Source organism: Mesocricetus auratus, unplaced genomic scaffold, assembly GCF_017639785.1.
Source record: "Mesocricetus auratus isolate SY011 unplaced genomic scaffold, BCM_Maur_2.0 Super-Scaffold_100029, whole genome shotgun sequence".
Lineage (NCBI taxonomy): Eukaryota > Metazoa > Chordata > Mammalia > Rodentia > Cricetidae > Mesocricetus > Mesocricetus auratus.
In genome coordinates this window covers 14,433,111-14,568,281 of record NW_024429210.1, presented here as the reverse complement: position 1 = coordinate 14,568,281, position 135,171 = coordinate 14,433,111, and the positions used below count along the sequence as shown (strand labels likewise).

Here is a 135,171-nt window from a genome sequence, read left to right as displayed (position 1 = left end):
TGAGCAGCCTAAGCAAGCTCTAGAGGACTTTATTCTCCATAGTTTTCACTCTAAAGTATGGGCTGTAAACAAATGCGCATGGTTCTAAAATATCCGAGGACCTATTAATAAACTGGAGGATTCTTTCTTTATCTAACAGTCTTTTTCTGATTGTAACTAACCACATGGGCACCATGGTGGCTGCCCAGTCATGAGTTGTGTTAAAAGGAAGCAAAATGTCTCTTTGCAGAAGTGTCCTTTGCAGTTTTTATTGACTTTGGAATGACCCACTTATAACCCACAACCACCTTGAGCTGCCTTCACCTTGGGCAAGCAGAGTAACCACTTTGAAATCACAGTCCTTGATGTGAGACACGGCCCCAGTATTCCAAGCTATATAACTTGGGACAAAGTCCATGAGATCTCTTAAGTCACCGTACCAGTGACTTCTTAAGGAGGTTCTAACGTCATCCTTTATACAGCTGGCACACATAAAATGTGAAAACTGCTTTCTCTGATATTTGTGTAAAACAGGTGTGCCATGGAGTCAGAGCCTAGAACTAAGACTTGCCCATGTGAATGTCCCTTTAGTATACAGAGAGTGAGTGAGCTAGAAAAAGTACTTTTGGACAGGGTATCACTCTGTAGCTCATGTTGGCATACTACTGACTACATGGCCCAGGCTAGATTCAAATTTGTTCAGTCCTCCATCCTCCAAGTTCAGGGATGTTACCATATGCCCACTCATTGAAGTCAAACACCATCACATCCAAAAAGAGCTTCATCTGCTTCTTCCCATGCCCCAACAACAAAATCCATAAGAATTCCACACTTTTATGCCCCAGGCTTAATTAGGCTATACCAAAAGATTTCTATCAGCTTCTCTGAGAGGCAAAACATCATTTGTGATGTGCTAAAGCAGGTGTTCTTGCACAGTTCCTCTTCACACAACCTTCGTCCTGTGTTCAGTAGGAACGCAGTCCTCAATCTGCTGGAAGTTACAGCATCACTCCCGCTGAGAGCTGACCTATGGCTACCAGCACGCATGGAACTAGGCTTTTTATGTCCATAAGTTGTTCCAAGTTTAAGTGAGAAAATAAAACAGTAAATCATATTAATGCCTGTGGCAGGCATGTTTCGTTTCCTGGATTAGCAGTCCTGGATAGTCCAAGAAAGAACACAGGAGAGACAGCCTTAAGTTGTGCTTAGCTTCTGGCTCTACTTCTTTTGTTCAGATGCAGGGACAGGATGTGAAACAATTTATTGTCTTGTAGATGGTAATTTTTTTTCTTCTTTGCCCATATTATCTCCAAGTCCTTAGACCCATTAGCCTAATTAATATTAAGAACATATGCATATGCAAACAAGACACTCTACACCATATATTTCACTTTATAAGACAGGTTGAAGGGTAGTTGGCTGAGTCAATCAAATGTCATAAATTGGCTATGCATAAGACCTCATTAATATTAATTAGGGTGTGGGCATTGTGCAGTAGTCCATGCTGCCATTAGAGGTGGGCCCCTGGCTTTAACTGTCCCTGAGATTAGGAAAACCAAAGCCTCTGACCTGATTTAAATATGGTATCCACCCCCTCCAGGTACTGAGCAGAATCAGAAAGGTATTTAAAAAAAATAGAGAGCAGACCTTTTCTAAGACAGATGGCACACAATGAGGTTAGAAAAAGTATCTTGAGATCCAACCTGCAAGAACAAAAAAAAATTGCTTGCATTGTTGTTTTCATTATCTTGCTTCTGTCATTTCATGAGCTTTGTATCTTGCAAGGAAAGAAAGAAGGGAGAAAAACTGTGAAATTAATCTTTTGTGCATGGCCTGATAAAGAAGAGACATGCTCAGACAAAAGATAGACTGAGAGAAGGTACCGTGATTGATGACTAAAGTAAAGGTGTCAGAAGAGTATTATGTAAATTACTGGAGGCACACACCATTTCAGAAAGAATGAGAGGGAGCTGAAGGGGGAGCGAGGGAGAGGGAGAAGGCGAGAGAGGAGTGAGGCACCGAGAGTGAAAAAAGGAGAGCAGAGCCATGTCACCAAAGAACTGGTCCCCAAACACCCATTTCTTGCCATCTTTCATCTCCTCCGACAAGCTCACCTCGCATTCTCCCTGGGCTGCACACGGTAACAAAGGGGATGGGGGCGGGGAGAGCTGTCAACATTAGCATGATTCCAGCCACGGAAAGGTTTAGGGAAAGCGCCTGTGAAGTGAGAGGCGAGGAGGGAAGTTTCTGTTCAAGGGGAAAAGCTGGCTGGCAACTGCGAGGATCTCTCTGTGGAGTGTGTCACGAGACAAGCATCGGCTGTTCTCATTCTTCACGGTACAAATTGGCTCCAAAAATCCTGTGCCCTTCCCTGCATCTCTGGGTGTATCTGAGCATTGCACTGGGCACATAGAGGGGCTACTAAACAAAGGTGGGGGGAAAGTAATGCAAAAAGGCGGAATCAGGCTCCTCACTAGAAAAATCTCTTCATTTTCCCCCCTTTGGCTGCATTTCTTTCTAAGTAATGAAATGAAGCAAGTGTTGAAAATTGCCTCCATTTCCCTGACTGGAAGAGACGCAAAGTAACAGTAGGCTTAGATTCAATTATGGGAATGGGTTGTGCTGTGCTGACCCTGAGGCAGGCTGTGCTGCCTTCTGGCTGGGTGGACATACGAATACCTCTTGCATACAAGTGCAGAGATTTCTGCAGATTCTGAAAGAAAAGAACCCCTTCCAAAGCCACAGAAGCCCGACTTGGAGACGGTCAGGTTCCGAGTCAGAAAACTCTCCAGGAGGCTTCTTTACAGGTAGAGCGCTCTGTCAGCAGCAAGCCTGTCCATCTCTCAGGGACCATGAAGCACTAGAACCTAAAGGATTTAAATACTGACTAGCCCAGAGAGATGGAGGCAATGTGCAGTTAGAGATTTTCACCATGTTTGTCTTAGCTCTTCGGTCTAATGGGAATGGAAAGAAAATACAGGGAATTTTCACCAGATTACAAAGTTTGAAGGCCTCCCACCCACTATAAAGATTGCCGGCAAACCCTGAGCAATCGTGAAATTAAAAATGCAATGAATTAATTAATTTTAAATTAATAGAAAATAAAATCTATAATAAATCTACATAAGTACAAGTCTTGAGTGTCCTATGTCCTCTATTTTAGAAAATTTTAAATTAAATAATTAGAAGTGAAGAAGGTCTATGACTGTAGATAAAAAGGGACACATTTATAGCTGAAAAGGTGTCCCACAAGACACTTCCACCGAGGACACCAAAGACTGAAAATGTCATCCTTTCCCTAAGGGCTCATTCCTTCTCTCTCACTTTATAAACTCTCCCTGCCTGGCCATTTAACCCACCGCACACTGTCTCATTTAGGTGTTCCATGATCAAAAGTAATTGTGCTTCTCTGTGTGCCATGAACTCTGGTAGGTGACTGAGGTAGAGGATAGAATGGAACAGGCTGTGCATGGTAGGGACATCACTGCTTTGAAGGTGAGTCCAGTGGTTACACCTTATTCTCACAGAGTTCACCTCTAGGATCAGGGTAATGATTGCTCTGAGATCAACCCTTGCTAAGGGAGATCATACTGGCCAAAGCCAGGCATGGCCAGGGTTCCACAAAAGGCCACTAAATCCTTTAAGAAGTCAACACAAGTGAAACACATTTCCACCCAGTAAGGTTGAGCCTCTTAAAGTTTCCATGATCTCTCTACAGCAGCAAAATGATAACATGTAGGTTCATATCTTTGAATACTTGGTCCCCCGTTGGTGGAACTTCTAGGGAAGAATAGGGGGTGTGAACTTGTTGGAAGAGGTGCGGTCACTGAGTGCAAACTTTGAGATGTTAAAGCCCTCCCTGCATTACCAGAGCCCCCTCTGCCTCCTGCCTGAGGTTTGAGATCTAAGTTCTCAGCAGTTAGTGCAGTCATGCCTTGTCATTTGAAGCTTGCACTTCAGGAAAGCAAACAAGAGTAAAAGCAGGAGTGAGCGGAGCAAAGAATAAGAGACCAAGAGGTCATGAAGGTTCCTGAACCAAGCCTACATTTGCAGTTTAGGTTGTGGTCAGGTACCTTAGTAGCAGCGTTGTCAGGAAGGAGTCCCTGACTTCAGACCCAGAGCTGGCCTTGCTACCTCTTCCCAAGACGGGCCACTCCAGTTTACACATCTGTGAGGGCCCCAAGTCTTCTCAAGAAAGCTTTTCCTTTTCATATGTCTGACCTTGTGATCCATCTGGCACCTGTTTTAAAATCAATTATTACATATTGTCTTTTGAATTTCACCCTTGACACCACTCTGCCCTGACTTAAATCTAAGACTGGCTTTTATTCAAAACTTTCATTTTAGAACAAGGCATATGCATCGCAAACGACCTCCTTCTAGAAGTCTTAGGCTCCAGTGATCAAGACCAGAGAATGGGCACTTGATGGATGCTGTTAAACAAAATGTCTTCCTGCTTCATGTGCTGAAGATCAAAAGAAAACCAGGGACAAAGGCCTAAGCATGGAGAGGAGCAGCTCCCAGGTCATGCCTTCTGCAACCCCACGGACTCTTGCCCTTGAGTTTCTTAGTGTTTCCAGCTCACCTTCCCTCCTTTGGGGCCTATTCTCCATCTTGGATCCCTCTGAGTGTTCATTGCCTGAAGCCTGGTCTTCGTCCTCACTCTGTAATTAGTCATCAAATCAGTTCAAGGCTCTTTCACAACGGTCTCCCTGCCCCAAACCCCAGTCCCATGCCCCTAGGTCTCAGACTTGCAGCCCCTAAGTCATGACTTCCACACTATTTTACTTCCTGCCATGTACCATGAACCCCACTCATTTTTACAGCACCCCCTCCCGTGTTTTCCTAAGACATAGAGATGAGTGTGTCACTTTCAGCTCCCAAACTCCAGCAGCTCCCATAGAAGATGCAGGAGGGATGGGGGTGCTCTGAGAGTATGCACCAGTCACCCTGCAAGCTGACTCAGCTGTTTTAGCCTTTTCTTCTTCCCTGCCGCTCCTTGTCACAGTAGACTGTAGTGCTAACCTAGGCTTGACTACTTCAGAACATACTGTGCCCTGTCTGCTTTTGCCTTTGCCCATGTTATTCCAGCCACTAAGACTGCCATGTTTTCCACCTCAACTACCAGCAAACCTAGCATGTAGGATGCCCACCTTTCAGGCTCAGACACTACCAGCTGTAAAACACAGCTTAGCTTCCCACATCGGGTGCAGCTCGTATTTTCCCCCACTGAGCTCCCCTGGTACAGCATTTCTTCCAGGGAGGCTTTTTAGATGTTTGTTCTGAGACAGGGTCGCATGTACCCAGTCTGACCTTGCTGTAAAGTCAAGGATTATTTTGAACTCTTCCTTGTCTCTACTTCCAAGAGCTGGGACCACAGGTATGAGCCATCTCTTCAGTGTATGTGGTGCTGGGAACCACAGTGTATGCAAGCTCAGGCCTGCATTCTAGGCAAGCACTCTATCAACTAAGTTGCATTCTCAGCCTAAGATGGAAAGCTTTGTAAAACAATGATTTCTGTTCTAATTGCACCCTGATCCCTGGGGATGAAGACCTGGGAAGTCAGCTCTCCTTCAGAGGTCCCAGGTTATTTTCACTTGGCCCAAGTTTGAGAAGCTCTGTTCAAGAACTGGTTTGCATTCTTACTACTTGCCCCATTTAATTAACGTGTATTTATTGAACAAATAATCTGTAAAATAAATGTGCTGTATGTGCGCATATTATGGTGAATCAGGCCCACTATAAAAAGTAACAGCACCATAGAATATGTTGTATTTTATCATGTTTTATACTAGATTATAAACTTGTATTATAATAAAATATGTCTTATGAATCTAACCATTTGTGTCCATCTTTCTACTGCTATTTCTTGAGAATAACTCTCATTTATCTCAGTATCTCTTGAGCACCTAACACGATGACTTGTATTCAATAAACAGATGGTAACTCATTAATTAATATACTTATTAATTTCTTAATTGTGGATTAATGTGAAGGAGTGACAGTTTAGCTTTAAATTCATCCAGCTGAGAGAAAGAGAAAGCTGTCCTTACATTACTCACTCTGAAATATCACTTCACGCCAGGGCCGATGCTAAAGGCTGTAATCCCAGTTATGTGGGAAACTGAGGCAGGAGGGGCAAGCTCAAGGGCAGCAGGCCAATTTAGGGAGACACTATCTCAAAATGTTAAGAATTTTCTTGAAATTCTATGTGTATGAGTGTTTTCCTGCCCACATGTATGTTACCGTATACATGCCTGGTGCCCACTGAGAATAGGAGAGGTGTCCTGTGTGGAACTGGAGTTAAAGACACTTGTGAGCTGCCGTATGGGTGCTAGGAATTGAATCTGGGTCTTCTGAAAGAGCAACAAATGCTGTGTTCAGTCCTCAACGCTACCAGGAAGAGGAAGAGGAGATAGAGAGAGAGTGGAAAGAAAGACAGAGAGAGACAGAGAGAGAGGAAGAAAGGAAGGAAAGAAGGAAGGAAGGAAGGAAGGAAGAGAGAAAGAAAGAAAGAAAGAAAGAAAGAAAGAAAGAAAGAAAGAAAGAAAGAAAGAAAGAAAGAACAAGCTAGTCTCATGCTTTTATGATAGGCTAGGAAGAGCTGTGTCCACAGACACCCCCTGTGAGGACATAAGAGAACTTGCTGGCTTCTGACCACACACACAGTGAGACTCTGAAGCAGTTACTGACTTTTGCACAGGTGAACATAAGTGCCAATCTCATGACTTTTTATGGAAATGCAAACTGTTCACTAAAGTCAATGGTTCCTACCTCTTAAACACTGTTCAGGACCTAGCTCCAATCAGCAGTAAGGCCAGGGTAGTGTTTCTTTTTCTGAAGCCTTGAGAAGGGACCCGTGGAAGGTCAGGGTCTCTCCAGGCTGTTTCCTTGACTGTGTGTTCTTGAAAGAGTACATAACAGACACATGGAGCTCTGGGATCGCAATGGATGCAGAGTGCTTTACTCTCTGCAGAAAATGTCAGTTTCTACTTTCAGAGAAAATCTGCAGTCATTGTGGAAAAATATTGCTAATATTAACGACACCTGATTAAGAGCAATTCCTCCCAAGACATTTTCCAAATAGTAAGTCACATGTAACATCATGATTGTCTCATTTCTGATAAAGCAAATATTTGTAATGGACTCCCAGGTCCCATCAAGCAGAGCAATTAGTCCAAATCACTGTTGTGAAGAATCTACTTCTTACGCCATTTGTCGTTCCTTCCCCTTTGTTGTTAATAAACCTTTGGAAGGGAAACATTATTTTCATTTTGTTATACACATACGCTCCTTTTCCTTTCCCAGCAGTGAAATGTTGGCCGAAAGATGAAATGAAGAAAATCAACCTTCCAGCTGAACCTATTGATTCCACCTGCCTTTCAATTTTCCCCTTAAAATGTTTCAGATGAATAATGTTTCCCTTCTCAGAAAAGAGGATATTGACATCCCATACAAGCCATAATGCAAATGAACATTACAAGTATCAGAGAATCTGCCCTTCTTAATGATTAGCTTTTATTGGGGAGGGCTCTGCACTCAGTTCAGTCTTGATACAGCTAAAGTAAGCTTTGTGATTTTTGACCATTTTCTCTTATGGTACCATCTGAAATATTCTCAGCCACACCCTTAGGAACCAATATACCCCATGCTGCCTGTTTAAGACTTACATGAGACAGCCATCTCTCTCCTCTTCACTACCAACATGTTTTATCCCCCTCCCCTAGCCCTGGTGAAGAGAAACATAGCTCACACTCTTGAGGCACATGCCAATCCCATACAGTAATTGTGTGCATCACTTTTCTCGTGACTGTGATAAAGCAGCTGACAGAGCAGACTTTGGAGAAGCAAGACGTGCTGATTCTGTCGAGGTGGAGAAGACTTGCTGGAGCAGTACAGATCACACCACAGTAGTTTGGGGTGTGACTGGTTCATATCTTGCTGACTCGGGAAATAGAAAGTTTAGTGTGGAGACAGGACCACACTAACATTCTCAGGATGAATGTTCTGGAGCTAAGCTCCATCCCAACAGTTCCACAACGTCTCAAAACGATGCCAATATCTGGGGCCTAGATGCCCAAAGCTGTGAGCCAGTGGGGAACAATTCCGATCCAAACTATGAGAGGCCCACATGGATCTGAGATTTATCTCGAGTTACTGACATTTTTATTTTCCTTTACTACATTTTTGAGACAGAGTCTCACCAAGCAGTCCTGGCTGGCTGACCTAGAACTCACTGTCAACCAGACTGGGCTAAGACTCACAGAAACCCACCTACCTCTGTCTCCCAAGAGCTGGGACTAAAGACCTGCAACCTTACACCTGGCAAGAATGACATTTTCACAGGTGTCTCCCAGAACTGCCTTTAGCCCCAAAAGAAAGATAGTAGTGACATGATGCCAAGCAATTGAAGAAGCTGTCAGAAGACTTGATGTCCTCCAGGTCACATCAGAAAGCCAGCTGCCTCCACCCTTCCCTACAGTGCAGGCCGTTTGAAAGAGCCCAAGTCTCTTTGCATTTGCTATCTCAAAGGAAGTTGTCATTTTCAGCTGCACAAACCAAAACTTCCAAAATCAGGTGCTTGGGGGGAAAATTGGAAGTACTTTTAATAATTTAAATGGCTCTTCTCTGCACATGCCCAGAACCCAAATCCCTTTTCTAACTGAAGTGCTTATATAAAAATTTGACAGCTCTTATAATTTTAAATTGCTCTACACTGAGTATGCCTAGAACCTTGATCACTTCCAAATTCAAGGGCTTATAAAAATTTGAAGCACTCCAATAATTTTAAATTGCAATGCACAGTGTAGAGTGATTTAAAATTATTGGACTGCTTCAATTTTTTTTAAAAGGTCTTCAATTTGGAAGTGAGTCAAGCAGCATTCTAATACAGTAGTTTAAGACATAGTATGCTAATCAAAAACTTAACACCTAAAAATAATGAAAATTAAACCACATGCAATTTTATTCTTCTTTCTTTTTCTCTTTCCTTCCCTCCCTCACCCCCTTTTACTTTCATTCTTCCTTTCTTTGTAGAAAAGGGAAACTCAGAATGCACCAACAATTTTTATATAAAAGCCTAAGCCATGGGAGAGGAAAAGTAGAACAGGAACCCAGCAGGGTAAAGCTGACCAGAAATGGCTGCCTCATCTCATGGTCTCCCCTGGTGCTGGGGCCTCAGCTGGAGAGCCAGGCAAGCAGCCAGAAGGGCTAGAGCCTCTCAGAACCTCTTGCCAGTGAGCTGCAGCACTGGATCCTGCAAAGTTTTCAGTACTTGGGGTGCAACATAGACCCAACTTTTTCTAAAAACACAAACTCTTGGTTTGTCATAGATTGTGTTTATTTGGTGGAACATTCAAATAAAATTCCTCCCTCTGCTGCTTTGGGGTTTCTGTGATTAGCCAGCCTTTCAGAGGGCTGCCCCATGATCCCAGCAGCCCAGTCATAAGCACCTACCAACAAGGCACACAAGTAAATGTGCCATGTGAGTGTCTGGTGTGTGTGCATGTGTGTGCATGCATGTGTGTGTGTGTGTGTGCATGCATGTGTGTGTGTGTGTGTGTGTATGTGTGTGTAGTATCTGTGAGTGCCTCTTGTAGAGTCTTCCTTCTGTCTTCCCTTCCCCTCTATACTACCTTTCTTCACTACTGAAGTTGACCAGGTTTAAAGATGAGAGGGACTCTTGCTGTCTTTTCTACAGAGCACACAGGGAACCTCTTACAAGGCAGATAGACCCTGAAGAGTCCCCTTAGCCCCCTAGCACAAAGCAAACTTGTACTTCTTAGTAGCACTAAATGTGCCCTACTGCATTTGTCTGTTCTGAGCTGTTTTCATGACCAGATAGAAAATACATACCTTACATTATTGTGCAAATACAAATTTAAATAATAACATTTAATGTTTCCCAGGGTCCTATGCCAATCAGCTCCCAAAGTGAGAAGTTTACAAAAGCTGAATTTTCGTACCTTTATCACTCTGAGGGCCCAAGTGTGTTTTCCTGTTAGTTGAAAAGAAGGGAGAGAGAGCACACCTTCAAGCAAAGCAAGAAGGTGCCTTAAACAAAATGTGGCTCAGCCCAGAGCAAGCGTTCCCAGGAAAAGGGCAAATGGGAGCCCAGACCCGGTAGGAAACATGTGAATGAACTCTATTGAAGTTAGTAAAGGGGACTAGGGACACAGAGCATGGCAGGTGACATAGCTCTTATTTCCCCAAATATAAACTAGAACCTACCTGAGGTCAAAGGATTTCTTATAATTTCCAACCACACCCCATAATCTTTACCCTTATTTCTGATAATAGCAATGAACAAGTTAATGAAAACCCATTGGTAGCAGCATTCAATTAAAAAAATTCAAGAGCCTAGATTAAAAGTACTCATGAAACACAGATAATTGGGAGCCTTTAAAATAGGCTGGAGAGCTCCACCAGGCTAGAGGGAAGAAACAAATACAGCAAGGATACTGCAGATCATAGCTTTCTTTATTCTGTGTGAATATTATAAACAGTTTTGTCTATAACATAGACCTTGACCATAGTACTCCAGCTAGGTCTTGGTTGTTCAACAAACATAGATCCTGAGTTCTTAACCACAGGACTTCCAGTGCAGCCTGTGGGAATGCATATAGCTGTCCTGTTGTAAAGTACTAGAGAGATGATTAAGAATACTTTGCAAAGGAGCAAACAGATTTTTAGGTCACGTGTGTGGAGATGTCACCATTTAATAACATGACAAAATCTATCTATCACGTAGGCATGAACACAGAACAATATAAAGAGGTTAACAGAAATTGATGACATCCCAGGTTTAATTTTACACTGGATCGGAGTCTTTGGTGATTGAAATAGACAAAGATTTATAGGGTTATCTTGTTGAAGAGGCTGCGCTAATTACTGGCACTTGTCATTTCTCCACAGCTTTATCTAAGTCAAGAAGGCTAACTAGCTCCTTCCCCCAGTGTGCATTGTTTGTTCAGGAGCTTTCGCTGAGGAAGCCTTTATTCAGAACTGCACCTCATTATTAACAGGTTCATAAATAAATGAGTCCTAATATTTTTCTCCGTTAGCATTTATGATAGGGACATTTGGTCTACAAAAGATTACACTTGTCTTTAATAAAAATAGGCAGTTGTACATGAAGCCTATTAGGCCCTTGTTACTCTGGAGGAGGCAGAAAGGGGAGGAACCGGAGTTTAAATATAAAGCAATAATAATAACCTGATGTGCTGCCTCACTGTGAAGACAGAACACTAGATGAGCTTCATGACTCTGCCCAGCCACCAGCTCTGCAGCCTCCTCTGCTGCCCTTCAGCTCTCTGTGACGGAAGTAAAAGCTAGTCAACTGGCAAGCGTTCAGCTAGAACTTTTCTTATCACTGTATGACTAGCTAAGTATTACAGAAGATACCTATTGCATGTTGTATACATGTTTATATGTATAAGTAATAATTAGGCATAATATGCATATACGTATTTTTATTTCATTTCCAGCGCTGTATGGCACTGCTGGTGAGATCCTCCTGAAGCTTCAGGAGTGAGTCAGCAATACTGGGTTGGACTGAGAAAGACTTAGCTTCTTTGAAGCAGTGGACTGTGGGTTTAGAGAAATATGAGGAGGGGGGTGGTGCAATACTGTATGCACAAGAATGCACAGGAAAGAGGTACACATAGAATAAAGTCCATGAGAAATGAGAAACACGTCAGAAGCCCCCCTTTCTTACTGTGTGAAGAGTGGGGACACGAGCTCAGAGTCGGGTGAGTGCAGTGGGAAGAGAGAGCAGTGAATGCAAAAACTGTGGAGCACAAAGGGTTCCCAGTTAGTCAGAGGGAGAGGCCATGCTGGCTGAAGTGAAAAGTGAGGTTAGGATCCTGAGGCCTCACAAGCCATGCTTGCTAACCCTTGGGATAAGAATGGCAAGAGAGGAGGCGAGGAGGCTGAACCAGCAAGTCAGAGACAAGGAGGTAGGAAATGAAAAGAGCACGAGCCTGAAAAGGGTAGAGATGGGCTGTATGTTACGTCAGAGATGGTGACTGCACAGAGATACCACACAGATTAGCTGATTCACAGATCAGTGCACAGCCAGCACCCAGTATCCCAAGAGAGCTCAGGCTGAGGATACTCATGATGAATGAGCCTTGGGAACACCCAAACTAAGTTAGAGGCAGACCCTTCTAGGAGCAAGTCCTTGGAGTGTCACTGTCTGAACAAAGGAAGAAAGAAAAGCCAAGGCAGAACAGGACATTCATAATCTGAAGGAGCAGAGAAGAGTGAGACAGCCAGGCAAATATCATGACCAGCCCCTATAACTCAGTCCCTGCCCCTTGAAACTAAACAAGACAGTTTCTGGGAAGATATGAACAAAGGGCAACCAATCTCAAAGCCCCTGACAGTGAGGAAATGGAGAACTGCAGTACTGAAGAGCCCAGGCCCTCACCCAGCCCCTTGCTTTGGCAGCCATGACAGGCTGCAGAAAAGACCCAACAAGATCTATGCCCCTAACTCAGCAGCCTGTGCTGAACCCTGGACCTTGCCCTCATCACTAGGAAGCAACGGCCAGATGCCCTCCACATGGCAAGGAACAAGTCAGAAGTCAGCTGGCGGGCTTTGGATGTGCTTTCTTGATAATAATGGAATGCAGCTGACCAACCAACTCAGGGCGGGTTCCCCATCCCGGAGGTACACCAATCCTGAGATTGTTGCTATGTAACTAGTGGACCCACAGACACTCCCCTTGTTCTATCCCAATATATGCCCTTCCCCAATGCTGCTTGCAGTCCCTCCTACTCTGCTTGCTGTGTCAGATGGACGGAGGACCCAAGTTAACTTCAGTTAACTCATAAATTAAAACGACTCTTTGCTTTTGCATCAGATTTGGTCTCTTGGTGATTTCAGGGGTTCAGAGTATGGGCACAACACTACTAAGCCTGGGCCAAAACTCCCATTACCTTAAGGCAATAGCCAAATAAGAACAAACGTGGGACTTGTCTAGACTTGCCCAAGAATGTAAAAGCTATAGCCTTAGCCAACCCCTGTTAGCCCTAATCAGTTAGAAAAGTACTAGTATGATTGCCACTTGTGTAAGCCAATCCTAGATATAAGTACCACACTGCTTTTAGAATTCCTTTAGTTGTATAAAAGATCCTGCAAGCTTTTTTGGGGGGTCACCATTTGGCATTTGTCTTTATGTTGGACACACAACCCCAGCATGCTGGTATCTGTTCTCGAGATAATAAATGCTCTTGCTGACTGTGTATGTGGATGTTGGTTGTTTGAGGGACTTCTCCAGGACCCTAACAAGGAGGTCTTGGGAACTTCCAGGAGCGAAAAGGAGGAGAGGACCACAGGGATTCTAATGCAGGGAACCAAGGCCTCGTTTAGGACAGATGGGAGTGTAGAGTTGACAAAGGAGCCATTGGCTATGCATACCTAGGACATATTTAGTGATCCTGACTTTCTTTCCTGGGCCCCTGAGGACACAATGAGGTTTGAATGAGCAGTACTGAGGTTTAAAGCACCAAAGATCAACAGAAGAGACAAACAAACCAGAGAATGAGCTAGAACATAGGAAGTACCTCAAACCTGCACCCATGCCTTGTCCAAGTCCATTGTTATTTTTCTGCCTCATTTTAGCTAGTTTCAAAAGATCTATGCTTCCAAAAGTTTCAGTGTATATGTGTGTTCATGATTTTGCTTTACACCTACACAGAATGACACATCTCAAAACCATTGTAGCTAAACTGTACTGCACTGTGTAGCATCATATGGCCATCATCAGAAAATGTCAAACATTGTAGGAATGCAAGAAACCCTTACATTCACCACAGTCATAGTGTTAATATTTGTTAGCTGTTTTGTGATACTTTCCCCAAGTCCTTTGTTATGGTAAAAGAAAAAAAATAAACTATGGGTGTCCCTCTGATTTTTTTTTCTGGGTGGGGGGGGAAGGGTGTTCTATGAATGAACTGTGTTCCTTGTGACTGTACCTGAAAAGGCCAGGAGATGATACATCCACTCCGTGCCGATTTTCCTGGCACTCCTCTCATTTTCAGCGGGGCTCTGAAAAGAAATGCGTGTTTTTAAAGGCACCCTTCTTACTTGAGGACATCCATTTTGCACTTGTGTCCCTCTCATTTGCACATGAAAAAATCCATCACTGTGTATACAAATGCCAAATTGCAATGCAAATAGGCATTTGTGTGCCCAATTACCCATTTTGTGTGTTTGCAAAACGGATGTGCCGGCAAATTCTGCAGGTGTGAGTTGGTAGACTGCTGGAAATTTGGCTCCCACTGAGTCAGCACCAAATAAGGTGTTGTGTCCTGACAGTGTCTGGAAGGAGAAAGCCCATCTAACGGACAACCCTTGAATATGGTAACAGGTGTGGACAGCAGTCAGGCGAATCCACACAGGATGGTTAGAACAACTGAAATCTTTACAACAAAGAATTGAGGTTCAATAATTGATGAGAAGCACTGAAGGTCTCCCATGCATCACCCCAAATTCTTGTGTGCCAAGCCTTTTAATCCAGAAATACATTTATTCAGATGTTTTATCGTTGTAAAAAAACATAAAAAGAGATCCTGCCTTCTGAACAAATTGTTAAGGGTGAGACACTAAGTTGGACAACAGGCACAGTGCTGTCCACAGGTATCTGAGACATGTTCCTTCGGATGACCTGAAACTTAAACATCCCGGCTAGTGATTTCCAGTTTAATCTCTCCTTCAGCTCTGCAAACCACCACCCCATTCTTTCATTCTGTAAGTTTCATTATTTTAGACTTCTTGGGTAAGACTTATCCTTTAGTGACTGACTTCTTAGTTTATGCCCTCAAGGTTCATCCGTGTTGGTGCACATGGCAATGAATTTGTTAACAATGAAGAACTTTCCATTATGTGTGCGATATAATTTGATCAATTCATCTGTCTGCGGTCATTTTGGGTGTTTTCACATCTTTGTAGTAGTGGGAAGTGTTGTGATGAACACGAGCATGCTAATACCCTTCCAGATCCAGACTTTCTCTGTTTTTGGATAAGTACCTAGAAGTGGGATTTCCTGATCATATGGAGGTTCTAGTTTTAATTTTCTGAAAAGCTGCCATTATTTTCCATTGTGGCTGCACTGTTTCTCACACTCACCAACAGTGTAACAGGGAACACCACTCTTCAAAGCAATATGGTTGGTCTTTGATGCCTGGCTGGAAGAATGAAGCAGTCACCCCACCAGACTTGGAATCCCCTGCTGTGCCCCCAGACTTCCCTCCTGGACCTACAAGCCTGTTGCCATGTTGTGCTACGGCTCTGCACCAGACCTTTTGGTGTAAAAATTCCAATGCAACCAAGGATCGACAGAATCCATGTCCTGCTCTGGAATGCACCCGCAATGAGCCTGCTGCTTCCATTGCCTGCCAAAACCCATGATAATCTCAACAAAAATTCTGCCCAAGGTAGCATCGGGAGAGGCATAGACAGGCAACATGACTGGCCCTATGCTATTTTTGTGGAGGTTTATTTGCTTTTGTTTCTCAGATGAATCTAGACCCGAAAGGGTGCATCCAGGAATTAAATGTTTTCTGGGCAAATGTGTAACCCACAAATTCTTCACTTCATTTGCATTTTTAAAAAAGAAAAGAGTGATATTGTGTCACAAACCAAAAATTGGCAAGTTTTTTTTGGGGGGAGGCGGGTTGTTTTGCTTTTTGTGCCTGACTGTGTAAAGCCATTTAAATATCACTGTGGTCATCACATAAATTTCATCCTAGTGCTCTTTTTATTTGTATCAAATATACCTTAGCTTTTTAAAAATCAGCAAAATATGGGCTTGATCATAAAAGTACTGCTTTCCTTGGGATGTCAGTAATTCTCAAAATTGCCTTAGATATTTGCTAGATATCAGAAATGGGTAATGTAGTATTTTAAGTGGCAGAAATGCATTAGTATTATGTAAGTACATGGTCCTTAATGTACTAATCTCAGCAATATGTGTAATGAAGACTTTCAGTAACACTTATTTTAAGTGTCCTCTGAGAAATGCTAATTTACAATGAAACACCTATGGAAGTACATGTGACATCTACATGAATACCAAATGAATTCATTTTGATCAATGCTATTACAATGAATATAAAATGAATTCACAAAGATGGTACTTTAAAGGACTACCAAATTTTCTTTTAATATTACCTGTTATATGGAGATTAGCATTTGTAAAGAATCAAGGTGAAAGTATACGTACATGTATACAAACAAGATGTACATATTTACACACATATGCATCTACCAAAAGTCTATGTCCACAGTAATTACTTTGTTAGGAAGGAACCCTCTGAAACATTCTATTCATACCCAGAGAAAATGTGTGCACAAAATACTTACATTTGCATTTATAAAATTGCATATTAGATATTAACAAACACAAAATTTGCATAATGAGAGCAAGTAAACAGATTTTTGTGGGGTTTAGATTTAACAAAAGATGGTTCCACACTAGCATCCTAAATTTCCCCAGCTATTTCCAGAATCCAGTAGTTTGTGAATTGATTCATATTACCTGCTAAAGCTCAGTAGTGGCTTTTGTGGTTCTCTAAAGGTGATCATGGACAGGTTGCCAGATGGATGACAGATAAATGAGTAGGTAGACAGTTTTGAGAGCTGAGGCTTACATATGATATCTAAGTGCTCACTGTTTTTATTTATGTGCACTGGTGTTTACCATGGGTGTCAGGTCACCTGAAACTGGAGGTACAGATAGTTGTGAGCTGCCATGGTGGGTGCTGGGAATTGAACCTATGTCCTCTGGAAGAGGCTCTTAACCCCTGACCACCTCTTCAGCCCCACAGTTTTTATTTAAAGTGTTCAAGAAGCCAGAAATTTTAGGAAATGTGTAGTATTTTTTTTTATTTTTGCAAATCCTTTCAACAACAAACTAAAGTTCACAGACAGTGGGTATTCCTTAACCTTTTAGGCTAAGCCATGCCATCAATTTCCAGGGTTGGAGCACCATAACTATAGTCTGTTTATAATTCCAAGTAGCTCATCAGAGCTAGCAAGGAAAAGCTCCCACATAAGTCCAGCCAGAGTTTATGTTCAGTCTGTATGCTTCTACAGATCTCCTGCATCGTATTTCCTATGGTTGTATGAGTGATCTGCACTCCACTAATCACTCATGGGTCTTCATCTTCCTGATAAATGAGGTTGAAACTGAATAGTGGTGTAGTGTGCAGACTTGAGCAGCCTGTACAGCTGCATTCCCTCTATTACCTCTACCATGTGCTCTGTGTTCCATTGCAACTAAGTCACTATGTTCTTCCATGGTTTCTCTTTCTGCATGACTCCCATTGCCTGGCAGGTCCTCCCTTTGCCTGTCTGCTTGCAAAACCCTGCTAGCTCCTGGAATTTCAGCTAACTGCTCTTTCTTCCATGTATCCTTCCTTGTCCCCTTGTTGCCATCTGAATCCCCTGGTCACCATTATGGCACTTTTCACACATACTCATAATCTTCTGCTAGCGTGTCCATAGAGTAACTAGACTATAAAATCTTGAGCCAAGAACAATATTTTATTTATCTTTGTCTCCCAAGCCATTGCCCAGTGTCTGGCACATAACGCTTAGTCAATGGGTGTTCAGTAAATAGACTTGTCTCCTGGAGATTCTATTGTCCTTTCTGTTGCCCATGCTTCACACAGACATTTAGAAATCTGTGTTCACAAATTACTCTATAAGCACCATTCTGTTTTTAATCGATTTGAGAGCGCATTTTGAATATATGTGGGCAAATGTACGGGTCTAAGTCCTAATCATTCTCTAATGTCACCCAAACCTCCTGGAAATCAAATTCCTGTAAGAGTTATCTGGAAAAAAATAATAAAAACCAAAATGTATCAATTTCCTCTTACGTGTCAGGCATGGCACTACTGGATTTACCCTTGCTACTTCATGAAAATCTCAGAGTTGAATCTTACAGAGGAGGAGAAAGCATAATGGAGAGTTAGGTGACTCTATAGAGGCTACAGAAATAAAGAATGGGAGCTCATGTATAAACCTGGCTGGCTCAAATCTCAGGTGTACACCTCAACACCATCACCTTCCCTAAAGCTTCTACAGCTCTCATATTAGAGAACCCAATAACCACATTCAGGGTTCACTGTGTATGGCTGAGAGTTGAAATCTGCCACACATGCCACCATCTCTTACTTCCCACTCAATAAAGGCAGGTTTTCTCTGCTTCAGAAACATTCAGTGAACATCCTCCCAGGAATTAACAATTGGGCAATTAACAATTCTAAAGGCTTTGCCTATTTCTTTGGTGAATTTAGCCTTTTGGGGTAAAGGCTTGCTGCCCCGATTTAAAAAAAACTTATTTCAAAAGACTTCCAGTATTTTTCTACTGCTCCTTTTTGTAGAGCGCAAACTGGATTCAGTCTCATTTTCAGCAGTGATGACCAGTTTGCAAATTGGACACAGTTGGCTTCTGGTCTTCACTTGATTTTCATAATTAGGCTTTCGGGTTTTGTGTGTGTGTGTGTGTGTGTGTGTGTGTGTGTGTGTGTGTGTGTGTGTGTGTGTGTGTGTGTCCACTGCCTGGAAAGCATCTGAAGTGGACAGAAACAATGTTCTTGAAATGAACTGGCCACTTGGAGTTTGTGCAGCTCTTTAGAGGAGAAAGTGAAGAGGCAGAATGGTTTGTAGCTTCTGGGATAAGCTGTCTCCAAAGAAGCTTAAACAGGGGTAGTGAAGAATGGCCTGACACCCAAACTGTGGGGACACTCTCTGAGATCAGCACTGCTTGACACCATAAGGCTACTGCTGCACTTGGCCCCATGTGGGTGGCCTCCTTAAACTGACTCTTATTTTCCATCATCAGAGCAAAGGTCTTTAAGACAAAAGCTGTATCTTGCTTGGGTCCATGCCTGTGAAGGTCTGAAAGAGTCTGACAGATCACAGTTCCTGCAGCTCTGTACCATGAGATGAGTCATCTTTAACAAGGGAGAGAGAGAGAGAGAGAGAGAGAGAGAGAGAGAGAGAGAGAGAGAGAGAGAGAGAGAGAACTGAGATTTCACAAAGCTACTCACCTTTAGAGCCATTTACGGATTAGTGGTAAATTTGACGCTAGGTAGAAACAAAGAATGGTAACAAGCCAGTACCCTTTGCAGAAGGAATTACAAAATCTTTGATTGGATGACTGGATATTTTTTAGCTGCCTAAATAAGACATTTGCTGAAGAACCCAAGTCCTCCCTTTACTTTCATGCTACCAGGAAACTCTCAAACTATTACCACCACCAGTATGTTGCCTTGTTAACCCTGTTGTCACTTTGTTCCCTCAGCATGTCATTCAGAAACCCCTCATCCCATCATTCCACCTTCCAAAACATTGTGCCATTAAATACTCAGGTAATTATGAAGCCAACAGGGAAATGAACCACCCAGATAAAGCAAGCCAGGAAACAGTATTGTTCAATGGTCTCTGTAGTTTCTGCTCCAAGTTCCTGCCTCATGTGCCTCCCCTGACTTCCCTAATTGATAGATTGTTATCAGGACTATGCAATGAAAAACTTGTGAGAAAAAGAGTAAGAAGGAGAAGGAGGGAGAGACAGAGAGAGAGAGAGAGAGAGAGAGAGAGACAGAGACAGAGACAGAGAGAGAGACAGAGAGACAGAGAGAGAGAAAGAGAAACAAGACAAAATCTGATGTATTTCCCAGATGGTCAGGAGCTATTCCTAGTGAGTTTCTCTTCAGCAAAGCATTCAGTCAGTGAGAAACAAATTCTAATTAGAACCTCCTATTATATTTCACATTGTATTTGCTGCATGTAAATCTTCCAAACAGTTTCTCTTTTGGCAAATCATTATTTCACATATACTAAGACAAGGTGCTGGTGAATGGCTCTGATGCTGGCTGGTGACTCCCGTCCGTCTACAGGTGTCATATTTTATGCACTATGAGAGGGTATTGTTCTGTCACTCTCTATGCAGGAACTACGAATGCCTGGAAACAAATGACTTTTGACTGCTGATCAGAACCTCACTTTAATCAGTTACTGGTCTATGATCAATAATTAATCATGCTATTCTGTCTAGGTAATAAATAATGGGGAAAATAGCAATGAATATATAGTTGGTCAGATTCTCCCTGGGGCAAAAAAGAAAGGCCCAACATGAAAGGCTGTCTTGATAGTCCTGTAGAGTGTCAATGAATAGCTTTAGTGGAAATTCCTGTATGGTTAGGGCTCTTAGGAAAGAAAGAATTGCCATCAGCAGTTGCTCCGAGGCCCCTAGATCTAACTATTCCTACCTGGAACAAGTAAGCCTGTGAAGACAAGTGAAGAATGGGCTGTGAGTGCAATGGAGCATGCTAAATGGTTCCGGGTCACCAGACAGTTGTACCTCTACCGTAGGACCTCCTCCCTTGGATCTGGAAGCACCTGGGTGGTGACAGGAGCACAGTATAAATGTAAAGCAAGGTATTTCATACAGCAATGTGCATAGGTGGAAAAGTGTAGACAAATTATAACCTTACGCAGTAGAACCTGCAAGAGTATACAGACCTGACCATTTAGAAGTGTGATTATGGAATACTTTATGGAAAGGAAAATTATATTAGCTTTCTACTGCTGGGTAGCAAATGATGACAAATGTAGTAACCTAAAGCTGCATACAATAATTATCTCATAGTTTCTGCAGGCCAGAGGTCTGGAAATACTTTCTGGAGGTCCTGCTATACAGGGATTCATGGGTCTGTAGTCACAATGTCAGGGAGAGGGTCTATTTTGTTGTTGTTATTGTTTACTTATATTTTATTTAAGTTAGAAACCATCTTATTTTATATATCAATCCCAGTTCCCACTCCCTGCCATCCTCTCATGCCCCCCACCAACACTCATCCCATCTCTCTTCTGCTCCATAGAAAGGGTGAGGCCTGCCGGGGGGATCATCAAACTCTATCACAACCTTTGGTAACAGGACCTAAGCCCTCCCCCATGTGTTCAGGCTGAAAGAGTATCCCTTTATGGGGAATGGGCTCCCAATGTCCATTCTTACACTAGGGATAAATACTGTCCCACTACCAGAGGCCCCATACATTGTCCAAGTCTCCTAATTGACACCCACATTCAGGGGTCTGGTTCTATCATGGTTTCCCCCTTGTTCAGGTCAGCTATTTTTATGGGTTTCCCCAACCTGGTCTTGACCCCTTTGCTCATTACTCCTCCCTCTCTACAACTGGATTCCAGGAATTCGGCTCAGTGCTTAGCTGTGGGTCTCTACTTCTACTTCCATCAGCTACTGGATGAAGGCTCTAAGATGGCATATAAGGTAGTCATCAATCTCATTATAGGTGAATGGCATTTAGGATAGCCTCTTCATTACTGCTTAGAATCTCAGTTGGGGTCATCCTTGTATATCTCTGGATATTTCCCTATTGCCAGATTTCTCTTTAAATCTATAATAGCTCCCTGTATTAAGGTAGTTCTTTTCTAACTCTCCTCTATTCTTCCCCCAACTCAATCTTCCTGGTTTCTCGTGTCTTCCTCCTCCCTTCTCTTCTCCCCTTCTCTTTCTCCTAACTCTCTCTCCCCTGCCCCCATGCTCCCAATTTGCTCAGAAGGTCTTGTCCCTTTCCTGCTAATGTAGATGACAATGTCCTTCCTTTAGTCTATATTAATAGTTTTAATACAAACATTAGGTTATTTAAAAAAATAAGATCATCTCCATTGTCTTTTATTCTATCTGGGTTAGCATTAAAAAGATCATTTGTAGTACAACGTTAGCAAATTCATAATCAGTTTATATAATCTGTTTTGAATCAGGTGTTACATTTTTATTAACTGTTTCCTATTTAAGACTTCAGCCCTCCTATATTCTAAGAAAGTACAGCCAAACTCATAAGAAGTCCCCTTAAGGAAGCATGATATTTTCCAGTGTCTGGCTCTGCCTCTGTTGGCCTAAGAGGCCAAACCTTACCAAGGTGACTCACACTGTCCCCAAAAATGCAGCTGGTCCCCAAATCACTGGTAACCAGGCCATTCCAGAGGATAGAAAGTCCCTCCAAACTCTCTTAAGACCATCTAGCCATGCTTGGAGCATAAGCACAAGGAAAACAAATCCTTATATATCCAATAATCGTCTACTCATCTATCCATCCATCCATCTGCTCTCCCCTCTTCTCTCTACCAATGTGTTTCTCAAAGACTTGGTCTCTGGCTTTGTGAACAGCCAAGCTATATTCAAAACTGTAGTATTGGGACAATTTGCCTTTGAACTGTCTCCTTCATAGTCATGGCCTTTCTCACTACTCTCCTTTAAATGTCATCTTTGAATTATGGCAAGTTGTCTCAGAATAGATTCCCTTTGAGCCTGTGAAGAGTGACTCATGGTGGCCCTGCCATTCTGCCCCACTAGACACAGGCACATATTCTGAACAACATTAGTGACATTAAAGCAACCAAGAGAACCTAGGCACTAAGATGTTCAGCACCCAAAATATGCTATGGTGAAGAAGTTTTAGAACCTTTAAGAAACTGAGGCAACATCTGCCTCATGTAGGCTTTAGATAGGGAAGTGTCAGGCCAATTATATCTCCTAAGAAAAGCAGAATCTCTGTCACCCAAAAGCCCACATGACTAAAACACTCCCAGGCCCCTGAGCAGATAAACTAGACAGAAGAAAGCCTGTCTATATGTGCAGATGCTCACACTACACACAAGCACCAACACAGGAGAACCCTGCTTGGCTTGCAGGCCACCCTGACTGGCTGCCTTCGCTGAATTGGAGAGGACTCGTAGCCTCTTCAGAGAAGGATACACAGCCAATGCAAACCAAACACAATCTGCTTCTTTGTGAATTGCAAGCAATTCCCAACTGCCTGAGCTAATGGTACAGAGCAGTAGAGCAGATAACCCAATACGGTGGATAATCTCAAAATCATTTTCCATTTGGCTTGTGGAATGAATTAAATGATTTGTTTCGGCTTCAGCAGATTTACCTTCCTAATTATGTTTTTTGTTAGGCTAGAAACATTCAACATTGTAGGATGCTGCCAGGGACTTATAAAGGGCAACAGATGATGGCTATGAGAGAGATTCCCACAGAGGTCAAAGATCATCAGCGTCCAGAGTGGCAGCTATGTGCAAGTTGTTAATGGAACATCAAATGGTGAAAGACATCTCCTACTCAAAAGGTTTTAATGTGATATCTTAGAAATATTTCTGCTGTTATTACAGAATAGTACAAGCTGGGCTGTTGATAAACAATAGGAGCATGTTTGGAGTATAATAGGAGTTAAATTTTGGCTTAATATACAATAGGACTATTTTTGGCGGGAAGTCTAAGATTGAGGGGCCACATAATAGGGTGGACAGTACTAGATAGCAGAAGAGTCTGTGGACAGAAAATACAAGAGAGAAAGATGGGGAGCTCATGCTTTCATCAGCAACCCACTCATGTGATCACTAACTTACCTCCATGAGGGTGACATTAACACATTCCTGAGGATATAGCCCCCATAACCATGACTGAGTAACCTCTAAGAGCCTCTGCCTCCCAAAACTGTTGTATTAGGGATTAAGTTTCAGACACAGAAACCACACAATGTAGGTAAATACAAGCAGCTCTAGAGATGCAAGAAGACACCTAAGAGGTGTGTGGTTACAGAATTGATATGCAAAGTATGAAAAGGACCTCCCTGGATGTTCTGTAAATGTTTGTTGACTAAATGAACGGATAGATGAATGAGGTGTACTTGGAAGGAAGTCAAATAAATATTTTTGACAGTAATTATACATGAGCTGCCAAGAAGAGGCAACTGACTGTTCACTATGGGGTTAGAAAATGTGTTCTGAAATCAGTTGCTCCTGGGTGACAGGCTGAGCATCACTGGGCTTCACACAGGTGGAGAACATGAGAGATTCTCTTTTCACCTTACCTGGTAGTCTTTTTCCTCTTCATTTTCTAGATGTCAACCCAGTTACTCCTCCTTGAGAAAATCTTTTAAACCCAGACTGTGCCAGTGCCCAGGGCCATGCCCTCTTGTTAATCTGATCCTCTCCTTCTAAGCATTTCACATGCTGCAAGTCAATAGCCATCTTTGTAATATTAACAGAGGCTCATTTGCTCCATAGGAATGGAAGCTGTATGATAACAAGAACCATGCCTCCCCTATGTTGATCACTGTTTTCTAGCCCTCAGCACATTGGTTAGCAATATACAGTGAGAATGGATAAATATTTATGGTGAGTGACTGTATTGAATTAAAGTGCTGAACTCAAGAGAGACTCCTAACGGAGCTCTAAGAAATGATTGGCAAATACTCAAATGGAGAAGGTGACAGAGGACTCCCAGGAAAGGGATCCTGTTTTTTTAGTCCTGCAGAGATTTTTAAAAAAGCAAGAGCACTTAGTGGGATCATTGGTGGACTCCTTGATAAAGTTATAATGAGATCTAGAAATTATTAAGACATAATAGCACTGTTTGTTGAGTGTTTTCTATAAGCTATGTTAACGGAGTATCTAATCTACTCAACAAAAACCTGAAAAATGACTGATTCTAATTTTCTGGGATGGTATCAAAACTTCTAGACTTTAATGTCGCAGGACTATTCATCCACACGATTCAGAAGCACATGGTTTTAGCCACTAAGCAACAAAGTTCTGTATCTAATAACTTCATGAGGAGTAACACACAGTAGCTGCAGTGTATGGGTACCAGCAACCATAGCCAATCACGCAAAGCAATAAACACTGACATGACTAGCTGACTAGCTAACTAACTCTGGACTAGGAATTTTCTCAATAACTAAGCACACTTCCATTTTATTTTTTACTTGATGAAGTAAACATTTCATTGAGCAAAGTGGAAACAAACACAAAATATTCTGTTATCTGAAAACTGATAGTTACTGTTGTTTTTGATGCTGGCATTTGAACTCAGGACCTTGAGCAGGAGAATCACAAAATATCACTTAGCCACACCCAGCCAAAAACATCCACCCTCTGTTTCCATTCTTTTTCCTTTTCTGCTAAGAATTAAAACTACAGAAAAATATTTAGGCCAGTATGCTTTTTCTCAATAAATCTGAGTCTGAATGACCCAATTAAAAGGACTTTTGAAATAGCTTTTATGTGAACATTTAAGCCCTGGTGTGGCCAGAATTGCTACGTCATTTTGGTGCAGTGAAGTCTGAAGCTCTTAGCTGTGAGGGGAGAATCCAGGCTGATTTTGTTCCTTTTCCATAGCTACCAGAATGCAAAGCATAGAGCAGTCTCACAGTTAGGGGATATATGGATGGATGGATGGATGCTTCTCATACAGTTTATTAGGAATATTAAAGGAGGTTGAGTGAAGGGATGTACCCTATACTCAGAAGGCTGACACACGAAGATCAGGATTTCAAGCCCCGCCTGGGCTACAAAATCCTGAAGTAGATTATTTAATTAATGAGTATATTTGTGGTCAGTGCTCTAGAACTAAAAGTATAAAATGCTTCAGCAGGCAAATAAGTTTGGATTATTGAAAAATGTTAGCGGGCCTATGGGATGGCTCATTGTTTAGGAAGAGCATCAGATGCTTTTCCAGAGACGTGGGTTTTGATCCCCAGAACTCACATGACAGCTCCCAGACAGCTGTAACTCTACTTCCAGGTGATAAGAAGCCCTTCTCTAAACTCTGTGGTCAATGCACACACACGGTGTGCAGACATACGTGCATGCAAACACAGATCACCATAAAATTAAAATGAATAAATCTTTAAAAATTAGTCTCTGAAAAAAGTACTATACAACAGAATCACAGAAGTAGATAGACAGACAGACAGATGAACTGAACAAAATTTCCTTTTCTCCTGTTGCAAGCAACACTACCTCCCATTGGCACACCGTACGTGGCAGCTCTGACTGCCACTGCCTCTTGGTTAGCATTTCCTGGTGTTCTCACTAATAACAACCAGAATACTTAAGTTTCCTTTCTGGGGCTTTAGTAGACCTTGATTTTACAATAATCAGGAATTGAAAACTGGTTTACTTTAACACATAAATATACTGTTTAAAACAATAACTTTAAGAAAATGTTATATGTACTCTGATGGCCACCATGACCTCTCAGACGGCGCTAGGGAGAGCATGTGGTGTCTATGTGACTGAGAGTCATTGTCAGCTCAGGAAGCATTCTGCAGATACTCTGTTTCTTGAGACAAGTGGAATTGTTCCCCGCTAATTCATACGCCAGTGAAACTGGCCGGTTGGCAAATCCACAATTAATGTGAATGCCAAGTGGGACGGCAGCTTTGTCTCATCTCAGAGAGCACTTCCCAAGCAGCAGCCTCCCCAGCTGAAAATGCATGCAATGCCTCTCTGTCTTTAAACTTGGAGCAGACACTGGCATTTCTTCATCTCTATTCACTCTATCATTATGATGCATTATACAATGTAATGATGTAATACACCGGAAAGCTGAAATGTGCGCGCCTTGCCAAAAATAATAATAAGAAAAGTATACAATTATTTTATGCTATGAAAGCCACTATCACTATCATTCCATCCTTCCCCAGCCAAAATGAAAGCTTCCCTAATGGCTCAGAGCCTCTTTATGTTTGTGAATTGAACACGAATGTGAAAAGCAGGGTGTCACCTCGTCTGTAGTGCGTTAGAACTTTTAAGGGATGTAAACAAATTTGTCACTTGAGCAGGGCAGGCTGACTCTAGAATCTGCTCCAGCCACGTTCCCGATGGTGTGACTCCTGGTGTGATTCTAAATGTTACCAACCTTTACTTGTTAATAACAAATTTTCCTAAAATAGGCCCGCCTTTTCATGTTTCATTACTGTTAACCTACAATCACAAGGCAGCGTTCTGGGCAGGAAGCGTGTCTCAGGGAAAAGTCACCGTCTGCTGGCAACTGTGTTCCTGGCTGATTAAATCAAAAGGAATCAGAGTAATAGGACCTCAGAAATAAAGCCGACTAGTTAGGTGCTCCTTCTCTCCCCTTACCAAACGCTATTTTGAGTTACAGGAACAGAACGTTGTTTTGAGATGCAGATATTTTTATTAATACATCACAATAAAATATTCCCTAAAGGTTTCAATGTTGTACAGGCTGTTCCATCAATTCCACCCGGTTTTGCCTCTCCCTTTTCTCTCTGCTATCTTCCCTCCATGCTCTTCAAGAATTTCCTGGGTAGATTTCTACAGCATAGCTGATGTGTTTCTTCATTATTACCTAGAAGCAGCCTCTTATAAACAGGATCGAACTAAAGGACAAGAGCAGCATCCTTGACCATCCCGCTTACTGGCAGGAGCTCTGTCGATTTGGAATACAGCATCATTTCAAAATGATATTTTCAGCAGTGTTATTATAATTGAAATCGGGAAGTGGTTGATTAGGCGGAGGCCAAAGACAAATTTTAAGGGAACACAGGGACCAGAGAAGTGGCAGATTGCCGTCCACTGCATTGTCTCAGCTCTGAGAAACAGCTCCCTCACAGACTCAGCCACAGATCATAAAGCCCCTAAGTAGGCTGGCCACTGGCTTTATGCACAAAATTTGTGGAATGGCATTTTTTTTGCCTGGCAAAATTAGTAGCAATGCTTAACATAATTAATTTTTATACTAAACACGTGTTGTTATTTTTTTTTAATGTACAATTAGCAAACCATCGAAACCACACTGGAGCACAATCAGATGTGCCTGACAACACATAATTGACATAAAGGACGTGCAGGAAAATAACGTGAAAACATCAAATAAATGGTTATTGCTCTTTAGAATCTGCATTTAAAGAGTGGAATTAATCATAATTATGCATTATTAGCTAATAATTGGGTGGAAGCATACAGGGCATATCTTGTTTATTGTTGCTGTTTCTGCTATTGTTACTATTATTATTATTTTGGGTGAAAAATTTACCAACCTGAGGTTGTTTTGAAGAATCCCTCATGATTGCTCAGTGTGTAGAGTCTGTAGACTGTTCTGAACACTCCTTCATTTCTGAAACATAACCACCTCTGTACAAACCATGCAAAAATCCTAAACACCCTCCCAGAGCCTACCAGCAAATATAAGGCATGCTTCCATCTCTCTCCCTGCAGAAGAAACCTCATGCAAAGATCAGAACTGTGCTCATGCTCGTGTCCAGCAGGTTACTTCACTATCCAGCCTTCTTCATGGTTAGAAAAGCAGATAGATAGGTGATAACTTCTAAAGATGTGTGTGTGTGTGTGTGTGTGTGTAATATCCTCAAAAATGAAAGATAGGACATACAAAGTATGTAAGTTTAAGATTTCAGTTTAAAGACAATAGTATAGATTAGATAACTGTGTTTCAATCAACAAATGACATCTTCGGTATGAAAGCTTGTGTAGGTACACAAGTTCTTTTAGTTTAGGTCATAGGTCAAGTATCCTATGATCAAATTCCCATACCAAGAAACTACAGAGACTGCAACACAGTACCAGGGGTAGAAGCAAATGTCCTCAAGGTATCAAAACTACAGTCAGAAAATGAAACCTTTGCTGACATAGCCAGTTTTCCTGACCTATCTATGGAAGGTAAAATAACATAAATGATTTTTTTCCTTTGCCCACATTTTGATGTCACACAATTATCAAAGAAACAACAAGTAGAAAAGAAAATAATCGAACAGGCAAAGTCAGGAAGAGACAGAGAACAAATGAGGAAATTAAACTTGATGAATTATTAAATTTGTTACATTTTTTAAATGGTAACATTTTAAAATTGGTAAGTTGAATCTATTTATTCCACTTACATTTCTCAATTGCCTATATGTATCAGATGCAAGTCTGGGGCCTGGGGATTTGGTGAGTAAATGAACAAATAGTATTTCCTCTGTAGGGTTTTCATGAAGTGTGAGGGAGGGGGGGTCAGACTGATGGTAGTGTGTACCTTAGAGACAAATTTACAGAAAAGAAGACAGAAAGAAAATTAAGAGAAAGATTTTATGAAATTCAAAATGTGATAGTCAGTAAAGATCTCCCCAAAGGGATACTATTAGAATAAAGACCCTCAACCTATTAAGATTAAAACTTAGCCATCACTTGAATATGCTGTCTGTTCCTTATCTGGGCAGAAATTATTAAACTGATCTAGCACCCTCTTGAAAGTGGAGCTGGGGCCCATCATCAGAGGAAAGATGACACGGTGTAGAGCCCTGTAGAACTGTGTTCATGTTGATGAGATCCCTCTATGCAAAGAAGAAATAAACGTGTTTCTCAGACTAAGGAGACTGCTGTTCCTCCCTCTGTTTGTCTTGATTCATCAGAAGCAACACAAAACAAAATAAGAAGGAAGGAACGGTGCTGAACTAGGCTCCATCTGGGTGAGTACCAGGAAAGCTAGGTCTGGCTTTTAAAGCAAACATCATTTCAACATGGCTAGATTTCCCCTTTTTTATTCCCCCCCATGTATGTTCATAGTTTTATATGTTTGTTGGTGTACTATGTGGTTTTGTGTACAGCATTGTGGTTCTAAATGCACAAGTGCACAAGAGTCACGAGGAGGCTTGGTTGGTGATGAGAATTGTCCACATCCATCCTAGTCACTGTAGGAGGATCTGTCAGTCAAATCCAGAGCAGCTCTATATTAACTAGACTTGCTAGCCAGACCACTCTAGGGAATCTCCATTTTTCAGTCCTCTGAGACTGGAATTACAGGCTGGCAACCACACCCGCCCAGAAGATTTGAACTCCTATCCTCACACCTACCTTCAAGCAGGTCCTTCAGCAATTTAGCCATCTCCCTAGCCCAAATTTGTCTTTTTTGTTGTTATCGTTGTTTTGTTTTGTTTTCTCGAGGCAGGGTTTCTCTGTGTATCTTTGTAGACCAAGCTGACCTAGAACTCACAGAGATCTGCCTGCCTCTGCCTCCCAAGTGCTAGGATTAAAGGCTGGTGCCACCATTGCCTGGCTAGATTTGTCTTTTTAACCCATTCCTTTTCTGAGCACTCTAGCCCAAGAAAGAGAATCAGTAGGCATTAAGATTCATTTCTTAAGCCTTAATTTGGAATTCACAGCCTAATAAAGACTTGGGATTTTTCTGATTTATAAATTCATATAAATAACTTTCAAATGTATAAAATAGCACTCTTCATTGTTGTATTTAAATTTAGTTCCTTTAAAGAGAATAGTAATATAAGTAAAAATGTACATTTTACTGCACACACATCCATACTTGCATATCCATATCAGCAAACGTGTTTGAACCTTAAAATTGAAACCTATTGCAGAAACCTACAACCTACAGATCCTCTGTTCTGTGCACCAAGGTATACAATGGTGAAAATGAATGCAATTTATATGATCCTAGTATAAAATATAGTTCTTTTCCAAGATATATGTGTATGTGTGTGTGATTGGACTCTTGCTTATTCTGTTTATTTACATAAATGGTCTTAGTATAACCTAGTCCCTACGTTCCCAATACCCCTCTCCAGGCATACAACCAACTGACAGAGAGTAAGATCGCCTCCTCTGAGAGACTTATCTCAACTCAAGGCAGAGGCCGCAAAGCAACACTGGGTCTTGGGGTTGTAGAAATAAATTCATACACTGTGTTTCAGAAGGAGCCAGAAGAGTTGTAGGAGGAGCCTTGGGCTAATCCCAGATACATTACTCCAACACCGGATGTCACCTGGGAACATTGCTCCCTTGTACACAGAAGAGGAACTAAGAACAAATTATGTCCCCTCTGTTTCATTGGATAAGAGTGGAAGAGGTGGGTTCTGTCCTTAAATCTGCTTTGGTTGCCGACGATGCTTCTCGACGCTGAGCCGTCAGCCCCAGAGCACACTAGAATTCCAGTGTGAGTACAAATCAACTGCTAACTTCGAAAGACATCTGTCACTGAAGTTTTGGGGAGGTGGCTTCTGCTTCCTCCTCCTCCACTCCCACCCGTGCCCCTCTTCCCTTTCTCCCCCATCCTCTTTTTCTGTCCTTGAAAGAAAGTACAGCATTGTTTCCTATACAGGCTCCAGGGGCTGTCTCTGGACGGTGTCCTTGGGGGACTAAATGCCTTTGAAATATCTTTCAACTATTCCACTTGGGCACTCACCTGCATACCAGCTTCATTTCTAATTAGCCTTTGGCAATTTGATGAATATTTTTTCAACATACATTTTTTTAAAAACATGAAGATGGGAATAGTTTATGCCAAGCCACCTGTCTTTTAACCAGGAACACTGTTCTCCCTAAATGGTTTGTGTATGACAAGTGGAACTAATTTGACCATGCCCAGAAAAGATATGCTTTTTTGAATAGAAAGTGCAAAGTTTCTTCTTCGACCTGGGGTGGCTGTCCCCTCTCTGTGTCTCACCTCACACCCTTTGTTTCCAAGAGCTTTGGTCCAGAAACCCAGAGTGGGACTGCTGAGACTTTTATCCCAAAGCTCTCCTCACCTGGTGCAGGTGTCCACAAAGTAAATGGGGGGCTGGAGAGGCATACAGAGATGCCCTAAGTATTGTCATTTCCTGGAGAATCAATTCATGGTTGACTAGAAAATGTGGCTTTACTCATTCAAGCACCTATTAGCTTTGAAGCTTGATTTGATCAAAAATGTTAATTATGCTTCTCTTTAACATGATTTACAGGACATTAGTGACAGCAGGGGAGTGTTTACTCCTCACAAGTAAGATACCACCACAGTCTGAGGGCTGTTTCTGATTTCCATTTAATTAGGAAAATTTGGCCCACCCAGGAGCCTAATAAGATCACCATCAGCTTTCCCGCCTAAAAATGCAGGACAAGCCACTAGCTGCCATGATGCCTCCTCCAGTTTGCACTAACTTTTTATGCCGTGAAATTAAAGACAACCAAAGAAAAATCTGCATCCGCATTGCTGTGTCATCTAGGAATGACTGTGCACATGGTTAGTTGCTAGCGACAGTAGGTGTCATCTGAATGAAAATCAGTCAGTATGTTCTTCCTGTGACCAGACACGTAGTAGAAACTCACCCACAAGCATAGAGCTCTGTTTTGTGTATTAGTATGATTGTGTATATGTGAGGACACCCTTGAAGAGGACCTATGCTCTATGAAAGCCACCAAGCCAGGCCGTGAAGACCCCCTTGCTCACTGCAGAAATGATGGAACACTTGGATGGAAACAAGACTAGAGCCTAAAATGAACCATGATCCCAGAGACAGCATGGCTTAGCCTCTCTTTGTGCTCCACTGTGGCAATCCCAGGCATGTCTGTGAAATGGTTACACAATTCTTATCTCTTGTCTCAGAGCCTGCAGGTCACCACATTGAGACACATTCATTCTTCCATCTCTGCAGACCTCTTCCGGGAACACGGCCCCTTCAGCTAAGGGCTTTGGCTAGCCTGTGCTTGTCTCCGTGGTTTGATGTAGAGACCTAGAAGCTGCTTACTTTTCTATGACATCAAGCGTCTGCACCCCAGAAGCAGGTGTGGAACAAGACGTGGGAGATGGACCTTCCACAGAAGAATTCCTAGCCCATTCTAAGGACACACAGAAAAGGGCCCACAGACGAACTGCAGAGAACAGGCAGGAGGCAGGAAGCACACATAAGGCTTTTGCCCCTGTCCTTAACCAGAGTGGCTTTGTGTGAGGATTCTGAGTGTTGATATGAGCAATGTTTAGATTTGCATTGCCAGGAAAAAAAATCAGTTTGTGCCATAATATGTGTGTGTGTGGAGAAATATTTTTAAAAATACAATAAAACGTTATCTCTGATTAGAAAGATGGATTCTCCTGCTAACGCAGGTAACCCTAAAAGCATGTTAACATGAAATACTAAATAAAATGCTACTCATCTATAATAAATCTTATTACACATTTTGGCAATTTTACTGCTAACATACTGAAGGTTTCAAGCAATGTTTGAAAATAGAAATCTTAAATTGAATCATTGTTGCATGAATATATGCAAAATATTCATTTCTAGCACTGTGAGGGTTGAGTGCTTTTAAATTGGAGAAATCACTCATGACTTCACCTTTTCATGCAAGATAAAGTTGTATGTGGTAACATCATTACAATGTCATGAGAGGAGTGGAAATCATACAACAGTTCTGCCTAAAGCTAATATACGAAAAAGGGCTTCAATATTTTTCAATATTGTTCAATATTTAAAGGTGCAGTGCAAGGCTTTAAATATATTTTAAAAAATCATTAGGCTCTCGATGTCAGTGAGGACTTTACTGAGCTCAGAGACTAATAAAATCATTGATGAGTTCTCTTTAATATTTAACAGAATCCGTGTCTTAGGTGGTTGCCTATTTTCCACTCCTGTCTCTAAAGATGGGGCTAAATACAGATTTTCAACCCCAAAAAATGTATATGGAGGTGATTATAGATTTTCTTAACTATAGGACTAAAATAAAACTATTTACTTAATGATATAGTCATCACAAGAGAAGCATTGTGACATTTAAATAGGACTTTCTATCACTTCTTCAACAGAAGATAGCTTCAATAGCAGCTAATATACCCATACACACTAAAACGGGGGAATTCAGTCAGTGAAAACAAATAGGCAGGTTTTTAAATGGCTTGCTGAGCAGTGAGTCATCAGTAGAGGGTTAGGAGCTCTGTGGGAAACTGAATTTAAGTACTGAGAACAACAGTGTTGCGCAAAGATTTCTTTGCTTTTGAAAAATTACAATCAATGTTAAAAACACTAGACTTCAGAGTTCAGACCCAAAAATCTCATTGTGTGTGTGTGTGTGTGTGTTCTCACAGTGCTGTAAGAATAGCTGTCATTTCACTATACTATTTTTGCGTGCTTAGTCTGTGGGAAAGCATAACTCACAGTCAGGTAAAGTAAGGCATTTGGGCTCTCAACTTCAAGCCCCACTTATGTGTGAAACTGACGGCTCCATTTCTGTTCTCCAGTCACCAGTCCTGCACTTTAAAGTCATGGTCTGCACAATAAAATTGGCTCCCGTGTGAATGTCAACCCCTAAAACCAAATATTCCCATTTATTAAAATAAAAATGTAAATTTATAAATTATCATCCTATTTTTATGTAAAAGCATTCTGGAAAGTACCACATACCATTGTCACATGGCAAACAGCCCTCCCCATCATTGGCTGTTGCTAGGCTACCAGGAAATGGAATGGACCATTGCCAATGATGAATTAACTGATGAGCCAGGATGACAGTAATCTTTGTCACTGGATGCAGTAGCTGTCTGAGCCCTGTCATTTTCTGCATTTCATGTTAAACAGATATACCTAGATTGTAAAACAATACAAAGAAGAATCTGGAAAGAAAGAAGCAAACTTTGACAATCAGAGGGTGGTAGCTTTTTATAAAACATATGAGGCTTATTACCTTCTCTGAAGAAGGCAATCCAGCATCCATTAGCTTTTCTTTCTCAAATTAAAATCGGTGAGCAAATGAAACTTTGTTCTACATCAATAAAGCAGATTCAAAAGGACACATACTGGCAAGCGTGCTGCAATCTGTCTGCACAAAGCCGAAGCATCCAGCTGAAATGCAAAAAGAAAAAAATCACGAAATAATCAGGATGTTTGGTTCATGATGTTAACCACAAGGATCTGTACATATGTAAGAGCATCCTTATATGGTGAGTTGTGTGGACAAAAGGACCAGCTAAATCTGGATGCTTGAGTACTGTAGATGACATAAATAGCTAAGGATAGGACTACTCAGTGAGTAATACCATGTCGTCACAGGATACAAGATTTTTTTTCCTTGTGGAACAAAACGACTAATATAATTAAATTTACTTTTCCATGAATTGTATGTGAAAATATTGAAGAGACTGGTAGTTTTTTTTCTTTCTACTTATAGATTCAACTTTAGACCAATTTTGAACTGTTTTAAGGCAAAGGACAAGGACTCAAGTTCTGAGCATTCGTCTTTAAGGAAAGATGATAGTAAAGCCAATGCGTGTTCACAGGTGTGAGCATGCCAAAATCAAGTGGTAAGATATAAAATAAAATGGCCTAATGTGGGAAATACAGAGGAGTCTAGGAAGTAGGTATAGTGACATCTACCAGTCGAGAAAATGTACAATACTAAACACGACTGGTCTTTGAAGTAGGAGACAACACATAGAAAACCCTATGAGGAAGGCAAACGAACCAGCTGAGACCTAGACACCTAGACCTGGAGCTTTCAACCCAGGGGTTCCTGAGGGAAAGCAATGTGTGGGAAGTTGTTGGGTGGTGTCAATTAGAAGCTTAAAATGATGCCAATCCGTCCCAACCATTCTATTCTGCATGTAGCATTGCTTTTCCAAAAATAAATGTGAAGATGAGATTCAACAAGTTAGATAGACACGTATGCTAGTATCTTATCACCCGTAAAAAAAAAAAGCCCAGGAATGTCACATTAGGTAACCCTCCTTTGCCTACTTGACTATAACTCTCTCTGATTCATCCTCATAAACAAACATGAAATCAGTGTAAGCAGGCCAGTGTAGTGTGCACGCGCGAGCATGTGTGCATTCCTATGTAGTTTCAGAGTTTTAGCACAAAGGATCTGCCAACGGGACAGCAACTCCAGGGTCTTGTTGGGCCCTGCATTAGCAGAAGATGAATGGCAGGAGGTTCTTTGGACCCAATACTTCACTGCACTCGGCCCTGTTGTGTTCTTTGTTGCCATGTGGATTTTCGAAATGATAGATCATAACTACAGGCCCAATGTGTGTGGATGTGATTGTATGTACTTAATATTTCAGGAGAAGTATATGCGACCTAATCCAATCACTCTGAAAAATGGAAATGCATGAAGAAAGCTGCTGGCATAAAAAAGAATAAAGAAGAAATATTGATGACGCTCTCTATGGATTAGGCAAAATATATTCATGTAGCATTTGAATATATATATGTATAAGCACACACATTCTGATATGTATGTTTATATATGTAAAATATTATTTATGTACATACGCATACTAGCTGATCAATGCATTAAGACAAACCGGATAGGGAACTCTTATTTCTTGGAAGTGAAAACTATCGTTTATCTCCCACTGTAGGATTTTGTCACCATTGCAAGGATATAGAGAATTCGTGGAAGATTCTTAATGAGACCTCAACCAATACCCACCAACATATCCTCAGATTCAGACGTGGTGTGCTGGCCGATAGCTGGGAGCCACAGCTGTGTTTTGGGGGAGGGGTGCAGACCTGCCAGCCTGGGCACTAGCTGCAGCTTTCTGTGGTGACAGCTTTGTTGCGCGGTGGCAAGTTACCTGGTGCCCTCTTCCCCTGCCTCTCTATTTGTGAAGGGGAGGAATATTATTTGCTTTAGAACTAGTTACAACAGTCCCTGGTGTACAATGAGCACTATAGAAATGTTTGTTAGATAAGCAAGGAAAAAATCATCGCAAACAGGAAATGTCATCAAAGGAGCCAGGTTTGAAGTTTTTCTTCCCTCGATAAAGCCCATGGCTTCTGAAAGTTTTTTATGGCAGCAAACAATTAACCTGAAGCCACAGGTGGACTTTGTTCTGTATCTGGGAAACTCTGCTCTCTAGATCCAGAACAAGAGGGTTGCAACCTCTGAGGTCTGTCTGCTTCCTTCACTGTAAGAGTTTCCTTGTCCCCTGGTCGTTTCTAGCCATCTCACCCACCCTAAACTCTTACCTCAGGGGTAGGGGTGAAAGTAGGGGAGATGGAGAGAGAAGTTCAGGGGTAGGGGTGGAGATAGGGGAGATGGAGAGAGACGTTCAGGGGTAGGGATGGAGATAGGGGAGATGGAGAGAGAAGTTCAGGGGTAGGGGTGGAGATAGGGGATATGGAGAGAGAAGTTCAGGGGTAGGGGTGGAGATAGGGGAGATGGAGAGAGACGTTCAGGGGTAGGGTTGAAGGTAGGGGAGATGGAGAGAGAAGTTCAGGGGTAGGGTTGAAGGTAGGGGATATGGAGAGAGAAGTTCAGGGGTAGGGGTGGAGATAGGGGAGATGGAGAGAGAAGTTCAGGGGTAGGGGTGGAGATAGGGGAGATGGAGAGAGAAGTTCAGGGGTAGGGTTGAAGGTAGGGGAGATGGAGAGAGAAGTTCAGGGGTAGGGTTGAAGGTAGGGGAGATGGAGAGAGAAGTGTGGGGTGAAGATGGAGAAATGAAGACAGAAATGTGGAGTGAGGGTGGGGGAGGTAGAGAAGTGTGAGAGTAGGGGTGAGGGTGGGAGGAAGGAAGAGAGGAAAGCAAAGAAGAGTAGAGGAGAGGACAAGAGTGCATACCCAGTCAGCACCTACCCCTAAACAGCTGAAATGCAGACAGTAAAGAACAAGGCTCAGCAGGGGACACTGATAACCCCCAAACTTCTGTCCTGCTGGACTCCCAATAACACATTCATTCACTCGCCACTATTTATAATGCATGAAATAAGCCTTTTAAACTGTGATCAAAATATTAACAAAATAACACTAATCACGCAGGGCATGCACTCCCAAGAAGAAGGCGCAAACAACTACGTAAGCAACATGGTGGTGTCTGAAGTCATAAGAAGGGATTAGATGAGGGGTAGTCCAGAGGTCTGGGATATATGGGGGCAGCAGGACGAGGAGAGAGGAGTCTGCTCTACTGAGCACTCACCCACCACTACTGTAGTCTGGAAGCTCATGCTATGTCCATGAAGGGCTTGACCCTTATCTCATTGCCATCCCATGGCTTTCTAATTGCCCTACTAGATTTTGCCCAAATATGAAGCCCTCCCCATGGCAGTTCTATCCTGATTTTCCCCTACTGTGGGTGAACCCAGCCTCTGTTTCTCACACTCTCCAGCAGGGACAGCTCATTGAGCATAGATGCATTGTGGGAAATTCTAGCCTTACATTAATGCCTCTCCATATCCAGAACATCTCTCTTTGCCATTGAGAATCTTCCCTCTGGAGAAGTGTTTATCATCAAGCACCAGGCCCCTTGAGTGCAGAGAGAAGCTGCTGAAAAGGGGAGACAGAATTCTTCTCTCCTCTACATTCCTCCCAGGAATTTCCTGGTCCCTCTGCCACTTCTGCTCCCAGAGTTCTTCTCCCAAGCTTATCCTCTTCTTTTTGCTGGTTGCCTTCAACTCTCTACTGTGATAGGTGAGCACACCATCAGTCTTGAGAGGGTTTGAGGGAGAGCTCCTACATAACTAAGTTCAGCCTCTTTCAGCATACACATTAAAGTGGATTGGTTTGAGTCTCATCCAGAAGGCAATATAATATAATGGTCATGCATGCAATGGCTCTGACTCACACTAGGTTCTGGTTCTAAGCAATTTCTTGTATGTTCTGAGACTCTTGGTTAGTTACTTAACCTCTCTAGACCTCAACTTCTTTATCTAAGTTGACACCTCAAAAAATAGAGTTAGAATTAAGTGAGTTGATCTGTATGAGTCATGTTGAACATTAGGTCTAATAAATGCTCTCTAGATCCTGTTGTTTCTGTTGTTACATGGTCCTGAAAGACTCTACCTGTTCCCATTTGCCCATGTGAAACAATTCTTTAAACAAAAGAACCAGTAGCTCTTTCAAAAGCAAGTGTCTCTTCACATTGCTGTATAACTACAGTCAGGCTGGGGTTCACAACGTTTTTGTAGTTTACCCAGGGAGCAGTTAGAAATGTATAATGACCATCTCTGAGCATCTTCAGCCCAAGGTTTAGCCCCTCAGAAAGACAAAAGACTAATGCAGTCTTCAGAACATGGGGAAATTGCAATGGTGCTCTATGTTAGTGCACTTCTGTCAGTAGGGTTAAAACACAGGCTTCAAGCACCTCTGAGGCAGTCTGTCTCTAGCTGAGGGGTAAAGCAATTTAGAAGAGAAAACAGCCACAAAATTAGGGCCAAGCCTTCTAAGAAAAGTCTGCAAATAAAGTATTAGAAGTCACATCATATTTATTACTCAGTGGGCCACATTGGTCATCATGTGACCTGCATAATACTTTCACTTGGGATTAAGAAATGAAAGGAAGGAACCTGACATCTCAGCCTGCTAGAATACAGATAATCTTAGCCCATGGGGCCGAGTCATTGCTCTTACTCGCAACCTAGTGAACTGAGAGAAGTCATTGGGTAAGAAAATATCATGACCCAGGGAACTTGACCTTCAGTGGAATTTTTCCCAATATTAGATCTAATCTAATCTTTCATAGTAAATCACAAAAATCTACCCAAGATTTCTGGAAAGCTGTCTGAGAGAAACAGAAGAGAGAACTGAGCTTGCTTGTGCCCAGGAAGACAATTGGAGCCATTCCCACAAACCTGGCAGTGGTTGGTGATGACTGAATAGACCTCTGAACAACACAGAGGTCAGGGTAGACAAGATGGCCTTCCATGTGTTCCCTGGTGGGCAGTGTATAAGAAGAGCCAGCTGAAGTCAGCTTCTATCCACCAATCCCAGGAGGTCAGTTTGTGTATAGAAACAGAAATTTAAGCAAATTTAAGCTTCTGTTCACTGTTTTGTGACTTCAGTAAGAGAAGAATGGAGAATTCACACCAAATCTCCAATAGGCATTTCTTTGCCCTGGTGCTCTCTGGCTGTAGCTGTACCTGAAACATGCCATTTATGGCTTCTACATTAGACTTGTGGGGTTTTTGTTGTTGTTGCTGTTTTTGTTTTTCATTGTTTTGGTTTTTCATTCTTACATGATATAAAAATTCACAGCCTACTTTCTACATACAATCCTTAAGAAACTTCATTGTAAAGATGCAAACCTCTCTATCAATCATTGCTTCATTTCTTAGGAGGCCTGTGTAGCACATAAAACCGACATGCGTGTCCTTCAATCTCTACCCACCCTCCATGGTCATCACTGTGGAAAGGGAAAAGGACTGGACCAGTGAGGACTCTTACCCTCAGGGATCTGAAACAGCAAACTAGAAATGGTATTACTTTGTGGGGAATAGGAACTGAAAAAGTATATAGATTCGTAGGCTCAGGTCACCATTTGAGAAGGCAGCCATGATGGGTAATGTATAAGCCAAGAATTTTGTCTTTAAAAAATTAAAATAAAGACAAAAATAAACATAAAAGAGGTGAAGGAATGGGGAAGAGGGCCTAAGAGTTATTCATTTCCACACCCCTGTCAATACAAGTGAGTTGCATGGAATGGCCATGAAGACTTTAATGACATTTTCTTTGAAGCTGACTGAAGCAGCTTCTCTAGTTTGTACCAAGTAATTCCTGTCAGAGTAGTTAATAAACAAATACACAAAAGCTCTGGCTTTGCAGTGAATCTTGCAATTCAAAGAGTTACTTGCTACCACATACAAATTTGCTCACTGTGATGTTGTGCAAGGGTAGACAGTGGAGGAGTTCAGTGAATGACATATCTGAGATGCTGACAAGGTTCCACTGTTTTCTGTGAGCTAAGTAGGCATTGAAAAATTCAGAGGAAGGGGCTTCCATCTCCCCATGTTATTTCATGAGAAGTTGGCAAGCATGGCAGTGCATTTAGGTATCACAGTGATAAGCACTATGTAAACCCAGAGAGGGAGAGAAAAATCACCCAGGATGATGAATGCTAATTGCTATCTTCATTGCAGCACAATTGGCTGTAGAGAACAAAGTTAAGCATCTCTTAATCCCTGGAGACAGGCCTCTGGATTGGGCTGTAAAGAGCATGGCATAGGCCTTTCAATAGAAGGGAGATGGGGAAGCAGTGCCCTGTGCTTTAATCATGAAGGATCCACGATTTTCAAGTCAGTCCATCAAAAAGCAGATGGGACTTCTGACACACGTGGCTATAATTAATGGATTACCATGTATGAATATCCATAACTGAATATAGTATGGATTTAATTGTCAAGAATCATTGAACAAACATTTAGGATGCAAGAGATTTGATTCTGAGCTCTGCCACCACAGTCACGCAATTTGTATTTCACAGTGTCAAACAAAGACAATAATACCAAATCCATTGAGTCACTGTGTCCTTAAGAGACATAATTTTATAAAGCATAGCATATAGTAGATATGTCTTGTGAAATCTCAATGTATTCCATACACCCTTAAAGATTAACCATTAACAAAGTTCTAAATATAATTAGTATAGTAATCAAATGTAGCCAATTTTTAAAAATTCTTACCTACGCTACCAAAACTTTCCCTCTGATATATTTACTGATGACTACATTCCAGTATGTGTAATAAACCTAGACCAGTCTAACCAAGCACTGGAAAGTGAGGGGTGAAGCCTAGTGAATGGCTTGCGCTCTTGTTACTGTGTGATAAGGTGGAAACAATGACTCCGACTGTTATAAGTCCATGTGATCTTGACTGAAGGCTAATCAAATTAACTTCCCTGGGATGACAAGTGGTGACAAATTGGCACTCAGGATCCTCTTCTACCACAAAACGTGTTCTGCTCTAAACATCTTGTCTGCCCATTGTACCAGACCAGACCATCACTACACTTCTCTAGGTACATTTTCCCACACTCAATGCCTAGCTTCTTATTTTTCTCTCACAAACACTGGAGCTGGACCTGGATAATATGATTGACCCTTCTAAAAACTCTAGGAAGCGCTTTTCCTCCCGTTGGTACCTTGGTACTGCAGAGCACAGTTCCAAAGCCGCATTTCCCTAGCTCCCCTTCTCTACTCAGAAGGGAGGAGCCCTCCTGGCATCAGCCAGCCTCCCACCCCAGTCCCTCCAAAGGCTGAGCACCAGAGAGATCATTCCCCAAGGATCTTCCTTCATTAAAAAGGCAACATGGTGTTTCCAGGAAGGAGCTTCTGGCTGCCAGCAGCGCAGAGTGTTATCCGGACAACCCGACAAGATGTACATGCGCATCTAGCAGCTCTTGAAGGGTAACAGGTTTCCGCTGGGCACAGGTCAGGGGAACTTTAGTATGGAGAACAGGTGGGCTACCTGACAACCAGCAGGCAGCCTTGCTTTCCACTCCCGCCATTTTAAATCAGAATGTTTGGCAAATCATTAGTGTCTGCTAGTTATTAAACAGAGGAGAGTTCAAAAGCCCACGCATGTTTTCCTCCCAGCTCCCCAGGTGGTAGCTGTCTGAAGCAGCAACCTTTTCACTTTCTGCAGCAAGGCTTGCAAACTTCTCATGGCTAAACTGTTTTCTAACTGGTCCAGGCAACTGAGCCTCAGCCCTGAGGATGGCCAAACCCATTGGTGAATTTCTGCCTGAGGACTACCATTCCCTCTCCTTGCACATTTATTGTGGAAATTACTGAAATGTACACAAATGACTGCATTGGAAGGTGAAATTTGGTGGAAAAATAAAGATATAATAGGATTCTTTCTTAAATAATTTCCTGGTGCGATGTCTGTCTGCAAAAATGAAGTGAAATTATATGATGTCAAAAAATCATGTTTCAAAATGATTGACAACATGTGAATGTTTTGCATTGTGAAATGAGGTGGAAAATTTTAATTGCGTGATGGGAGGACATAATATTTATTAGAACCTAGTAACTACAGAGGATTGCAATAAAGAGGACACAGTTTTAAATTTGGCATTAATATGTCAAGTCTAAATCTTAAATGAACATGCAGGAGTAAAATCTTTATAAAAGCCCCCTCTTAGAGCATATGATTAAGTTTTCAGATGCTAATAGCTAAGCAGGATGGTCGAGGCGTGGGACATGCCCATACTCTGACAAAGAAACTCATCAGCTTGCATCTCTACTGAGGTTTGAACAGTGTTACCACATAGCACATGCCTCCTCAGAGACAGGGAAGGTTGATGTGTGCAGAGCTCACATAAAGTGGTTTAGCTGGAGGCCTAAGGCAAAGAAAGGCGACAGGCCTAGGAACGAAGTGGTGATGTTACAGAAGAAACTTGGTAAGAAATCAGCAAAGCAAAGACCTAGATCCTAACCTGAAACATAACAGCTGAGGGAGGTAAACAGCATCCAGAGTCTCAGGTCTACTCGTCCCTTTCCAGTAGCAGATCAGCCAGTGCTTGGGGAGAGAGAGAGAGCTCCTTCAACAATGACTCCCTAGTCCTGAGCCCTTGGTAAAACAAAGCAAGAGAGTTCTGCCTCCCAAAGCAGAAAGACCTATTGAGACCAAAGCCGGAAGAAGCAGACATCCCCTAAGCTTTTCCACCCAACCCTCAAACAACTCAATAGCTTTATTGATCAGGTTAGGAACCAATGGAGCCTGGCTCCTTCATCCTGCCGCAAGCTCAGAAAAATTGTCCCACTCAGTCTCCACAGCTTACAGATATAAAGAAATGCCAAGCTTGAGAACAGAAAGCCTGTTCTCTCTACAGAAATGATACTAGGGATGTCAGGAAGATGGCAACAATATGAATCATTGAGTTGAAAATCCGCAGGTCTTGTAGAGCAGAGATCAGAAATAAAAGCACCTAGCCACCAGCAGTAAGAGATCTGAGATGAGTGAAAAGAGGTTCATGAAGTAGAGACTTTACAGCCTTGTTCTTGCAGAATTGAAGGGATGTGCTGGGAGAGTCAGCATCTGGTCACCCCCTGTTCTGTCACAGCTGTGTGGGTTATATCTTCTTAACCTAAGAAACAAGTGGCCAGAAGCAAACACCCAGGCCAGAAAGATGGCTCAGCAAGTAAAAGCACTCTCTACTAAGCCTGGCTACCTGAGCTCAAACCGCAGGAACCTGAGGAGTTAAAGAGCAAACCCACTCCTCCTGCTTTCCTCTGACTGCCACATGCACACCATGTGCCCCTCGAGCACATAAATAAACATAATAAAGCATGTTAAAGCCAAGCATCTAATAATATGCTGCGTAAGTGATCCCTCTTACAAAGTATCTTCGTTTTCCTGGATATGATTAGTGAAGTTAGAAAAAGTCTCCATTATAAGCACAATAACGGTTTTTCATATAGTTCCTCCATGCATCTGCCAGCCCAAATAATGTTCCTTTCTTATAGGAAGAATAACATGTTCGGAAGATTAATGCTTCATCATATGTACATAATGCAATGCCCACAATTTGAAAGGTGTCATTCTACCCAAGATAATATGGTTTAACAGTATGGATGCAAAACTTCACAAGTTTCTAAATTGCAAAAAAACAAACATCCACATCAGAGAGGGAATTTGTGTCTCTGTACCAAGTGATGTAAAGTGCTTCAGAACATCACTAAGTAATTACAAGTTTATGGCATTATCTTAATATTACAAGAGAGAAGAATGAGAGACCCAAGAGAAATGTGCCATTTCCCTTTTGGGAAGACATTAATGGATGCTTGCACTATGTTTTCTTTTGTTTGGATGCTACAACCAATAATCTACTTTATGTCTATAAATAAAGACTAAAGTTGAATAAATCCAATGAACCCGGAGCCTGCAGCCTACACTCTTGACTCACATTTAAGGCCAACACTTATGAATCAGATGTAAAGAATAAGTTGAAGCTGCAATATTTGGGGGGAATTATCCCACGTGGTGATTATTGGAGGATGATTATGAATGCACAACTGACCAAGGTTTCATATGCTCAAGCTCATCCAACATGATAAAATGTGGCAATTTTCTCTATTTTCCTTTGCTTGCACAACAGAAATGGATGTGCACACCCTCACACCATTCATTTCTAGGCGGGCTTTCCTGTCAAAAACACCCAGCCTTCTCACTCTAGCTCTGACTTCTGGGGTGCTGGGTGGTGATTTATGTAAATGTCTCGAGGGCTAGAAAAGGAAAGGAGGGACACCAACACTAATGACCAACAGCAAAAAAAGAACAGCTTCCTGGAAAGACATTTCCCATATAAATATGATGGCAGCTACATGTCTGCCTGCACCTTACGCATGCTCATTTTAATATCTTAGGTCCAGTGGCAGACATGAGCAAAGATCTCCTGGCTTGGCTGCCCTGCCCAGGGCAGACCCCTGGATGCTCCAGTTACCTCTTCTTATACACTGGCTACACTTGCAGTCCCCTCCCCCGACACACACAGACACACACATCAGCAGCTCAGTTCACTTCAATGCCTAATTGCCCTTACTGAGAAGAAATTTTTCCTAATGTCCGCTAACCAACATCTTCCCCTTTCCTCAGCTTCAAGCTGTTACTTCTTATTAGGCCCATTCTCAAGCACTCCTGTCCTTCCTTAAAATTATTATTGCTCAAATATTTGTAGACGGTCAGCCTAGCCTTCCGTCCCTTCAGCTTCTTTTCCTGGAAGCTTTAAATGTTATGTTCCTTTAACCTTTCTTTATAGGTCATCTCTTCTAATTCTTTCATCTTTTTCATCACCCTTTTTTGAGTTCTTGCTAATTTACAGTATTGATGTTCTCTTTATAATGAGGTGCCCCAAACAGTGTGCTGGGCTCCAGACGTGGCTGCCAGGAGAAGCATGAACAGGAATCTTCATTTTCCTATAAGTACCTGCCCCTGTATATGCTGTTTGCCCAGAAGACATTTGTCTTTTCACAGCTGCACTATATTATCTAAATACACTATCAGACCCAATTCCTGCTCCTATTTGTCTTTTGATGATACACATGCAGGATACAGCTTTCCTTCTCTCTCTGTCCCCTCCTTGGCCCCCAACCCCAAGCCACAACTTGAATCCAAGACTCCATAGTCAATTAAAAGTACGCTGTTGGTGCTTTAGTTCACAAGGCTCTCATCTATAATAAACTAGACGCAGGTACTCGTTAGCTGTGACCCTTTTGTTTACAGTGTCGTCAGCTTGAGTTTCTTTTTTACAGCACTGTAGGAGATTAAGCACAGAGCTTCTGTCTTCATCACGTTGCCTTTACTGTGGGTTAGGACCTATGGTGCCTCCCTTCATTTCCTGAGACCCAAGCAATGAGCACAGAATCATTTCTAGTAAGTTCTGACTCTGATTAAAAAACAATCTTTATGAAATAGAAGCTAATAAAATTGCTTTCCTAATTACCCCGAGCTAGTTCATTTCCCAGCAAATATAATAAAATAGACTTACTTGGCTCTGATTCACAAAATCTGAACCCAAGCTCATTATGAAGGCATTTAGCAGGGGAGAGAAAGCATGTGTGCATAAGATGCTGTCCCATCAAGCAGAATGCAAGAAACCTTTTGAAGTTCAGACCTTTGAAGTCTGAAGTTATTGGTAGTTTTTTAATGCAGGTATTTGTGCTACAAAAATATTTATATTAGTGAATCTGAGTGCCTGTCCTAATATAATCTTTGGAAGAAGCTTTGGTTGAGAATATCAAATCTTTATTTAAGGAAATCTTTAGATCCATTTGTATTGCGTTAGTCTGTAGGCTGTTACACAGGGCAGCCAGACTTTATGTAACAGAATAGAGTAACATGTCCCAGGGCTATTTCTGCCATGACTTGGGCCTTTCCAACTCTCTTTCATCTACTTAAAGTGTGAGATTCTGGTGACTATAAGTAGATGAGACTCTTTAGGGTGCTTCATTTGCCTAAAAATGTCCTATCATTCATTAACATGGACATGATTTGCAAGTATTTCTGATACACACAGGAGTACTCTGCTAGCAAAGGTTCCAAATGCTGTTTCCCAGGGGAGAAAAACACAATTGCCAAAATTCGGGGGCATCTTAAGGCAAGCACATCAATTAACTAATGGGGTGGTAGTGATGTGGTGGAATCATGTATGAATCTTTCCTCCCGTTTGATGAGATGAGACACTGATTTGGTGCAGTGCCACTGAGGGTGACCCTAACACTATTGCAATACAGCCTGGAGTGACACCAAGTAAGAGCCAAGCCCCTGCAGCCGGTAATGGGGATATTAGTCTTTCTTTCTCTTTTCAGGATTTGCCTGAATCTCTTAGTATCCATACTGAAAGCCCCCAATAGGAAAGGAAATTGCCTCTGCCTTCTACCAGGGAGCACAGCTCTTCTTGGGAAAATTTGTGAAATTCCACCCCCTGGGCAAAAACCATGGCTTTTTGTCAATATGCCCCGGGTAGAAATCTGACATTTCCATAATGATATGACAGATTTCCATCTGGGAAAACTGCCTTCTGTTTTCACAATGAATTTGAAGCAAGAATGAAAAATCTTTCACTTTGTCTATAAAACTATTTTAAAGAAAAAAAGTCTGCGTTTTTCCTACCTTGAAATAATGGTGTGGGTAATAAACGAGGAAAATCTGCAACTATTTTGGATTCAATCAAATCATCAGCAATGCTTAAGAAGAAAGAGTAGAACGGACGTGTGCTCAGAATAAATCCTTCCGGACAAATGTGTTACTAGTTTTTGATAGTTACTGGCAGATGAAAGGAGTGATGTCTGTCTAGCAATCAGGGAACTGGGATGGACGGCGCAGCTGGAAAGTAGGGGGAGCATCCGAGCTCCGGTAAACCTATCTGGTGAAACTGACTCTAATTGATTTGTATGACAGTATTGTCATCTGGACTGAAAATTGAAAGATGATAAACAAAGAATAGCAATAAATGAGAGGCAAAGGGGATGCCACCGGGGTTAATATGAGTTTTGATCTCATTTCTCATCTTTTTTTGAAATACTACAAGAGAAGAATAACCTGAACAAAAATCGAACATGCAAATGAACCAAATAAAGGGTGCAGCCATTGCCAATGAGAACTGAGGATTAGAAATTTCTTAGTGAGGTGGGAGCAGGAAGTCTGAGGAGAGGGAACACATATAAACATTCAGCGGGCTTGGAAAGGCTGGAGCCAGAATGGGGGGGAGGAGGTACCACAGACACACAAAAAAATCCAAGCGCGGTGCAGTTCCTCGGCTTTTGAAGACGCATTCAGCCTGAGTGGTCGGAGTAGCTGGTTTTCTTGTTTTGTCTGCCAGGGTTGGAGTAGGTTGCATTTCTACTGGCATTCTTCCTGAAGTTAGAGGGTCCCTGGGTGAAAACCAGAGATCTAGGGTGGGCTGGGTTTTCTTTTTGTTTGTGCAAAGATAATTATCAGACTTTGAGAAGAGTATAGGCAATGTTTAGTCACAGGGAAGTAAGCGTTGTGCTCTCTTCTGGCCCACCTGAGCAGGCCATGAGCTGCTGGGGTCACCGTTTGTGGTTTGAAGACATTTCTTGGGATCTGCTGGTGAAGATCCAACCTGGGAGATTGAAGTCAATGGGCAACTGAAAGTGAGTACGAGAGAGGAGAGCATTTCTGAGAAATGGAAGGTGAGAGAATGGAGGGAATGACTTGCTCTGAAAGGCAAGTGCCCTGATGATTAGCGCCAGGCCGGCATGCTGAGGGAGAATGACACAGGCACAGGGAGTGTGAGGCACCCAGTTTGTCTGCTCGTCCTAATGAGCACGATGGTCAAATGCCCTGGGTTTGCCATATGCTGTGGCCATATGCATATCTGGTGAACCAGATGCCCTGCTTTCCAGTCCCCATACTGCGCCATTTTTCTCACAGCATAAAGACATGGCTTAAGTGAGAAACAGGAGGGGGAAGGGGGGAGGCAATGATAGCTTGTTATTCCAAAAGGTTGTGGGACAGAAAGCATCAGTTAATCCATCCATATGCCCATTTGTGGCTCAAATATTTAATGAGCACCTACTAGGTACAAGAAGAGTTTATGCAAATAAGAGGTGATGCATCCTCTCGTTTTTTTTTTGTTTGTTTGTTTGTTTTTTCAAGACAGGCCACAGACACTCCACACAGCTGTCAGAATGTCCTCAGTGATCACTGATGAGGATGCGGTACAGTGTGTCACTCCCTATACAAGCCATCTGAGGGTTGATGTGAGCCATTTGCTTCTAGCAACGATTCAGTCCCTTCCCATCTAGAAGACCTTCTATCCTCTCAGCCCCCTATTCTTCTATAACTTATCTATGTCCATCCAGTCGTTAAATATTTTAATACCTTCTAAACTGTATTCAAGATTTCAAGATACTATGAATGAGAAGGGATTGTTTCTACCTTGAAGGAGTTTGCAGTCCAGTGACAGGGGTGTTAATCAAATAACAGATACTGTGTAAGCCCCAGGAGAAGGAATTCGAAAAGCATGAGCTACAAAAAACTAGGCCTAGAAGAACCAGAATGTGACACTCAGTGGTACCTCCTGTTAAGACACCTTTCTCATTATGTAGGCTAGGGATGCATTTATACTCTCTCTCTCTCTCTCTCTCTCTCTCTCTCTCTCTCTCTCTCTCTCTCTCTCTTTCTCTCTCTTCCTCCCTTCTTCCCTCCCTCCCTCATTTGGACTCCTATAGTACAGGGCAAGTCTCATAACAAAGTCCATTCATGTCAGTTATGAATTTGTCAGGCTTGCCTATTTCCTGACAGCACCTATTACACATTCCTGCCTCCACAATGTTTCTGCCACTCATTGTACGTCAGCTAAAATACATTGTCTCAATTAGTCACTAACAAAGAACAGGGACAGGAATAAGATAAAACACTAGAGGATCCAGAAGTTCTTATGATCAAAATTTGTCATTTCTCCAATGTGACAAAGATACCACCATGGTAGAGTACCCACCTTGCTCCCAAGCACATGCAAGCTCCTAATGAGGGGACTGAGTCTTCGTATAGAATTCAGGCTTTAGTTTGATCTAAAAGAAAAAAGTGTGTGTGTGTGTGTGTGTGTGTGTGTGTGTGTGTGTGTATGTGTGCGCGCATGTGCACGCCTTTCACAGTTTTCCGGCATTTAGTACATTTTTAATACGTGTAATTCATCAACAGATGAATGAACTAATCTTCATCTCCAATTAGCTGCACCCCATCTCCAATTTTGCACTAGGCCCTTTGTCTACTATATGCTTTATAACTGCTTGGCATGCAAGGCCATCAACAGGCAGTATTAGGTTAGAAGCCAAACTTACTGTCACTGATAAACTGTTCCTATCATGTTTGGTGGGAATGGAGCCACCCTGAAACCCCACAGCATGAACATTCGTGTAATGCAGAAATACTAAGCCCAAACTCCTCATACCCATGAAGATGGCAGAATGCAGAGGAGTGAAGGGAACCATCCCAGTCTGTACGAAAAACCTTATGGATAGCTGAGTTGTAAGATGGAAATAAAATTAAATTAAAAATACCATATATAGAATGTCTTCCAGTGTTCCTGGAATGGAGTCAAACTGCCTGGATACCAACACAGCCAGGTTTGGAATTATTATTTAAGTGAATTTCTATTGTGAATCAATCAGCATCCTTATAAACTAGCCCTATAAGTAGTCCTTTTTATATGGCACATACTCTAAGAGCAGTGGTAAAATCCCAGCTTTCCCTCAGCTAAACATGTTCTGGAAAGCAGGGACGTATGGCTCAGTAAGATGTCCAGGGGGGGTGTTTCAGGGGCAGCCCAGATATTTTTATATTTACCTTCCCTCATCTCCACTACAGACTCAGGAGTGACAGGAAAGGGCACACAGGTGGTACATCAGGCAGCCACTTCAGCTGTCCTTGGAAGCCTCAGGATTATGGAATGTGATCTCTAGAAATACAGAAAAACCACAGCAAAGCCATCAACCAACCAGAGTCTATTTCCAGAACAGTGCAAGTTGTGTAATATGGCACTGATCTTTAAAATGATCCCAGAGAAACCCACATCAAAATAAGTACAATCAGGTTTGCATTCCAGATTAAATCTCCAACATATTTCCCTTTCTCCAGTTTACCAAGTACTGGGTGACTTCTTAGCCCAGGTCTCCCATCATTCCACACCTGAGGTGGGGGTAGGGGTTCCTCAGGGAGAAGGACCCTGTGGATCAAAGCATTGGAATATTCCTTGGTGGATTCTAAAATGATACCATTGCATAGTGTCTTCAGATACTTGGAAGGTGAGAGATAGAACTTCGATTTGCTCTAAATGGTCATTCTTCAATTCCTAACTTAGAAAATTCAATCTCAGTATTTTCCTACTCTTGAGTATTTGGTTAGGGAGCTAAGAATATCAGGAGAAATAGTGTTTTATAAGTTTAAAAAACATATATTGTCTTCTATCTTTTGAGTGCCTGCACACTGAGTTGTTTCCTGAATATCTTCATAATTGGACATTTTATAGATCTGGGGGCACATGTTCAATATGCCTAGGGAGAAAAACGTAACTAGCCAATAACATTAAAATAGGACCTGGACCAGGAAAGAAGCTGTCTCACTGGCAAGCCTTCTCTTTCACACTTTGTGGTCCTTTTTGGAGGTGATGGGTCAGGGAAATTGCAGCACCAGCCTTGAAACTGGCAGGATAAGGAACTGAAAAACACACTGACCTGAGTTTCTGCTGTCTGTGAGTCTAACAAGTCCCTACCAGCAGGCAAGTCTATTCTCCATGTCCTGTCTGAAGTTTTCCCACTCAGATTGCTTGAGTCAAGGATTTTTAGATTTGATGGTATGTTGTTAGTGATGCGGTCATTGCATGAACAGAAGACATGGAAAGTGACTGCCTAGGAGTTAACAGATCCTTCCTAATGATGTCTCAAACATGAAACCAGAAGACTTACGAATGGAGAATAACCAAAGTAGTAGTGTTCTTTAGGTCCCAATATTGAATGGTGGCCGCTGCTTTAACCCACATGAGGTCCAGTGCCGTGGTCACCATCGTTTCTGTATATATTTTCACATAACTCTTAGCCAACAAGGCCCTTCACACTGCGTCTCACTCTCTAGCTCTCCTTGAGCCCCCTTCCACCCCATTCCTCTTCCTCAAAGGCTGCTGTTTGTCAAGGGTCTCCTGTCCATGTCGATCTAAGCTTCAATTCCACATCTTCCCACAGCCTTAACAGAGGGTAACATATGCTATTAGCAGCTGCAAAATAATCATCGTTTGTACTTCTTTCATTCAGCAAATTAGTAGTTAAGGACTCTTATCAGGTATGCATGCCAGACCCATACATACTTCATGCTGAGAACACAATACTCTGAAGAAGGACAGAGTTCCTGATCCTCTGTCCAGCAGGATAGAGGTGAGTGAAATAGTTATAAAAATGCATGTGTCTTTGTAAACTTTTTTTCATGCCATGAAGAACGATTGAAAGTGCCTGTGACCGTATGGTCTGTAAGGGGTGGTGGAGACCCCTGAAGACATCTAGACTGAGACTGAAATGGCTGCTTGGTGACTTGGACATAACTAGACAAAGGACAGGGGAAGAGACCGAGAGTGGGGCTTCTGATAGAGGTGGTTACACAGAAAGACCCTGAGCCAGGTGAAGCTGTACTGTTCTCCGATGAACCTACACAAGTTCCACCGTAAAGCTGGCAGGACGGACCCGTGAGATGCGGGCTTCCTCAGAGAAAAACCACAATCGCAAAGTTCTGCTTAGAATAAACACAAGCAGCAATGTTTTGAAATGCATGTTTCACCAAAGCTCAGGCTGAATTAGCCTCCCTAAATCTTTTCCAACAGTCATTGATTTGCTGAATTCTGCTAACTAGCCCATTTCCTGAGGCAGATGACATATTCCTGCGAGCTCCTCGTGCTACCTAACAATTCAAAGAAGAGAGGACTATTGATGTTTCAAAGAACGGTCAGCAACTGGACAATTTGTCTCTCTCCCTTGTCTGGTTCTTGCATGTTTGTTCGTAGTCTCTTTGGGACAGCCTGCTTTGAGGCTTGTTTCTTCATAACCATGGAACACATTTTGTGAGTGAAGCAGGGAACAGAACATGGCTGACTGTGCAAAGACAGCAGGCAAAGTCCGAGTTCCCACAATGGCAGGTGACAGCCACCCCCTTGCTCTGATTCCTGAGAGTCCACAGAGCACTCAGGTTATCAAACACTCTATTACCTTGTGCGCCCCCTGCTGGCCCTCGGCCTGCAGGACTGAGGTGTGCCTGAAGGTGAGTCTACCCACGTCTCTGCAGCTGCCAGCATGCTTCTCCCCGACTTCATCACCACATCGGCAAACTACAGCTCTCCTCCCCAAGCCCACAAAGCCTGGTGCTTACTGAAAAGCCCCTAACTTTATGCTCTGTGTCTCTCACCACTGTCTGCTATGTGGCCAGTCCCTAAGTTTCTCCAAGCCAGTAGCCAAGACTTGGACATTTTCCACACCCCAGGGCATCTCCAAAGTGGCCAGTTTCGGCGGGGAAACCATCAGAAAGTGTACTCTGATGAGTCTGGAAACAATTAGCAGTGGAGACTAACAAATAGAGGCATACCCAACCTCATTGGAAAGAGGAGATCACAGATAACGTTGTGAAATGGTCTGTGACTCCAGGTGTGCAATTAATACCTATTGCCAAGAATTTTTTCAACCTAGAAAAGATATTCCATCCTTTCCTTTCCACTACTTTCTTCCCAGTATTGACATTCAGTCCTAAAACATTTATACCAAATTTATAAGGCAGCACACAGTCCTATATATGTGTGTGCACAGGCACCCACATTCACACACACTTCTCTTTAAACTGTTTTCCTTGCTAAAACTCAATAATTCTCTTAAGCCTGACAACTATTCACTGTTAAAGAAATGGCCATAGCAGCAATCCAGGACACTCAGGTCCCTGGCATCCCACGTCTCCAGGACTGAGACCATTCGGGCTTTCAGCCCTAACCTCAACACCTCAGGTTATAGTTTCTTTGTTGCTGATACGAGCTCTGAGACTGTCCCCATGGAGACATAAAAAGGCTTCTGGTTTCTACTTAATAAGGAAACCTGAAAATATACAAGACCCTAAATGCATGGCCTTAGAGAGAATTTTCCCATGGGCCACATCCAGGTGTAAGAAATAATTAGGATGGGCACAGCCACACTTGTATTAAATCCATGTTACATCTACATGCCTGCAAAACAGGAGTGCCCACTCTCCACATTGTTTCTTATGTTGTAACTTTGCTTTGTTTCTTCTCTTGTCTTACATGACAATGCGAATGTTTTCTGCTCTGTTCTTTCCAGTGTTTGTCCACTTTCTTGGTAACATGACATCCTTGGATAGTAGACAATGGACAGAAGACAAGAAACTGCCCAGGATAGGATAGCTGATGGGTAGCCCCTGCTCACCCAGCTGACTACCCTAATGCCACTCATCTTAAAGAAGAAATATGAGTTACAAAGAACGGAGAGGCTGAGTCAAGGAGAGAATATATCCAAGCAGATTAAGGGCCACCAAGATCTATTGTGAGTCCACAGATCACCACTAAGCCCCCTGATTGAAACTGTATTTTCAGCTAGAATATACCCATCCCTTGGGCTTAGGTAATGACATTTTCTATTTCTCTGATTTTCCACAAGACCTGTTAAAGCAGGGGATCCTCATAAGAACATAAGAACATGGAGATCCCCATGTCCTAAGTGCCCCTCTGATGACGTCACTATCCACTGCAAGACAGACTGTTTTAGATCAGGCAATTGTAAATACTGGTGGCATCTGCAATGTCTAACCATGGTAACTTAGGGGTTCTGCTGCTAACTTTGATTTTAACTTGTTTCTGGGCCAGTAACTTAGATCCCTACCCTTACCTTAATGCACTTTTTATAGTTTAATTTCCTTTTTGCGGTGCTTTTTGGAGCTGGAACTTTTTTTTTAAGCAATATGAGTCAATTGAAATCAGATTTCCCCTAAAGAAATAGCACAGATCACAGAGTGGCTTAACCTGAAAGTGGTGATACCATGGAGAATCATATTCCTCTTGGCTACCCCTCTGTGTCTAGCTTAATGATCTGTTCACCCCGGGCCGCATAGAGGTAAAGTGTCAGGACTCATGAACAAAGTCTCCTAAAAGTACATACAAGTTATTTCTTTTATCCACAAACGCATTGTGGTTGGAATTCACTTTTCAATCCCTATTCAGCACTTCCTGATAAGATTAACATTACTTCCTGCCATGATTAGGGTTGCCAAGACATGAATAGAGAGAGAAGCATTTTTAAGGAAAGCAGGTCATTGCAGACAAGACCAGCCAGAAAAACCTATGAAGTGAGCGTAGCACTTCCTTGCCAATGATTTTCTCTCATGTGAACGGAAGATGTAAAACTCTGTGGAGAAGCGTCATCATTTCAGGCCACGAGACCTGGGAGGCAAGAACCCAGACACAGCTGGTTCAGAAGAGAAGGATGGAGAACAAAGGGGTCATAGGAACTTCCCCCTCTCCTACACAACTAACCTTTAAGAATGACTTGGACTCTATGGGTTGTATTTTTTGCTTTAGCCTACAAAGTTGGACATATATCAAGAAACCTCCGCCTGCCCCCATAGCAAGTTTGTGTCGAATGAATATGTATGAGAAGTACTTCACAGAGATCTTGGTGTCTGGTTCTCATAGTAGGGTGCCCACACCACTTTTGATTCCAGAACTGCTTTTGCAGGAACTACACAATCATCTTTGCAAAGCAATTGAGACACTCAGAGCACAGGCAAGAGCAAGTCAGGGACGATGGTTGCTTCCATGACATTGCCCAGGGTGGGCTCTGGGGATCCTCAGAGCTCAGTGATGAATGAATGAGTTAATGAGATCAGACATGCTGTACACACACTGCCTCCATGTTTCTTTAAAGTTTGCATAAACGGGCCATGGCTGGTAGAAGAAAGTTTTGTGACATAGCTGGCACGGTCACCTCTGAACTACCCAGCTGCTTTGAGAAGAAAGAATGAACTGAAAGACAACAGGTGAGTCAAGCATTAACGAGAGAAAAATTTGCATTCTTTTGCCTGCAGTTGTTCAACCTTTTGAAGACCAGGATTAAAATGCACCAACTTTAGACATGGAAAAGAGGGCAGCAGATAGGGGTGAGATTTCCCTTGAATTAGCTTTATTTAAGGGACGAAGTCTTGTTTTCGTTTTGTTTGTTGGCAGTTGTTTTTTATTTTATTTTGTACGTTTGGGTGTTTTGCCCACCTGTCTGTGCATCATGTGCGCTCCTGGCACTCATGGAGGCCAGAAGGGACATCAGATCCCCTGGAACTGGAGTCATAGCCAGTTGTGAGCACCCATGGTCCTGGGACCAGTAGCCAGTGCTCTAATACCGAGGCATCCATGCTCAAATTGCTTTGCTTCTTGGGTGGCGATCACCAGACATCCTTCAGTATCTGAGTAAATGCAGGCATTGCTAAGAAGTTTGTCCAGAAATCAAGATCAGAAAATGAAAAAGAAAACACAGAAACAGCAAAAAAAACCAATACTGTTTGTCCTTCCCTCCATCTTCTTCCTAAGAGTCGTCCAGACCAAAAACAGTCAATGCTATCTGTTCTCCAGAAATAGATTCTTCTATTTAACTCATTTTTTCTTCCATAGAGTCAAATCTCACTGCTGCACTTCCAACTGCGGCAACAGGTTTCTAATGCTCAACCGGACTACGTCAGCATATTAATTAGTCTCCAAGACCCCAAGCAATAAAAATTTCATAGTTCAAAGTCACAGTTTGACTTACTTACAATTTACAAATAACTTGGCAAACTCTGTGCCAGGCCACTCCATCTGATAGAAAATATACTGCCATTGGAGTTAACAAAAGCATCTTTCTGTGCTACCTCACTACAGTGGTCCTGCAAGTGAACATCGCCTGGATAAAACCCTAGCCACATTTTCACTCTCATTAACCACAGTAGGGTACCACACAGTTTGCCTGGCTCCTGCGTAGACCACTGTGCACCATTTTAGTAGCAGCAGTTTGATGGGTTTTATGGCAGGTGATATATGGAGTGGGAGTTTCGGGAGTCGTAAACAGAAGGCACTGTGTATCACAATGTGGTTTAGGGATATAATGACTGTGTTGTAAAGCAAGGCATGACAATACTGCACTGGGCTTGGGGTACTGAACCAATAGACCAAACAGTTCGAAATAATTCAAGGAAGAAGGAAAATCCCCTAGAAGGTGGGTGCACGTGCACACATATGCACACAGAACTTCAGCTCTCATTCATTAATTACTTCTAATGAATTTGAATATGAGCTACTAAAACTGAAACAAAGTCATGTCTCCCTGGAAAAAGTGGAGTGTTTCTCCCTCCTTCTAGGGCACTGCTTTTCCTGCTGCTTCTGTTTCATTCTTACCCATGTGCCCAGTAATTGGGTGGAATTAGTCCTGGTATAAGGAAAAGAGCAACAGAAATTTAGTGAGCTACATACAGAGGTGAAAAATTACACCAAAGTAAACTTCCTTCGCTCTCCAGGGAAAGCAGTCACCTGTGGTAGGCGGTGAAGTCTGTCTGACGTGGGGAGTTCCTCTCCCTCCAGCAGCATGCAGACTATTGAGCTTGGCCACTCTCAGCATCTATGAACACATCCGGTGTGCGTGACCCCGTCATTTCTAGTCACTTTCCTGGAAAGTCACATAACGGGAAATTGGATGTGACTTTCTTCAAGGAAAAAGACATTGGACCAACAAAAGAGACCTTGTGGTTTCTAGAACAACTCAGGAAATTTCCCTGTCTCCATTACTTACAGCACACTGTTCTGACCTGCTGTGAAGATCACACTAGGTAGTATTTGAAACTAGGAAGCCATTCTGATCAGCAGCAGCAGCAGCATCACTGCCATAGAGGCTTGATAATCTGGGATGCAATGTGGTCTTTGTTCTTGCTGTTTTCTCCTCCGTGGTTTCTACAGAAAAGTAAGAACCATATTTCAATGGGTGATTATAAATGCAGAAAGTAGGATTTCCTTGACACACAGACAAAGAAGCATGTGCATCTGTTGAGGGAACCCTCAAGACTGCAAAATCTTGGGGATCCATAGATATATAAATTTGGGATTTTATGGCAATGTCATGGAGAGGTGACTTCTGGCTGAGTGGACATAAAGAACCTATCTGAGTCTGGACAGAGAAGGCTCCCTACATTAAAAAGAACATAGTTCCATGCAAGCCCTGAACTCAACAAGCAACAAGGAACCTCTTTATGTTCAGTATCCAGCGCTGCCTAACTCCAAACAGGCTTCATAAAACATCCCTACTCCTTACCCTCAACTCAAACTAGTAAGATTGCATTTCACAGTAAGCTGAGTTAAATCAGACTGAATTTGTTTAAATAAAGCATACTTGCATGTGTGGCCTAAAGGTCAGACTTATAGTCACATCACCTTAGATTAATAGGATCAGGACAAGCATATAGTTCAACTATTATTTAAATTACTTAGTACAACACTGCCAGGAGAGTCTCATTGTTACTTAGTTCCCATTTGGCCACTACTCTTTCAAATCTGTGTGTAAAATCTGAGAAGACTCAAAGGACTATTACACACACACACACACACACACACACACACACACAGAGAGAGAGAGAGAGAGAGAGAGAGAGAGAGAGAGAGAGAGAGAGAGAGAGAGAGAGAGAGAGAGTCTGTATGTGTGTATATGTGCACACTGTGTGTATGCTCGGAACATATTATGTGCTCATTCACATGCACAGATGAAATCCCCCATGTGTGCATGTGCACATGTGGAGACAGAGGCCATCACCAACACATTCTTCTTCACTCTCCACCTTAGTTCTTTAAACTAGGTCTCTTGGTGAACCTGGAATTCACCAACTGTGTAGATTGGCTGGCCATTGAGCCCATGTGATCTACTTTTCTCTGCCCCGCCCACCAGCACCAGGGTTCCAAACCCACACCACCAAGCTCAGCTTTCCTGAGCACTTAACTCAATGCTCTGTCTCCCTACAAACTTATTCTAAATCTCCCTGTCACTGCCTCATTAGCATCCATCTTTGTATTTGCAGGACCAGAAGAGACACAGACTCCACTCATCTATGTTCATCCCAGCCCTCATGCTTAGATGCCAAATCTGAGCCAGGCATTCCGCCATGGTCCATGTGGAGCTGCCAAGGCTGTCACTTCATTTCCTTCTCCTTTCTTAACAAGGAAATGACTGACCCACGTGTAGTACGTATCTATTTATCAACAGATCATAAGCCCAGTCTTCTGAGATCTTGTGACAGGTCCCATTAGCTGTGAGCTACCCGATAATGTGTATAATCAGTTGTTAATGGCAATATGCTATTCCACGATAACTGGGCCATTAGTGCTGCCTCTACGTAGGCAATATTCCACCTGACTGTACCTACTCTGGGAAGCTGTGCACCTCAATTCTAATGGTTTCCCTAGGAGACAGAGTGCTTCCCTAAATTACTCATGCTGAACATCTTGTGTCTCTTTACAGTTTGTCTAGAACATCTTATAACACTGAGTTGTCAGTCAAAATAACATGCCATTTGAACAAAGGAACATATGCAATAACCCCTAACCTTCAAGATGCCTTGCGTCACAGAGAGATGATTGACACTTGGGGAGCACCCTAAATTCCAAGTGCCTCTAGAAACAGATCTTCTTATTGCCATACTACATATGAATCCTTTCAAAGGTTCTAGCCGCTGTTCTGTGCTTACTTCTATCTGAAGAAACTTCAACAAGAAGTCACACATCGCTCTCTTTCTCCTTCTCTGTCTCTCTCACACACTGTCTTTCTTAAATATACATGTCCCCACAGCAAAGCTTAGGTTAACATCAGCCAAAGTTTCCTTTATATGTATTTCCATCCCAATGCATTGAAAGAATCAGAACATAAAGTTGCAAAAGTTTCAAAGAAAAACAGTAGAAGCAAAACTCTATGTAGTAACTAAAAGTCTGTGTCCATCACCCAACCAGAACAAGTTCCAACCTCTGCCCAAGTTCCAACACTTGGGAAATGCCCTAGCCTAGACCTTCATTGACCAGACTTCAATTTATTTGAAAATTCAAAGTCTCACTGAACCTAGATATCTGTCAACTGTATCCAGTCCACACTCAGGTGATGTACATCCAGGCTTCATCCCAGCACGTCCTATCAAAGGCCCTTGAGTTTTACTACCATCTCCATAAAAAGGAAATTTAGCACTAAGGACTTGCCAAAGAGTCATCCCTTGTTTTTGAAGAAAAATAAAGAATGAGATGTTTGCAAAGTCCAGTGAGGAAGGGCAAGTCTTTGACTTTCATTCTCACTCATGTCCTTGGCAGCCCACACTCTGTGGTCTTGGTCTGCTGTTTCCTCAGAGTCACCAGGAAAGCAAAGTCTCCCTCAGACCTTGGAGGCTAGGGTTCTTAACCAAGATTAGCACCCTAGGTGACTGATGACAGCCCAGGTTCATGTTCACCCCAGCATTAAAGTGGAGATCGCTGTTTCACAAAGTGACAGCAGCAGGATGGAGAGGCTAAGTCTCCAAGTGTGCAGAGCTCAAAACATCAACTCCTAGCATTTTGAATTCTCTCTGAAGGGAGGTAGATGTAAGATACACTCAAAATCATCAACCTAGACTAGTTCAGTAAGATCAGACATGCTCACCCACGTGCCCCATGACAACCTGGAGAAAAAGATGAGACTAGGAAGAATTCCTCCTCCCTAGGTGGTATCTCAATGCTTTCTTAAGCATGGAGGACAATTCCTTGAGCAACCATTCCATGCCATACACTGCACAGATGATACAAGGATGAACCAATTAGAACATAACTCTATACCTCACTTTCTAAAATGATGTTTCCTTCTTGGCTCAAAAAAAAAACATGCTTTTTGTTGTTTGTTTGCTTGAGATAGCATTTCTTTTGTAGCTTTGGCTATCCTATAACTAACTGTGTAGACCAGGATGTCCTAGAACTCACAGAGATCTACCTGCCTTTGCCTCCCAAGTGCTGGGATTAAAGGCACAAAAGACCACCCAGCTTGGAAACCCATCTTAAGATGTGGATCTCTTTAGGGAATCTGAGCCTTTCGATATAAGGAGAAACAGCTACACATATTTCCTGAAGAATTTGGTGCCAGGACTCTATCACACAGTTCAACTCTCCAGTTCTGTATGAATTTTTGCATCTTTTCATTCATGCATCATCCACTGCACATATTCAGCCAATAAATATTCACTAAATGCAGGGTATGTATGCTATAAGGAGCTGCTAAGATACAATGCTCAGTAAACATAATCTCCAACTTACGGAGGTTAAGAACCAATTAATTGAAAGCAAATGAAAAATTTCAAATGTAAGGGAAAGTATCACCCCCGCTTATCCAAACCCTTTCCAGGCTGTCCCAGTTTATCTGCTCACCTTCAGGCTCAACACTAATAATTCTCCTTTGTGAGTCCCTTAGTGAGTCTTCTACCTTGGTGTTCTGGACTGTGTGCACACCTCTGGAACACGTCCTATGAGCACTTGTTATCTCACTGTCTTTACCTTGAATTGAGCCAATCAGCTGTACCTCCACCCTCGCGGGCTATCATAGGGAGATAAGGGCTGCCTTCCTGACTACTTAGAGAGCCTCGTCACCCATGATCTTATGATACTCTCATAGTATGCACAGAAAGAATCATATCTGTTACATAGCAGAGGAGAAGCCAGTGATGGTGCACTTCAGTGAGCTATTCATTAAACATAACATTATATCCTAAAGCTTAAATGTTTAAACTCAACAAAAATGCAATAAGGAAACTATTACCTGTTTTTATCAATGAGGAAACTGAGGCACAGGATGATGATTTGCCCAAGGTGCATGTGACCTGTAGTGGTTACAGTGAGATTCATCCTAGATGGCCTGACTCTGGAGCTAGATGCCAAATTGTTTGATTTGAAATCTTGTGCTGCAGTCAGATGTCCACACATTCATAGTACTGACTACACATCAGAACTCCTCTTGGTCCAGTCATATTATCATCCTTACCAAGTAGAGATCATCAAGTAACAGCAAGAAATACAGATGTCCCTGTGCAGAATCAAAAGTCAACAGGCAATTGTTTCTAGTAAATTTTGATGGCCCTCTTGTATTACTAGCTTTTATTATGGTTCTCTCCTCTCTCTCTCTCTCTCTCTCTCTCTCTCTCTCTCTCTCTCTGTGTGTGTGTGTGTGTGTGTGTGTGTGTGTGTGTGTCTTTGGAAAAATAGATCACAGGCAGTGTCTGGGAGTGATACACTTTTCCCACTGGTTGTCTATTTATTGGTACCCCTGGTTCTTGCATGTGACTTCTCACATCTCAAAGTGACTACTTATTCTACATCTTTCTTTCTCCCCAAAGCATTCAGGATTTTTTGTCTGTTGTTTTTTCCTGGAAAACATGGAGGTTTCCTCTAGGAAGAAATACAACCCTTTGAATAGAAGATAAGTGCTCCTGTATCTCTTGCGTTATGTGTATTGAACAACAAATCATGTTGAACTGAAGAAGGAACTTCACTATAGTAAAATGTGTGAGGTTGGGTGCAACTAGTTGCTTTGCATATTAAAGTATTGCTAATAGTAATAAAAACATCAAATACTTATTGCACTCTCTACATCGTTGGCATTATAATGCACACATTTAGATGATGACTAGTAATCCTGGCATCAACCCTATTTGCTAGATATAATTAATATTACTTTACAAAAGTGAAATGTAGAGCTTAGAAGTATCATGTCATTTTCCCAAAGGCATACAGATTAAAAAATTGCAAAGGCTTGAATCTGGGTGTCTTTGACCCTTTACTCTTCACTGATTCACTATGTAAGCTAAGCAGAGAACCAGCAGAGATATCAACCCCAACAGAAACATTCTAGCTATCAGAACGTCAGGCGCCCATCCAGCCCTACTGCCTTTCATTTCCAGGGCTGAGTTACAGCAACATTGAACTTAAGGACACGCATCTCTTAAGACCATGCTCATATATCACCTTGACCTTGTAGTTACATCTGAAGAGACATCTTCTCCACTGGCACATTTCTCCAAACTCCTAGGTATCAGCTTGTCCTCAGGTTGCCTCACCAAATCTATGCAGTGTTTCTTAAGCATTTGGTACCTTTCTCTCTCCTTCTTTTCTCCAACACTCCACCCCCATTACACCCCAGCTTGAGCTCTCAAAGACTAGACTTGCCAGATAAAATGATAAGATACAAGATGCCCAGTTCCATTTGAATTTCATAAAAACAACAAAAAATTCAGCATGCATATGCCCTGTGTAATATTTGGGACATGCTTATACAAAAAATATTCGTTGTTTATCTGAAATTCCGATTTAACTTGGCATTTTGTATTTTTATTGGCTATATCTGGCAACCTTACCAAAAATCCTCTTTATAAACGTCTTTGTCCATTGGAACAAAAAACCCTGAAATGACAATATATGAATTTGTTGACTCTTTCAAATGAATCTTAAATTGAAAAGCCATCTCTAAACCCAAGGATCTTGTTAAAATACTGACATTCAGACTGCATATCACGCCAGCAGAGTTTGAATTCCCAGAAGTGGCAATCCGGAAAGAGGTCTTATTTTATAGCTGCTAATATGAGGCTAGTTGTGAGTAAAAAGTCACAGAAGAGGCCGCACCAGACGAACAGAAAGTCCTCTTAGTATATGGTCATAGGACACCAGAATGGAAGGCTTTTGAATTAGAAGAGATTTCAAACTCATAGAGTTGTGGTAATCTAGACACATCCATACATACATCCAAACACAATTGGAATTGATGTGGAAACCATCTTAGACTAAATAATAAACAAGTATGAGAATATAGTAATAAAAGAAATGGATATTTTCAACATAAAATGAAATAGCAAACAAAAAATGTTAGTTAAAACGTGTAATGTCACATTGTAATGATGGTTAAGTAATCAGTTCACTGATCCACAGAGGGGCTAAGCACAGAAATTCCTCAGAAACCCCAAAGATGCATAGAACTGATATCTGTAAGTGTATCTACATACTGCAAATTCTACTTATGCATGTAACCCAAGGTTATTTCCAAGCCTAGTATAGAGAAAATGCAAGATAAACCTGCAACATCTTTCTATGTTAGAAAGAAAAGGGACTAGTTTGCAAATGACATTGAGTCCAAAGAACACAGGTACCTGTTTGAAGGGTCTTCTGCTAATAATTGCAGATGATGTGTATCAGGAAAAACAACAACCATCTAAAACTGTATGCAAACAGAGAACACCATGTATATGGTATACTATAGTACAAAGGAAAAGCAAATCATGAGCTCACACAGACATAAATGAAAACAGAGCAAAGCAAACAAATCTTAAACTGTACCTATAGCTCTGGAAGTGGTATGTCCAATTTCCTCCTCTGGAAGGTGGCTGCTGAGGAGAATGAAGCGCCCACCTAGCTTCCCTGGGAGAACTGTAGCTTGTCTCCATTGGTATGTAAAATTGTGCATCGTCAGCAAAACTGGTGCTTGACCCCATTTCACCAGCTAAAGTCATTAGGTAAAGGGATTATGATGAAAAGGGCCTCCACACTATTTCAGTGTGACACTTAAAAATGACAGCATGCTAAACCTCAGTCTACTGTTGTCATCGCTGTCATATCTGAGCAGGGCAGTGGTTGTACACACTTAAAATGCCAGCACTCAGGAGGCAGATGCAGGCAGATCTCTGTGAGTTCAAGGCCAGCCTGTTCTACACAGTGAGTTACAGGACAGCCACGGCTACACAGAAAAACCCAGTCTCATAAAACAAAATCAATCAAACAAACAAAAAAGATCCATGAGACCTGTGACAGTGGGATGGCCTGGTCCATGTGCTTCCTGTGAGAGGAACACCCCTAGAAAAAATTTTTACCGCTGAGGTGGTAGCAATCCTGCCAAACCTTTAAAGCTAAGTTCCAGATGCTGAATATACAGAGGACAAAGCACAAAGCAAATGACACCAAATGAAAAGAATTAAGCTAATGGAGACCAGGGGTATTCTGTAAAACCACTAATCTAGTCTTTTAAAATAGCACTCACGTTAAGGGAGAAGTCAGATACACTGTTAGCTCTCCACAGTGAACCGAATCTAAAGAAACACTCCACGTAAATGTAATGCCCCAGCTTTTATTGGACTGGCCAACAAAACATAGTTTTAAATGACACCTTAAAAACTTAAAGAATTATTTTCAGGTATAATGATTACAAATATAAAATAATAATACTTGGAAGAATTTCCATACGTGAATGATACATAAAGAAGTATTTAGAGTGAAACGTCATGATGTCGGCAAGTCATTTTCCAGTGGTTCAGTAAACTTAAGTATATGCACGTATTTATGCTCAGATACATGTATAAATTTTGTAGATAGAACAAGGGATAATTTTTGAAACTTACTGAAAACTCTTCCATTTTCCCCACACAATTAAAAATATTCATAACAAGTGGGTGAAACTCTTTCTCAAATCTTACCCCCAAAGCAACCTGGCAAGGCACCCCTGTTTCAAGTATCGTACTCTCTGTAAAACAATTCTAGCATCTCTGTAGATTAGTGTCATGGTCTAGCTGAAGAAAAGCTTTTCTATATAGTAGGGAATAATTTGTGCTATGAGTTTAATTTTAAAATCTAATCTAAATATTAGTGCAAGTTGGTGGGCCTTAAATTAAACGGTTGGGGTGAGGCCTTCATCCTACTGGCATCGCATCCTCGACCTGCCAGGTGGAACTGTTTTCATCACCTCCATTTCCCAGAGTATGTGCATGTACTAGGAACAAGAGGAGATAAGAGGTCTCCCATGTAATTCCAGCAGCTATGTATGACTGAGGTAGTATATGACTGCCTAACATTACAGATAATGTTAGATAAAACCACCCTTTCCTTCCCTGTGCATTATGGCTTGCTGCTTCCCGGCAGGCAGTGGCTTCCACCTTCCCACAGCCAGTTCCTGCTGTGAGCTGTGCCAGCCAGGGGTATCTGTGTGGGTCCAACACACACCAAGCCCAGGCAGCTTTAAATATAATTACAAAGTTCAGACAGCTCGCACTCTTCCTGCATTCTGCCATGGGGGAAATGTATCCAAGACAGGGGATGTTCCTTTAGGCAAAGCCTTTGTATGAGAAAATGCAGGGATGGATCACAGTTGACCTTCAGCCTAGCATCATGAGAGGAAATCTGCAGCAGCCCCTGTGTGCCTAACCTAATGTGAATGAAAACAAATGCTTTCCTTTGTGGGCTTAAAACTAGTTGAGGAGTAGGGCAGGACTTGTTAGGCAGTAATGGCCAGACAGCCCATAGTAACCCTACTTTTCTTGTAGGGTTGTTGGGCAGATTCAGTGTGATAACCCTACAGGTAGTAGAGCATCTCACGTGTGATCATTTTCAGGAACTGATCTATTTTTATGACCCAGGTATTAGCTTTATCAACACCCTCAACCAAGATCTGCTTTCGGCTGGTCAGCCAAGCTTCTGGTATTCAGTTTGAGCTGCAACAAACACACCAATGCCTCACCATTGATGTATTCTGGGTTTTTTTATTTAACATAATTTATTTATTGCTTCTTTGGGAATTTCATGTCATGCACCCTAATTCCACTCACCCCCCATATCCTCCCCTCACCCCTGCAGCTTCCCCCTAAAAGAAAATTTTAAAAAATTAAGCAAGCAAACAAAAAAAAAAAACGAAGCAAACAAACAAACGATAAACCTCTTTGCTCCTCTGTCTTTCCTGACTCTCCAACACCTCTTCATCTGTCCTGGTGGCACTGGGAGCTGCAGTGTGTCACATGGTATACTGTTTTGTCCAATCAGCTTTACTTGCAAATTTTCATTGTGATGAGTCACTGTTCTGGTTCAAGGCCTCTGGTTACTGGCACACTGTCATCACTGGATCCTCACCGGAACTCCTCCCAGATATTGCGGGCTGCCCTGAGTCATGGAGATCCTGCTGGTACCATCCCATAGGACCAGTCCCTTCATGAGCTCCAGCAGGTCCTAGGTGGGGTAGATGTCAGAGTGGGCCAACCGTTGGCCTGACTGGGGTATCTGAACTGGTCAGTCTGCCCACTGGAGCTACCCTGACCCTCACAGGAGAGTTGGCTCTGCCCCTCACAACCTGCAAGGGAGAATCGACCCTAATGGCACGATCCTGAGGTGGGTACAGTGTACAGTGAGGAGCAGGGCAAGCTTTCCCAGGGCCAGGAAGGGTAGGTCCAGGTCAGTGTGGCCCTCGGATTTCATCAGGCATGGTTCCTATGGGACCCTGAGGTGACATGGGCCACAGATGTCAACATGGACCCCGGCTGCAGCAGGACGATGGACCCAGACGTGGCCCCTAAAGCAGCTCAGGCCTGGACAGATGTGTCCTTTATTTTAAGTCACCTCCCTCTCTGCCTCAGTCCCAGGTACCATGCTGGAACAATCAGTGTCTGGGTCTTCCGTGCTTGATGACCCTGTGTCAGGCCACAGAATGGCTGGCTGTACTTTGAGGTCACTTGGATGGTGACCTAGTCACTGCCCCAGTTACCCCTTGGTGCCCACTTTGTCAGCTATTGCCCACTTGGTGCTACAGGGCTACTTCACGCAAGACTTCCGGCTCTCACGAATCTCCAGCAGGAAAAAAATCCATAATGTCTGAACACCCACCATAAAGAGGATGTTAGCTCATTCTCACAGTACCTTGGGCCCCCATGCCTCAGTGTGTGCATACACTGTTCCGGTGTCACATGAGGAAGTCTTTCAGCGTTTCATAGTCACCAACCCCAGAGTGTGCCTTAGCCCAGCCATGGCTTCCACTAATCAAATGCAATTTCTACATTCTAACATTTAAGTTAGTTCTACATTAAACAGTATAAAATGTTGATGAGTTCAGACCATAGACCTAAGTGTCTTGTTTTCCCTTCCATGCATCTTCAACCTCTGATCTGTTGCTAGCTGGTGGGGTTGGACCAAAAGGCCCTCTTGACCTCTCTGAGCTTCAGACTCCATTATTTGATCAATAGGTTATATCAAGTGCCAGCAGACTAATCAGTGGGCCAGATCTGGCCTGTTACTTGTTTGTGTAAATAGTTTTGTTGAACCCCAGTCACACACAGTAGTCTGTGCATGGTACTGAAACAAATGTGTGCCTAGCAGAACACACTGCCTCCATGGCCACTCCAAGAACAGTGTGCTTCCGCCTGGGTTATGTGATACGGAAGGTTTCTGCAAGATACAATTCATCATGAGCCCCTAATTCTGTATTATACGTGTTTCCCTCAACACTGAAAAGACTTAGGAAAAATACCTAGTAGCAAATAGAATCCTACGTGGTATTTCGAAGGGCAGCCATTCCACCAAAACATGGCAGCCACGTTGAGAGTACAAGGATATAGGGAAGAAATAGATGCACAACATGCCGGAGCTATTCGGGCTTTTCAAGGAATCCATTTGATAAAGTGTGTGTGTGTATGTGTGTGTGTGTGTGTTTGAAAGCTCCACATATCCAGTTCCTTGCACATTAATAGAAGGCACATGCTTCCTTCCTTCAAGAAGGAAAATATCTTTGAGAAACAGCACAATTTGCCCTAGCAGATAACAAATAGTTGGAAGTTTCCTCAGCAAGCAACCATTGTATTTGGTTTCAAATTCCTTTTCCACGGCAAAGAAAGTGATGATGATCTTTCAGCCATTGCTGTTTTTTGACACAGACCTGAACTCAGAATTCTAAACAGGACTAAGCAGACATGGAACACACTTCATCTCCCTCACCCATCTGTCTTCCCCTTCCCTGCTCATTTGCTAGAACTGCAGACATATTGAGTGCTGCAGGGGGGAGTGGGCTTTCCAAACCGTGCAAGTCATTATGGATGGCCTTGTGGCCAGGTAAAGGTTAAGGAGGCCTTTTGTTGTTCTAGTTTAACTTGTCTCTGCCACTGCAGCCTAATCAGTCCACATAATAACAGCCCTGATACAGAGGCTCGAGTCAAAGTCACGAGTCAATAAATCCATTCCTTCCTCCCTTTCAGCCCAAGTGTTGAATAGTACTGAGTGTGCAGTGTCACCAGATCCCATAGTCCATCACATCAAGGTCATCTGGTGTGCAGCACGTTAAAAAAAAACTTTCTCTCCTTCAGTACCTTGCACACGGGAGAGAGGGCCATTGCTGTCTCCCGAGTAAGGGTAGAGAATTGACAGGCTTGGTTCAAAGACGAAGCAAGTCATTGAATTGAGAGGCAAAGGTCTAGACACCAGCTACCTATGTTGCTCTCTTATATTTTACAATTGAGGAGCCTGATGTCAGACAGAAGGCAGAGATTGGCACAAGAGCCCGTGGCTGGTCCGAACCCAGGCCCTGACCTTGCAACCCAGTGCTTGTTTGTTGTGAACAGGGCAGACGGGGAGTACAAAGAGGAGTGGGGAGCATGTGTCAAAGCACCATCCAAGAGCTCCTGCTCACAAGACTGTTTATCACATGTGTGTGCACACATATGTTTATATATGCACGCATATATTTCTTACGTACATATATGTGTGTATAGACATATATATGAAATTTATATGCATGTGTGTAATATATATGTGTATATGTACATGCATCTATATATATATGTTTCTTTTTGAAGAAAAGGTAATCACACCAGGAAGAGCCTCAGTTTCTTTAGGTGTAAAATGGAGACCATAAAGCCCTGCTTCAGCAAAGGCCAGCTCTTCTTATCAGCCTCGTTGTCATCAGGATGAAGACAGCTGCTGCAGGTTAACCCACAGACAGCCACCTCCAGGGTCCTCTCCCACTGCAGCCTGGCTGCAGCCTGTTGGCTGCTCTCAATGAGACAAAGTGTCGCTCCTCGAATTATCTTTTCACCTCTGGTGTGAAAATAAACCCTGCTGATAGAGGATCCTTGGAAGTCTGCAACCTGAGTTACAGTTTGTTTACTTTGCTAAGGGACTTCCAGCTCCTTCAGGTCCATAAATTCCTCGCAGTAGACCAGAGGAGGGATTGTAAATTAACTTGAATAATAGCAGTACATTTGTGTACCTTCCAAAGGTTTAAATCCCTTCCATGAAAAAAGCAGTCACTCCTCAAATGCTGTCTGTTTCCTCTTAATTAGCTGTCCTACTGGGTACTCCTGGAGGTGAGGGCTTAAAGGAACAAGGGCAATCCGAACCAAATCTACAGAATTTCAGCACAAGGATCCAGAGACCAGCTACCCACCAGATGTGTAAAGTGGACACAGCCATGTGCCCAAGCCCAGGCCGGGTCTAACACCTGTTTTATTTAGCAAAGCCTGGGATTCTCCAGTGTAATCACCACCTGGCATTATAAGGACTGTGTCACCTGGGGCTGTTTAAAGCCTGTCTGCAGCCAGACACAGTGTTACCATTTGTTGGGGAAGTCCTGTTATTTGCCTGTGCATTTGTCAATAAAGTACTGTCTAGCCAATAGAAAACCTAGATAGGAGGGACTAGGAGTCGAGGAGGATTCTGGGAAGGAGAAAGAGAAGAGAGTCGACATGTAACGCCGGGTAGGAGCCCGGGAACTATTCTCCGGTAAGAAACATACTTAGATTAACAATTATGGGGTAATTACTTAAGGCAGAGCTAGCCAGTAAGAGACAAACAAGGCCAACAGCTTCATAATTAATATAGCCTCCTGTGTGTTTATTTGGGACTCATGCGGATCTAGAACCAGGCTGGCGCGGCAGGAACCAGGCGGGCGGGAAAGAGGCTCTGGAACCAGGCGGGCGGAAGGCTTCTCTCAAAGAAAAAGCTTCTCTTAACAACCATTCCCAGAAAACTTAATCCTTCATAAATCTATTCTTTGCCCAGAGCTCCATCCTAGTGAGAGATTCTTCCAATCAGATATAAGACAATCTTCAGAGTCAAATCTATGGAGAAGGAAACAGTCCAAAGATCTGGCTGCTGAACACTTCTGAGCACTGACCTTGAGCTAGTTTGAACTAAGGAAGATATTTATCCTTGTGACATTTGGAGATACCATAAAGATGGCTGGAATAATACTCACAGATACTGCCTAATATCAAATGACTGATTCCTCTTTACTTGTCTAGACTAGGAATTGCTGTACACATTTTATCTTTGATACCATTTTCCAAACAGTGGTGGATGGATTCATTAAGCTATAAGGGGCCTGTCAAATCCCACCACCTCCCTGTGAGTACCCATGTTCATACTTCTTCTCTTTTAGTCTTGAAAGTCAATTCTAAACTCATAAACACATAACAAGATAAAAGTGATTAATAGCTGTAGATGATGTCTTAAATTTTAAAGAATATATAGGAATTTCAGAGAAAATTCAAATTCTCTTCTATGGTTCTCCTAACTAACTTCATATATTTGTATACAAATTAAAATATTGTAGATAAATGTGTGGCATATAGAATATTTCTCAGAAGTCAACAGAGGACATGAGGAGAAGGAAAAACATACATCTTTAAGGGATAAACAGTAAGATGCTCTAATAATAGGTTGTACTTTTCAAACAATAGGATTAGTCCTTGCAGGGGGGTCCACAATTTCTTCTGAATAAATTGACCAAGATGAGAAGCATAGCTGATTTTAGTAAACATGATACTCAGACCTGCTCAGGAAATGTCACATGCTAGCCTGGATCTTGAAAATACAGACAACATTCTAGAAGTCTCATTCCTGAACTGAAAGGATTGTCCCACTGACTTGGTTAATTCGCAGACAAGAAATCTACATTTTGGTGCCTAATAATTACTAGTCACAAATTTCAATTTCCTCTGTTCCACCTCACAATCTTCTTGGGCACAAGGATTTATCCCAGATTTTAATTCAGCTTTGTGCCATAGAGCGCAGCATGTAGGCATAGGGTAGAGGTCCCCAATGATGGTTCCAAGAAGAGAGAACTGACTTCTCCATGAGAAGTCTTTAAATGTGTGTATGTATATAATATATGCATAGTCAAGGTTGTGACCATCAGTTAGCTATTAGTGTTTGTGTGTGTTTGTGTGAATGAGAGAGTGTGTGTGTGTGTTTACCTTACTGTGCACCATACACCTGATCGGAATTTCAGCTCCACAACTTATAAATGACCTTGGTTATCTTGGGTAAGTTAAACTGTTGTGACTCACTTTCCTCCCTCATCTATGATTACAATACTAATCAGTTAAATAATTATGAGAACCCCACTAGGTAATTCAAGTAAAGAGCTTGTAACAATGCAAACCTAAGATTAAGAGCAAGTACTAAATGCCTACCAACCATCACCCATTTTCCTACCTTTGATGAAGGTGGTAGATGAAAGAAAAAGAGTATCACTAACCTGCAAGGCACAGTATTATCTTACTCAAGCAATTGCTGGTCCTGTTTCAGAACATTCCTTCTGGTTTCCATGCCTCTCTGCCTCACCTACCATTGCCTGAAATTTCGGTTTAGATGCCCACTTCAAAGAAACATTCCCAGTTCCACCACCTCCACCCACATCTGAGTTGAATGTACCACGAAGGGGTCATTGCTATTGTAAAAGGATTCTGTGGACCTTAGAACTCAAGACTGAGGAGGAAAACCAATCTGAGCTCACTCCCCTCTGACATGTTCATCTTCAATCTTAGGAAGCAGCCCCTTTCTGGATTTTGTAGAATTGTGAGGATCCTGTCAATCATTGTTTTTATTAGAAACCAGAAGACTGGACCATGGGATGATCTGGTGGTCTGGGACTTGAGCTCTAGCTTCATATACCAGCTTCAGTTATGGACTTGTGAAGCAAGCATAGAATAGTTCTTAGGGCAGTTATAGAGAGGGTTGATACAGCGTTAAGTTGTAGACCCACAGCACATAGCTCCATAAGTGTTAGCTGCCAACCCCTGTCTCGAATCCACATGCTCCGGGCACATTTAGAGGAGCCACAGCAGTGCTCCCTCCCTATGGGTCTGTGTCCCCTTGCTCATCTCTGTGATTTCTGCTCTGTTAATACTTACCTCCCCCAAGCAGTGGGCATCACCAAACCCAAAGTTTCTCTGATAAAAGTGTAGGTTCTCATTAAATCATGTTAGGTTCCTAGGGAAATGAAAAAGGCAATATCCTCCCACATGGTCACCTTCTAGTCAGACGGTCAGTGGTCGAGTGGGGAGGAGCACCATCAGTCGCCAACTGCTCTCTCGCCATTTCTCAAGGTGGCTACATGGGTGTGCTGGTATTTTGCACCATTCACCAGCAAACAAAATGGAGTGTTATAGTTAATTGAAAAACAGCTCTGCCCTGCCTGCCATAATTGACATTAAGTACTGTTTGGGGTAGGAAATCAGCCATTTCCAATTGATATTAAATGGGGAATCATTTACCATCAATAGATATAAACCAGGCGCAATTGTGCTGAATTAGGGAGAAATGCTTTGGCTCATGTTAAAAAATGTTTCTGTGAAGTGGGATTTTTCAGAGTGAGTGAAAATTAAGTCAGCTTAATACCTGTATTAGGAAAGAGAAAAAGCCACTTCTCTGTCTACCCTCGGGCTTAGCAAAAAGCAGCCAAATGCTCTTTTGGAAGAAGCCATGTTCCAAGGTGGTCTTTTCTTTAAAAAACAAAGTCTAAAGAAATATAATCTGGGAAAGCAGATGAAAGTCTTCTGTGAGTTTCTCCGGCATCATCTAACATGACACTAATGGAGATGTCCAATAGGACTGTCTTGGCCTATTCTATGATGAGATTATAGTGGCCACAGCACACACTTGATGTATGAAAAATAAACAGGGCCCAGATATGCATCAGGGAAGGGGGCCATCAAATCTTCCTTCCAAACCATTTCTCTGAACTAACATAGCTTACTCACTCCCGGTTTCTTCCTATCACGTGATGTGACAGGCCCAACTCTCAAATAAAGTTGTCAAAACTCTTGTTCATGTAGTTATGGCTAGTGTGTCACCAAATAGAACTTTAGAAACTGTTCCACTGTCCTCCAAAGAAAATCAATAGCAAGGTCAACTTCTGATCCTTCCTTCACTTCTTCAGAGAACAGAGGAAAGGTGGGAAGAGGAGGATTCTGGTGAAGAAGGGAATTGGAAAGAGAGGACAGGAGGAGCCTGTGGGCACGAGAGATAAAATGTGCTTTGTGGTAGGAAGAATTTGGGTCACATTGAAAGCTTCACAGGCTACACGAGAGGCAACTCTTCCACTTACTGAAGAAGAAACTGAGGTTCAAGAAGGTTCTGTAGTATCACAGGCCACAAGGCTACTTAGTGTCAGAGCCTGGTCTAGAACTCTACTGGGTCACTGTCCATTTTAAGCATAGAGCACTTCTTCAAGAACAAAGAAATAGTAAGAAAGCAAAGAGGAGAGAAAAAACTACTGGAGGAGAGGCATCTCCGAAGTTCATGGCCTGCCTAGGGCGTCTACCACAGGAGTAACATGAGGAAAGCTATTCAGTCTCTGAGTTGACATCCCCATGTGTGGTTCAAGAACCCAGAACATGACTTCCCACCCAATTCCTGGTAGATTTCTGTCTGAAATACTAGCAGTAGCCGCATTCAGGCCTCTGAGGGAGCACTTCCTGAACCATCTCCCCTGACTTCTTTGTTTGCAGTGTTTGTGGCTGAAACAGCAGGCCAGGCTTCACCCCCAGGAGAACTCTCACTAGTGAGTCACAAGGTAGTCTATAGGACTTCAGCATTTGAAGTGGGCTTTGTATAGAAACAAAATCTGTTCTTGCTAGCTTCTCAACTAAAGAAGTTAAATAAGTACTTTACAAAAACCTATACCCCACAAGCCCCTGCTCTATCAGGAGAAATCCTGGTCTGCATGTGGTTAGTGTGGCTAGTTAAGCCCACTAGGTAGAGAGTGGGAACCCCTTCCTTATAGACTGCAACCCAAAGCTAGCTCTTTTATGAGGCTGTCCTCCGATAATGGAGCATTAGGTAAACAATTGTCTCTGAAAAAAAACCATCAGAGGAAATAGAAGGAAATAGAAGGGCCTGGACCTGCTGCATCATTGGCTAGAGGATACACCTAGGAATGTCAGGGTAAAGATGTGCATGGTGGGGGTATATGGAGATGCTTACTCTAGGCTTTCTCCTCACAGCAGTGGCCTTCCCACATCTCTTCCTAAGTATAAAGAAGCTTTGACTTTCTGACTCCCCCACCCACCTTTTGCTCATATTCAACCATCTTATGGCTAGAAACAAGTGGTCACAATAAATTGATGGCAACTTGGCCACTTGGGTCAGAAGGGGAGTGCTCAGCAAACAATACAACGAATTGTGCTCACCGCCTTGTCAAAGTCCTGTGTAGGTAAGGTCAAGGCTCAATTACTCACTCATCTATTCATTCAGTAAGCCAAACAACAAGTTAATATTGAGCCTATCCATGACACCAGACACCATGCCTGGCCAGAAGCCCTAGAAATGCAGAAAACATATTCCATACTCTCAAGGGGTTGCTGTGTTATAAAATTCCTGTGTCTTAATCTGTGCCCGTGAATTACGTCTAGGAACAAAATTCATATTGATGAGGCTGCCCTGCCTCATTCTCTGTCACACTTCAGTTTCTCAAAGATTGATGGTTTCCTCTTACTCAGGACTTTTGTGTGTGCCATTCCCTCTTGCTGCTATGTTTCCCCCTCCTGCCTTCTTCCTTCTCCTACTTGATTTTAGCAGCTTTCAAATCTTAGCACATGTGTCTTCTTGGATAAATCTCTCTACTCCAGTCTGAGATGCCACTCTATGTTCTCTGCCACCACATGTCTTCTCAGTTGGGGGTTCTTCATTCATTTGTATATAATAACAATCATTATTATTCATTAATTTAATGTTCATCTCTATGTCCTGCTAGATAATGAGCATAGAAAGAGAGGCGTGTTCTTGATTTTTCTCAACATTGAGTTTCTGTACTAGGGCCTAGAACATCTTGAACACTCAGGAAATGTTACTTAGTCCTTGTTGAATGGGTTTAGGAGATGATGGTAGAATACTCCCATTTATGTAACCTGACATAAAAAAAAAAAAAACCTCAAGGAGAGTAATTCTAGTGCATCGTTTCAGTCCCTGTTTCTTAGCTCCATTCATTCTGGCTCCATGGTGAAGTTGGATACCATAGATATGGGAACAAGCAATAGATGCTCTCCAGAGCACAATGGACAGGAAGAAGCTAAAGACAACAGTGAGGGACAAGACATAACCCCCAAGAGCACACCCACAATGGCCTTCAGTTAGGCCCCAGCACCTCTCAAAATAGCACCAACATCTGAGAGCTAAGCATTCAACACATTAGCCCGTGGCAGACATTTTGCCTTCAAACTGTAGCACAATTTCTGTCATAGTTCTTAATGCTATAGTTCAAGATTGAAGCTACATGTATACCCACACTGAAAATTTCATCAACATTTTCATGTTCATGTATTTCAAGAGTCACTGTGGAGTGTAGAAGAATAGAAGTTCAAATCACACCTGGCAATGCTCAGACTCTATGCCTACCAATTGTACGGCTAGAACAAAGGCTTATGAAATCCCTGTGCTAGGCTGACAAATAGCTCCCCACAAAATATCTTGCCAAAACCTTAAAATCCATGACTATTGCTTTATTTTTAAAAGTTATTCACAAATGTGATAAAGTTAACCATCTTGAGATGAAGATTATCCCAGGAGTTCCATAAGCACATTCTGCTGCTGTCGTATAAAATAGTCACACCAAAGAGAATTGAGAGAGACAGAGGAGGGGCAAGTAAGGTGACCACAGAGGCAGAGGTTGAGGTAATGCAGCCACAAGACAAGGACTGCCTGGAGTAACCTGAAGCAAGAAGAGGTAAGGAACAAATTCTCTCCTTAATCTCCACTGAGTGCATAACCCTGCCAACATCTTGAATCTAGACTATTTGTCTCTACAACTGTGAAAGAAAATCAATTTCAGTTGTTTTAAGACACCCAGTTTGTGCTAATTTAGTATAGCATCCATGGGTGTCTTATCCACTCTAAACCTCAGGTACCCCACATGTGGAATGGAAACAATGACACATAACCTATAGGATTGTACATTTAAACAAATCAAAAAACACTCAAGGAATAACCCAGCCCTGATTATCATGTCTATTCAAGATCAAAACATCTACATCAAAAGAAAAACTTCTGTCAATCACTGGAGAGTTGGGACCTTACCTCACTTTTCAATTGCCTAAAAAAAAAAATCATTCCAGATGTATGACGACTCTTCCCACCTGTGATGCAGATGCCCCTGTGTCATTTACATGCTGCTACACCATTCCTAGGAAGCCAGAGGCATGCCTGAATCATTTGAGAGAAAGATCCAGTCTCCCCTTAAAAATCCACCAGATCTAACCCAGCACCTGCCATACTGCCATAGCCCAGATTCTCAGTGGAGTCTTGGTGTCAGTGAGCCCTTGGCTCATTACAATTTAAACAAATCTACCTAGTTCACAGAAGAAAGGACAAAAGCTTCCAAATGAAGGATTGGTGTACATTTACTTCTTATCCATACCTGGGTAGCAAACTCAGCTGGAGTCATCTAAAGGAAGATTGTGGTGACCAGTTTAGGTCATCCTTGTCAGTATGACAGGGATCCCTGGCAGCATCAAGACAGCTCTGCTAGGGTTACTCTCCTTGCATATTCCTGTCTTTCCAAGAGCTTTCAAATTTAGCAAGCACTACTTTAAAATGATTCCTGGAAGGTTTCAAGTCACACACACTCAGAGTATCCACATACATTATTATTTTGTTTTTAACTTTTAATTAGGGAGTGATGGAAGTGGGTCTAGATATGCTAAAATCAATAAGGTTAATTTCATCTCAAGAGTGATGCTTATTCATGGGTTAACATAGGTTAAGCTGAAAGTTAGTTCCCTGACTCATGGCATTGCACATTTCTCCTAACATGATCTACATTTCTAGGCAATACGCGAGATATTCTGACAGTTATGTATATGCAAAGGCAGGTTATTTTCTTATGATAGTATTTCAAGCTCATTTAAAGTTATTGAAGCAGTAACCTTAGTAATTATAGCTACTGGTACAATATTAGTGATAAATCTGCTTAAAGCAAGTAAGAGATATTTTATGACCATTATAAATATGAGTCACCCAGACCAAAGCCAGCAGGAGAAGACCAAAACTTTTCATGAATATCTCTTTGCAAGATGAGAGACTGTTTTCCTACTTTTTAATTTGAGGGTAAATAATAGCTACCAGTTGATTTGAAGCTGGATCAGCATGCATAACCTCAGACAGGGAGATAGGGTGGTTAATTTAGGTTTCTGGAAAAGCTCAAGCTGTATTTTAGGGGCTGCTGTCTTAAAAACCAAGATCCACATAATTCTTAAAATTTTTTAATTCCATTAAAAAGATGTATGGAAAATTAGATCAATCCATCAAAAATATCCTAAACTACATTAGCTATATGGAACATTCACACTTTACTCACAGGAGTTGCAACTCTCCAGGGAAGAGTTCAGCCCTTTACAAGGTCAAATAGTCACTTATTCATGCCACATTGATTTTGAGTCAGCTATGTGCTAGACACCAGATTAAGCCTAAAGAAAACGCTGTGGACATTTTCTTTGGGATCACTTCTAGCCCAAGAGTGACTGTGAGCCATAACCCTAGTTTGGCTCCACCTAGTTCTATCTGGTCTAGGCTCCTCATCTTGCTTTCTGTGCCCATCTTCATGTTGAATTTCAGATGTGACCGTACCATTTTTCCAGAATCTTCTAAACCCCATGCATGCAGTGCTAGGATGCCAGCTCAGACGAACAGCCTGCCCAAGTAACTTACCTGACAGTTCCCAGCCCCTTTGGCCACTTTTCCCACCAGGGTTACTCAGGAACAATAGGAAGTACTTTTTGTTCTCTTGGAAGTAGCAACTTATATATTTCTATGTATGCTACAAATTAAGGCTCTATTCTCTGCCACTGAAATCACACGTTCTTTGTTCCCAATCTAAGAACAGGGTCTGAAGTAAAAGTCAAACAGCAAAGGATGAGAAATGAAAGATTTTTATCTAAACAGCCCTCAGCCCTCAACTTATTCCAACTAGGAATGAAGGATATGTGCGTGATGGCTATCCACAGGGTCTGTCGCAAAACAAACAAACAACCCAAGAGTCTAGAAATATCAAATAATTCTCAATAATCCATCACAGAATATATACAAATACTTGGGTCTCTTCAGTTAGAGTCTGAAGGTCAAGTAAAGCCTGCTGGAGACTCAAAGAAGAGGTTCTTGTCTACATTCTAAGATACCCAGTCCTGCCTCTACAGACATGTTTGACTGGCTGCAGGAAGCTTTGAATTCAATACAAATATTCCCTACCCTAGAATAAACAATAACCCTTTATCAGTGAAAAGGGCTAGATGGACATTGGCATGACTGCGCAGTGATGAAACCAATGCCTCTAAAGATAGTCCCAGCGAATTACTGACTATACTGTATGAGTCTCAATTAAAACAAATGAATGAGTAAATATGGGACCTCGATTTCTAAAATGTGTAAACCACCCCCCCTTTATTTCAATAAAAGACACATTGTATGCTTAAGTTACACATTTTGAGCTAGGAAAATTCTGATAATTTTCTCTTTTCATTTTAAAGAAAGAGAAAAAAGGAGGTCCTCATTAAGTAGCAATGACAATGTGGGGAACTATGTCTGAGATTAGTTCTTTTCAAAGTTGAATTTAATATTGCTTCTTCCCTGAAGTATTTTTAATTACACTCCTGGTTTTCTATTTGGAGACATCACAGAACTGTTCTGGTGGATTGTCACACAGTCACAAGTCAAATATGTGTTAAATATGAGAAAATGCTGCCATTTTTATCTGATTTGTGGTTCATTCATGCACCATTATCTACTTTTAATTAAATAGTACAAAATGTGCATGGTCAACAGTTTGACTTCTCATTTCCTTACAACGACAGTGATTCAGCTTGATTGTTCCCTCCTATCCTGGATATACATTAGACATATAATCCTAGTCTGATACTAATCCAGTGTCTGGCCAGTGTGTGTTACTGCAGCAAACATCCACTGTCTAACCACGCCTAGGCCTAGCAAGGAGCATAGGAATATTCCACAGAGTATATCCCGTCAGTGAGAAACCAGCCCAGCTTTCGCTGTGGACACTGCAGTTTCACCACCTCTCCTTCGTAGTGCCATCCTCCTTGTTGATTTATAGTCTGCTAAGTTCATTAGTGATCCACTGTGACTCCCGCAGAATTGCCTAAGGCACCAGAAGAAAGACCGCCACTTGTGGGTTGCTATGCACACGGACGGTTCCCTACTTCATTAAGGCTGCTCTGCTACTGGACAGTGGCACACTGGGAAGCCACTGCCTCTTTCCTTGGCCTCATAACCCTATCTTCGTCACACTCTCCTGACAACAAAGACAGATTAAAGACAGGACCAGGGCCTTAATGCCACGAACTTCCGTCCCTACGGGTGTCACCATACTTCATTCTCATAGCTGATTTGTTTCACAGGCAACTGCTCTGGATGCTATTTCTTTTATTATTATTTTTAATCAATTTAGACCTAAATTAGATAGGAACTCTGCAGAGGCAGTTTAGCTACTAAAAACGGAGTGGAGTTCCTGTTGAATAACAGCACACTTGGTCCCCTCCCTGAGGAAACATGCAGTCCCTGAGAAAACCACCCCTCACACACACCAGGATAGTCCTAAAATCATCTCAGAGATGAAAGTTCTTATGAAGAGATGGTTTTTGTAACCAAAGGAAAATAAGAAAGATTAGGTAATTGATAATGAATAGGAAGTGATCCTAAAAGCAAAATACCCTTGAAAATAATCTTGATTTATTTATAGTTAAATGTATGATTGCAAAAAATATTTTCAGCCAAACCATAGAACTTCTTCTTGATAATAATAATACTTAGCACTTAAACGAGCACTCTACATCTGCAAAGTGCTTTACAAACATTAACTAATTGATCGTTAACAACACCCCAGTGAGGTAGGTAAGTATTATTCAAGTATTCTCTTGAATGTTCAAGCCAGGATTACAGCAAATCCAGAGTGGGTTGTTACTGCTGGATGTGTGTGTGCACGCGCGTGCGTGCGTGCGTGCGTGCGTGCGTGTGTGTGTGTGTGTGTGTGTGTGTGTGTGTGTGTGTCCTGCTCAACTCTTACTACATGAAGGAATTGAAATGTCTTAATATAAACGGGAAGACATCTCATCTGGGAAATTACTGAAGCCTTTCCAGGCTTTGGAGTTTCCCTCATAGAAAGAAAACAGCCTCTGAAGAGGCTTCTCTGAACTTCCAAGAATTTGATGGAACTGGATAAGGACGAGGCCAGAGACAGAAAGTCAGTGAGCCTCTACACTCAGTCTTTACCTAGTAGTGTGTTAGTTCTCTTCACCTTTGATAATAAAGACTAAATTCTCACCTCAGAAAGAAATTGTACGATTAGTCAGGGAATGGTAGTTGACACAGAAAACATCCCAACCTAGGAGAGGCCTCCGTTCCTCAGGAGAACAAGTCATGCGGCCCCAGGATGTCAGGGCTGACCCTCATGGGATTTCTGGGAGCTGAAGTCAGAAGAGCAGAGGCAGGGAGGACATGCTGGTGCAGTGCACTTGAACTGCCCCCCAAAAAGCTAAGGTGGATATCCATAGGCCTCTTGTGAACACTTCCCTTTGGCTGAAGGCACTGTGACCTCAGACAGTGAAGGCCACTGTTGAAGCATTGGTCTCTTTCCTGGGCTAGATAACATAATGCCAAAAATGACCTTGAGTTTTCCATTGATTTCTTCATTTACTCATTAATAATGGCTAATGTTTACTGAGCATTTCCTTTGTGAAGGTCACTCTGCAAAATTCTTTACTTTTATTTGGTTATTTAATCTTTACCACAATCCCCTCAGGAATGTTAGGTTACCAACCGCATTTGAATACCTGCAAAATAAGGACTGGAGAAAGGGCTAAACTGGCCAAAGCCACTACACTAAAACTTGGACTCTTCAGTTTGTTGGTCCCACTGCCTGAACCATGGTGTACTTATTTATAGTACATTCATCTCATTTCTTTTTGAGCATGTTTTTAGACTATAGCTAAGGGCTGGGGATAAGTTCTGAGCAGACATGGGTTTTCAATGATAGACAGACACAGAAATAAAACCTTCCAAATCAACACATCATTTCCAGCTGTAATCAGGATTGGGAAAAAAAAAAAGAAATCAGAGTTTTGTGAGAGAAACAGGAAACTGGGTGCACATGAGAGAATATTAGTGGGCCCCTCCAAGCAACTGCCATTTAAATTCAGAACCAAAAGATGACAAGAGTAGGTGAGAGACATGCCAAAGTGCACCCAGTCAGATAAAAATGAGTAGAAGGCCCAAGGTTGCAAACAGCTCGAGAAACTGATAGAAGACCAGTAGGATGCCTGGAGTGGCCACAGGGTGGGTGACAGGAGATGGGGTCAAAGGGAGGAACGGAGCTGCAAGAGCCATACGTCTCAGCTAATATGAAGTTCAGCACCTGATACCCGAATAACACCAGTGGCATGAAGAAAACAGAAGTATATTTCTTTCTCATGTAACAGAAACCCAGAGGTGCTCATCCCCTGGTCATCAGTATAGCTTCGTGAACTACAAGATTTGGATTTCTTTCATCCTTCTACATTGCATTCCATCTATATTGTCATCCAGCCTATTACAGGTCCCACCTGAATCATAGAGGAATGGAGGTCAGAACAGTAGAAAGCCATCACTCAACATGACATTCCAGATATGTAAGAAGGAAGAAGGAAGGGCCAAAGATATTCCCAAATCAAATTCCTTGAAGCACTTTCTAGAACTCCCTCAAAACATTTCCACTTTCAGACCTTTGGTCATATCTGCTACACAAGCCGCGTCTGTTTACAAGGGAAGTGGGGGCATATAATGCTGTCCCAAGGCAGATTCTCCTTCGCAGAGAAGGGAGGAGGAGCATCAGAAAGGTCTAGAATAGATGGCCCTCATGGTGATAGTTTGGATTTCATTGTAAGGGTGATAAAAAGCCCATGAGAGGTTTAACAAGAAAAGTAACCCCAGCCAGTCAGCCTGCATCTTTGGGAACTCCAGTCAACTAGTGTAAATAGAGCAGGCACACAGTGTGAGCACTTGTGCTGTCTAGGAACAGATGAAGTAAGAGCAGACACACAGTGTAAGTTCCTGGAGTTGTCTTGGGGATCAATGGAGATATTGTTCCTTAAATGAAGGAGATCCTTTGAAATAAGAGAACATGGTGACTTTGAGATATGTGTTCAGAGCAAATGAGGGAAACTGTTTATGTATTTGACAGAGGCCTGTAGCTGTGGGAACTCTCCAGGATAATGCCTCAGTTAGCGGCACCTACATACATATGGCAGAAGGTGCCAGTGACATAGATTGGGAAACACTAGAAATGAGGAAGACGTGGGTGTGGAGGAAAGAGAGATTTTAATTCTAGACATCTTAAATTTAAAATGCAAGTGAGAGATCCAACAGAAGATGTAGACAGTCGACAGTTGGACATGCGGACCTAGGACTTACAAAAGAAGTGATAACTAGAGATAAATATTTGGGATCCATTGCCTATAGTTGATGCTTAAAATCACTGAGATTAAAATAAATTCTCTTTAGAAGAGAATATCAGATAGAAATAGTTATATATGTCTTAGGGAAGCAAAAATCGGACCAGGTAGAGAGAGCGGGCAAACCAAGAAGGCCAAAGGAGTGAACAGAGCATCAAAGGAGATTCATCAGAATGTGGCATCAGATCATCAAAAGAATGGGCCTTTCAAGGAAAGCTCAACTTGAACAAAAGTTACTAAGCAGGAATAAAAGGAGAGGTGATTGGTTCATTAGAAGCAGTATTGTGAGGTCACTGGTGACTTCTACAAGAGGAGGTAGAATGGTAGAGAAGATGTGTGGATGTGTGTTGAAAGGTGTGTGCAGACCTTTGTCTGGTGTGGATGTTGAAGCTGATTTAAAGCAGGGACTGGAGTGTTGTGTTGTTATGAACAATATTTTAAACCTGGAAACCATTGATGCTAACTTGAAACACGGTGGAAAGAACCTGGTGGGAGGGAGATGTTGAACTTCCAACATAAAAAAGAAGACAGGAGAAATGAAGCTCAGAACACATGAGGGAACATGATTCCACTGACCTTCCACAGGTAAGATGATAAGAACAGGTATGAGAGGGGAAAATGCAAGAAGGTTTCTTCATTGGCTTCAGTTCCCTCTGGGGAAATGCAGATTTCAACCACAATGAGAAAGCTTACCCCATCTATTCCATGGGCAGAGAGGAAAGAGGTGAAGAGCATGCTGGGAATGCAAGCCTGAAGATGCAGGCATTCTTGCACACTGCTGGAGGGGGTGTAAATTGGTGCGAACTCTGTAGAGAGAGATCCAACAACATCTATTCAACAGCAAATGATGCCCAATTTGACGTTTGTAAATTTACCTTACAAATATAACAACACATATGCACAATGGCATAGCTATAAACCTAATCATTATTGCACAATTAATAATAATAAGACACTGAAACATACCACAATTAGTGGACTGGCTAAATAAATTCATGTACAACTAGTGTAATGGAACTATATTGAAAAGAGTGGCAATATTCAACGTACTAGAATGGGTTCATCTATGATACAAGTATAATTAAGTAAAAACTAAAAGCAAATTGATACCACATATGTAACAGTAAAGAGACCAGGGAACACGATATATGCATGTTTGTTTTCATATTGTTGTCTCTGGAAATGAATACAGTAAGCACTTAGGTGGCTGGTTAGAAAGGGAGCTAGGAGTTTGCCAAATGAGGCAAGAATGATGATTCTCAGATCCTTTCAAGTTTGAATGATTTCATTGTGTAGTTTGGTTTAAAATCAATAATATTATGTTAAAGTTGGAGGGGGAAAACTTTCCATTGTATGTTATAGGCTATGGCATGATAAAAGTTTGATGGTGATACTATTTGATCATATGATAATGCTCTCTCCCCCACCCTTGTCCCTCACCTTTGTAACAACAGGTATGAAGACAGTAGGTTGCTACACTCCTCTAAGATACAACTCACTGGCAAGTGAAGAGAAAGGAGGTGAGTATGTTTTTATGAATTTTGCATATATTAAGATAGGTGTGTGAGATATAAGCAGCGACAAGAATGAAGGAAAGGAGTGGCAGACACAAGGCAATATGAGGCTTGAAGAGTTTCGTGTGGATCATGGACAGGTGTCCTCTGAGCAAAGGTTAAGCTTTCTGTGCCCTGAGTAAGGAAAGAATATTTTGTTCAGCTAGAGAATGTGGGTGATAGGAAGTAATTACATCAAAAATAACACAAGTAGAGGACTTAGGAGCTGACTCAGTGAGTAGAGAGAGGTGTTTGTTCTATAAGCTTTGTGACTTGAATTGGATCCCCTGACTTGTGTCAGGTGGAAAGAGAGAACTGACTGTACAAAGTTGTTCTCTGATGTCGCACCTGCCTGCACAGCCTGCATCCGAGAATGTAGTGAGGTGTTCGGGAGAGATGACACAGAGACCGGTCGGTTGCTTTAAGAAAACTTTATGCTCCCCAAGTCGGCTTAGGAGAGCTCCCCAAGAAAAAAATGCTTCCCTTTTTAAGGACTTCTGCCATCCATCTACATACAATTCTCCAACGCTCTCACACACCTCTCACAGCTCTCCCAGACTTCTCACCTTCCTGGTTGTGGTTTAATCTCCCGCCCCAGAATGGGGAGAAACTGCAGGGAGCAGGAAGAAGCATCTAGCCGTAGGGGGTGTCAAAGTCATGGTGTTTCAGTGAGCAAGCCCTTATCTGAGCCCTATCAAGAGCTTTATAGCACTGAATTGTTTTCAGTAAACATTATCTCGCAGCTGCCTACTCCCAGGCTGATGGAGGGGTGGGTTTCCGGCCAGGGTCTGTGATCCCCACACTCTGACCTTCACACACACAGAAGTCCCTCACCTGTCACACAAACAAAATAAAAATACTAAATATTCTTAAAAAGAATAACACCTGCAGAGAGAGGAGAACTGGAAGAACAATTGGGCCATAAGGATGTCACCCAGGAAGGCATGCAGGATGCAAAAGGACTAATTATATTAATTTTTACTTCTAATGATACGTATATTCATGTGTAGGAATGGAGAATATGCACACATCAGTGCAGGTGCCTGAAGAGTCCACAAGAGAGCATCGGGTTCCCTGGAGCTAGAGTTACAGGCAGTAGTGAGCTGTCCCATGTGAGTGCTGGGAATCAAATTCAGGTCCTGTGAAAGAGGACTACCGGCTTGTAATGACTCAGGCATCTCTTCAGCCCTAATAGGTTCTCCTGAGGATGCTGAGGACACTTGAGTGGATTGATATCACAGGCAGGGTGTTATCTTCAGACACCAGAGCACAGACTCTGAAGGGAATGCTGAGAAGGCTTTGTTCTTGGGATGAGTAGAGTCCAGGAGCTCAAGTTGAAGATGGGAAAGTGATCTTTTATCATACAAACAAATATTGGCAATGCTCTAGCCGTGATAATTTCTTTTTTAAAAATGATTGTGTGTGTGTGTGTGTGTGTGTGTGTGTGTGTGTGTGTGTGTGTGTGTTCATATGATCAGAAGATGGTGTCAGGTCCCTTGGAACTACGGAACTACAGTCTATTCCTCTGCAAGAGCAGCAAGTTCACTTAAACTTTGAGCCATCTATCCAGCCCTAACAATATTTTATTATTATTATTAAAATCATTGGCCTTTGCTTATGAAAAATACCCAGAAGGGACTCTCATGAGCACATTGTCTTGATAACCACTTTCTAATCCACAATTCTAAGGCTATGATAATCCTGAAAGCCCGAAGGCACAGGCTTTCAGTGGCTCTAGATAACCCACAGAATACAGCCTAATATGGCAAGCAGGCCTTCTCCCTAGGCCCATTCTTCCCCATCCAGGCTCAAAAGCTCTAAACACCCGATTATGTCCAGCATATCCACTTATGCATGCTCTAAACTTATCCTCGCAGGAGAAAAGATATTCTAAACACTGTGCCCATCCCCATGACTCTAAGACAATCAGTGTGGACCCCAGGGAATTGAGCATTCCCCCAGGAGAGCAATCCTGAGTAAGGAAAAGGCCGTGCCCATGATGCTGGCCATAGGAAAAGATGTCATACAGTTCTGACAACTTGCCAGACCACCTTGTAGAAGAGACTGGAGCCCAAACAATGATGGGTCAGTAGTGGGTACAGTAACATTTTGACCAGGAAGGCTTAGCTATGTCCTCAGCAAAGATGAACCTGGGTCTCACTGAACCTCTTTATTTGTTCCTTCTCCTCATGTGGCCATGTTTATTAAATCTCTTTTCTCTTCACTCTTACCTGTGAAAAGTGAAAGAGAAAAACAAAATTTAATTGACCTGTGTAGGACTGTGGCCCAGAGCCCTAACAATTCCTATAACACCATCACATTTTTACACATGGCCTTTGCTTATTTGAAATAATCTTCCTTTCTTCTACCTCAAGTTCAAGTCCAACTTTCCCCTGCAGCACCATCTGTCCAGCAGCTTACAAAGCCCAAGAACACAGGAACTAGCCCAGTTTCCAAAAGGGGTGCCAGAAACCAAGGGCGCACACTCTCCTCACTCATTCATGTTGAAATAAAATCAAGCACTGAACTCTGGTCTCCCCAGGGACCTGTACACAAGAGAAGGGCTCTCCATTTTTTAAGGCTCTTAAAGATCAAGTTTAAACCATTTCCTGGCCAGTTCTTCATGTCTCTAGCCAGGTTCCACTCCTCTGGAAGTCTCAAATGTAGTTTCTTTATTAATAATTCCTCCCAACTTTGATGTCTTCATTTTTGAGTTCCAGAACAGAGTGTGTTTTTTTTTTAAGGAAATGGGAAAAGGCGTGCTCAAGGGGGGTATTATGGTATAGAGAGAAGAGCTGTAGCTTTCACAAACGCATCTGGATGAATGAGACTAACTTCCTATGACTAATGTCCCCCAAACACTAAGCTAATGATTAAATTAAAAAATGCAAATCCCCAAGATGTCATATGCTGCTGGGCGAACTGATGGAAAGGAACCTTGCAAACAGTCCCACATTGTGCGGGGAGCCGAGAGGAGGTATGAATCAAAACAACAGAGAGCCATACGGTGCTGGCAATGGCCAGCAACAAAAGAACTGCAACTCAGAGGACAGAGAAAACTCAAAAGCATCAGTGAGTGCCAACCCCTCCACCCCCAGTTCTGACAGCTCTCTGGAAATTCTGAAGTGGTGGAGGACAGAACACAGAGCAAATCTGCAGCCATCGCCCATGCAGCTCTGCTCGGAAAGCAACATGACAGGTGGTTATCCTTAGCAGAGACTGGGCCAGGTCTCTGCATTCATGTCCTTAAGAAATTGGACCAGACCTCCTAAACTGTAAGGAAGCTGATGATGGCAGGTGCCCCAGAATGACTGAGGGACTCAGGAGGAGCCTTCTGCATCGTGATGACAAGGGTGACTCCAGAAGTTCTGTTTGGGTGGTGCAGGACAATTAGCTTCCTCATGTCATCTTGGGCTCTAGAGCAAACTGCCTTGGAGCAAATACTTACTGTCCTCCATCCGCATCAGTGTGTCTTTAACTAGACAGCAAGAATCCGCAATCTGGAGTCTAGGGATTTCTAGATGTTCCAAGGAGCCTCTTACATTGTACACAGTACCTTCCAGGTGTGGTATGGGCACTTTAGGAAAAGAGGAGCCATTGATGTTACTTAATTTTCAAACAGATCTATTGCCTAAAATTAGTTTAAAGCCATCGATCTGCCTGCTTCATGTAACAATAAAAAAAAGGTAGTCTCAGTTACACAGAATATGACATTATGCTTTCCAGATGTGTGAAGAACTTGGAGGGGACACCATCAGAATCTGGTGCCTGGATGCAGAAATGCCCACTCTACAGCCTCTCCTTCACAGAGTGAAAGAGATACGATACGCATTCTTCTCCGAGGGCATAGAACTTGATCAGAACTGGCTAGAAAGAAAGGCTCTTTAATGTGGTCTTATTTCTAGTGTGATTAATGAATGAAATGCCCAGACGTACCCAGAAGTCATCCTCATTACTTTACAAACAATATTAGATTACAGGAGACATCACAAACCAACAACTGTCATTCAACGCACATACATCTTTGTAGTCTATTATATGTTATTAATGTAGTCATGCAAACTAAGAAGAGACCACAGAACCTTCCCTGTTATGGTGCTGAAGAGGAAAACAAGACCCAGGGTCACAGACCTCCAGAGAAGTAGGCAAGGGTTTGAAACGAGGGGAGACTGGGCCCAAAGGACAACCTGGCATTTGTTTTAGATGGGCACAGCTTATGCCCTCCCTGCCGTACCCATGCACTTGCTCTGGACAAGCTCTACTGCGTGTGGCAATTAGTCAGTGTTGAAGCATGTGTGTGTGGTAGCCTGGACCTAATGCCTTGTCCTTCATGACTAAGTCCATGAGGCAGGTGTGGGTGAGCTGGCCACACAGTCATCTCCCAATCCCCCAACAGTGGAGAGCAGAGCTTCTCCCATGAGGTGTAGACATCTACAATGTCTGCTCCTGTTCTCCTTTGCCATCTAGGACTCGAGTTAAAACGGTGAGTCTTGGGGTCTTCCCAGGAAGGAGGCGAGCATCAGATGTCTCAACAGAGGCCTGTGTTGATCCTGCTGCCAGGGTGCTCATCCAGGGTGACAGTTTGGAAGAATGTGGGTCAATTGTTTGTGGACACTCTCCTGATTTTGCTGTCCCTGCTATGTCTCTTGACCAGATTTGGGTTACAGGACTGAGACAGGAATTCCTCCATACATAGCAGCAGGGGGCTTTGCTTTGTTTGTAATGCCCCAGCTGTGCATTAGGACCAGGAGGTGGAACCCTGCATACCAGAATCACACCGTGCCAGACTTCTAGCTCACCATGAAGAAACAAAAGTATCCTGGATCCAAATCCTTAGTTGGCTCCACCAACTCCTTGGCTCTCCTCTTTTGAACAGTAGGGGACTCAGGTCTCTTCCAGTCTTTTTGAGGCTGCCCATCACAGACGCACTGCATGCAGGCTGGTTGGTGACAGAAGACACAGAGGAGCCGATGTGGTCTGGGAGCCACAGCCAGGCCTTGCATCCTGAGGATTTGATGGGGGTGACATGGGAGCAAAAGGCCATCTTGCTCCTGTCTTTTTCCAATTCAAATCCAGAAAGTAAAAGGGTCTGCAGGATGACCCTCGGCAGGGATGGACATACACACTCATCTGGGTGACTTGCTGCCAACCACAGGTCATCCAATCAGTCGCAGACTTCTTCCTAAATGTTCTGCCCAATCCATTATTCATCCAGTAGCATCAGCAGAGGGGCAGAGGGGGCCCGGCTGGAACCACCAGAAGAAACTAGCCCTAGGCAAGACTGGAGAGTCCAAATGGCTTGTTTTCTGTGACCTCTGCTCTTTCAGAATACTTTCTCCCTTTTCAAAACTAATTTCCTCCCTGGGGCCTCAGGCTCCCAAGCCCTTCTGAGTGGAACTGCTTCAGTCACGCTAACATGGTAGATGCTTTCTGCATATTCAGGGCAGTAAGCACAGCTTTTCACATGTTCTTCCTATGGTGCAATTATTATCTAAAATAGCAGAGAATGGGTTCATGCACAATTACAGTAGAGGAGGCATGGGGGAGTGCCTGGGGTCTTTTAAATACCCCTCAAATAATTCCAAGAACCCCACCCACCACTGAGCAGATGATTCTGCAGCGTACTAACAGGAAGTTCTCCCTCAGAGCTGCTGCTCACCCCAGAAATCCCAAGTCCAGAGGTGTTTTCGGAGGGTTAAAAGGGGCACCAGACTAAGCAGCAGAGTCTACTCTGCCACTTCATCTTTGGGCCTCAGTTTCTTCATTAAGATAAGGACAAAGTGTGACTTGGTGAAAGATAATTAGGCCAGCACATTGGAAGCCCAGATTTGATTTCCAACACTGTAAAACAATAGGAAAAACAAAATAAGAGATAGATAGATAGACAGACAGACAGACGGATAGATAAAAAGAGGGCAGGCCTGCTAGTTGGCCACAAAAGCCTTCTCAATGACTGAGTCTTCTCAGACTGACTATGATTGAGGCATTAAAAAAGCTGAGGATGGGAAGTGGAACTGCCTTAAAGCTTTTTAAATTACATTTATCTACTTTTTACAGAGGGAGTTCGCATGCTTTGGCTAAGTGTGGAAACCCTCAAAGCCCAGCGATCTTGTCTCTGTGCCAAAGGAGCTGGGGTTAGAGGCATGCAAAGTATGCCTGACTTGTTATGTGAGTGCTGGCATCTGAACTCCAGTCCTCATGATTGATCAGCAAGTGCCGCTAACCACTGTGCCACCTCTCCAGCCTAGCTTGAAGTTAAGGGGAAAATAACTTGCAGTGTTTATTGCAAGCACTGTCAATGCACGTAACTTGTAGTGTGCATTTTGAATACCACGCCCATGTAATAGATAAGCAGCAGACTGAGGTTCAGTCTGCTTCCTTGGAATGCTACAAAGTAGGGATCTTACCACAAAAGGTGTGATTGTTCACCTTTTAAAAAACCACACCATCCTGTCTCTCAGCATCAAAAGAAATTGCCAGAGAGTAGCAAGATGGGCTGAGAGAAGCCAAGCACCACAGCATGCCGATGAGGAGGGTGGTCCCGCTCTCCCAACTGAGGCTCATGGGCAAGAGAGGAGATGATGGCAAGAGATCTGAGCAGAGGGGCCGAGCCCGGTCTGTCTGCTCTGTGCAATTAGCTCCCTTGCTGACAGTTTAAGTTCCTGAAAGCCGTGGATGGGTGTCTGGGAGCAGAGCTACAAACACAGGAGTCTCAAGCCAGCTCTGCAGCCTGTGCTGAAAGACCCGCGCCCAGCAGGCACTTGTAAACCAGCCTTTTCTGGGCATCCACTGTGGGGCCCAGTCACCTAGAACTTGCTCTTCCGGAACTCGTCTGGATTCTTTCACTCTTGGCACTCTCTAGACTCCACCACACCCCACACAGACTCACCAGTCTCCATAAAGACCATCATGAAAGTCATCCAGCTGGTAAGCAAAGACACATGTGGTCGTGAGTTGTGCATGTTCATGGGACTTTGCTAGAGACAGACAGACAGACAGACAGACAGAGAGCTGACTTTTAAATAGCCTGGAAGCTGGTTTAAAACTTCCAATTTAGATAAATGCAGATACTACCATGGCTTTAGGAGTCTCTGTCAGTATCTTAAAGTCAGTGTTTTTGCCCTGCCTAACTTTGCAGTCCCCCCCCGGCCCCCCTTCTGGTTACAGTCTGGTATAAAAGTGTCAGTTTGTTATGTGGGCGGGTAATGGTATGCTTTTAATTAAGGAGGTAGAGACTAAATTAAACCACATCAAGTGGCTAGTGTTTCTTTAATTTCAGATTGCGAATCCCTTACCCTGAGCACCAGGAGCTGGGCTACATCACTATTCCCCTTTAATGGCTATGGCTGAGAAGTCCATCTCCTGAGCAGCTTCATAATTGATTAAACACAACTGTGGACTCCCAAGATCAGGAAGTGCAATTTTGCTGGTGTCGCTTCAAGTCTAAAATACCTCCAGGGTAATTATGGGCTGAGAAGCAACGCACACGCTTTGAAGTAAGGGAAGAAAAGACGACCCGGGCACCCAGAGGGTCTGCCTGCTCCTTTGTCCTTCATGGCAAAACCTTGAAAGCCTTTGGGGAAGGTGGCTGTGTCTGGGACAGGGGGAGGGTCCCAGGATCTGGGGCCCCTCTCTGGCTGCAGATGTTCCAAAGAGAGCCATATCCCCACCACAGAAAGCTGAAAGGGTCACCATGGTACCCCCTAAGAAAGGCCATCATTGTCTGATTGCTGCAGACTTCATGCAGCTCTGATTCCCTTTGCTTTGGGACAGTGTGCCCAGCTGGCTGCCACTTCAGTTGTCCACTCCACTCGAGGAAGGGCGATGTGACTCTGTCTGCTCATCTGAATTATTTACCTCCGCAGCAATTATCAGATGCCATAAGCCGCACTCTAAAGGCCTCTTTGCAGTTCACGCAGCGAGGATATAAACCTCATTCAGAAGTGAAGAGAGTGGGAGACTATTTCTTATTTTTTAATTAATAATAGGTTAGAAATAAAAACCATGATTAGGGGCAGTACATAATGGGAATGCAAGAGCTGCACTCCTCAGAGGCCCATGGCAAGAAATGTTAATGAGTGGAATTGGAAGTTCCTCATAGTCAACCTGGAGACAACTAATGGTTTCCAAGTGGAAACGTGAAGAGTTATTAAATGTTGTATATTTATTGCACTAATAACCAGATTGCCAGAGGTGAGGAGAGATGCAAATATGGGTCCAAATCCTGTTGAACCATTGGCTGTAGAAATGCAAGAGATTCACTAGGGGGAAGTTACCGCACACAAACATTTGCCAGTGCCACTGTGATGAATAGTTTGTGGATTAGGACAGTCACTGCTCCAATCCCACAAAAACCCATTTCAGCAGAGGATAGAATCGTAACTTAATTTTTTACTGGGAGTTGGAGAGAGATGAGGGTAATATTTCTGGCAGCTATCATTTTGCATAGTCTGGCATTTTGTTTTGTTAGACATATAAACCTTTTTCCATTGCCCAAGTTTGCCAACTCTCTCTCGGGCAGAGGTATAAACCACCTTAAACCCTGGCGTGCAGAGCGGAGCACTTTCTATCGAAGAGGACCTCTCCTCACCCCACCCCCACACACTGCAAAGTTCTTCTTGTTAAGTCTTGTTAAGACTTCCCAGGAAGAACAACTGACTAAACTGGGAGAAAACCTCATAGATCAAAACAAGTGTGCACCCTAGAGACACAGGCTCAGAATTTTCTGTTTGCCATTTTGCTGTTGGGTCAAACTGGCAAAGCTGTTGATCTCTTGGAACCCTAACTTACTGACCTGCAAAAGGATTGGCCAGATTCACACTAGGTTATTACAAGGGCCTACTACAGGGGACACTGGCTAAGGACTTCAGTGCTTTCTGAGGGGGCAGATATGTTTATATCTTCTCACAGCAATGAAAGGGAAGCATGAGTTAGGTCCAGAGCTCCAAGAAAGTAGGAAATAGGATGCTCCTCTTCCTGGGTCTATTTGTCAGTGACTAAGGCCTCCCTGAAGAAACTTCCCAGCTTTGGGAAAGGCTGCCTGGGATGGTTCTCCAGAAGAGTAGCAGTTCCTACCTGATGGCAACGAAGTGCCTGGTGATGCACCAAAGTGATGCGAGGCAGTTAGCATCTGAGCCGAGTACCCACATCATTGTAGCGTATTTAGACCAGAACCACTCTCAATGCCCATGCTTGTACTGTCTCCCTTGAAGTAAATCTTCCTCCAGTAATCTTTCAATCAAGTATGGAGAGACAGACATTTTCCCTGGACTCACACCAGCTGTGTCATAGTGAGTTTGTGTTGTAGGACCTCAGCATAGAAGGTCCTACGAAAAAGATTCATAAAGGACGGGAGGTTTCTCCCAGCCCATGGCTGAGACAAACCTCTCATTGATTGGAAGCAAGAGAACAAAAGCAAGACACGAAGTAGTTCCTAATGCTGGCATCACTGGTGAGGAAAATGGAGAGCAGAGGAGGACGCACTGAAAGCAAGATTTGCTCAAGGAGACAGACTACAGAAAGCACAAGCCAACAGCAACGAGGCATTACTCTCCCACTCCCACGGACAACCCCCCTCTAAAGTGTCACTCCTGCCATCAAGAGCCCTACATGAAGTGATGGTGGGGGCCTCCTTGGAAAGTAGTCACAAATAATATAATTATCATTTAGAGCCACAATACTTGAAATAGATTAGAACTTTCCAATTGCAGTATCCTTAGAGAGCATCTAGACTAAATCATTGTTTTACTAGTAAGGAAATGAAGACATCAGGGGCTAGTCAACTCAAGCCACAGCAAAGTCGAAGCTAGAGACAACATCTCTCCTAATGTAATGTTCTTTTTGTTGTTCCAGGGTAAATATGGAAACATAGGACTGCCTTTTTACTTTAGAAATAATGTTTTGAGAACTTCCATTAGCACTGCCTCTACATTGCTTCCATTCCCTCTCTCCTTCCAGCTCCTCCCGTTTCCCCTACTTCCCCCCCAAATTTATGATACCCTCTTTAATTATCATTGCTATATAAATGTATGTGTGTTTTACTAATCACACATACATTTTGTTTTGAGATACTGTATCTGTGTGTGCCTTAAGCTGGCCTCTTGTTTTTACTGCCCGAACCTGCCAAACATTAAGAATATAGGTGTAGGTCACCATGCGTAATACAAATACAAGACTGTAAGTCCTAAAGATAGAATATTTCAGCCCTATTGGCATGCAGGACAAATCTTGCTTGTTGCAATTTTAGTAATAAAGTTTTATTGGGACACATCAATAGTCATTGATTTGTGCTAGCAGAATTAGAATAACTGTGGCTAAGAGTACAGGACCACCAAGCCTTAATCACAACGTGAACATTCACAAAAGAGAGTATACTGACTCTGCCACAGTGTGTTAGGAGATCAGTGTTCTTGAGGACACAGCCTCAAGTGTGGATCTGTAGCTAGGGCAGCTGTTGAAATGCCTTGCAGAGTCATCTGAGGAACAGAAAGTGGTGTGGCTGTCTGGTTGCTCACATTAGGATGAGTCTACTCTGCATTTCTAAGGACAGCTGCTCCAAGGAAGAGAGGCCTGCTTCCCCACATAGGCTATTGGTTGGAGGGTCTTTTATTTAATTTGATCCTCTGTGATTGATTAGAACCCTCAAAGTTGCTGAGTCAGCCAGCTTTTCATGGCTGTAACAAACACCTGAAGCCATCAACTTAGAAAAGTAAAATAACTATTCTGTCCTACAGTTTCTACGCCTCAGTCTATGGTCAGCCAGGCCATGCCTTGGAGCCTGTTGGTGAGGTACCACACGATGGCACAGGATACGGCAATATAACCAAGTAGTTGTTTACCATGTAGCAGCAAAGTGAAAGAGAGGAGAGAGACCGGGGCCAACAGCCCCTTCAGAAACATGACAGAGACTTCCCATAGGCTCCATTTCCCAAAGTCTAATTCGGGAACTAAGCCTGTATCACACGGACCTTTGGAGACCACTCTAGACCCAAACCATTCCCTTCCTTCCTCCCGCTGCTTTTCTCCCAGTCATCTGTGAAATACCACTTAGACAAATATATAAGTATGTAAAGGTCCCTTGCTTCAGGGCTTCCAGGACACAGGTACTCTATTTTCACTCATGGGATAATTATATGTACTTAGCAATGACTATAAATGGAATTGTTCTAATAAGAAAAACTAATGACACTCACCCTGTAGGGGTGGAATCCACCAAACCACACACTCCCAACAGTTCAGATCACTGAGCATTCCGTTTTCACAGGAATGGTTCCTACAGTGTTGCAGGGAATGCCAGAGATGCTGTTACTTCTCCAGCAGATAAAAATGACACAGAGCACTGAGAAATTATTTCATTAACGAGGTAGCTGTCAATTAGCCAATGGGGTAAGCTCAGAAGCTAAGCAAAACTAAGCCACTTGCAGAAAGCATTGAGGTTGGATTGCTACTGAGAAATATTTCATTTGTTAAGCTTAGAATACTTTTATTTTCCACATATAAAGGAAATTATTCCATGGGAATTTTGAGGATAATATTATCGGAATTAGTCATATGCTTATATGCAGTATAATTAACATGTATAAAATACAAAACAAAATATGTTGCCTACATTCACAATTTTAGAGCTAGAATGATGAACATCTTGTCAGAAGATCACTGCCTGTGTCCAGCTGAGATGTTGCTTCCAAAGGAAACCGAGCATCCATCCTCCAGCACCTCAAAAGATGAGGTCAAATGACACCTGACAGCCGTGAGTCTCAGGTGCTGTCTGCTGTCACGCCCTCAGCCACCCTCTAACAAGACAGAAGATGACGGTGAGTGGGAAACCGACACTAGAAAATGGAGAGGGTAAGAAAATATCCTGCAGTATCAGCCAGAAGGGCCCCTCTGAGACCCAAGCCTACAGCAGTAAGCAGGGGAGCCGCTCCTCCTGGCAACACTGATAGTCTGCAAAGTGCACAGCTGCTCCTCTGAAGGTGGGGCCAGAAGCCTGGCTGTCCAGCGCTTTCCTGACTCAGCCCCAGAGGTACCACCATTGAGAGGTGTTGGCCATCCAGCTAAGCAGAGGTGGCAGACATACTGATTGCCTAAAACATTGATGTATGCATATACCTCTATCGCTGGGCAGTTGAAAAAAGCAAGTTTTGAAGATGGTGCAAATGACCTTGGAAGAAACCCTGGACCATTTGCCATGTAGCTGTGGCGCCAGTCTCTCCCCAGAGTTGAGCACCGCTCAAAGGATGCTGCTAGAAAAAGTGTTCATCTGGACTGCTCATCAGACCCTTTAGCAAATCCTTCGAGAAAAACAGCAGTCTTTGTTTGTGGACAGTGCGGTTGTCTTTGGGAATGAATGAAGAAGTTTCAGAAACATGCCTAGCTCACAAGGCCAGCATTCAGCTGAGGATCACCACATAGCATTCAAACAAGGTGAGGGCCCAAGCAGGAGTCTACTTTCCCTGATTGTCTCCTGTCCTGTCTCTGAACACGGTAGGAAAGGACACACCCTCCGTGGAGCCTTGAGCAGTGTCTGTGAACGCAAAAACACCAGTGACCACACTGAGATGTTCCTGGACCTAAGACAATACTACTTCAAAGACTTCAACACTGCAGTTCATGTGCGAAGACGGGACTACCAGGCAGGGTCTCTAACAGCACGGCCAGAGGTGTGCACCTCTGGGAACACAAACATCTGCGGAGGTCAGGGTACTTCTCCCAAGGCCTTGTTTTTCATCAGAGGTCAGAAAGTGACAGCCTGAGGGGACAAATCTGTCCCAGCAGACTACCATGTTTCATAAATGAAACTTTATTGCGGCCCGGCCACACCTCTTTGTTTAAATGTGGACCTCCTCTGCTTTCACCCCACAATGGCAGCATTGAGCAACTGCCACCCAGAACTCGTTGCCAGCAAAGCCTAAAATATTTACTTCTGACCCTTTATAGGAAAAGCTTTGCAAACCTGCCCTTTCTGTTTATGTCTGTTTGAGGGACTAGTTAAAATGGGAACTTACAATGAATTGTCTTTTCTCTCTAATCTTCCTCAATCGCATTTGAATTCTTTTGTCTCTAACAAAAGGTGATGACATGGAATGTGCTGTATCATTGTGCCCATCTCCTGGCACTGTGGTAATACATTATCATAAACTGTGTAGCTTACAACTCACAGTTTCAGAGAAGTTCAGCCAACCAACGTCAGCGTGCCCGCAATGCGGTTCGCTACCCTCCCCCACTGCTGTGATAAAAACACCTAAGAAAAGCAACCTAAGGGAAGAGAGGTCCGCTTAGCTTACAGCACAGAGAACACAGTTCATCCTGGTGGGAGGACAGGCTAGCTGTGGCTGCGAGGACAAAGGCTTGCCACACTGCGGGAAGCAGAGAGCTTATGCTAAAACAGGCTGGAGTAGCCCTCAGGACCCACCTCAGGATGGCCTACTTCCTCTAGCTAAGTCTCACTTCCTAAAGGTGCCAAAGCCTCTACAAATAGTGCCACCAGCTGGGGACCAAGTGTTCAAATACATGAACCTACAGGGAATATTTCATTTAAATCGTACTGTAGAGCACTCTCTCTCTGAAGTTCTTGAGAGAATTTCATTTGCCTTTTTCAGCTTCTGAAAGCCAGAAATCCTTGGCATGGCATGTCTTGTATACCCATCACTCCAATTTCTGACTCCATCTTCATTTATCTCTCTGTGTCAGTGCCTCTGGATCCAAACTTCTCTCTGATTCTGTGACATCATCTTAACTAGGTCATGTCTTCAAAGACCCTGTCTGCAATTAAGGTTATATGCACAGTTTCTGAGTGAACTTGAATCGGGGTGTGTGTGTGCTTGCACACATGCACATGTGTGTTTGGGGGGGGGGCATTGATAAACCCTAGGCAATTCATTACTTGGTACTAAATATATTGTATTGCTTTACCCACCATGATATATTCTGATCAATTTTCAAGCCAATTTACTCACTTTCCCTCCACAGTGGTCTTGGGGTGTTGTCAGCCTGTCCCACCTACTCATGCCTGCTTTCCTCTACTTTGGAACATCTCTCTTTCCAACCATCCAATGTCTTCTCTTCACTGTCACTTAAAAACTCCTGTCTGTGAGCCCATCCCTGGCATTCCTTTTTGTTTTCCATATTTTAGCTGCAAAGAGCTTCTGGCCACAGTGGCTTCCTCTGGTTTATCTTGTAGACAAGACACAAAAACCTAGTGTATTCTTGCTATGAACGTAGCCACTGTCTAACAAAGAACAACAAAGCTGAAACAATTCTCCACTGTTCCCTTTCCTCCTGTGATTTTAGAGTCGTAATTATTTATTTTGCATTTTAATAGTACTTGCCTTTGTGCAGTGCTATCAAGAAGTCATGAATGTTAAGGGAAATCCCTATCTACCAACAGACAGCCTCAGCCCCACCATTGACAGGTGAGGCACAGGACTCTCCAGCCAGCTGCAAATTTACACAAACAACAGATCATTTTGTAGAATAACTATATTGTACTCAGTACTTACGACATAGTTATACTAAAAATATTTGTTGTTTATCTGAAATTCAGAATAATCTGTGTGTCACATAGTTTTATTTGCTTACGTCTGGTAATCATAAGTAACGGTCATTTACTACTTAAAGGTACAGTGAACCTCACTAAATACTAAAGACATTCTCTTCCCTTCTCCTACTGTCAATACCTCTGAGAAGTTTTTTCTAAGGCCATTTGATAGCAAATAACACTGAAGCATGTATCTTTTTTCCTTCTGTATCAAGAGATTTCTCTAAGAATTCTGCAAATCTAGTGTTCTGGTGCTAGTCTGAGACTCTCAACATTCCATAGTCACATGGCCTTGAACAAGCCGTTTCATCTGTCCATCTGCACTTGGGGACATCCATCTGTAAACAAGAACAAAACGGGTTCTGGCGAGGAGTAAATTTCAGATAAAAAACATAGCACTTTGCATACAGCAATCGCCGGACACAGTTCCATGGCTTAGAGTTATCACTGGTCGTTGTGACTGACTGCATACAGTCAGGGGTACATTCTGCCAGGACATCAGATTGTCAAAGGAATCAAGTGTAGACTTTCACCACACTCTCCAGGTAAAGTTCTACCGCTCTACCTGATCAAGGCAAACCTGAACGGACATGTTTACTTTGCGATTTAACTATGTGTCCTACCACATTCTACAAATGTTTTAAGCCAAAGTTGGGGCTGACCTCTGATTATAAATCTACAGATCTAACCCTGAGAAAGACAATAAATGGCATGACCCTTTCCAAGCCAGAGCTTCTAGCAGGTGAGCACACAGGTATGTTTTATATGGGTCATTGGAGTGGCCTTGGAAAAAACAGGTGGGACCAGAGCCCAGTTTCGTGTGCGCGCGTGTGTGTGTGTGTGTGTGTGTGTGTGTGTATACATATGTGTATATTATGTATATTTGCAACATAATATGGAAGATGTTGAGAAACACTATTCTAGCCTCCAGGGGAAGCTCAGGACTTAGGTGCCTTTATTCTAAAAATGCACTCTTTCACGGGGATAAAGAGGTCTAAAATGGAGCATAACAAATGGAGTCTTTAGTGGTGTGTGACTGAAGCCTCTCTTGCAGGAACAGCCTATGAGGAACAGAGAGGAGTGTGACCAACACTAGACGGGAGTAAACCTTGCTCAATAGCTACCAGCCAGGTTCTTCTCACCCTATTGACTTAAAGTTGAGGCCACAGGGAAAGTGGCGTAGACTCGGCCAGTGGCATCTGAGTACTGCCCTTCAGTTGGAGACTTGCCTTTCCATCATGCAGGGTGTCCATTTTCAGTAATGAAGGTAAGATCCAGGTGGGCCAGTATCTTTCTTAAGTCTCTCAGGAGATACAGAACTTGCATCATCTACAGAAGGTGCTCCAGTGCATAAAACTTCTCTATCTACCCCATGGCTTCAAGACTCTTTCTTAATCCCAGAGGGGCATCAAAAATATTCTAATGATATACCTCAATCAAACAGACAAAAAGTATGGTCATTGTTTTCCTGTGGATTGCTTGATTGTTGGAATAAAATAAACGTTAGGTAGCTTAGGTTGGACTTAGGCTAGGGCTCAGGTGCCCATCATGAAGACCTGGTTTTACATTACCTATGAGGAAGATCCGATCTTGTACATTTACCAGCTCCTGGAAGACTACATTGACGGTAACCTCCACACCCATAACTGAGGAGCTATTGATATACTGGTAGATTTGGAGGGAGGGGGAATGGGATTTCTTTAAGGGTGTAGTATGTGGACCAAACTCCTATGGATGACCCCCACCCATGAATATATGAACCACACAAATTGAACTTGGTGTAGACTGCACATGGGCCTGGCTTGTTTTTCCTTATCTTTTAAAATCTACTATAATTTGTACTGAGAAGTACAGTGTGCTGGCAAGATTTCTCCAATTGTCTAAACATATTATTTTGGATATGGAGTGCAGAGCGATGTGGATGGTGGGTATTTACTGTCCCCAGACTCTAATCTCAACAATTAGACAATGATAAGGCATGCCAGTATAATGCTGTTGGTTGAGGGAAGAAAGCATAGGTTTAAGGCTCAAACAATTCTCTAGATAAAACCCAACATGGAACATGGTTCCCTAACTTGGACACGGTCACTTAAATTCTTTGAGCTTTGTTTCTCTCACAAAAGAGAACCTTCCTTGCTGGAATACTGGAGGGATTTATGGAGTTAACTAACAGTAGAAGGGACAGTTAATATCATCCTACCTGGCAGAGGGAATGGAGTGATGGTTTCCTGATCCAACAGAGACTGGGTTTCACTGGCCCCACTGTCTCTGGAGCCCTTTGTTCCCTGGCTGGGCCCCACCTTCCATGAGGTCTGCCTTTGAGCACTGTTGGACACAGACACGGACATGAACACGCACACACATACACTTCGTTTCTAAGTGTTACATACTCATTTGACAATATCCCCACCATGTCAGCCATTTATTTATTATCACTTAAAATCTGCTTCCAAAATTGCAGTTTTTAAACAAAATATATTACTTTTTTAATATTTGAAATATTTTTAAACAAAAGAGGACCCTTCTAAATGAGTTTCTTCAGTCTCATGATATTTCAGGGACCATGGGCAGGTTTTAGGGGACAGATCTTAAGGTATGATGACTCCTGCACAGGCATTCCTGTTTCTGCTGGAAGGGGAGAAATTGCCACATGAGAAATCATTTTTTCTTCTGACTCCTTACCTAGAATGTCCTTTTTCATTTCTACATCTACAAGACACCCCCAACACACACACACACACACACACACACACACACACACACACACACACACCATTCCCCAGGGATTTGTGTTGATAGTTTCCCTTCTTTATATTCCCAAAGCAATGAAAATTTTCTGTCTCAAGTGATAACTATTTAAATAATAATAAAATCATCACCCATTATCTTGTGCAAACCTCACACATCCACTGACTCTTCTAAAGTTACATTCATGTGCTTTCATCTAATTATCTCTCCAAAGGTACAGGTTTGATTTCTTATTTGTCTCCATGTTCCAGAGGATGAAGTCACATGTAATAAAAGTTGATGAAGAAATGAATAAGTGGATAAATCTTAACAATCTACTATAAGGGGTGAGATACACTTAAGAAGCAAGCTCAGTGATGTCAATGATCCTCACACAGTCTTTAAAAGACAGTAGTCTGGTTTTTGTTGTTGTTTTTTATTTTAAAGCTGTGTCCCTTGTTCCACACATATTTAATCTCCATAGAGTATGTCGAGGCTTGGTTCCTTGACAGTGACATTCATGAAGAGACAGCCTCCCTTCAAGAAGGTGTCACCTAGGAACCATGTGATCAAAAGCCTATTGGGAAAGCAGGCTCTGGTGAATGATGGAGGCAAGAGATGCTTGAATCTTCTAAGGGGGTTTGCATCTAGACTAGCTGAGGCCAGTTTCCTGGTACTAGTAGACTCCAGCATTGGTGAGTCATGTCAGTGGATTCCTGCAAATTTCCAAGCATGAGAACAGGCTGTTTCTCCTTCCTCTACAGCTGCCTCTAGGGGGATTTATTCAAAGATCCTAAGTTATAGCTATATCCTAAGCTACTGAGGGAAATAGAGCCCAATGGCTAACTGTCTCTTCATATATAAAATGGGAATAAAATCAGTTCCTCTACCAGCTTCACAGGAGAAGTCAAATGTAAAAGGCTTCTGTCACCTTTGTGATACCACAGATGGTAGCCAGCAGACTGTTATTGCAACACACCTTCAACTTGAAGGTAGCATTGGCTAGAAAGAATATACACGATTCAAAGGCAGAATTTCAGGAAGAAATGGTAAGGAAAATATCCTAACTGTGCAATAGATTGCAAGAAATCATGCTGACCATAGGGACCTCAAATTGCCTTGGAAAGATGTCCTAAAATGGAGGAAATATGACGCAAAGCAAATGGGACGCCTCAAAAGTCACTGGCTTCTGCCTAATTTCTTTAGAATTTAAACCCAAACCTAAGTTCTTATAAATCAAACACTCTGGACTATTTCAATCTGCCAGAAGGTGTCCTGAACCCCAAAGAAGAGAAGGAGCCCTGAATCCACACACATGCATCCCATATTTGGAAACCCAAGAGCAAATCACTCTTCTCAGGAAAAATGTTCATTGTCTGAGCAGAACCGTGTTCTTTTCAAATTAAAGCTGTGAGTGGGAGTGCTTGCATTCTGGAATAGTCTTTTTTTCCCCTTGCCTTCACCCCATGTTCCTTGGCTACACACTATTATGTGATATTCAGGACTGTCAAACCTTCTGGAGCCATAGGCATTCTGCATACAACCAATCTCAATATGCACTATCAAAATTAGGTCTTTTCTCTGCAGATGACAATTATGTATTGTATGCTTACATGCTTATGAGTCTGTGACACCGTATTGTTAGACTCGGGTACTGACTTTTAACAATATGTTACCTTATTATATTTGGTGTCGCATTATGCCTGGATTGCAGCAGCATTTGTCCCGTGGCCCCACTCAGGCAGCAATTAGTTTCTCAGTAAGTGTCAAACAGTGTTGGGGGAAGGGTGGGTGAGAGGTAACTTGCAAATGGTTTTCTTTTACAACTGTCACTTAACTATCCTGCTTCTGCACAAAAGAACTTCAACCTCCATGAAAAACCCAACTTGTATGCTCATCAATAAAATTGCCTCTTAACAGGGTGGTGACTCCAGTTGGGAGTTCAAACATTCCAAAGTATTGGATACCACTCTACCACTCCATGGTCACAGCCAACAGAGAGAGAGGGGAGAGAGAGAGAGAGAGAGAGAGAGAGAGAGAGAGAGAGAGAGAGGGAGAGAGATTGACAGAGACAGACAGAAAGACAGAGAATACAAAACCTTGTATTCATTTCTATAAACACAAGCTCAATGCAGTTTAAACTCATAAACATGCTAAAAAGAGCTAGAGGTAGCCTGTTACTTTGTCATATATTTTTATAGGTCCTTCTGAATGGTTTCAGATTTGACATAGTAACTGCCTGTTACTAGGAATAAACTGTAAGTCAATTCCATGCTGCCATAATTCACTGCTCAGGGTTGTTCAAAAAGATTTAGTGATGCCCATGATGGACAGCAAGCCTCTTGATGTTTTCATTTCACTTCGTGTTTTTGTCATGCCTCCGGCTTTCTGACCTAGAGAGACCCGGAAGGAAAAGGCTTTCCAAAGGTGCCACTGTTCCCATCCTGTCAGGAAAAGACCTGTCCTTGCCAGAAAGCAAATGAGACATTTTCTCCTTGTCTCCTTGGGTCTGTCTGCCTTCCTTATTTTATTTCTAGGGGTTGACAATTCTTGTTCCCATGGAGTGACCTGTTTCCGAGAGAATAAATTACACCAAGGTCACACATAGCACCCAGCAGGAATTAGGTGCCTGAAAAGTAGCAATACCTCATCTCCTTGGCTGGCATTTCCTTTTGGCTCAAGGCTTTGGCTGCATCTCCACCGTGTCATGCACCCAGATGGAAAGTGAAAAATCCATTCAGCCATCTGGCTGTTTCTGTCTACACAGTGCCATGCATCTGGAGCCATCTGGGAGAAGAACTGGATCTTGTCATTTGCTGCCTGGTATTTGGTGTGGTGTAGACGCAGTCCTGTAGAGGACTGAAGAGCCTAATAGCTCTCCCACCCCATGTGAGAGGCTAAAAGGAAGAGTCTAGGATAATGAGACCTAGTGTGCCATTCTGGAAAACAAATGGAAACTTAGTGGATTGCAGTATAATGAAAACAGTAGGAAATAATAAGGGAAAGACCATTGTTTATTAAACAAAGCCAACTCTGAGTGCTGAATCCAGCGATTATTTGTCAAGTTAGTTTGTCCCAGACAGTTAACAAAATATTCCCGAGGGCATATTTTTACAATTCTTCCCTGGAGTTGGACATTAGTCTAAAAGACACCTCAAATGGACTTCTGTGCTGGAAAATACAGCTGAGCTTTAAAAAGTATGACTTCTAAACCCTAATTAGTGTCTCCTCCAAGACACCCTCTCTATTTCTCAGAGTTTGTCATAAAATAAATAATGAAAAAAATTCATGAAGCACTTCCCGAGGAAGATGTTCAACTTGGGAGTGTCCCCTTCAAGTGTCACTGCCTACCCGCAACATTTAGACCTTAGCACTGAGGGGTCAAGGTGGAGATATACAGGGAATGAGTAGTGGAGAAATGGGAACAGGAGTTGTATAAATACGGCTTTCCCTGATATTCTAATTAAACATCTTGGGATTCTGGGTCCTCTCTCTCCAGCTCATTTCTGAAGCTTGTCTCTGGCAGGACTTGGCACCTTCCCTTCACGTCAGTCTCTGCAGACACAAACTTGAGTTTTCACACCACACACAGTGAGGTACCATATAAAACTGTTTAAATAAGAATAGCTCGCATCTAAAGAAAAAAATCACAATTCAAAACCAACCCTGAGAAGAAGCAGGGAAGGGAATAAACCGACAGATTAACACAATGTGCCACTCCAGGGTTTGAGCCCAAAGCACTCCTGAGTCTGACCTTGACCCAGGAATGGATGGAGTGCACTTTGGCCCTGAGGAGAAGAGGAAGGTGAGGTAGGTTCAGAAGAAAAGAGGTCCCTGGCTCCCAACCACACAAACAGGAATCTCACCCCACATTGAAATGCTGTGCTCACATTTTATGAATCAGACTCTTAGTTTTAATTGCTTCTTTTACTATAGGCCAATTAAGGATGGGTCTGGAGGGCAGGGATCATTCCCACAGCCTCTGAGTTTGAGAGGTGGGGCTAGTTTAGCCTTAGGCACCCATTCACACTTCTATTAAAAAAAAAAAAAAGACTGAGCACACCATTAAACACCTCGGGTGGGAACGCTTACTTTATAAGACTGAAAGCAAACACTGAAGACTAGAAGTTTCCCTTTGGCTCCATCTCCGGCTTCCAAATAAATGAATTACAGCATTGCTCCTTGTCTGGGTCCTGCAAAACTAAATACCAGCAGATACGGAGCCAGCATTTCTTCTTGAGAAACTGCCAGTAAATTGGAGAATCCTGAGAGTGCCCTTTTGTTTATCTATAATTGATCCCTGCATCTTCATACCATACTAGGATGAAAGACTAAGAGTTATAGAAATGTAGCCACATCCATATGGATATATTATGTGGACATACGATTCACATCTTGCTGTATTCCCAGTTTTATAGAAGATGTCCAGAACTGTATATCACCAGAGAACGTACTTAAAGAAAAGAGAAATGGAAAGCCTGTTTTTAAGCTATCCATTATATCTGACATCCTTTGACATATGTATGAACTATTTCCCCCTGTTTTGTTTTCACATAAGAAAACAAAAATTCATGGAATGTACACAAATACTGTATCTGTCAAGCATTTCCAAAGCTTGTTAAAATCAGCCTTAGACCTGACCATCAGACTGAGTGGGGACAGTCATCTGTACCCCACATTTCAGTGCCAAACACGTCTAAATGTTAATTTGAAGGAGCCAGTGGGGGGTGGTGAGAGGGTCAAGCTGAAGAGCATGTGCACCAAGCAATAGCAAATAGCATTTCTCGCTTACAGGTCACTGGTTCAAATCCCACTCCAGTCAGCAGGACCCCAACGCCGTGACCATTTAGTTGCTCAGGGATCTGGTGAATTGAATTGCTATGGAAAGTCTAGTTACCATCCCAGTTGGACATCTAATCAGAGCAAACAGATTGTTTGTAACTCACCCCTGGTCCCCCAGCTTCCTGCCCTTCCCCCATCATTTCTTGGCAATGTAGCTTTAAACCAGAAACCCCAACAGACGCATCTAGAGAATAAACCATGCCCTCCCATCTTTAGAAACATAAGCTATCTAAATATTAAGACACACAGGTGACACAGGCGCAAGCATGAACAAGTCATGAGTGTCCAGTTGCTGTCACACACCCTGATATGAAATTACTATCTTTTGTTAACACTAGATTTGCTGGTATTTGTTTTACTCAAGTGTACATATCATACTACTCTTTGGATAACTGATCAATTTTATAATGTAAAAAAGCACTTTCCCAAATTAGGGTACAATGAAGCATCCTCATTTTCCTAATGAAGGAAGGAGGCATCCAGATAAAAGGAAAATGACTTATTAGATTTTTGTTCCTGCTCCGTTGAAATGAAATAGTAAACCAGCTTGGCAGTTTCCACAAGGACCCAGCATGTGCTCATTAACTCTTTGCCAGGTACAAAGGTGTCCTAACAGCTCTGTTTTAATTCCATGATCTGGCCCATAATCCAGTGCTAAACAATAATTAGTGTTGACTTGTTAAACAGTAGTTGAAGGCTTCTTTTAAGCACCTCAAATATGCTTTAAGTTCCACAGACAGAAAACCAAAGGGCTGGGGAGGACAGTTAGGAAAAGAGGAAGAGGCATGGAGGCATTTGAAGTGTTTTTAACTGTGAAGAACCAATTGTCCCCATGCCTGGTCACTTTGCATGCATTCATGCATTATTTCCAGATCCACACAGGCTCTTTATTTCACCCCATGCCTGTTCATTGTCGGAGGAAGCCTTACCATCCTTAATAGCTTGCCCCTACCCCACAATCCTTTTTACCTCGTCAGACTGACCAAATGCAGGACAATTTTCTCCCCCTTATAATGTGGCTTAAGTTCTTTCCTGCTAATGGCTCTTTTCATCCCATGCAGCAAGTATCATTTAAAATCAGCAAGGAATAAAGACCCCTGACACTGGGCTTTCCATGGTATCGTTTATTGTCCAATTATGTATTTGGATAAACAAAAGGGAACACTGACCACACTTGCTGAAGAAGTGCTGAATGTACCCATCTGGTGAGAGGGAACAGGAGGCTGCAAGCCCAGGATGTACTGAGTGGAGGGAGTAGCCAGGCTTGCTGGCCTGCCTCATACTTCCCTATTCCAACTGCGTGAACGAATTCTGCCTCTGGCACACCACTACCAGAGGACGGGAAAGCAAGAGATGTGAGAGGTGCCAACAGAATGGCTCAAGGAATTTTTGATTGCTCCATTCCCTCTACACGAGGGTGGGGTCAAGGGCTCAGGATTCAGATGCTGGCCTTCTGCTCACATACCTGAATCACAGTAACACGGGGATGTAGGAGTAGATCTCCCAACCTGTATGGGTCTGCGTGTGCCACATTGCAGTCCTAAACCAAATCACATAGGCCATTGAAGGCCCTTCCCTCGCCCCTCCTTCCTTCTCTTCCTCCATTCAGTCAGTCTGAGTAGTTCTGAGCACACTTTAGCCAAATAAGACATGGTCCTATCCCTCAGGCAGCCCTACCTCCCACCAGAAGGAACATGCCATGAATCCAGAATTCAAATAGCAATTCAAGGGTATAATTCATTCATAAGTACAGGTGATAGGAGAGAGTGCTGTAGTCAGGGTGGACCCTATCTGATCATGCTTCTAGAAGATCTGGGTTTGTGCTAGGACTTGAAATGAAGGAAAGGTTGTTATTCTGTAAAAGAAGAGAACAAGTCGCACTTGTGGGTGGCAAGGACGGTAGTACTCTTCATGGAGGTCACTAAGGAAGAAGACCAGGCTGAGGACTGTGGAAGTAATGGCTTCACTTAGCATTCAATCCATTTCACAGTGTTTCAGAAGACTGCAATGGAAATACCAGGGAACAGTTATGTTCCCTACATGGAACATAACTTTGGTCTGAATGGAAGTGTAGATTTGGATGTCACCAGAAGAACTGTAGGGTCACCAGGATCTCCCACAAGAAATGATAGGTGTTAACTTGGGTCCCTCCATTTACAGAGCATAAAAAAGTGCTCATTTATTAAGGACCATTCTGTGTAGAAGGCCCTTGTCACACTATAAAAACTGTGCATGGAGGTCTGTAGACCACAGACAGAAAAAGACACAGAAAAGGATGGGGGTCTTAGTGCTTCTCAGCACCTCTACACTCTCATTGCTCCAAGGGGGGAACTAACAGTGGGAGATAATGGATGCACCATATTTTATAAACCCACTAGCATGTAGAGACAGCCATGCTCATGTGGAATGCTTTGTTAGCTACACAGGAAACACAAGGTCTCGTCTGAGAGGCAAAAACATTGGAGTCCCATTTCCTTCTGATCACTGGACTCATATACCCATTTAGAAATTAGCTAAGATAAAATGGAAGAAAGAGTCTGAATGTCTAGATACCATCTATTCTAGGGGGGCAGGGACTTCCAGAAGGGAAAATTCAGGGCATAATGAGATCAGAAATATGGAGCGAGGTGACAAAAGTCTGGTGGTAAACAGAAGTAAAGAGGAGAATGAACTGAAACCGTTTCTTTGACATCAGTGTGGTAGTGCTGTAAAAAGCCCAGACAAAGCTAGATGCTCAGTATCACATAGGAGGTTCAAAGGACTCTGTGCAATCTGATTTTATCACTAGCTCTAACCTCCAAAATTGATTAACTATAGCATTTCATATCCACTCAGAGGCATAGGATTCCTCCAACTCATGAAGTTCTACAAGCTGAATAGACATGCTGAGCATGGCAAAGATCTAAACTCTAACCTCAAACACACCTGAGATGATTGGTGGTAGCTTGGGTAAGTTGTATGGCCCCAGACATTTGGAAGAACCTTAATAAACACTTCTGTTAAATGACAAAACTACCAATCTCACCTGATTATTAAGATGATAAATGAAATAATGGATAGTGTCTGGCTCAAAACAGATTATCAGTACAGACAAATTCCCTTCTCAAGGACATTTCTTAACAGGGTATTCAACTCATTCACACACAGACATATACATCATTAATAACTTTCAATAAATTATTTCTATGTTAAAGAGGAAAGTGCCTGCAATAGCTCCATATGCCAAAACTTGTATAAAATGGTTGAGAAAAATGCTATTTATGGCATCAGTAGGGGACTCTAGAGTAACCAGGAACCTGGGACGGCAAAAGGTAAATTAAGTAAACACACACACACACACACACACACACATACACACACACACACACACACACACATACACACACACACCCCGAAGAAGAATGTTTAAAGATTAAATGTCCAGATAAACTTCCTCTTATATGGGTGTAATTTTTGTACCTGCCATTAGCTCCCTCGGCCTTCAATCTAAGAATCAGCTGGTTAATTGTGCATGTAAGTGGCTAATAGCTCCAACTGGGGGATGGTGCAGGTCTAGAGGGTCACACATCTTCCTCCCCATACATTTCATTGTTATACATCACAGACCCACATACACATACACAAGTAAGTTGGGGTATATAGGAAGAAAAGAATATAGCAAAATAATAGTACCAGAAGTAGAGCAAGTTATAATTAAGACACATGTGTTCCCAAAAAAGACAATCTGAGAAATGTCATCCTCCTTGTGTCTCAGCTGTAGAGTCTGATAATTACCTTCAAATAGTTTTTAGATTAAACTGATTCCAAGACTTTTTTAAGTGGAGAAAATGGATGACAAATAATGTAGAGTTTCCTCAAACAGCCACTGCAGTACACTGAGTTTTGGAAAGTGGTACTCCACAACTTCAAGAGAACAGATATAGTCCAGACGGTTTTGAAGGTCTGGAAGGGAGCAATGCAGTGACAGAGACAAACACAAGTGACCAGGAGCAGACACCCTACATGGGGCTCACCACCACCACCCTGCACCATTAAGTCACTCTGGTGACCAGACAAGCACAAACACAAGTGACCAGGAGCAGACACCCTACGTGAGGTTCACCACCACCACCCTCCACCATTAAGTCACTCTAGTGACCTGACAAGCAGCACTAGCCATGTTTGGAAGTCTCCACCAGTATTCTAGACTCCAGTTCACTGGCCCCTGCTTGAAGTTTCCCTATAGAATGTTGAGTAGATTTCCCCAACAGGACGTATGGTCTACCTCTGCATGGAGTCAGCAATCCCAGTCTTAGGCGTTTGTGGAGCCCTCAACTGAAAGGAACACTGGCTATAAGCTGCTCTTGCTCATATGACTGGTGTTCTACTAAAATGAAATTCTAGACCACACCCTAAATGTTAAAAGACTCAAGTGACCTCAGCAGTCTCTGTGATTGGACAATTTGGGGCCTAAAAGTCCACCAGATCCAGCAGAGTAGAATTCAAATGCTGAGTACTTCCTTGTATATCACCTTTCACTTTCCACACAGACTTACTTCATCTACTGGAGTGCTGAACTACAGACTTCACTCAACACTGTTTTCCTCCAGTAAGCAATGAGAAGAGTTGGCTTCAGGGTCAGAACTGGGAGGCAAAAAGGGTTGCTTTGGAGCTACCTGAGAAGGGCAGACCAAAGCAGGATTGTGGCAAGGAGGACTGAATATTTTGGAAAGTCTCTTAATCCCTCAAAGTCTGTTTTCTTATCCACACAATGGGAGTGAAATCGACAACTGTCCCACCAGAGTAGTTAATCTGAACAAAGTGTCTAAGTGTGCCAGGTCAGTCGTAAGAATAAAGAGCAACATACATGAAAATGCTTCGCTTCCTTTCCTGTTTCTCATATATGTTTAATAAATTTCAGGTTTTTGATTTATTGCCTCAAGGCTAACCACTAGTGGGCCAAAAATTTTCCAGAAATGTTTTGAGATTTTAGGACAGAATCCCAGGAACAAGAATTGAATTGTTTATGTCACTTGGGAGATAACTGTGGGGCAAAGTCTGCCGGCGACTGCAGGTGACTATCACTGGGAGGACCCTATACATCTAATCTCCGCACTTGCCACTAATTTGTTTCCCCTGCCTAGCTTCTCTTTCTTCTCTTTGACCCCTTTTTGGTGTGCTCTTACCCAAATAAATCCCACTCATTAAAATCCCTCTCTTCTGTGTCTCACTTATTTAGGGTCCCAATTATTAGCTCCCTAAATTCTGATGGTATTCAGTCTCACCATGGTGTTAATGACTGATAAATATCTATTCCCTTTCTCTGGGTCATTTGCATTTCAAATGGGGATTCTGCCCAACTGAAGCACTGGCCATGTCATCCTGAAAGTTATTGTGCACAAATCATATCTTATGAGAAATTGCCAAATTTGGTTATTCATCAGCCTCTCCAAGGATGATAGCTCTGGTTCCCCTGGGATGTCATGATTGGGTAAGATGAAAAGATAGAGAAGATACATAGGCTACCTGGAAAATGTACCATATTTCAGTTGTTACCAGGCAGGACTACATTCTGCCTAGTCACTGCCCTGTGCGGGCCGAGTTTGGGCCCAAGCAGCAAGCTGTTGGAGTGTGATTATTTTCTCTCATACTTCTTTCCCACAAGTCATCACTGTGCTGTGGGGGGTTCTTATTATGATTTAATTTTTCTCAGCTGCACACTGGGGTTCTAATCTGCACCACACAAGGAGTGGAAACATTTGTGGGAATCATTTCCCAAGAAACTCCAAATGTATTTCCAGTAAACTGCACCTCAACCTGTACAGCTGACTGTGTCATTTAGCACATCCACCGTCTTAGTTCCTTTTCAGTTGCTGGGACAAAACACCATGACCAAAACAACTGACAAAAGAAAGCTTTAATTTGGAGCTCACGGTTCCAGAGGCTGAATCCATGATCGCCATGGTGGGGAGCCGTGGTAGCGGGCCTAGCACTGAAGCAGCCACTGAGAGCTAACACCCAACATCCAATCCACGAGGTGGGGGTGGGGGCATGCACTGAGAATGGGGTGGGCTTTGGAAACCCACTCCTAGTGACACACGTTCTTGAAGGCCACACCTCCTATCCCTTCCCAACTGTCCACCAAGTATTCCAACATATGAACCTGTGGAGGCCATGCTCCTTCAAACCACTACACCCACTGAGTTCCTTGGTGCTTTCTTCTTTCCTAGGAACAAGCTAACCCAATGTGAGGAAACAGTTTTCTACTGAGCAAGTATGGAGAATACAAAGTGTCCACTGAGAGGGTGGGACATCCGAGTTTCATTGTCAGCTAGGCTATAGGCAGGGTTAGATAAAAGGGGTTTTAGAGTTCCACACTGAAATTATGTCAGCCTTGGGGAAAGAAGCTTTCAAAACACAAAAACAACAACAACAAAAGAATTCCATATACATACATACATACATACACACACACTACAATCCCCAGGTTATTCGTTAAAGTCCCACAAAGGAAACATGGTTTATCAAGTGCGTTTCCAGGAGTCCAGGGCTGTTTTCCTACCCCTTAAGTCTGCTGCCAAATATAAACAAAAGTTTTTATAGGATAAGAGCCAAGGAGCATCGGCCCCAAAATCTACAAAGTGAGAAGGAAACTATAATTCCACCCTAGCCTGATAGTGGAAATAATACCAATGAGAAACAGTGAACAGTTAGTGGGGACACGGATGCATCGTGAGGAGTTTCTCCTCTGCACAGGGTTGGCGGTGTTTGTGCCACTTGAATACAAGCCAATGAAATAAGCAAGAGTTTTCTTTTTGTAAGTCTTGGTTTTCATTTGTCATAATCTGTCTTAATTTGACCTTTTTTTCTGATGATGAAGGGCAAGAAAGCATGTGTCCCAACCATGTTCCCCCGAAATGCACGTGGGGAGAGGGAAGGCTGAGGATCAGGCAGGACAGGCCGGCACACCCACAGAACAGCAGCCTTCCCGGGGCCTCTCCTCTGCTCTCCTCCTTCCTTGCCTTGCCTTGCCGCCTTCCCTACCCTTTTTCAAAGTTTTCTCTCCAGACACTAAAGGAAACCCATCAAGGAGTGAGTACCAGCTTGTGGTTCATACTGGGACAGCTGCCTGCTTGAACACACTTCTTTGGGTCTTCTTGGGAAGAATGAAAATCCCATTCATTTTGGCAAATGTAACAACCGTCCCTGCTGAGGGCTGGAGCCTGCCACTGTAATCTGCAAGCTGACCATCAGGAAGTTCCTCAGAGCCTTGATATCCCAGGTGGGCACACAGCAGGGGTTACCCTTCCCAGAACAACCTGAGAGGCTGCCTTGGAGAAGGACAGGCAGCAAAGACCCCGCACCTGCCACCTCCTCCTCATCCCGTCCAAGACACGTCTGAATCATTGGCATCTTTGTTGGAGCCTTTTGTCAATGCCATTTAAATGAATTTAGAATAATAATTTTATTAAGATGTTTTAGATGCCATATCTCCAATCCATAAAATTTATTGTACTTTTATGCAGAATTATACTGGAGTTGAAACATATAAATCAATTTATAAGGTCTAATGACACACAAACGCTTAAAAACTAAAGGCGATGTAGTAAATTCAAATTACCATTACAAATGTAAGCTTTGTAGTCAGTGTGTGACCTGCTAAGGATTATATTTAACTCCCCTGAGAGTGGTTTATCATAAAACTTTATACTTTTATTACAGTGAATTATTAAGTTCTCCATGACATGAGTCATTCCTCGCACTGACTATGGCTTTTTTAATGACACTATAATAGACATCTTGCTAATGGCAGGAGGGTTGCTACTCGGCTGCAGGAGAAGGGGTGGGGGGAGGAGGGGAAGCGAAAGACAATATGGACATGTGAACGCACGCAAGAGCAGATTTCCCGAAGGACTGGCATTAACAATTGTATGCAGAAGTGTTCTAGCAGAAGCATAAAAAAGGCACACCTCTGCATGTTCTGTCCTAGGTAAACAATAGCTCACTGCCTGAAAGACATTCCATTTCAAAGTCACAGGTGGGGAAGAGGGAACCGTCTCAATTGTTTTGAGCAATTTTAGTTTTCCATTAAAACTTTAAAATCCTTTCCCTGCTGCTGTGCCAGAGGCGGACTCCTTTTTGTGCCAATAAGCTCTTTTTAATAACAGATCGTTGCAATCCCATAAAGTAGAATGACCCACTGCTCACCAATATGGCTGGCCTGCAACACACCCCTCCTCTGTGAGCTGAGTCCTCACAAAGGCTCTTTAGCAGGAAACTCTGGGGTCTGTTTGAATCCAAGCACGGTAAAGTCTCAGACAGCCATCTGAATGTTCTTCCTGGAGCCTGCAAGCTCCTGCTAACTAGTCGCTCCTGGGCTCAAATCTCTCTGAGGCCCAAGAAACTTGTGTCCAGCAACTATTCACACACTTTGCCATTTCTGTAGAACCAGAATTCAGGGATCCTAAGCCCCTGGCCCAAGAGAACGGCTAGTCCCAATAAAAGATTCAGGGAATCCATGGGTTAACCGTGAGGCAGATGCAGATGACCCAGAGAGGGGGAAACCTGGGCCTGGCCTGGCTCTCTGTGCATCTCTTCCTGTTACTTCCTCATGTGGTCTGTGATCCCTTCCAAGCTGCTCTCTGCCAGTCCTCTCTGCACACCCCTCCCTGTGGCCATTTGGTCTTTTTTTTTTTTTTTTTTTTTTGAGGCTATGATGCAAGAGCTGTGGACCTCAGTTCTTGACTGGCTACATGATTGCTTCCTCGGGTGTTTTTCTATATGGACAAGGTCACTGGATTTGATCTAATTTAGTATTTATGGAGTGTCTGTTTCATGCCAGACCACTGTGCTAAAGGACCTAGAGTTGAGTTTCACAAGCACAGCATCAAGTCCCATAAAGATGCTAGCCTAGATCTAAGAGAAAGAGTCGACAAACTCTAGTCCAATACAGCCTGTCACTTGTTTTAATAAACAAATTTTCACTGAGACACACATGCATTCATCAATGACTCATTCACAATGGCAGAGCCTAGTGGTTGCAACTAAATTTTATGGCCAACAAAATCTAAAATATTTACAATCTGGTCCATTAGGAACAAATTGCTAGTTTGTCATCTGAGCAATGTCCATTTGTACAGAAAGGTGTTTGCTGCCTAACCTGATTACCAAAGTTCTATTCTTAGGACCCACATGACACAAATAGAAGACCGATTCTTGAGAGTTGTCCCCTGATTTATACACATGCACACATACAAAATAAATACATAAATGCAATTTATAAAATACTGTGTGTATTCAGACTGTGTTATATTAGTGAGTTTCTAGCTCTAACACACACACAATAAAACAAACAAACAAAAAACAAGATTTCCTACATATCTGAGACCTGGATCACAAACCACTCACAGACAATCATACCTCAATATGTGGATGAAAACAATCACCACTGTAAAGCCAATAGTCCACTGCTTGAGACACTTCCTGCTTAACTCAAATGTGATCAGCTTTTCCAGATGTCCTCTGCTGCTCTCAGATCTTTAAAATTCTTTTTATTACAAATGTGTGTGAATATGTACACATGAGTGTCGCTGCTTCAGACTCTGGTCGTCCTGGAGCTGGAGTTGCCAGCAACTGTGAGCTGCAGGTATAGATGCTGAGAGCCAAACTCAGCTCCTCAGCCAAGCAGCACAGGCTCTCCACACTGAGCCATCTCTCCGGCTCTCCCCCTTTTCTTAGATCTTTTTCCTCAGTGGCACAAGTTGCTCTTCACATACATTGCCACCGGGAACATCCAGAAATCCATTTCTTTATTGGGAAAACATTGTGTATCCATTTCTTCACACTTGATGCGTGTGATACCTGGACTGAATGTTATTATTATTTCAGTAGCCAGAAAAGGAAACCGGCCTCATCTACTAGAAGAGGGGACCCATTTAATTCAATACACACACACACACACACACACACACACACACACACACACACACACACACACACACCACAAGCCCAGCAGCAGTGTCTAATTTGAGAGGCCCTCAAGTGCCTATCAAAATATCTGGAGATGGGCGTCTCTGATGAGTTGTAGGGTGGAACAGAGGACCCACTCTGGAAGCTATCATTCTGCCTTGATTTCCCTTGGGGATCAGCATACTGTGTAGTTGGTAGGAAAGAGTAGAGCAACTACTTAAACATGCAAAGGTTCTGATAACAAACCCAGTCAACCCGCCTCACACAGAACAAATTCAGAGTATGCACTAGCTTATGAGGTGCTCAGAGACCTGGGAAAGAAAAACTCAAATTCAGGTAATCTGCATGGCCCAACTTAATTTTCCCTGAAGAAGTACTTAGCAGTTACTAACTATGAGCTCAGATTTGGTCGGGTATTGAGTGAACAATAGTTCAAAGGATTTGTAGTCTACACACACACACACACACACACACATATATATAAAACAGAAAGAGAGAGAGCTCACAGTGTACATATGTACATATTCACCCAAGAAAAACTTGAATAACAATACAAGAACCCAAAATCCAGAGCTGCAGGGAAATAAGGGAATGCTTCAAAGTTGCTAGCCAGCCCCTGTAAGAGAAGGACCCAGGGATTTTCAGACAGCAGCTGAACTTTGGAAAAGGAGAGATTTCCTCACCAAAGGCAGATCCCCTGGGAAAGATTCAGAGACAAAGGATCACTGGGATAAAGACATCACTTGGCTTTCTTCCTTAGCTTCTATGTCTTCCCAAATACAGTCTTTGGGAAGCACCAGGGAGCATTGGGTGAGCTGGAGAAATCTAGAAACATTCTTCAAAGCCATACTCCAAAAAGCACTTTCCATTAATTATCTCTCCGTGACCTCTCAACAGTCCTATGAATTAAAAGTTATTAATTGTCACCATTTTAAAGAATAGTCTGCTCTGCCAGACTTTCCAAAAGGTTAAGTGGACACACACACACACACACACACACACACACACACACACACACACACACACACATACATACCATACAGAGAGAGAGAGAGAGAGAGAGAGAGAGAGAGAGAGAGAGAGAGAGAGAGAGAGAGAGAGAGAGCAACAGAGAGACAGAGACAGAGTGAGTAATAAAGTTAGCAGATAGTTGAGCTGGAATCTTAATCCAGTTTTTTAAGGCTCTTTTTTCTCAGAGACTGTGAGGAAAAGGATGCTTTCTTATCATAAAAAACCCACTAGTCTGAGCCAGGGTCCTAAATGGGCTCCCTTAGCCCTCAGGCCCCCACCTCTAAATGACAATACCATCGAATCATTCGAAGACAAAGACAAAACCACAGTGTCTCTTAGGCTCTCTGTGATAAATTAGGGCTTCTCTCCTTTATACACACACTCAAGGACTGCAAAGATGTTAAGGGAAATAAATGAAAAATCCGAATATTGCCCCAAGGCAGACTTTAGCTTGTTTTGCACAATCAATTCATATTTCAGTTCCTTGGCCTTTTACTAAATCTTAGAAGGAAGAAAAGAGGGAGAAAGAGAAATAAAACCCTGAAGCTGTAAAGGTAGAGGCCACTTTTTGGTGCTCAGCCTGGGTCATGTTATATACAAGGGACAGAAACCGCTCCATAGGACTGGGTGGTCCCAGGAAGCTTGAAGCAGGGACTTCCTGGTTTTAGTCATGAAGCCTTTGTTGAAGAAACACCTACCTGGATTTTAAGACTAGAAATAGGTTAATTTTTAAATAAATTTTATTTATATTAAAAACAATCTTATTTTACATACCAATCCTCTCCCTCACGTCCTCATATGCCCTCCACTAATGCCCTCCCCTATCCATTCCCCAGGGAGGGTAAGGCCTCCCATGTGGGATCATCAAAGTCTGACAGATCATTTGGGGCAGGACTTAGTTCCCCCCCTTCCTACCCTATGTATCTAGGCTGAGAGAATATCCCTCCACAGGGAATGGGCTTCCAAAGCCCTTTCATGCGCTAGAGATAAATACTGGTTCCACTGCCAGAGGCCCCATAGACTGCCTGGCCTCCCAACTGACATCCACATTCAGGAGGCCTGGTTCGGCCCTATGCTGGTTAAGTTTTAAGTTCACAAACTGAGCAGCATGTAGGGGAAAAACACCCTTTCCCTGCCTTGATCCCAAGCCTGAGACCAAGACCAAGGGAAAAGCCCCTTCTCCTTAGCTTGACCCAGAGCTTTTCAGGCTTGGAAATCTCCTCACCCTCACCATGACATAGAGTTATTGGTCACAAAACAACCAGAATCCCTGTACTTAGCAACCCAGGTGCAAGAACTGGCTTTTTGGAGCCCACTCCCTATGGTGGGATACATTGCTCAGCCTTGATACAGGGGGATGGGGCTGGGTCCTGCCTCAACTTGGTATGTCAGGCTTTGTAAACTCCCCAAGGAAGGCTTTACCCCCTCTGAGAAGTGAGTGGGGTATAGGAGAAGGAAAGGGAGGGGGAACTGGGGTTGATATGTAAAATGAAAAGTAATTTAGAAAACAAGAACAACAAAAACACAACAACCAGCCTCAATGTACCCTTCCACGAGCTCACTGCACAGGCTCCAAGAACGCCGCAAAAGCCTCACCCTTCTCCCAGCCCTCTGCTGTCTCTCTTCCCAGCTGAGGAGCAGCTGCCACTCTGTTCTTCTCTGCAATGAGCTCTTGTGTGAGGTTTGCTGCATGGTGTGACTTTGTGGCACCCCTTAGCTCCTGAAAACCCTTGCACAGCACAGCTCATCTGCACACTGTGTATCTATCTCCTTGCCCCATTCCACAGCCTGTGACAAGGGCCCTAAACACATGTGGTAATCTTCATCGGAATCCAGGTTGATGTGGAATCTGCCTTCTGGGAAAGTCCAGTGTCTCTCAACCTCAGTCAACAGATGGTAAGTCCACTGTTGCGAATATGAAATGAGATACAATTCAAATGTCAGTTTCCAGAATTTTCAATGTAACAGACACATACCCATTTGTTTGTCTGTTGGCCACACTCGTTGGGTAGCTGTGACAAAGACTACAGACGAAATCACTCTGGGCCTATTTGGTGATAAGAACTTAAAGATGTTTGAGGTATTGTAGCAAGCATTCTTCTCGCCAGCCTGGTCCCAGAGCCACGCCAACCCCATTTAACATATAGAGACCGTATTAGTTACAATGCTATTGGCCAATGTCTAGGGCTTCTCATTGGCTAGTTCTGTATCAAGTATTAACCCTTAACTACTAATATGCATTTCTATAAGGTCTTATCTTACTGAGGACGCCGACCTCATGTGTCCTCTCTTCCCAAGATCACACGGCAACTCTCCACTCTTGCTACATTTGCCAGAATTCTCTTTGACTCCTGGTCCCACTTATCTTGCTTCCTTATTGGACAACAGTGCTTTATTCATCAACCAATAAAAGAGACATATACATGGAAGGACTTCCCCCGTCAAAAGTATGAGGAAATGAACAGGCAGCTGTGACAAAGAGAGAGGCAGGGAAAACAGGGGGCTTGGGAAGGAGGGAAGACTAGGAAAGGAGCACGGAGAAAAGTAGTGGCTAGTCAGAGGCTAGGGGAAGGCACTGAGGCAGTCACTGTATGTGCCTCAGACTCGGACTGCAACAGTGATGGTGAATCAGAGGCTCTCCTGGGAGCAGAGACATCACTCTATCTCTATCCAAGAAAGAACGTCAGGAAGCCTGTGGTGGGGCCACAGGAGCTAGCTGACCAGCCAACATGCCAGGATGGTCCAGTGTTCCCGGTCTGAACAGTTATCCAAAGCTGAGCTGTCAACCACCTTTCATGGGACCTACCTTACCCCTTCATGCTGAGCCCATGACAAAGGGAGGGCCCATCTCCAGGGCACCTCTACTCTCTCCAGTCCCCAGACTGTGAGCACCCTATCTCAACCCAGATCACCAGACACCTGTCATGCAGTTCTGCCTTACACCCTCCAGATGCTAGGTAACCTGTGCACTCGGGCTGCTCCCTGTGTTTGGACTCTCAGCAGTTCCCGCACAGCACCCGAGACACTGCATGGAACGGCGACCATGAAAAGTCTCCCACCGCTGTGATTCCGCAGCAGTTTCCATCCTGTCCCTTCTCTTGGTCCTCACTTACACTACTTGCTTTGTATCACTGGGACCAAACACCAGAAAGAAACAACTCGAGAGACGAAAGCTGTATTTAGGTTTGTGGTTTGGGAGATTTTGTCCCTTGTGTCAGGGAGGCGTGGCTGACCAGTTCTGCTGGAGGCAGCAGAGACTGAGATGCGGTTGTCTACACCATGGTAGACCAGGAAGCAGCATGAGGCCAGAACCAGCAGCTGGACTAAGAATTTTAGTAGCCTTTCCCTGGGGACCCATTTCTGCTAGCTACATATCATAGCCCAAAGGCTACCCAACCTCCCCAAACAGCGCCACCAAAGGGAATACGCATTTCAAAGCATAAACATGTGGAGACATTTTTAGATCCAAACCATAAGCACCTATTTTGTCTTCTTTTCTGACAATTGGCTATTCCTTCAGAGATCTGTCATTAGTGCTTCTAAATAATCGATACTGGGTGCTTTGGGTCTTTTCTGGCATACATTTGTTTTCTAATCCTCTTATCTCTGCCATGATCTTTACACCTCATATCTATTTTCTGGGCTCTAGACTGCCCTACTCTTCCAAAACTGGAGGGTTAGTTTGTTAATATATAAATTTTCCTGTTTTATAAGCATGTAAGTCTAAAAACTTAGCTCTGGACATCTACCACACCATTTTGGAGCATAAGTTATTATCATGCAATCCCAAACACCTGGTGCTTTCTTTGTAATACATGAATGACCTGGCGCATGGGGTCGGCCCCTCACGCACAAGTTCTGCATGTGCAAGCTCAGCCAATGGTGAATTAAAAATATTTGAACCATGAAACTGTGTCTGTAATAAACATAAAAAGGCTCTTCATTATTCCTTAAGCATCTAACAACTCTCTATATGTTGTTTACATTGTAGTAGGAACACCTAAAAAAGGTTTAAACTTAACATTTGAAATATACTGAAAAACTTATGTGGGTTATATCGAAATACTGTACTGTCTTATGTATCTGCTTGGGAATCTCTAAATTTGCTTATCTACAAGAGTCCTGGAACCAATCCCTCACAGACACTGGGGGACAATCCTATTTTCTAGTCATTTCTTTTAGATAGTCTATATGACTGCTTTATAGTTGATTGCATTGTATTCATAAGATGTGGCTCATGTGGTAATGACATTTGACACAGACTAAGACTTACAGTGCATGTTGGATGATAACACATGCTGCATGTGTCCTTGAAAGAACATGTGTTCTAAAGTAGTGGGCTCTTCTCCTGTCTCCATTGAGCCAAGCTGTTATCCATTCTCCACAAGCTTACTAAAGTTCCTCCTTCTCCAATCACTTACTAAATGCAAAAACACAGAATCACAAATCCTGAGTTAGACTTGTCTGAAAGGTTCATGATGTCTCTGTTGAACAAATTGTCAAAACATACTACAATGTAAAACTATGACAATTATGACAGCCTCTAACAATTTGATATTTTACCACGTGAAGAATCATTTTCCTTGGTATGCTTTTCTCTAGAGTTAATATGGTAATATCAAACTTCTCTCTATTAGAATTTGTTTAGACACCTTTTTAATTCAAGTTTTATGTGTCCTTACATTTAGTGTTATTGTTTGTCTGTTTTTGGCAATTTGTTCTAGATCCCAGGCTTGTTTCAAACTCATAATCTTCCTGCCTTGGTCTCCCAAATGCTGGAATAACACTTGTCTACAGCCCCGTCCTTAACCATCAAGTGCATCTCTAAAACAATTTAGCATACTTTAAAAATATAATATGATGTCTTTGCTTTTTGATCAGAGAATTAATTTCCATTTATAGTGATTACTGCTATATTTAGGTTTGACTCTATAATCTTACCACACTTCCTATTGCCCTGTTACATTATTTTTTCAAATAATTTATTCATTTTTATTTTATGTGCATTGGTGTTTTGTCTGCATGTATGTCTGTGTGAGGATGCCAGATCCCCTGGAACAGGAGTTACAGACAGTTGTGGACTGCTAAGGTGCTGGGAATTGAACCTGGATCCTCTGAAAGAGAAGCTATTGCTCTTAACCGCTGAGACAACTCTCTGGCCCCCATTGCCCTGCTACTTTAAAAACTCATTTTGTGTATGTGTATGTGGTGGGTGTAGGGTGTGTGTGTCAGCCATTGGTGTTGGGAGCATAGAAGAAGTCTTCAGAGTTCGGACTCTGAGTCCTCAGGCCTGTGCATCAAGCAACTTTATACCCCGTGTCACCTCACCCCATGTCACCTCACCATCCCTGTGTCACCTCACCATCCCCATGTCACCCCACCCTGTGTCACCTCACCATCCCTGTGTCACCTCACCCTGTGTCACCTCAACATCCCTGTGTCACCTCAATGTCCCTGTGTCACCTCACCATCCCCGTGTCACCTCACCTTCCCTGTGTCACCTCACCCTGTGTCACCTCACCATCCCCGCATCACCTCACCCCGTGTCACCTCACCTCGTGTCACCTCACCAACCCTGTGTCACCTCACCCCGTGTCACCTCACCATCCCCGTGTCACCTCACCCCGTGTCACCCCACCCTGTGTCACCTCACCCTGTGTCACCTCACCATCTCCATGTCACCTCATCATCCCTGTCCTGTCCTTTCTATTTCTCTTTTCAGATTGTTCTCTACTCCCTTTTTAAGGTTAATGAGCCTCCTAACCCCTCTCACTCTCCATTTTCTCTTTCTGTGGATAGTAAATTACCAAAATTCACGGTGGATTCATGATGTTATCCTCCTCCCAATAATGATAGAACTTAGGACATTTAAGTTCCGAAACCTCATCCACTCTTAACTACATTATGTAATTCCTCCCAGGATCCCAGACTGTCCATGTGGTCATTTTCCCTTACCTGAAGTCTGCCCTTTTGACAGCCTTGAATCAAGGTGACTGGTATTTAACTAATCTGGAGCTGTCCTCTAGAGCTTTTCTATGTAAAACTTCAAAGGAGGGTTTTTTGCAGTGTGTAGAATATATTATTTTGTTATATTCTATTGCTGATGCTGGGAAGCCTAAATATCATATTCTGCAGATAATATATAGTGTTCTCTGGCTGCTTTTAAGACCCTTTCATTTGATGTTTTATAGCTAGTCTGTCCAATATCTATCCTTCCCAATTTATGGTGAACTACTGAGGATTTATGCTAAGTAACTGGTAAATTCTTAATCATTCATCTAATATGCTATTTTCCATTCTTCCTGAAATAATGGTCGATATCTTTGATTAGACATATTTTAGGACTTTTTATGCCACCCCGCATGATCCCTAGCCTCTTGGTCTCTGTCATCTCCTTCTCATTTGGTTCTTGTTACTACTGGTGGGGTCTCTTGTAGTTCCCTTAACTACACAGGGCCCCTGATTGGCTTTGTCTGCTTCTTCCTGGTACCCAGTGAGCCTCCCTCAGGGAGTACACGCTCCTGTTCTGCAAATTCAATCTCTTTCATTTCAATCATCTTGGTCATTCTTTATGGTGTCTTGTCCCTTTCTCATATTTGAAAGTTTCCCTTTTAGTTTTTAACAGATTTGCACAGCTATTTTAATATAAATCTCTGGTAATTTCAGCTAATGGTCTAACTTGTAATTCTGTTTTTTCTCCATCTATTACACACGTGGTCTTGCTTCCTAATAGGTTTACTGATCTCATCGTGAACTTTTCATTAGCTTTGAAGTCTCATCTCTTGGAACTTTTGTTTTGTCTTTTGCTTCTTTGTTTGTTTTGAGATAAGGGTTCTCTGTGTATCCCCGACTGTCCTGGAACTCAGTCTGTAGACCAGGCTGGTCTCAAACTCAGAGATCTTCCTGCCTCTGACTCCTGAGTGCTGAGATTAAAGGTGTGCACCACCACTGCTGTTTCTTGGAACATTTTAGGCAGGAGTTTCAGATGCCTTTCTTTAGAGAAAGGAACAAACTCACCAAGCTTCTTACTAAGCAGAGAACTTTCAATTAAATTGTCTAACTGAACTCTATTTAGATTATGTCGGTAGCATGGATTCTTAATTCAGACTCACAGAGGGCTACAGGCCACTAATTATCCAGGAATATGTTTTTCTTTCACTGAATGAGAAAGGTAAACTTTTTTATCCCAGATGTACTTTTTTATAGTTCCTTATTTGTCTTCCTACCAGAGCACAAGCCTTTACACACTGAAGTGTATAATAGGGACTCTGTCAACGCCCCCAAGGGAAGATTTAATGGAGACCTTCCCATTGATGATGTGCCATTAAGTATCCCCAGAAATGCCAAGGGAGCACACCATTATTGGCATTCATTTACCTTATATTATACCTTCCTTGTATATGGCATCAATATTGTGTTTCCTTTGGTAAAGCTCTGCAAAGTGAATGAATAAAGAAGTAAGATTTGGTTGTAACTCACACAGCATGTTGTCCCAGTCAGCTGTACCAGTATTTAGTCTGCTGTTGTGCCTATTCCAAAGGGTAGGCATCACAACTACTTTGTAATTCAAGTATAAACTTTAAAACATAGTTAATATCTTCAACAAAAATTAATGATTGAAAAGCAAATATTATCATCTAAATATTATCATCCAAATACTAACACCACTGGTATATAAAAAATCCAACTCAATTCTAGTTTTATTCTAGAAAAGTCCGAACCCTAAATGTGTTAGTTTTTTGTTTCTTTGTTTTTTTTCTTTATTTTTTTTGCAATAGGTTCTAAATCTAGTCTTTATATCTCACCTTGTGTATTCCCGTAACCTGGACAATTTATTTCTTCCCGAACCTGGGATAATGAAACTGGAATGATAACCCAATTCTAAGGTTACTTTTAAAGTTGACACTGTTAATGGTCAGCATGCTTGCCCTTTGTCTTTTAGCCCACAACTTCAGTTCTTGTTCAAGACTCATTTTCATACATTTATTGTTCATCTATGATGTGTTAGTTACTGTCCTTGCTGAATAACAAAAATCACAGATTCTCATAGAAATTTCCATAGAGATCTCTAGAGATAAAAGCCTGTTTCTACTTACAACTTGCACACATCAAGGAGAAATGAAATTCCAGTAGGACTCAAGGTAGTACACAAAGGAGCAGCATTGCTATCAGTTTGGACCTGAGTAAGAACATCTAAGGGTGGAGAGCAATAATTTGTAGTTCTGTAAGCTCTCTGAGCAATAACTAAAGTCACCACTCTCTTGGGCTATTATCTGGCCTCTGATTCATTTAATGATAAAGTCTGAATTTTACTGACTCTGATTTCTGTTCTTGAAGATCACCATGTTCTTAAAATGCCATTGATAGGAGCACAAACATTATCTTAATTTCTCTCAGAATCCAGAAGGACTGATTGTGCAGACCATGGTGCCCTTAGATACAGAACATAGAATTAGCAGTGTAAAGAATAATGGCTGAAGGGTTTTGATCTGTAACAGCAAAGCTGGCAGGATCCCGTGTTTCCCCATCTTGCCACTTGCTCCAACATAGCTGAGTCCCACGAGGAGATGCAAGTTCCAGCCAACATGCTCACTGTGTCGCTACAAAAGGAATCAGGACAGACAGCTACGTGGTCTACCTGCATCTAAGTCATCATATAGGACTTCAGAGGGAGGAGATGAACCAAAGTCCATGCCCAAAAGTAACCTAATGGTCATAAAAAGCAAAGGAAGGAGGAGGGATATTAAATAAAGCTCACAGGTGTGGGTGGTCAGATACACCGTGGTATGGTGAGAAACAGCTCACTTTGACAGTACTAAGGGTTTTGTTTTCTGTAGCCGAGGAACCAAACCTAACTCCAAGAGGAATAATGTGATGTTGTAGAACAGAAACAAGTCGGTCAGTCCAAAACGTAGCTGTAATTCTTCTCTGCTAGGCCTGGGAAGAGGGAAATCTACACACACTTGAGAAAAAAAGAACATGCTGGAAATACACTTGTCCTAATAATCTGATCTGTTTTTTTTTTCTAATTGTCATGTGAGCCGTGTCTCCCTAACACATGGATGTGTGCTTGGCATGCTGAGAACACCCCAGACTACCTTCCCCGAGTCATGTTGGGAGAGTCTGCTCCAACAGACGAGGTGGCAAAGACGTTGCCGTATGACTGCTTGTGCTGAAATTTATTTTCACAGCAAAAAAAAAAAAAAGAACGGGGAAAGCTGGCTTTTGAGATGATGTCAAACACATGGGATTAAAGCAAAATGAAGAGTCAACACTGCACAAGAAACTCTTGGGGGATCTAGTGCCTCCCTGGTCCAGCCTGAGATGCACTGGGATGCGCTAGGGAGAAGGCTGTCAGCCTGCAAGGCATCATGGGAGCTCCACGGGTTCCCCTTGACACTTCCAGAAGGAAACTAAGCACAGGATATCTACTTCCTTGTCTCACTCAGACGCCGTCAGCACATGGATGGCAGAAGACAAAGTGCCACCAGTCTCTCTCACTAACCCTGCACAGGACACAGAACACATGTCTGTTGCCACCCTAGGCTCCAGACTTGTATTTCTAGACAGTTAGAAAGAATTGTTTAGATTTAGTCATGGAATAAAGTCTAGCAATGAGAGTGACTGTCAATTCAGGTTATGTTCAAAAAAAAAAAAAAAAAGAAGAAAGTACAGAGTCCTCATGATTCTTGGGGTGGATAGAAGACGAATACAGGACCCCAAAGATGTCCACATTTGAATCCCCAGGTTCTGTGAATGTGTTACATTGCAAGTGGCGAATGGGAATTAAATTTATTGATCAGCTGATTTTGGAATAAGGCAGTTATTCTGAATTACCCAGGTGGTTCTAGTGTAATCATTGTGGTCCTTAAAGGTAGGAACAGAAGACAGAAGCAAAGACGGGGAAACCAGATACTGGTTCCTAAACACGAAGAAAGAAAGATGAACCAAGAAAAACTGGCAGTCTCAGGGGCTGGGAATGACAAGGCCACTTCTCTTCAGAGCCTCCAGGGTGAATGTGCCCTGACTACATCTTGATCAGGAGTCCCAACCAATGGCACTATAAGTTGGTAAATATGGTTTGTGGGAAGCTGCTAACTGGGGTAATTTGTGACCATGGCAACAGAAACTGAGTTCATTCTCTCTCCAACACAGTCCCTCCTCAAAGATGATGGTTTTATAACACCGTGGATTAGTTATTCTTCCTTTTTTGGATTTTTAATAAAGGAAATTATGTCATTTACTCTTTTGTGTCTGAATTCCTTGGTTCTTTGGCAGTTTGGGGTAGCTATATGTAACATACACATTTATTGTTACCCATGACACTACTTAAAGACACATATGGGGCTCTTACAAGTATGTTGTGAGCATAGTTGCACACATCCTTCAGTGTACTGTCTATCATCATAAACTTAGATGCATAATATCTGCACAGTAGGACAGCCACAACGTAAGTAAGTCATGCCCGAGTATCTTCCAGAACATTCTTACAAGCTGGCACAGCTGTTCCACATCGACTCTATTTGCCATTAACACTTTATTTGTTGTTGCTGCTGTTTTACCATTTGATATTGAATTGGTTATTTTTCTATTGGTGTGACAAAATGCCATGACCAAAATGACTTATTTAAAAAAATTAAGTATTTTGTTGGGCTTACAGTTTCAGTTGGGCGTACAGTTTCAGAGAGTTAGAGTCCATGATGGTGGAGCAAAGACATGGTGTCAGAGACATCCAAGTGCTCACATCTCGATTTGCAACAAGGCAGAGAAAGCCCACTAGGAGTGGTGCAAGTTATTTGAAACCTAAACGCCCTTCCTCAGTGATCAACAAGACCATCGTTAGTCCTTCCCAAATAGTTCCACTAACTGTGGACCAAGTATTTGAACATATGGGGCAATGGGGTCATTATCATTCATAGTGACAGCTCCTTGTACTTAAGCATTTTCCTGATTGCTAATAAGATCATATGGCTTTTTTAAAGGTTCATGGGTATTTGGATTCCTCCCATTTTGAAAGGCTTACCAAATTACATGCCTGTTTTCCATAAGTCTATTAGTCTAAAATATATATTAGTCTATATATTTTTTTCATATTGATGTATGGGCACTCTTAATGTAGCTTGAATATGAACATTTTGTGGGTACTGAATATTGAAAATATCACTTGCTCTGTAGCTTGGGTTTTAATCTTTACAATATTAATAGATACACATACTTTCTTAATTTTAATGTAGCTCAGTCTTTTCCTAAACATTTAGTGCCTTTCAGATCACATTTCCCACCGCCAGGTCATAAAGAGATTCTCATAACTATCTTCCAGAATTGTTGATATTTAGGCACATGAGTCACCTCTGCTTGATTTTCACATATGCTGTATGGCAAGAATCGAACTTCATTTGGAAGTTATCGAATAAACACTTTTATATCATTGAACACAGGACTTAATATCTTCCTTTGCCATAGTTCTACTGTTGGCCCAGATCAAACATCCATATCTGTGTATCCTGTTCCTGGAATCTTGTGATCCCCCTTGTTCAACACGTGCCAAGCACCACACAGTCTTGCTAGTCATTGCTTCACACATGGCTGCATAACACAGGAAATTTCTCACCTGGTTCTACTATGAGATTATTTTAGCTATCCACAGCCCTTGCATTTCCATCTAAACATTAGATAAGCTTTCCCATATTTACAGGATAATCTGCTGGGGTTTTTATATAGATTTCATTAGCTCCGTAGATAAATATAGGAAAAACTAACATCTCAAGAATTTCTATTCAACCCAGACAGTGGTGATACACACCTTTAATCCCAGAACTCAGGAGGCAAAGGCAGGCAGATTTCTCAGTTCAAGGTCAGCCTGGTCTACAGAGTAAGTTCTAGAACAGCTAGGACTACACAGAAAATCCCTGTCTTGAACCCTATCCCAAAAAAACATTCTACTCAAGAAGTTATCAGTAATATTTAAAGTATTTCTTGTAACTATCAAATAAAAACTCCCTTAGCTCTACTAAAAGAGCTTTGTATTTCAATACTAATGTGTTAACTTTTTATTATTTCATTTTATATATTAGGAACATAAAAGCACCCATTAAGTGCATCAATATTGTGGCAGTCTTCCTAAGTTCATTTCTAAATTCTAATTATGTATGCACATATTTGAGGATTTTTCTATTAACAAAATCATGTTTCCAATGAATAGTAGGAGTATTATATCTTTGGAAGTATGGGTCTATTTTTCTCTATCTGTTTATTGTGCTATGGAGAACTCCAGTAAAAGTTGAATGAAGCAAAGCTAACCAGCCTCCCTGTCTCATTCCCCATTACACAAGAATGTGCTAAAGAGCATATCTTTAAACATGGATGTTTAAACAACTTCTCTTTTCACAGACAGATCACATTAAGCTTTTACTAATTATTAACCATATTTCTGACTTTTATAGGAGTTAAATGTGAATATGTGTTGAATTTTATCAGAACCATTAACTGTAAATATTTTTCACTCACATCCTCTAAGTTCATGTTCACTAATAAATATATTGTCATATTTTCATTTCAAGGGAAAATACTGAGCAAAAGGCTAGATGAAATCTGATATGTTAAAAGTAAGATCACCCTACTATAAAGAAAACCAAGGCTTATAGGTAATATATTGACAGAAGAGATAAAGGCTATAGGTCATACATCAGAAGCAGAGGGGAAACTGAGTCACACAATGCTAACATAATGCAAAACCAAGCAGAAAAGGAACAAAGACTGGATGACACAAGTAGAAAAAGATTCTATGAGGCACATTTAAATCCAATGATAATAATAAGCCAGTTGATACAAATGGTCTATTATTGTGATTAAAACACAATAGTGAGAAAAATACTTAGCACTAACTAAAATATAAAAGTGTAAATTGGCTACAATGGAGAAATGCTAAAATATATATATTATTTTAACACTTTTTTCAAGAGAAAAGAATAGTTACACTAAAACTGCTTGATATAAATTTCAGAGCATATGTATAAAACTCATTTCAAAATTATAAAATAATTAATTCAATATGAGGAAATGATTATCTTAAACATTTATGCATTTAATAACAGAATGTTCACAATGTCAAAGCAAAACCTGATAGAGAAAATGAGGACTAAACAACCAGAAATTGATTTTAAAATGTTTTCAATAATTTCTCGAATAAATAGGACAAAAGAATCTGTAGTGACAGAGAACAGAGCAATACAGTCAGACAATACAGCCTAGCAGACATTTACACAAAATCCACCCAACAACAGAGAAACACACATTCTTGCTAAAATAAACAGAATATCACTCTACCAGCTAGATGTAGAAGGAACCTGCTTTCACATAAGTAAGCAGTGTAAGGAAAAAGCCCATGGGAAAAAAGTCATGCTTCATGGTAAAAGACTGGAAGCCCTGCCTTTAAAAACCAAAAAATAAAAATAAATAAATAAATAAATAAATTAATACACAAATAAATAAAATAGTAACAGTATCTGTACTGCATCTTCTTGTTCATTCCTAGTTGGTACTTTGTGCCTTCCCTAACCTTTCTGAGCAGTCTGCTGTGATCAGTCAGATACGTGGCACATCAATTTTCAGCCTATTCAAGAATGCATTTTTGACTGTTCTAAACATCTTCATAACTAGTCACAAGGTTTTCATTAAGCTTCACTCTTATGCCTATTGTTTTCTTTCTTCGCCATTCTAAACTACCAGATAAAGTTTTTTTTATATTTTTTAAAAATTTTTTATAAATGTACTTTTATTTCTAATCACATCTTTGGTAGCACTTCTAAATCTTGATATATGCTATTTTTCATTTTAATTATTGTTGATTTTTGATGCAATAATTATTAAGAATATTAGTTAATTCTAAGCAGTTGGCAGCTGAGTCTTCTCAAGCTATTGTTATTGGTAAGTATGCAACTGAACATTTCTTTCCCTGCTGCCAGTTTCCAAAAAAATGACCCAGAGGTTGAAGATGAATTATAAATGCTAGGCCAATGGCTCAGGCTTATTATTAACTAGCGCTTACAACTTAACCGATTTCTATTAACCTATACTGTGTATATATTTCCACTCTTATTTAAGGCATTGTGTTTATACATCTCATTTTAAAATGTAATGTATAGCTAAGAAATACAAATTAATAGTCATCTCTAATAGTCAAACTTATAGTCATACAAGTTAGATCTTCTAGGTATACAGAGATATATTTCAGATGGATAGGTAATCTTTGAATACTTCAAAGACCTACAGAATATGGCATTTAAAATGTTTTAATAACTTAGGCTTTTCATGAGAGTGAGACATGTCTGCTCCTGGCAGCACCAAGATACTTCAGAGACGAGGATGGACATGAAAGAAACTCCAGATTGGGTTTGCTTTTATTGTGGCAAAGCTAGCTGCTGAACAATAAACTGCCCTCTCCTCAACTGCTGACATTTGCTATCCAAACTGGAGAAGCAGGGCACAAAAGAAAGTGACTGCAAAACTTTGCCAAGACAAGGTGGGCACGTCCTACACAAGTCCTGCTTCACAGAACAGTCTGTCAGATATGCTAGGCCTGCAGGCTAAAGATGGATGCCCCAATGTTGCAGAAGAACCTAGGGTGACTGTCCAGGTGGCCTGATGTACCCCTTTTGGGGTCTATAATAGAGTTGAAGACTAGATAGTTATAATTATAGTATTCCTTAATTATGATTTAAAAAGTAAATTAGATGTAAAACTGTAAATTAGATGTAAAACTTTAGAGTAGCTAAAATAGATAATAGACTAGATATTGTAAGTATAATTCTTACTTGATAACTGGCTTTTGTTGTATATAATCTTACTATGTTAAAGTTAAAATTTTTCTTTTTAATTGATAAAAAGGGGGGATATGTTGTGGACTAATCCTCTTGTACATTGTAAAGATTTGTCACTTGAATTGGTTTAATAAGATGCTGATTGTCCAGTAGTAGGGAGGCCAAACAAAAGAGGATGTGGACGAGAAGGGAAGAGTCAGGAAACACCAGCCAGATGTAGGGGGAACAAGAGATGAACATGTCATGCTAATAAAGGTTCTACCACATAGCAGCCTTTAAATAAGGAATATGGGTTAACTTAAAATGTAAGAGCTAGTCAGTAATAAACCTCAGCTATTGGCCAAGCATTTATAAGCAATATTAAGTCTCAGTGTACTTATTTGGGAGTTGCTGGTGGGACAGAAACTTCTACTTATGTAAATAGGTTCCTTTTACTCTATTTATATAACATATTCTGTAAGATTTCAATCATTTGAACATTTGTTTTTACTTGCCTTGTAAACCATTGCATTATCCGATGTGACATATGCTGCCCGTGAATATAAAAGTAATCTACTGGAAGTGGGTGTCAGTGTGGGTTGCATGGTAGTGGATACCACAGAAATGGAATTATATATGTAAATGCTAAACTATGACATATAGTTTAGCACAATAAGCACTACATTAGTAAACTTAATATTATTCACTTGCTCTTTAGGCCAATTGCTCATCCTTGATATTTAGCATTTTATCTCTCTGTTTACTTTTGATCTGCATGCTCTATTCATTGCATAGAAACTGTCCTACTTAAATGATGAATTCTCTATGTCTCCTGTGGTTGCTGCAGTGGTTTGATCGGGATGTCTCCCATAGTCTTGGGAATTTGAATACTTGGTCCCCAGTTGTTGGACTTGTTTGTGTGGTTTTAGGAGGTGTGGCCTTGCTGGGGGCAACTTCAAGGTTCAAGTCACATGCTATTCAGTTTGCTCTTCAGGTTTCTTGCTGGCAGATCCAGGTGTGAGCTCTCAGCTTGCTCTTCAGCCACCACACCCACTGCCTTCACACAAGCATCATGGACTGCAAGCTACAATACACTTTCTTCTATGGGTTACTTTGGTCACGGTGTTTTATCACACCTGTAGAAAGGCAACCAATACAGTTGTCCTTGGAACTGAGCAGTGCACATTCAGGGCTGCTAATAGGTGGCTACAGACGTGGACCTGTTATGTCTTTGCAGTAAATGCGCCTTCTGCATTAGCCTTCTTTTTTATTTATTTATTTAGGTTAGAAACAGGCTTGTTTCATGTGTAAATCCCAGCTCCCTCTCCCTCCCCTCCTCCCCTGCCCTCCCCACCAGGTCCCCCAGTTCCCCGCCCAATCTCCACTCCCGATCCCCAGGGAAGGTGAGGCACTCCACAGTGGATCTCCAGTGACTGTCATTTCATCCAGGGCAGGGCCTAGGGCCTTCCCCAAGAGTGCCAGCTGAGAGAACATCCCTCATTGTGGCATGGGCACTCAAAGTTCACTAGTATGCCAGGGATAAATACTACCCATGGCCCCATAGATTACCTAGGCCTCCTCACTGACACCCACATTCAGGAGGTCTGGGTCAGTCCCATGCTTTCCACACAGCCATCAATCTGGGGTCCAAGAGCTCCCCCTTGTTCAGGTCAACTGTTTCTGTGGGTTAAACCAGCCCAGTCTCAACTCCTTTGCCCATCAGTTCTCTCTTTCTGACACTGGATTCCAGGAGGTCAGTTCAGTGTTGGTCTGTGGGTATCTGCATTTGCTTTCATCAGTCATTGGATGAAGGTTATGTTTCATAGACTCTCTGGCAGTGAGATTGTATCCTGGCACTCCCCTGATTCATGTCTAAAATCCATAAATGAGTGAGTACATATCATGTTTCTCTTTTTGTGACTGGGTTACCTCACTCAGGATGGTTTCTTCTAGTCATTTTTACTATGTTGATCCTACCTATCCAAGACCATGGGAGATCTTTCCACATTCTGGTGTCTTCTTTAATTTATTTCTATAAAAACTCCAAGTTCTTTCACTTGTTTGGTTAGCATTACCCCAAGGTATTTTATGTTGTTTGCGGCTATTGTAAAGGGCTATGTTTCTATGATTTCTTTCTCAGCCCTTTTATCTGTATATAGTAGGGCTACTGATTTTCTTGAGTTGATCTTGTATCCTGCCACTTTGCTGAAGGCATTTATCAGCTGCAGGAGTCCCCTGGTAGAGTTTTTCAGGTCGCTTTTGTAAACTATCATATCATCTGAAAAACTGTATGTAGCTTTTATTATGTTGAGGTAAGTTCCTGTTATCCAAGATCTCTCCAAGACCTTTATCATGAAGGGGTGTTGGATTTTGTCAAAGGCTTTTTCAGCATACAGTGTGATGATCATGTGATTTTTGTTTCTCACATTGTTTATATGGTGGATTACATTGCTGGATTTTTGAATGTTGAACCATCTTTGCATCCCTGGAATGAAGCCTACTTCCTCATGGTGTATGATTTTTCTGATGTGTTCTTGGATCCGATTTGCCAGTATTTTATTGAGTATTTTTGCATCAATGTTCATGAGGGATATTGGTCTGAAGTTCTGTTTCTTAGTTGTGTCTTTATGTGGCTTGAGTATCAAGGTCATTGTGAAGCCTCGTAGAAAGAGTTTGGCAAAGACCCTTCTGCTTCTATTGTGTGGAATACTTTGAGAAGAATTGGTTTAAGCTGTTCTTTGAATTTCTGGTAGATTTCTGCACTGAGGCCATCTGGTCCTGGGCTTTTTTTTGGTTGGGAGACTTTTGATGACTGCTTCTATTTCCTTAGGGGTTATAGGTGTATTTAAATTGCTTGTCTGTTCTTGATTTAATTTTGGCAGGTGAT

The 135,171-nt window shown here is 42.3% G+C and overlaps 2 long non-coding RNA genes across 3 annotated transcripts; one reads left to right on the top strand and one right to left on the bottom strand.

The window, feature by feature from the left end:
• Nucleotides 1-34,245: 34,245 nt before the first annotated feature.
• LOC121134640 lies at nt 34,246-80,892 on the bottom strand. The gene is made up of 3 exons (XR_005871738.1): nt 80,703-80,892; nt 57,130-57,271; nt 34,246-34,430 (listed from the first exon to the last, which is right to left on the bottom strand). It is a non-coding gene; the product is annotated as an uncharacterized LOC121134640 (long non-coding RNA).
• Nucleotides 80,893-83,213: 2,321 nt separating this feature from the next.
• LOC121134673 lies at nt 83,214-100,667 on the top strand. 2 transcript variants are annotated; one of them, XR_005871790.1, is made up of 3 exons: nt 83,214-83,451; nt 84,321-84,386; nt 100,013-100,667. It is a non-coding gene; the product is annotated as an uncharacterized LOC121134673 (long non-coding RNA). The 2 variants fall into 2 exon arrangements; XR_005871789.1 differs by lacking the exon at nt 100,013-100,667 and adding an exon at nt 88,146-88,368.
• Nucleotides 100,668-135,171: the final 34,504 nt, after the last annotated feature.